A 105,568-nucleotide genomic window follows, 5' to 3' on the forward strand; every position below is an offset into this window, starting at 1 on the left:
TTAAGCCCACTCTTGTGGTAAACTGCAATAGACCACCAAGTGCTAACAGTCAGTATCTGGATAATATGTGTGAAATGCTTGATAATGTGATATCAACCGTATATTTTCTGGGTGATTTAAATATTGACTGGCACTCATCAAGCTGCCCACTCAAGAAAAAACGTAAAACTGTAACCAGTGCCTGCAACCTGGTTCAGGGTCTCAGTCAACCTACCAATGTATTTACAAACAGCACAGGAATTAAATCAACATGTATAGATCACATCTTTACTAATGCTACAGAAGTTTTCTTTAACCTGTTGTGACGAGCCATCCCAGATCCGGGATCGTGAATACAGCCTCAAGCTCATTACCATAACGCAATGTTAACTATTCATGAAAATCGCAAATGTAATGAAATCAATATGCTAGCTCTCGAGCTTAGCCTTTTGTTAACAACACTGTCATCTCAGATTTTCAAAATATGCTTCTCAACCATAGCAAAACAAGCATTTGTGTAACAGTATTGATAGCTAGCGTAGCATTTAGCGTAGCATTTAGTGTTAGCATTCAGCAGGCAACATTTTCACAAAAACCAGAAAAGCATTCAAATAAAATCATTTACCTTTGAAGAAGCGTCTGCTAAATGGCATATATTAAGAACTTCGGATGTTTTCAATGAGGAGACTCAGATAGCAAATGTTCAGTTTGTCCAAAACAATTCTTTGTATAGGAGAAATCGCTCCGTTTGGTACATCACTTTTGGCTACCAAAAAAAAACAGAAAATTCAGTCATCAAAACGCCAAACTTTTTTCCAAATTAACTCCATAATATCGACTGAAACATGGCAAACGTTAAGAATCAATCCTCAAGGTATTTTTCACATATCTCTTCGATGATATATCGTTCGTGGAAGTGTGCTTACCTCTCTGAATCCCATGGGAAAATGCCTGCAGCTGAAGATTACGCACCAATTTAGACAAAGGACACCGGGCGGACACCTGGTAAATGTAGTCTCTTATGGCCAATCTTCCAATGATATGCCTACAAACACGTCACAATGCTGCAGACATCTTGGGTAAACGACAGAAAAGGGCAGGCTCATTCCTGGCGCATTCATAGCCATATAAGGAGACAATGGAAAACAGAGCCTCAAATTCATTTCCTGTTTGAAGTTTCATCTTGGTTTTGACTGTATCATCAGTTCTGTGGCACTCACAGATAATATCTTTGCAGTTTTGGAAACGTCAGAGTGTTTTCTTTCCAAAGCTGTCAGTTATATGCATAGTCGAGCATCTTTTTGTGACAAAATATTGCGCTTAAAACGGGCAAGTTTTTTTATTCAATAATGAAATATAGCGCCCTCATAGGTTGAAGAGGTTAAAGTGGTATCCAAATTGATAGGATGTAGTGATTACAATATAGCAGCCATATCTAGGAAAACCAAAGTTCCAAAGGCTGGGCCTAATATACTGTATAAGAGGTCATACAATAAGTTTTGTAGTGATTCAAATGTTGATGATGTAAATAATATTTGCTGGTCTGTGGTGTGTAATGAGGAGCAACCAGACGCTGCACTTGACGCATTTGTAAAATTGCTTATTCCAGTTACTAATAAGCCTGCACCAAATGACTGTAAAAATGATTAAATCCCCTTGGATTGACGAGGAATTTAAAAAAAATGTATGGTTGAGAGGGATGAGGCTCAAGGCATGGCAAATAAGTCTGGCAGCCCAACTGACTGGCAAACATACTGCAAATTAAGAAATCATCTGACTAAACTAAATAAAATGAAAATAAACTATATTATGAAACAAACAAAAATAAATTATATAAAGAATGCTAGTATAAAGCATTGGAGCACCTTAAATTAAATATTGGGAAAAAAAGGCAAACTCAGCTTCATCATTCATTGAATCAGATGGTTCATTCATCACAAAACCCACTGATATTGCCAACTACTGTAATAACTTTTTCATTTGCAAGATAAGCAAACGTACATATGATATGCCAACAACAAACACTGACACTACACAGTCAAGTATATCTGACCAAATTATGAAAGACAAGAATTGTACTTTTGAATTCCGTAAAGTCTTTGTGGAAGAGGATCATTTTATGTTGTCTATCAACAATGGCAAGCCACCGGGTTCTGCTAATCTAGATGGAAAATTACTAAGGATAATATCCGGACGATATTGCCACATCTTCAATTTAAGCCTACTAGAAAGTGTGTGCACTCAGACCTGGAGAGAAGCTAAAGTCATTCCGCTACCCAATAATAATAAATCCCCCTTTACTGGCTCAAATAGCCGACCAATCAGCCTGTTATCAACCCTTAGTAAACTTCTGGAAAAAATTGTTTGACCAGATACAATGCTATTTCACAGTCAACAGATTGACAACAGACTTTCAGCATGCTTACAGGGAAGGGCACTCAACAACACAGCACTACTGATGATTGGCTGAGAGAAATTGATGATACGATGATTGTGGGGGCTGTCTTGTTAGATTTCAGGGCAGCATTTGACATTATCGATCATAGTCTGCTGCTGAAAAAACATATGCGTTATGGCTTTACACACCCTGCTATAATGTGGATAAAGAGTTACTTGTCTAACAGAACACAGAGGGTGTTCTTTAATGGAAGCCTCTCAAACATAATCCAGGAAGAATCAGGAATTCCCCAGGGTAGCTGTTTAGGCCCCTTACTTTTTTCAATCTTTACTAACGTCATGCCACTGGCTTTGAGTAAAGCCAGTGTCTATGTACTGTATGCGGATGACTCCAAACCATACACGTCAGTTAATACAGCAACTGAGATGACTGCAACACTTAACAAAGAGCTGCAGTTAGTTTCCACAATAGATAGCAAGGAATAAGTTAGTCCTAAATAATTACAAAACTAAAAGCATTGTATTTGTGACAAATCACTCACTAAACCCCAACTACTTCTCATAATGAAAAATGTGGAAATTTAGCAAGTTGAGGTTCACAGCCCCAAGTCCAGAACAGACTATAGGAGGCGCACAGTGCCACTTAGAGTCATGACTACATGGAACTCTATTCCACATCAGGTAACTGATGCAAGCAGTAGAATCAGCTAAAAAAAAGGTAAAAAAATACACCTTATGGAACAACGGGGACTGTGAAGAGACACAGAAAGGTAGACACATGCATACGCATACATTGTGATATTGTTGTGTGGTGGTATAGCACATTTTGTTTTGTAGATGTGTAGTGGGGTAATAATGTTATATGATGTTCTGTTTTATGTTTTGTTTTATATGTAATGTAAGTGCTTTAATATGTTTGGATCCCAGGAAGAGAAGCTGTTGCCTTGGCAGAAGCGAATGGGGATCCACAATAAATAGAAATAGGCAAGGGGGCATTAAATGAAGGGGTTACCATTTTGCTGTCACTTCATACATTACACATCATCAGCCAAAGACTTGTTCCAATTCATGTAAGGATATATGATTGGGCAACTGGAGTAACAGGAAATAACAGATTAATAACCGAGAGCTATGCCACAACCTGTCATGTCCATCACATAGTACATTTTTTATCAGTTTGTCTGTTCAATATCTTACCAGTGTTTCACAGAACAGCTTCCTGGCTAAGGCTGTTATGTAACCTATTGGGCCAAAGAGCATGGACGATGTGTTACAGCATCATAAATGGCTAATATAGGACAAATCGGATCATTGATATGAGAACAGACTTTATTCCCAATGTCAAAATAGTTAAAATAATTGACCATATTACACAACAAGGTCCATAACATTGATACATAAATTAATAAACTATTCTGAGTAACACTTTGAAAAATAAAATGTGAAAGATTTCTTAATATTTACACACTGGTTTGTATAGATTGGTAGCTATAGCTACTACGCAACCCCATTCGATTTCTTATCCCCAACTTTTGCTTTAAAGTACACACTTTCATAGACGTCCAAACACTTGCTTTTCCTTATGGTCTCCAAACTTTCCACCTCACGTCCCCATTCCACATTCCCAAGGACCAAGTCTCTGTGGTATACATGTCCAGCTTCAGGATCCCCACTCCACATACAGTATGTGCCATTTGCTGTGTTATTCATCCCTTAGTCTGTGGCCTCAGGCCTCCCCCTCACAGGATTCCTAAGGTGGTACGGTCCTATGGTTGGGAGTGGGGTTCAGGAGGCACTGAGTAAGATTGCATGGTGAAAACAGGTGTGTTGGAAAGCTCAGAGTAGGCTGGAGGAAGCTCTGGGTGGATAAAGTCTGGCTTCATCTCCACCTAGACATAATTAGATCAAAAGTGGATGAATAGAGATTAAAACACTTTTTTTACAATACAGTACAGTGTTTTACCCAAAAAGTGTGAATAAAAATCCATTGTATTGTTGTAAACCCTACTGTGCGGTACAATTTTCACCTCATGTTTAGGGTGGACTTACCTCATTGTAGGCAGGAGGTGGGCTGTAGAACTCTGAGGTGCTGTAGCGATGAGGCCTGTGGATATCTTCGTTGTCATAAGATACTGCGGGGAAGGGAATGACATAGATGGAGGGCCTGTCTCGTCTCTCCTCCCGGTCCAGATGCACCTCGTGGGCCCGGTGTAAGGACTTACAGAAGGCTATGCAGCAGACGATGCTGATGCCAAATGTGATCAACGGGATGAAGATCCTAAGGGAAGAGAAGGTAATTGGTTGGTGAATTTCTCGTGGCTGTAGGAGTTCGTGACAAGTTACAGGCAAAGTCTATTTCAGTGTGTGTTTGTGTGTGTGTGTCCTCGACGGATATGTAGGTGAACAGGAAGGGGTCTCTTACTCTAAAATGAGAAACGTGTCTTGTATCGGCATCTTGTGAAGTTAACACCTGCACCTCAGTAGAAACCTGCAAGGATAAACACAACTACCTCATGAAGCTGGTTGAGAGAATGCCAAGAGTGTGCAAAGCTGTCATCAAGGCCAAAGGGCTGCTACTTTGAAGAATTATAAATATAAATTCATTTTCATTTGTTTAACACTCTTTTGGTTACTACATGATTCCATACGTGTTATTTCATAGTTGTGATGTCTTCACTATTATTCTACAATGTAGAAAATAGTCTGTAATAATTTAAAGTGCAGAAGTATGAAGAATAATATTGTTATAATAGGAATAAAGGAGGATGAAAACAAAAACTCAGTCAACAGAGGAAAAAGTCCAAATGTTCATGAAACGTAATCTCAAGATGACAGGTGGAAACAACTGATTTTCAGAGGGAAGGCCTCGTCCAATCGTAGCAACGCTGACGCACATTACAAAATGAAAATTGCCTTGTTACAACAGGTTAGGGAATTGAAGAACACCCCGTTCTCTATTAATGAACTATTTCCCCATGAAATAGTGAAGTGATGACGTGCCCTGTACCCCATTTCAAAGGGCTCCGAGCAGAGAAGAAGAACGTTCGTCTAGTGGTCGATAAATTATAAGTAAACAACCAAATGTTCAAGGACTCGAAGATTGCAAGGTGGCTGTGAGGGATAGCTACCTCCTGTTGAAGTAATCCCCGATACACATATGCACCTCATTACAAAGTACAATTACAGATTCATTTGCTTTTTACAACACAAAAAATTGACAAAAATTGTTTGTCTTTCTTTATTCATGCTGTATGGAACCGTGGACTAAGTGGACTTAAAGTTAGACTTAAGGCAATGCAGAATGGATATGATGAACTTGAAACTTGAAATGAAATCATGGTGCTTTTTAATGGTAAGTTCACAAACATTGGTTGTGATAAGTATAATTGAAACTTGGGTATCATTATGGTAAGTGGGGAAATAAGTATAGCCAGTTATAATTGTCATGACTTAGCAGATAATAAATCCATAAAAAATATGATTCCTCTTTGCAGGTAAACATGTATCTATTGTTTACAGGAAACTCATTCTACAAATATAGATTAGGTTCAGTAGAAAAAGGACTGGGAGGGAGAAATATATTTTTGTCATGGGCAAAGAAACTCAAAAGGGGTGATTATACTAATTAATACACATTTTGATCCGGATGTGCAAACAGATCGGCAAGGAAGATGGATTCTTTTAAATATGCTATTGGACCAAAAACAGATCTGGCTAATTAATCTATATGGGCCAAATAATGATGAGCCATACTTCTTCGAAAATATATATAATAATCTATTGAGCTCACAAGCAACATATTAATCTATTATTATCTATTATGGTGTGAGAATACGGTTTTAAGTACATCAATGGATCGTAAAGGAAATCACACAATACAAACTATCACTCTTCAAGCACTTAAGGAGGTCCCGAAGATCATGGATACATTATTAGAATATATGGAGGCTGAAAAACCCTGACCTAGTGAGACATACATGGAGGAGGCTTAATCAAGCTAGCCGTCTTGATTACTTCCTAGTCTCATTCTTGATGGCATCAAACGTTCTTTAAAAAAAGTATTAATAGGAGACCGAATGCGATTGGACCACCATCTAATTGGCCTCTAATAACTCTTACAAAATTTCCACGTGGACATTGTAAATGTAATCAAAGCCTATTGAATGTTCTTAACTAAGACTAAATTATTTATAATGTACTTTTTTTGCACAACATAGGTACAGAGGATCCTCTTCTTGTATGGGACAGTTTTAAATGTACTTTTAGAGGCCATTCAATACCATACTCATTGTATTGAATTTCGGCAGGTAGGCTAGTGGTTAGAGCATTGGACTAGTAACCGAAAGTTTGCAAGATCAAATCCCAGAGCTGACAAGGTAAAACATCTGTCGTTCTGCCCCTGAACAAGGCAGTTAACCCACTGTTCCTAGGCCCTCATTGCATTTACATTTACATTTAAGTCATTTAGCAGACGCTCTTATCCAGAGCGACTTACAAATTGGTGCATTCACCTTATGACATCCAGTGGAACAACCACTTTACAATAGTGCATCTAAATATTTTAAGGGGGGTGAGAAGGATTACTTTATCCTATCCTAGGTATTCCTTAAAGAGGTGGGGTTTCAGGTGTCTCCGGAAGGTGGTGATTGACTCCGCTGTCCTGGCGTCGTGAGGGAGTTTGTTCCACCATTGGGGAGCCAGAGCAGCGAACAGTTTTGACTGAGCTGAGCGGGAACTGTACTTCCTCAGTGGTAGGGAGGCGAGCAGGCCAGAGGTGGATGAACGCAGTGCCCTTATTTGGGTGTAGGGCCTGATCAGAGCCTGGAGGTACTGAGGTGCCGTTCCCCTCACAGCTCCGTAGGCAAGCACCATGGTCTTGTAGCGGATGCGAGCTTCAACTGGAAGCCAGTGGAGAGAGCGGAGGAGCGGGGTGACGTGAGAGAACTTGGGAAGGTTATTGTCATTGTAAATCAGAAGTTGTTCTTAACGGACTTGCCTAGTTAAATTAAGGTAAAACATTTTTTAACTTATCATTAAAACAAAAGCAGTTTGGGTCAAATGAGATTAGACTAATAAAGGAAAAAGAAGAAGTAACAGCGCAGGTAGACGGTAATGGAAACTGGACTATAGATAACTGTCACGTGACTAGGGGGGTTTCTAGGTATTAGATTTCTATGTTGGTGTGTGTGTGTGTGAGTATGGTTCCCAATTAAATGCAACTGATTATCATTACCTCTAATTGGGGATCATACTTAGTTTGTCCTTTTTCCCACCTGCTAGGTGGGATATTGTTTTGTGTGAGTGCCTATGTGCGCTACGTATTTCACGATCGTTATATTTTTGTTGTTTTGGAAGTTTTCACTATCATTAAAATGTAGAACTCTACTCTCGCTACGCCTTGATCCAATTATTTATACGACGGCCGTGTGTCACGGTTTTCTTCCTGGGAAGGAGAGGCGGACCAAAACGCAGCGTGGTTATAGTTCATGGTTCTTTAATAAGAGACACTAAACATGAACAACTACAACCCAAGAACCGTGAAAACAGTCACGTGTGGCACAAACTCTGACACAGGAAACAATCACCCACAAAATGCCCAAAGAATATGGCTGCCTAAATATGGCTCCCAATCAAAGACAACGATAAACACCTGTCTCTGATTGAGAACCAATCCAGGCAACCATATACTTACCTAGACACTTAAAAGAACACAACCCCATAAATCTACAAAAACCCTAGACAAGCAAAACATAAATCACCCATGTCACACCCTGGCCAAACCAAAATAATAAAGAAAACAAAGATAACTAAGGCCAGGGCATGACATCGTGACAGAAACAAAATAGATTACAGGAAAAACAAAAATAAATGGAGGTACTTATTCAAGAATGATCAAGTGTAATATATTACAAAAATAAAGCCAAAATAGTGAAAAGTTCACATAGAAATGCTACCAAAAAGAATTTACAGAAACTCGTTACAACTGATGGAGTCATCCATGATTCCCAATGGATATTTTGAAAGAGGAAGCAAAATATTTTACACGTATGTTTTCTTTTCAGTTTCCTTCATTTCCACTGAATGGTATTAATGGAACGATGTATTTCCTAATAATCAAATCAAATTTTATTTGTCACATACACATGGTTAGCAGATGTTAATGCGAGTGTAGCGAAATGCTTGTGCTTCTAGTTCCGACAATGCAGTAATTGTTATGCTGGTGAATGAGGACCCAAAAGCGACTTAACAGAAACAGAGTCTTTATTCCAGTCTTTAACAAAAACGATAATCCTGGATATATCTCAGGTAAAGTCAAAACAGGAAAACTGAAATCCTCTAGTCAGTAGAGGGGAACTACTGGAGATGCGACCACAGACTGCAGGTCGCTTCGGGAAGGCCCAGGCCGTAGCTGATCTAGATACCTGCTCACACGCAGCATCTGAAGAAGGCAAAAACACGACAGGGCGGAACAAGGACACAGAACAGCAAACATCAAACAAGGATCCGACAAGGACAGAAGCGGAAACAGAGGGAGAAATAGGGACTCTAATCAGAGGGCAAAATAGGGGACAGGTGTGAAAGAGTAAATGAGGTAGTTAGGAGAATGAGGAACAGCTGGGAGCAGGAACGGAACGATAGAGAGAGAGAGAGCGAGAGAGGGAGAGAGGGAGGGGGAGAGAGAGAGGGATAGAAAGAGGGAAAGAACCTAATAAGACCAGCAGGGGGGAAACGAATAGAAGGAGAAGCACAGGGACAAGACATGACAATCAATGACAAAACATAACAGTACCCCCCCACTCACCGAGCGCCTCCTGGCGCACTCGAGGAGGAAACCTGGCGGCAACGGAGGAAATCATCAATCAACGAACGGTCCAGCACGTCCCGAGATGGAACCCAACTCCTCTCCTCAGGACCGTAACCCTCCCAATCCACTAATTACTGGTGACCACGTCCCCGAGAACGCATGTCCATGATCTTCCGTACCTTGTAAATAGGTGCGCCCTCGACAAGGACGGGGGGGGGAGACGAACGGGGGGCGCGAATAAAAGGCTTGACACAGGAGACATGGAAGACAGGGTGGACGCGACGAAGATGTCGCGGAAGAAGCAGTCGCACAGCGACAGGATTGACGACCTGAGAGACACGGAACGGACCAATGAACCGCGGAGTCAACTTGCGAGAAGCTGTCGTAAGGGGAAGGTTACGAGTGGAAAGCCACACTCTCTGACCGCGACAATACCTAGGACTCTTAATCCTACGTTTATTGGCGGCTCTCACAGTCTGCGCCCTGTAACGGCAAAGTGCAGACCTGACCCTCCTCCAGGTGCGCTCACAACGTTGGACAAAAGCCTGAGCGGAGGGAACGCTGGACTCGGCGAGCTGGGACGAGAACAGAGGAGGCTGGTACCCAAGACTACTCTGAAACGGAGATAGCCCGGTAGCAGACGAAGGAAGCGAGTTGTGAGCGTATTCTGCCCAGGGGAGCTGTTCTGCCCAAGACGCAGGGTTTCGAAAAGAAAGGCTGCGTAATATGCGACCAATCGTCTGATTGGCCCTTTCTGCTTGACCGTTAGACTGGGGATGAAAACCGGAAGAGAGACTGACGGAAGCACCAATCAAACGACAGAACTCCCTCCAAAACTGTGACGTGAATTGCGGACCTCTGTCTGAAACGGCATCTAACGGGAGGCCATGAATTCTGAACACATTCTCAATGATGATTTGTGCCGTCTCCTTAGCGGAAGGAAGCTTAGCGAGGGGAATGAAATGTGCCGCCTGTGACGACCCTCCCACTCTGTCTGCCGTATTCTGTCTTTGTTCTTGTTTCCTTATTAGGATGCCGGTGGGCGGAGTTGAGAGGGTCGTCAGCTATATGGGAAACACCTGGGCCAGGTGTCTCCCAGGATAAATAGACCTCTTCCACATTCATGGAGGAGACTCTCTCCATGCAGACACCTGTTGTAGATTCTGTTGTGGTTCTTGGTGGCCTTTTGTTTGTTTGCTTTGGCACCTTTCATCACCCTGCATTATCACATTCATGCATGCAAAACACTCACTTACACTACTGATTACTGATTACACACACCATTGTATATTATACTTAGTTACTTATTTAATAAATATAGATTTTGCTACTCCTTATCTCCACGTTGTCTCCCTTTGTTACGGGCTTTGAGCCGGTTCGTGACAAGTGGGGGCTCATCCGGGATCTTTGAACTATTGGTTTGGGAGACCGTGGAGGTACGTGTTTGGTTTGAATATGGTGTTTGAGTGTGATCGGCCCAGTATTGGTTGCCTTTGTTGTTTGGTTTGTGTGCTATGTTGGAGAGAGTATAATGGTTAGTTTCCAGGCCCTGCCTAGCCTGAACTCTTGTTCTACTTTCTGTTGGGACGTCAGTCTGAAGTGAGTAATCTGCTGTGTACCTCGGTGGGAGATTTGGGTAGGGTAGTGGAACTTGCTACCCGGAGCTATAGCCTTTTTCCCTGATAGGTTTAGCGACGTGTTTCATTTTTTGGAATATGTTGGGCATGGTTAATGTTTGTTATTTTTGTGTGGTGTCTGTGGACTGAGCAGTTGTCTCGGGGCACATCCGTGGCTTGGTGGAATTTGCCAGCATGCTGGGGAGTTCTATTTCCTTGCCAGCGGGCTACAGTGCGTAAATTCCCACCGCAAATCTGCACGAAGACTAGGGTTGAGTTATTGTAGGTTTTGGGGAAGCTCCATATCTCATCTCTCTTCTGTGGTGCTCAGGGTGATTGTCAATTCTCGGGTTGTGTTCTGGTGTGCTCAGCAGAAGGGAAAAGCGATAAAAAATTTTTGTGTGATTATGGCGTCTTATGTAGATAAGTTCATTCGCTCTCCATCAGAGGAATTGTTAGATTTAGGTACTAAAGAACAGCTGTTGAAGGTCGCGGAACACTACAAGGTTGAGATTAGTGCTAAACGTCTAAAGAATTCTATTAGGTTGATATTGAAAGCCAATCTGATGGAGAGTGGTATTCTTGAAGTTACCACCGGGCCAGCCTCTGCTGAGGATTTGTTGTCTCCCCATAACGTTACAATGGCCATTCCATCGGTTAGTCCTAGTAGCCTTCTTTTTGAACAGCAGAAAGAACTGCTTTTGTTACAGCTAGAGCATGATCGTGAGAAGCTAGAGCATGATCGTGAGAAGCTAGAGCATGATCGTGTGAAATATGAAAAGGAATTGGCATTTAAACAAGATATGGAGCGTGCTAAAATCAAGTTGCAACAAGAACGTATAGAGTTGGTTAGGGAAGGAAAGATCTCAGGGGAGAGTTGTTTTGGGAAGGTGACCCAGATTTACCTAGGGGTAGTTCCGCTTTTGGTCATGCCCCAGAGACATTTGATATTGTTGGGAACTTGCGGTTATTGCCTCGGTTTAATGAAAGGGACCCCGAGACATTCTTTTCGTTGTTTGAGCGGGTTGCTGACGCTAGGAGTTGGCCTGATTCTGACCGCACTTTAATGTTGCAGTGTGTGCTGACTGGTAAAGCGCAGGAAGCATATTCAGCTCTTAGTGTACACGACAGTGCCAGTTATGATAAAGTTAAAACAGCTGTGTTACAGATTTATGAATTGGTCCCTGAGGCTTACCGTCAACGATTTAGAACTTTAAAAAGGGACGATAACCAGACTCATGTTGAGTTTGCGCGACAGTTATCTTTACAGTTTAATCGCTGGTGTTCCGCCTCTGCAGTTGTGACTTTCCAAGGGCTGTGTGATCTGATTATGTTAGAGCAATTTAAGGACACAATTCCTGATCGTATTGCCACTTATATTAATGAACAGAAAGTAAAGAATGTTGCTGAAGCTGCGGTTTTGGCGGACGAGTATGTGTTGACTCACAAAAGTGTCTTTGCAAAACCCCGTATTCGGAAAGAGTGGGGGCATTCGGATAGATTTGGGCTTCGCTCACCGAGATACTTTGGTTCTCGGGCAGAGTTCTATTCAACTAGGGTTGAACCTGACTCCCATGGTAAGGCTGACTTTGGGCAGGAGTGTCACTACTGTCAAGGTTCAGGTCATTGGAAAAACGAATGTCCACTTCTCAGGTCAAAGGGTGCTTACGCTAAATCTAAGCCTGCTGCGTTAGCTGCACCTGTTCCACATCAGTTCATTCTTGACTCATTTCCTCAGGCCCAGGAGAATGTGAAAGTCCATATTGATCCAGACTATTTACCTTTCATTACAGAAGGTTTTGTGTCTATGTTAGGAAGTAAAGACCTAGTGCCAGTGAAGATCCTGAGAGACACAGGTGCCTCTGAATCATTTGTGTTGGAGTCTGTGTTACCCTTTTCTGCTGAGACTGATTCGGGGAATAGTGTTCTAATTAGGGGAATAGGTTTGAACACTCTGTCAGTTCCATTGCATAAACTGATGTTGGATTGTGGGCTGGTGAAGGGTGAAGTGCGTCCTGTTCGGGCTAAAGTGGTGGCTATTGATGCTTTTCCACCACCAACTACTAAAAAGGAACTGATGCGTTTCTTGGGCATGATTGGTTATTACCGTAGTTTTTGTAATAACTTCTCTACTGTGGTCGCTCCCTTGACAGATATGCTGAAAGCTAAGGCTGTTTACGTTTGGTCTACTCGTTGTCAACACGCTTTTGAAGATTCAAAGAGGTTGCTTACCTCAACTCCAGTGCTGGCTGCTCCTCGCATGGATTTGTCATTTACCTTGCAGGTGGATGCTAGTCATGTGGGGGCAGGTGCAGTTTTGCTGCAAGCAGATGTGTCTGGGATTGAGAGGCCTGTTAGTTTCTTTTCTAAAAAGTTTAACGATTATCAGTTGAACTATTCGGTTATTGAAAAGGAAGCGCTAGCACTCATTTGGGCGCTACAACACTTCGAAGTGTATGTCGGGTCGGGGTAGTACCTATTGTGGTCTACACCGACCATAACCCCTCACTTTTTTGAGGTCCATGATGTGTCCAAACCAGAGGATAATGCGATGGTGTTTATTTTTACAATCATTCCATCTCGATGTGAGGCACATCCGGGGGACTGAAAACGTGATTGCTGATGCGCTCTCTCGTGCGCCCTGTTCCTAATGTTTACGTGACTGACCATTGTTTCGTATTGTCATGTTCTCTCTGTCCTGTCTGCTCCCTCCTGGTCTTGTTTTCTTTCCTCTTAAATGTTGCTTCCTGTGCGAAGGTTGCTGAGGTCTGGGGAGGAGGTTGGCTGGGGCAAATTGTAAGTGTGAACACGTAAACCCTCATCAATTTGGGACGCGGAGGCCTGTGTCAATTTGGGACGCGGAGGCCTGTGTCAATTTGGGACGCGGAGGCCTGTGTCAATTTGGGACGCGGAGGCCTGTGTCAATTTGGGACGCGGAGGCCTGTGTCAATTTGGGACGCGGAGGCCTGTGTCAATTTGGGACGCGGAGGCCTGTGTCAATTTGGGACGCGGAGGCCTGTGTCAATTTGAGGACGCGGAGGCCTGTGTCAATTTGGGACGCGGAGGCCTGTGTCAATTTGGGACGCGGAGGCCTGTGTCAATTTGGGACGCGGGAGGCTGGTATGTTGTTCCGGGGTCCTTGTTGGTCCCCGGTTTTATGGGGGGGAATGTGACGACCCTCCCACTCTGTCTGCCGTATTCTGTCTTTGTTCTTGTTTCCTTATTAGGATGCCGGTGGGCGGAGTTGAGAGGGTCGTCAGCTATATGGGAAACACCTGGGCCAGGTGTCTCCCAGGATAAATAGACCTCTTCCACATTCATGGAGGAGACTCTCTCCATGCAGACACCTGTTGTAGATTCTGTTGTGGTTCTTGGTGGCCTTTTGTTTGTTTGCTTTGGCACCTTTCATCACCCTGCATTATCACATTCATGCATGCAAAACACTCACTTACACTACTGATTACTGATTACACACACCATTGTATATTATACTTAGTTACTTATTTAATAAATATAGATTTTGCTACTCCTTATCTCCACGTTGTCTCCCTTTGTTACGGGCTTTGAGCCGGTTCGTGACACGCCTTAGAGAACCTATCGACAACCGTAAGAATCACAGTCTTCCCCGCAGACGAAGGCAGACCGGTAATAAAGTCTAAGGCGATGTGAGACCATGGTCGAGAAGGAATGGGAAGCGGTCTGAGATGACCGGCAGGAGGAGAGTTACCTGACTTAGTCTGCGCGCAGTCCGAACAAGCAGCCACGAAACGGCGCGTGTCACGCTCCTGAGTAGACCACCAAAACCGCTGGCGAATAGAAGCAAGCATACCCCGAACCCCGGGGTGGCCAGCTAACTTGGCAGAGTGAGCCCAATGAAGAACAGCCAGACGAGTAGAGACAGGAACGAAAAGAAGGTTACTAGGACAAGCGCGCGGCGACGCAGTGTGAGTGAGTGCTTGCCTTACCCGTCTCTCAATTCCCCAGACAGTCAACCCGACAACACGCCCTTCAGGGAGAATCCCCTCGGGGTCGGTAGAAGCTACAGAAGAACTAAAGAGACGGGATAAGGCATCAGGCTTGGTGTTCTTATTTCCCGGGCGATAAGAAATAACGAACTCGAAACGAGCGAAAAACAATGCCCAACGAGCTTGACGTGCATTGAGTCGTTTGGCAGAACGGATGTACTCAAGGTTCTTATGGTCAGTCCAAACGACAAAAGGGACGGTCGCCCCCTCCAACCACTGTCGCCATACGCCTAGGGCTAAGCGGATGGCGAGCAGTTCGCGGTTACCCACATCATAGTTGCGTTCCGATGGCGACAGGCGATGAGAAAAATACGCGCAAGGATGGACCTTATCGTCAGAATGGAAGCGCTGGGACAGAATGGCTCCCACGCCCACCTCTGAAGCGTCAACCTCGACAATGAATTGTTTAGTGACGTCAGGAGTAACAAGGATAGGAGCGGATGTAAAACACTTCTTGAGGAGATCAAAAGCTCCCTGGGCGGAACCGGACCACTTAAAGCACGTCTTGACAGAAGTAAGAGCTGTGAGAGGGGCAGCCACTTGATCGAAATTACGAATGAAACGCCGATAGAAATCTGCGAAACCGAGAAAGCGCTGCAACTCGACACGTGACTTAGGAACGGGCCAATCGCTGACAGCCTGGACCTTAGCGGGATCCATCTGAATGCCTTCAGCGGAAATAACAGAACCTAGAAATGTGACAGAGGAGACATGAAAGGCGCACTTCTCAGCCTTCACATAGAGACAATTCTCTAAAAGGCGCTGGAGTACACGTCGAACGTGCTGAACATGAATCTCGAGTGACGGTGAAAAAATCAGGATATCGTCAAGGTAAACGAAAACAAAGATGTTCAGCATGTCTCTCAGTACATCATTAACTAATGCCTGAAAGACAGCTGGAGCATTAGCGAGACCGAACGGCAGAACCCGGTATTCAAAATGCCCTAACGGAGTGTTAAACGCCGTTTTCCACTCGTCCCCCTCTCTGATGCGCACGAGATGGTAAGCGTTACGAAGGTCCAACTTAGTAAAGAACCTGGCTCCCTGCAGAATCTCGAAGGCTGACGACATAAGAGGAAGCGGATAACGATTCTTAACCGTTATGTCATTCAGCCCTCGATAATCCACGCAGGGGCGCAGGGTACCGTCCTTCTTCTTAACAAAAAAAACCCCGCTCCGGCGGGAGAGGAAGAAGGCACCACGGTACCGGCGTCGAGAGAAACAGACAGATAATCCTCGAGAGCCTTACGTTCGGGAGCTGACAGAGAGTATAGTCTACCCCGAGGGGAGTGGTCCCCGGAAGGAGATCAATACAACAATCATACGACCGGTGAGGAGGAAGGGAGTTGGCTCTGGACCGACTGAAGACCGTGCGCAGATCATGATATTCCTCCGGCACTCCTGTCAAATCACCAGGTTCCTCCTGAGAAGAGGGGACAGAAGAAACAGGAGGGATAGCAGACATTAAACACTTCACATGACAAGAAACGTTCCAGGATAGGATAGAATTACTAGACCAATTAATAGAAGGATTATGACATACTAGCCAGGGATGACCCAAAACAACAGGTGTAAAAGGTGAACGAAAAATCAAAAAGGAAATGGTCTCACTGTGGTTACCAGATACTGTGAGGGTTAAAGGTAGTGTCTCACATCTGATACTGGGGAGAAGACTACCATCTAAGGCGAACATGGGCGTGGGCTCCCCTAACTGTCTGAGAGGACTGTCATGTTTCCGAGCCCATGCTTCGTCCATAAAACAACCCTCAGCCCCAGAGTCTATCAAGGCACTGCAGGAAGCTGCCGAACCGGTCCAGCGTAGATGGACCGACAAGGTAGTACAGGATCTTGATGGAGAGACCTGAGTTGTAGCGCTCACCAGTAGCCCTCCGCTTACTGATGAGCTCTGGCTTTTACTGGACATGAAATGACAAAATGTCCAGCAGAACCGCAATAGAGGCAGAGGCGGTTGGTGATTCTCCGTTCCCTCTCCTTATTCGAGATGCGAATACCTCCCAGCTGCATGGGCTCAGTCTCTGAGCCGGTGGGAGGAGATGGTTGAGATGCGGAGAGGGGGAACACCGTTAACGTGAGCTCTCTTCCACGAGCTCGGTGACGAAGATCTACCCGTCGTTCTATGCGGATGGCGAGTGCAATCAAAGAATCCACGCTGGAAGGAACCTCCTGGGAGAGAATCTCATCTTTAACCTCAGCGTGGAGTCCCTCCAGAAAACGAGCGAGCAACGCCGGCTCGTTCCAGTCACTGGAGGTAGCAAGAGTGCGAAACTCTATAGAGTAATCCGTTATGGATCGATCACCTTGACATAGGGAAGCCAGGGCCCTGGAAGCCTCCTTCCCAAAAACTGAACGATCAAAAACCCGTATCATCTCCTCTTTAAAGTTCTGAAACTCGTTAGTACACTCAGCCCTTGCCTCCCAGATAGCTGTGCCCCACTCCCGAGCCCGACCAGTAAGGAGTGATATGACGTAGGCGATCCGAGCTCTCTCTCTTGAGTATGTGTTGGGCTGGAGAGAGAACACAATATCACACTGGGTGAGAAAGGAGCGGCACTCAGTGGGCTGCCCAGAGTAACATGGTGGGTTATTAACCCTAGGTTCCGGAGACTCGGAAGACCAGGAAGCAGCCGGTGGCACGAGACGAAGACTCCGAAACTGTCCTGAGAGGTCGGCGACCTGAGCGGCCAGGGTCTCAACGGCATGACGAGCAGCAGACAATTCCTGCTCGTGTCTGCCGAGCATCGCTCCCTGGATCTCGACGGCTGAGTTGCGAGAATCCGTAGTCGCTGGGTCCATTCTGGGTCGGATCCTTCTGTTATGCTGGTGAATGAGGACCCAAAAGCGACTTAACAGAAACAGAGTCTTTATTCCAGTCTTTAACAAAAACGATAATCCTGGATATATCTCAGGTAAAGTCAAAACAGGAAAACTGAAATCATCTAGTCAGTAGAGGGGAACTACTGGAGATGCGACCACAGACTGCAGGTCGCTTTTCGGGAAGGCCCAGGCCGTAGCTGATCTAGATACCTGCTCACACGCAGCATCTGAAGAAGGCAAAAACACGACAGGGCGGAACAAGGACACAGAACAGCAAACATCAAACAAGGATCCGACAAGGACAGAAGCGGAAACAGAGGGAGAAATAGGGACTCTAATCAGAGGGCAAAATAGGGGACAGGTGTGAAAGAGTAAATGAGGTAGTTAGGAGAATGAGGAACAGCTGGAGCAGGAACGGAACGATAGAGAGAGAGAGCGAGAGAGCGAGAGAGGGAGAGGGAGGGGGAGAGAGAGGGATAGAAAGAGGGAAAGAACCTAATAAGACCAGCAGGGGGAAACGAATAGAAGGAGAAGCACAGGGACAAGACATGACAATCAATGACAAAACATGACAGTAATAACCAACAAGTAATCTAACTAACAATTCCTAAACTACTGTCTTATACACAGTGTAAGGGGATAAATAATATGTACATAAGGATATATGAATGAGTGATGGTACAGAGCAGCATAGGCAAGATACAGTAGATGGTATTGAGTACAGTATATACATATAAGATGAGTATGTAAACAAAGTGGCATAGTTAAAGTGGTTAGTGATACATGTATTACATAAGGATGCAGTCGATGATATAGAGTACAGTATATACGTATGCATATGAGATGAATAATGTAGGGTAAGTAACATTATATAAGGTAGCATTGTTTAAAGTGGCTAGTGATATATTTACATCATTCCCATCAATTCCCATTATTAAAGTGGCTGGTGTTGAGTCAGTGTCAGTGTGTTGGCAGCGGCCACTCAATGTTAGTGGTGGCTGTTTAACAGTCTGATGGCCTTGAGATAGAAGCTGTTTATCAGTCTCTCTGTCCCAGCTTTGAATCACCTGTACTAACCTCGCCTTCTGGATGATAGCGGGGTGAACAGGCAGTAGCTCGGGTGGTTGATGTCCTTGATGATCTTTATGGCCTTCCTGTAACATCGGGTGGTGTAGGTGTCCTGGAGGGCAGGTAGTTTGCCCCCGGTGATGCGTTGTGCAGACCTCACTACCCTCTGGACAGCCTTACGGTTGAGGGCGGAGCAGTTGCCGTACCAGGCGGTGATACAGCCCGCCAGGATGCTCTCGATTGTGCGTCTGTAGAAGTTTGTGAGTGCTTTTGGTGACAAGCCGAATTTCTTCAGCCTCCTGAGGTTGAAGAGGCGCTGCTGCGCCTTCTTCACGATGCTGTCTGTGTGAGTGGACCAATTCAGTTTGTCTGTGATGTGTATGCCGAGGAACTTAAAACTTGCTACCCTCTCCACTACTGTTCCATCGATGTGGATAGGAGGGTGTGCCCTCTGCTGTTTCCTGAAGTCCACAATCATCTCCTTAGTTTTGTTGACGTTGAGTGTGAGGTTATTTTCCTGACACCACACTCCGAGGGCCCTCACCTCCTCCCTGTAGGCCGTCTCGTCGTTGTTGGTAATCAAGCCTACCACTGTTGTGTCGTCCGCAAACTTGATGATTGAGTTGGAGGCGTGCGTGGCCACGCGGTGGGTGAACAGGGAGTACAGGAGAGGGCTCAGAACGCACCCTTGTGGGGCCCCAGTGTTGAGGATCAGAGGGGAGGAGATGTTGTTACCTACCCTCACCACCTGGGGGCGGCCCGTCTGGAAGTCCAGTACCCAGTTGCACAGGGCGGGGTCGAGACCCAGGGTCTCGAGCTTGATGACGAGCTTGGAGGGTACTATGGTGTTGAATGCCGAGCTGTAGTCGATGAACACCATTCTCACATAGGTATTCCTCTTGTCCAGATGGGTTAGGGCAGTGTGCAGTGTGGTTGAGATTGCATCGTCTGTGGACCTATTTGGGTGGTAAGCAAATTGGAGTGGGTCTAGGGTGTCAGGTAGGGTGGAGGTGATATGGTCCTTGACTAGTCTCTCAAAGCACTTCATGATGACGGAAGTGAGTGCTACGGGGCGGTAGTTGTTTAGCTCAGTTACCTTAGCTTTCTTGGGAACAGGAACAATGGTGGCCCTCTTGAAGCATGTGGGAACAGCAGACTGGTATAGGGATTGATTGAATATGTCCGTAAACACACCGGCCAGCTGGTCTGCGCATGCTCTGAGGGCGCGGCTGGGGATGCCGTCTGGGCCTGCAGCCTTGCGAGGGTTAACACGTTTAAATGTCTTACTCACCTCGGCTGTAGTGAAGGAGAGACCGCATGTTTTCGTTGCAGGCCGTGTCAGTGGCACTGTATTGTCCTCAAAGCGGGCAAAAAAGTTATTTAGTCTGCCTGGGAGCAAGACATCCTGGTCCGTGACTGGGCTGGATTTCTTCCTGTAGTCCGTGATTGACTGTAGACCCTGCCACATGCCTCTTGTGTCTGAGCCATTGAATTGAGATTCTACTTTGTCTCTGTACTGACGCTTAGCTTGTTTGATAGCCTTGCGGAGGGAATAGCTGCACTGTTTGTATTTGGTCATGTTACCAGACACCTTGCCCTGATTAAAAGCAGTGGTTCGCGCTTTCAGTTTCACGCGAATGCTGCCATCAATCCACGGTTTCTGGTTAGGGAATGTTTTAATCGTTGCTATGGGAACGACATCTTCAACGCACGTTCTAACGAACTCGCACACCGAATCAGCGTATTCGTCAATATTGTTATCTGACGCAATACGAAACATATCCCAGTCCACGTGATGGAAGCAGTCTTGGAGTGTGGAGTCAGCTTGGTCGGACCAGCGTTGGACAGACCGCAGCGTGGGAGCCTCTAGTTTTAGTTTCTGTCTGTAGGCAGGGATCAGCAAAATGGAGTCGTGGTCAGCTTTTCCGAAAGGGGGGGCGGGGCAGGGCTTATATGCGTCGCGGAAGTTAGAGTAACAATGATCCAAGGTTTTTCCACCCCTGGTTGCGCAATCGATATGCTGATAAAATTTAGGGAGTCTTGTTTTCAGATTAGCCTTGTTAAAATCCCCAGCTACAATGAATGCAGCCTCCGGATAAATTGTTTCCAGTTTGCAAAGAGTTAAATAAAGTTCGTTCAGAGCCATCGATGTGTCTGCTTGGGGGGGGGGGGGGGGATATATACGGCTGTGATTATAATCGAAGAGAATTCTCTTGGTAGATAATGCGGTCTACATTTGATTGTGAGGAATTCTAAATCAGGTGAACAGAAGGATTTGAGTTCCTGTATGTTTCTTTCATCACACCATGTCTCGTTAGCCATAAGGCATACGCCCCCGCCCCTCTTCTTACCAGAAAGGTGTTTGTTTCTGTCGGCGCGATGCGTGGAGAAACCTGTTGGCTGCACCGCTTCGGATAGCGTCTCTCCAGTGAGCCATGTTTCCGTGAAGCACAGAACGTTACAGTCTCTGATGTCCCTCTGGAATGCTACCCTTGCTCAGATTTCATCAACCTTGTTGTCTAGAGACTGGACATTGGCAAGAAGAATGCTAGGGAGTGGTGCACGGTGTGCCTGTCTCCGGAGTCTAACCAGAAGACCGCCTCGTTTCCCTCATTTTCAGAGTCGTTTTTTTGGGTCGCTGCATGCGATCTATTCCGTTGTCCTGATTGTAAGGCAGAACACAGGATCCGCGTCGCGAAAAACATATTCTTGGTCGTACTGATGGTGAGTTATCGCTGATCTTATATTCAGTAGTTCTTCTCGACTGTATGTAATGAAACCTAAGATGACCTGGGGTACTAATGTAAGAAATAACACGGGAAAAAAAACTGCATAGTTACCTAGGAACGTGAAGCGAGGCAGTCATCTCTGTCGGCGCCGGAAGTACAAATATAAGTACAAATATAATAATAATGTTAACATTATGTACTGCAACCCCAGATGTAAAATAGAAAACAATTGTTACTTCTCAGAAAGTATTGAGCTTTTAAGAGGAGTAAAACAAGGCTGTCCATTGTCTCCATACATATTTACTATGGCCAATGAAATGCTAGCTATTAAAATGAGATCCAATAAGAATATCAAGGGGTTAGAAATCTCAAAAAATATCAATTGAACTTGCTAGAATTCATTTCAATAGAAAGTTAGCAAAAATAGATACGATTCTGCAACCATGGAGAGGTAAATGCATGTCTATCTATTGGAAAAATCACATTGATTAACTCTTTGGTCCTATCACAGTTTACTTACTTACTAATGGCCCTGCTTACTCCAGATGACTCGATCATATGAGCAAAATATATTTAATTGTATTTGGAATGATAAGCCAGACACATTTAAACATGCCCACTTACAGTTGAAGTCGGAAGTTTACATACACCTTAGCCAAATACATTTAAAATCAGGTTTTAGCAATTCCTGACATTTAATCATAGTAAAAATTCCCTGTCTTGTGTCAGTTAGGATCACCACTTTATTTTAAGAATGTGAAATGTCAGAATAATACTAGAAAAAATGATTTATTTCAGCTTTTATTTCTTTCATCACATTCCCAGTAGGACAGACGTTTACATACACTCAATTAGTATTTGGTAGCATTGCCTGCATTGCCTTTAAATTGTTTAACTTAGGTCAAATGTTTTGGGTAGCCTTCCACAAGCTTTCCACAATAAGTTGGGTGAAATTGGTCCATTCCTCCTGACAGAGCTGGTGTAACTGAGTCAGGTTTGTAGGCCTCCTTGCTCGTACACACTTTTTCAGTTCTGCCCACACAATTTCTATAGAATGGAGAGCAGGGCTTTGTGATGGCCACTCCAATACCTTGAATTTGTTGTCCTTAAGCCATTTTGCCACAACTTTGGAAGTGTTCTTGGGGTCATTGACCATTTGGAAAAGCCACTTGCGACCAAGCTTCAACTTCCTGACTGATGTCTTGAGATGCTGCTTCAATATATCTAGATCATTTCCCTGACTCATGGTGCCATCTATTTTGTGAAGTGCACCAGTCCCTCCTGCAGCAAAGCACCCCCACAATATGATGCTGCCACCCCCATGCTTCAAGGTTGGGATGGTGTTCTTCGGCTTGCAAGCCTCCCCCTTTTCCCTCCAAACATAACGATGGTCATTATGGCCAAACAGTTCTAATTTTGTTTCGTCAGACCAGAGAACATTTCTCCAAAAAGTATCATCTTTGTCCCCATGTGCAGTTGCAAACTGTAGTCTGGCTTTTTTTATGGCTGTTTTTGGAGTAGTGGCTTCTTCTTTGCTGAGCGGCTGTTCAGGTTCTGTCAATATAGGACTCATTTTACTGTGGATATAGGTACTTTTGTACCTGTTTATTCCATCATCTTTACAAGGTCCTATGCTGTTGTTCTGGGATCTATTTGCGCTTTTCGCACAAAATTCCCTTAATCTCTAGGAGACAGAATGTGTCTCCTTCCTGAGCGGTATGACGGCTGTGTGGTCCCATGGTGTTTATACTTGTGTACTATTGTTTGTACAGACAAACAAGGTACCTTCAGGTATTTGGAAATTGCTCCCAAGGATGAACCAGGCTTGTGGAGGTTTACAATTTTTTGTCTGTGGTCTTGGCTGATTTCTTTTGATTTTCCCATGACGTCAAGCAAAGAGGCACTGAGCTTGAAATACATTCACAGGTACACCTCCAATTGACTCAAATGATGTCAATTAGCCTATCAAAAGCTTCTAAAGCCATGACATCATTTTCTTGAATTTTCAAGCTGTTTAAAGGCACTGTCAACTTAGTGTATGTAAACTTCTGATCTACTGGAATTGTGATACAGTGAATGATAAGTGAAATAATCTGTTTGGAAACAATTGTTGGAAAGATTACTTGTGTCATGCACACAGCAGATGTCCTAACCGACTTGCCAAAACTATAGTTTGTGAACAAGTAATTTGTGGAGTGGTTGAAAAACTAGTTTTAATGACTCCAACCTAAGTGTATGTAAACTTCTGACTTCAACTGTATATAATGAATATGAATTTGGAGGGCTAAAACTATTCAATATTAAAGCTTTAAACCTCTCACTAAAAGTGTCACTTATACATAAATGATACTTCGTCCCAAAATGGTTCTCCAGTAGATTATTAAGAAAGGCTCATCCTTTGTTCAAAAATGGCCTTTTGGCATTTATACAGATTACAACTTCTCCTTTCCGTCTAATTGAAAATGACATTTTTTATCACGTTTCAGATAAGACCCAAATGCAGACTGTGTCGAAGTAACAATGTTTATTACAGCAACAGGGGCAGGCAAACGACAGGTCAAGGCAGGCAGTGGTCGATAATCCAGAGTAGTGGGGCAAAGGTACAGGATGTCAGGCAGGCTCAGGGTCAGGGTGGGCAGAAAAGGTCAAAACCGAGAAAACAGGAACAATAGGCAAGACAGGAGCAGGGGGGAAAACACTGGTGGGTTTGATGAACAAAACGAACTGGCACAGACAGACTGAAAACACAGGTATAAGTAGCCAGGGGATAAGGGGGAAGATGGGCGACACCTGGAGGTGGGAGGAGACGAGCACAAGGACCGGTGAAACAGATCAGGGCATGATCATTTTATTTCAAGTATTGTCCTTTCTTAAACAAGCCATACAAATGTGGTTACAATTTCAATTTTATCCTCCAGAAAAGATAGAACAAATATTACAACAAATGTTATGGTTAAGCTCAAATATACTGATGAATAAAAAACATTCTTTATGGAAACAATGTTAAAAATGTGTATTATATGTAATGATATTATGAATAGAAACAGAGGAGTTATGTCACATATGTAGCTAACGAAAATATATGGGAATATCTGCTCAATCCAGCAGCATTACCACATAAATGGAGGAGGCAAGTGGAATATGGAGAAGGTAGGGAACTTATTTGCCTGCCATTCAAATTGGATACAAATTGGCTGAAAGGAATTGGCATAAATAGAAAAATATACCAGTTTCATTTGAGGACAAAAATATTGACAACTGTGCCGTAAAATAAATGGGAAGAGATTTTCGATGTATCGATGCCTGTCACGATTTCCGCCGAAATCGTTGTTTTGTCTTATTAGTTGCACCTGTGTCTATTTGTGTGCTTGATGGGCTTCCTTATTTAAAGTATGTTTACCCGCCCTTGTTTTGTGCGGGATTATTCTTGTGTGCGTTATTTAGGCGTGTTCTAGACCTGGTACCCTGTGTTTTGGGTGGTCCATTTATTTCCGCACCCTGTGTTGTGGGTCTTGCTTTTGTGCCATATTAAAGTGCACTTTTCCATGTGGAACTCTGCTCTCTGCGCCTGATTCTTCCTCACACACCTAGTCCCGCGTGACAATTCCATGGCACATGGTTTATGAACTAGTACAAAAAAATAACACTTTATTCAACACCTAAGAGTTTTCCAATTTAAATGATTATATACAATTCTTGCCACCATCAGAATGCTATATATATAAATATATATATATGGGGCATACAACAATCTCAGCTCTGTAGATTTCGCTGTGAAGAGAGAATCAATAGATAATTTATTCTGGTATTACCCCTATTTAGCTTGTTTCTGGTCACAGGTTCAGGAATGGTTAAAAAAATCAGGACATGCACATAAAATTAACCTTACAAATAGCATTGTTGGGCGATTTGGAAAGCCATAGTTAGTCAATAAATAATCTAATAATACTCATACGAAAGATTTTCATCTTTAGCTCACAATCTGTGGATACTATATGATCAGACAGTTACAAAAATTATGTAAAAACATCACAGCACAATTGAAAAATATATGGCACATGGAAACCAAACGAGGGTGGTCTATGGTGATAGGTGGGATGGGCTGAGAGTGATAGGTGGTGATAGGTGGGATGGGCTGAGAGTGATAGGTGGTGATAGGTGGGATGGGCTGAGAGTGGCTAAGGGGTGGGATTAAAGAGTTTATATTTGGTAATGTATTATTGTTATGTGACTGCTTTATATAAAAGTACCAGGTATATCAAATGTGTATGTAAATGTATGTATATGTAGCAGAAAATCTGTTTAAAAAATATATATATAAATAGTTTTTTTGTTATTTACATTTTTTGTTATCAACCCATCCACTACCCCTCCCCATATATACACTGCTCAAACAAATAAAGGGAACACTAAAATAACATCCTAGATCTGAATGAATGAAATATTCTTATTAAATACTTTTTTCTTTACATAGTTGAATGTGCTGACAACAAAATCACACAAAAATTATCAATGGAAATCAAATTTATCAACCCATGGAGGTCTGGATTTGGAGTCGCACTCAAAATTAAAGTGGAAAACCACACTACAGGCTGATCCAACTTTAATGTAATGTCCTTAAAACAAGTCAAAATGAAGCTCAGTAGTGTGTGTGGCCTCCACGTGCCTCTATGACCTCCCTACAACGCCTGGGCATGCTCCTGATGAGGTGGCGGATGGTCTCCTGAGGGATCTCCTCCCAGACCTGGACTAAAGCATCCGCCAACTCCTGGACAGTCTTTGGTGCAACGTGGCGTTGGTGGATGGAGCGAGACATGATGTCCCAGATGTGCTCAATTGGATTCAGGTCTGGGGAACGGGCGGGCCAGTCCATAGCATCAATGCTTTCCTCTTGCAGGAACTGCTGACACACTCCAGCCACATGAGGTCTAGCATTGTCTTGCATTAGGAGGAACCCAACCGCACCAGCATATGGTCTCACAAGGGGTCTGAGGATCTCATCTCGGTACCTAATGGCAACCAGGCTGCCTCTGGCGAGCACATGGAGTGCTGTGCGGCCCCCCAAAGAAATGCCACCCCACACCATGACCGACCCACCGCCAAACCGGTCATGCTGGAGGATGTTGCAGGCAGCAGAACGTTCTCCACGGCATCTCCAGACTCTGTCACGTCTGTCACGTGCTCAGTGTGAACCTGCTTTCATCTGTGAAGAGCACAGGGCGCCAGTGGCGAGTTTGCCAATCTTGGTGTTCTCTGGCAAATGCCAAACGTCCCTCATGGTGTTGGGCTGTAAGCACAACCCCCACCTGTGGACGTCAGGCCCTCATACCACCCTCATGGAGTCTTTCTGACCGTTTGAGCAGACACATGCACATTTGTGGCCTGCTGGAGGTCATTTTGCAGGGCTCTGGCAGTGCTCCTCCTTGCACAAAGGCAAAGGTAGTGGTCCTGCTGCTGGGATGTTGCCCTCCTACGGCCTCCTCCACGTCTCCTGATGTACTGGCCTGTCTCCTGGTAGCGCCTCCATGCTCTGGACACTACGCTGACAGACACAGCAAACCTTCTTGCCACAGCTCGCATTGATGTGCCATCCTGGATGAGCTGCACTACCTGAGCCACTTGTGTGGGTTGTAGACTCTGTCTCATGCTACCACTAGAGTGAAAGCACTGCCAGCATTCAAAAGTGACCAAAACATCAGCCAGGAAGCATAGGAACTGAGAAGTGGTCTGTGGTTACCACCTGCAGAACCACTCCTTTATTGGGGGTGTCTTGCTAATTGCCTATAATTTCCACCTGTTGTCTATTCCATTTGCACAACAGTATGTGACATTTATTGTCAATCAGTGTTGCTTCCTAAGTGGACATTTTGATTTCACAGAAGTGTGATTGACTTGGAGTTACATTGTGTTGTTTAAGTGTTCCCTTTTTTGACCAGTGTATATATATATATATTTGTCATCAGAAGATGGGGAGGGGTAGTGGATGGGTTGATAATAAAACTAATTTAAAAAATAAAAAAAACTATGCAGTTCAAAAAATAGAGATAAGAAAATATTTACTAAATAAACTAAAGTAAAAATAAAATGTAACAATAAAATAACAATAACGAGGCTATATATAGGGGGGTTCTGGTACCGAGTCAATGTGTGAGGGTACAGGTTAGTCGAGATAATTTGTACATGTAGGTAGGGTAAAGTGACTATGCATAGATAATAAACCGTGAGTAGCAGCAGTGTAAAAACAAGGGGGGTGGGGGGGTCAATGTAAATCGTCTGGGTGGCCATTTGATTAATTGTTCAGCCATCTTTTGGCTTGGGGGTAGAAGCTGTTGAGGAGCCTTTTGGACCTGGACTTGGCGCTCTGTAACCGCTTAGGGTGCGGTAGCAGAAAGAACAGTCTATGACTTGGGGTGACTGGAGTCTTTGACAATATTTTGGGCCTTCCTCTGACACCACCTAGTATATTGGTCCTGGATGGCAGGAAGCTTGGCCCCAAGACATACTGGGCCGTACGCACAACCTTCTATATAGTGCCTTATGGTCGGATGCCGAGAGGTTGCTATGATGTAACCGGTCAGGATGCACTCAATAGTGCAGCTGTATAACCTTTTCAGGACCTGGGGGCCCCATGCCTAATATTTTCCTGAGGGGGAAAAGGCGTTGTTGTGCTCTCTTCACGACTCTCTCCGTGTGTTTGGACCATGATAGTTTGTTGGTGATGTGGACACCAAGGAACTTGAAACGCTGGAGACGTGAAACTTCATGTGTGATATCATCACATGAAGTGCTTTCACATATTGAAATCATGTTTTTCCACAACTGTCATAAACATGAAACATGACTCAAACATGAAATAGTACCTTTGCCACACTCGGATAGAAAAGAACCAGAGCTGTGTTTTGTCGCAATGTAATCCCAACACCCAGAACCAAATCTCAGCTACGAGAGACTAGCTACAATATAATTTTTTATTTTACCTTTATTTAACTAGGCAAGTCAGTTAAGAACAAAATCTTATTTTCAATGACGGCCTAGGAACAGTGGGTTAGCTGCCTGTTCATGGGCAGAACGACAGATTTGTACCTTGTCAGCTCGGTGATTTGAACTTGCAACCTTTTCGCTACAAGTCCAACTCTCTAACCACTAGGCTACCCTGCAAGTTCAAAGAGCATTGCAGCGAAAATGGAATATAAACTTCTTTGAATTGGTCAGAATCAAGGTAGAGTTAGTATCGACCTTCTACTATGGCTTGATCGAGAGGCACTCACAGGTGATAATATACCATGTTATTAAGTCCACAGATTGATAAAATCCCAAGTAGATAAAACCATAAGTGGAAGTGGAGTGAAAGAATAAGCTGCCAAAGAATAGCATACCTAACCGCATAGTCAATGTGTACAACACAGAGTCAACACAACACCAAGAATAATCTATTCCATCTGTCAGAGTAGATTGTTTATTTATTTAACTAGGCAAGTCAGTTAAGAACAAATTCTGATTGACAATGACGGCCTACCCCGGCTAAACCCTAACGACGCTGAGCCAATTGTGTGCCGTCCTATGGGACTCCCAATCACGGCCGGTTGTGATACAGCCTGGACTCCAACCAGGGTCTGTAGTGACGCCTCTAGCACTGAGATGCAGTGCCTTGGACCGCTGCGCCACTCGGGAGCCAAATCATACCAACAACATTCTGTTGACCTATAGTCATATTATACTGAATGTTAACGCACAGCAAATATATGAATCCAAATGAACTTCATCTTACCTTAAAGACAGCAGCCACTTCAGTAAACCTGGGACTTCAAACGGAAATCAATAAGGACCTGAACCTTCTTTGTACTGTGTGTGTGTGTGTGTGTGTGTGTGTGTGTGTGTGTGTGTGTGTGTGTGTGTGTGTGTGTGTGTGTGTGTGTGTGTGTGTGTGTGTGTGTGTGTGTGTGTGTGTGTGTGTGTGTGTGTGTGTGTGTGTGTGTGTGTGTGTGTGTGTGTGTGTGTGTGTGTGTGTGTGTGTGTGCGTGTGTGTGCGTGTGTGCGTGTGCGTGTGTGCGCGTGGATGCGCGTGTGTGTGAATATAGAAGACCTGAGTGTATGTGTACTGTGTTAATATGTCTCTTAGGTGTGCTATGGGACTGAGGGTTAAGGTAACAGGTTTATGGCAACCCTTTGCTGTTTAAAGGCACAGCACCTGAGCTGCCATGGCCATGATGAGGCCAAAGACAATGGTAAAGTTACTGTATCATGCTGTCTTAGCATTAGAATAAGACCTATCGGGGCATGTTTTAGACAACAAAATGACATGGACTTAGTTTGTTACTCCTCTTAATGCTCTTCGTAGCACATTCCGTAGTCATCTTTTTTTCTATTGTTGGTTTCTAGATTAGCATGAGAATATTGGAGGAGATTTAACTTTATCTGAAGTGGGTTAAGGTTTTATAATTGTAAAAGGAGTTACAATCGGAAAAGTTCATTTGGAAAAGCATTTATTGAAAGACATGTCAATAAAACATTGTTCAATCTAAAAGGATGTACTAAATATCAAAATGAAACTCGAACTGAAAACATGAACAAGTTGAAAAGCACTTTCAGATTTTTCAATATCATGACATCACTACAGTCAAACATTTTCACCACGTGATAGAATTCAGACAAATGTTGTTGTTTTTTGTATGAATTTTCTCAATAATCCATATATTACTTCATCTTAGTTTGAATATTACAAAATATATTAGTGCAATTCTAATTAAGAGACCAATATCATCCCGCAGAGCCAAAAACTGCAGCAGCAATACAGTGCCTGGTTCCATTGACAAAGAAACAGATGCAACTTTACCACATCATTTTGCAGCGTTCCGGGGTGGTCCTAGTGAGCACAACAGCGAGGCCAATCTAGTTCACATACTGGTACTACAGTACTTGTAAAACAATACTTAACAGGACATAGAGCTATTATATAACTTGCAAAGCATTTTCCCTCTTTACCAAGTATTCACTACCTTCATGGGTAATCAGCAAGCCGACTTTGAATCTTGTATCTAGTCTTGGTTGAAAGATAGCAGATACTAAGTCGTCCTACCTAGTGACCCTCTTGGTAATATATAGCTAGCCCCTCGCGCTATAAAGTGGCTATATTTCAGAATCCTGTTATCGTTCCTTGTATAAATATTGCTTTATATTCCGTTCACATTACTTTGACCTGTAGAGGTCAGTAGAGGTCTTTCTACAAAGCTAATAGTTGACTATGTCCCCATCGAGAAACAACCCAACAAATACTAGCCCTAAACTCTGGTGGTTGACATTCCATCTGGCCTATCAAAGGGACAGGTAAAGCTACAATAGCTATTGATTTTTTTACCAATGATGTGAATAGGTCTGATTATACCTGTCCAATTATTCCTGGTCAACATAAAGTGCCTAGGTAGACTTAGGGTATAGGGTTAGGGGTCGTTTGTGGACAGAGCCTACTTTCCCTTTTCATATTACAGGTAGAATAAGTGAAATGACATTGCCACAGATATTGTGATAAGCGAGATGCACGACTCTGCTCTCACACAGTCACACACAGAATCTGCGCATGTGCAGCACGGGTTCGCTTCACACTTTTACAACACGGTAGCCACAAGACCAAAACAGAGGACAAAGTTGAGCCTCGGGCTTCAACACTCTTAGTTGTAGAGGAAATTGACCCACTATGCTGTTTACATTCTGCGTATACGTCATATCGCTGAGTCTACCTTTAAGTGGTCTAATATCTTAGCTGGAGGAGGAATCTACGTAGTTCCCAGGGAAGAATCCCTCTACTCCGTTGAGCAGTCCCTCACACCAGCCATCTTCATTCCTCTTGATCAGGTAGATGACTTCTCCCTGCAGGAACACCAGGTCTCCAGGCTTCCCTGAGTTGTAGCTGTACAGCGCCACCACTGGGAGGGAAAGTGAATTGCAATGAGACAACCAAGACAAAACACAAATATAGACCAAATATTATGGTATGATTGGGTCAGACATTGAATAAGTACTGTAAAAGTATGCATGCAATTCGGGCCATGACGGCATTTAGTAATTTATCAATTGGTGAATACGCATGGAGCACTATCATACCTTTCTCCAAAAAGTCTGCAGGGCCAGTCATGTCATAATCCGCAGGGGGCGGTAGGGGTGACATGTCGTCATCAAAACCCACCACGCTCTCGGTAAAAGGTGGAGGAGGAGGGGCTGGGATCACCAGATCTATAGGATTGGACAAAAGTCATATACAGTTGAAGTCGGACGTTTACATACACCTTAGCCAAATACATTTAAACTCTGTTTTTTGGCAATTCCTGACATTTAATCCTAGTAAAAATTCCCTGTCTTAGGTCAGTTAGGATCACCACTTCATTTTAAGAATGTGAAATGGCAGAATCATAGTAGAGAGAATGATTTATTTCAGCTTTTATTTCTTTCATCACATTCCCAGTGGGTCAGAAGTTTACATACACACACATACACAATTAGTATTTGGTAGCATTGCCTTTAAATTGTTTAATAACTTGGGTCAAACGTTTCTTGTAGCATTCCACAAGTTTCCACAACAAGTTGGGTGAATTTTGGCCCATTGCTCCTGACAGAGCTGGTGTAACTGAGTCAGGTTTGTAGGCCTCCTTGTTCGCACACACCTTTTCAGGTCTGCCCACAAATTGTCTATGGGATTGAGGTCAGGGCTTTGTGATGGCCACTCCAATACCTTGACTTTGTTGTCGTTAAGCCATTTTGACACAACTTTGGAAGTATGCTTGGGGTCAACGTCCATTTAGAAGACCCATTTGCGACCAAGCTTTAACTTCCTGACTAATGTCTTGAGATGTTGCTTCAATATATCCAGATAATTTTTCTTCCTCATGATGCCATCTATTTTGTGAAATGCACCAGTCCCTCCTGCAGCAAAGCACCCCCACAACATCATGCTGCCACCCCCGTGCTTCATGGTTGGGATGGTGTTCTGCCTCCCCCTTATTCCTCCAAAAATAACAATGGTCATTATGGCCAAACAGTTCTATTTTTATTTCAGACCAGAGGACATTTCTCCAAAAAGTACGATATTTGACCCCATGTGCCGTTGCAAACCGTAGGCTGGCTTTTTTATGGCAGTTTTGGAGCAGTGGCTTCTTCCTTGCTGAGCGGCCTTTCAGGTTATGCCGATACAGGACTCGTTTTACTGTGGATATAGGTACTTTTGTACCTGTTTCCTCCAGCATATTCACAAGGTCTTTTGCTGTTGTTCTGGGATTGATGTACACTTTTCACACCAAAGTATGTTAATCTCTAGGAGACAGAACACGCCTCTTTCCTGAGCGATATGACGGCTGCGTGGCCCCATGGTGTTTATACTTGCATACTATTGTTTGTACAGATGAACATGATACTTTCAGACGTTTGGAAATTGCTACCAAGGATGAACCAGACTTGTGGAGATTTTGAAGGTAGGCCTTGAAATACATCCACAGGTACACCTCCAATTGACTCAAATGCTGTCAATTATCCTATCAAAAGCTTCTAAAGCCATGACATAATTTTATTGAATTTTCCACGCTGTTTAAAGGCACAGTCAACTCAGTGTATGTAAACTTCTGACCCACCGGATTTGTGATACAGTGAATAATAAGTGAAATAATCTGTCTGGAAACAATTGTCGGAAAAATGACTTGTGTCATGCACAAAGTAGATGTCCAAAGTGACTCGCCAAAGAGTGGTTGAAAAACAAGTTTTAATGACTCCAACCTAAGTGTATATTAACTTCCGTCTTCACCTGTAAACCCGAACTGATGATAGGCTGCACCACTTGCCATACACTTTGGAACGTATGCTGAATTACTTGTATCAAAACTATAGCTATACTGCATAACTTGTTGCGAGGACTCTTTAAATCAATTTCCCGTACCTAGCTTATTTGAAACTCTTTTCTACACATAAGGTGTTATCTGTCATACTGAAAAACACAAGACATCATATCTATCGAGGAAAAAACAAAGACGTTACCAACCCAGTGTCTGACGGACGTTTAGAGGACAGAATCTGTCCATGGCTTTTACCTTCCAACACAGTAGACTCAACAGCAATAGCAGCAGAAGCAGAAGCAGCACCAGTGATGCAGTCATTTGGACAGAAGTCACCCTCTCACGCCCCCCTCTCCATGGCCTGGAGGGTGTACTGCGGCCGCACACGGTCCCCACTTACCCAGGTGATCCAGGCGGGCGGGCAGGCTGGACAGGGGGCTCAGCGACACGGGAGGGGTGAGGGGAGGGGGGTATGAAGGGGGAGGCGGGATCGTGACTGACCGGCGAGATCACAGGGGGAGAGGTAGGAATGGGTGACGGAGAAAGAGGACATCGGATCACCCAAAAGGGGGTTTTAGCGGGGACTCCACATGTATTTTAATCAATGTTTTATTGGACCTTTATTTCACTAGGCAAGTCAGTTAAGAACAAATTATTTTTTACAACGATGGTCCAAATGCTAAGGCTAGCACTAATATGAAGCTAACACAATTGCTTAAGCAAGGCTTGAACTTTCATCATGCATCATAAACCTAAACAACGTGTAATATTAAACCAGTTTCGCATTAGCCATGTTCAGCTCCTCATGAACTAATGATTGGTATATTAATACTAAGTCATGAGGCCATATTGGACTACAGCTGGGGGTAGGACCTGGGATGTGGTAGGTTGCCAAAGTAGCCTTACGTGATTGGATGGTTGGCAGGAAGAGCGAGCGAGTGTAGAGCGAGCGAGAGCTAGGGCCTTTGCGGACCCTGAGGGACATGGAACGCGAGCTGGGGGGGTGACGACGTAAACAAGACCGTCTGGGCCCCAGAGCTGAGCCGGAGAGAGACAGGTCACAGGTCAAGATCAAGCAGACAGACACACAGAGAGAGAGAGAGAGCGAGAGGAAGACACGGAAGAGTCTAATAACAGAGATAAGGACAAGAAAACACCACAGATCAGCATCAGCGAGCACGCTCTACATAGAAAGACAGACAGATAGATAAACAAACCTCAGACAGACAGCTAAACTCAACAAATAGATACCAACATTTTAACAAATCAGATCCTTTGCGGCATTAGAAATGGATGTGAGGTCTCATTCTAGAGTCCTTTCAAAACCACGTGTTGAAAGACCATTAAAAGTACAGTGTGACACATTTAGGGCTGGGTGGTCCACCAAACCAACCCGCTCCTTTTACCTTCATCCGCCTCATCACTCGGTGGACGGGGAGGGCCAGGGAGCTCCAGGCACTCACGGGTTGGTGGAGGGAGAGGCTCGTCAGATGGTGGTGGCATAGGAGGCGGGAAGCCGTTCTCTTCAGCCACTAAGAAAAAAGTATATTTATGGAAGAGTATCTGCTTCCTTCATCTGATTTAAGTTGATATTCAGCTTTTCATACCGTGTGAAATCAGTAACACAGTCATGCAACGAGGCCATACAAGTATTTATTTCTTAGTATCACAGTGCAGGCACAAGGTTGTTTGTTCCTGGTTTTCTGCCTCTAGATGTGTCTGCATGTGCATGTCCCTAGGTGTCTCTAGGCACACTGCGTGTTCTCATTTCCTCTGCGCTACACTGTGCTGTGCAGTGTGCGTGAGCTGTCTCACAGTGTGGGCAACACAAAAACAAGCGATATTTCCCACCTAGATGTTTGATATTGAGTGTGATATTCATTTTATGGCATGTTAATGTACTTTAGTTACTCATACAATATGTTTACAGTCAATTACTAATAGTATGTACGCTGGTTACAAAAAGTGTAGTCATGTTTTACGAAATTCATGATAAAGACACTTACCAGTCTCCAGTGGGGTTGGGGCCGGGGGAGGGGGGGTGTAGGCAAGGCTGGTATTGGCAGGTTTAGGGGTGCTGGTTGCGGGGGGCAGTGGAGGGGGAGGAGGGACATCCAGAGAGGAGGCAGGCGGCGCCATGGGAGGAGGAGGAGCGGCGTCACCATCCTCCATCAGAGACAGGGGCGGTGGTGGGGGCGTGGCCTCCTCCAGCAGGGTGGTGATGATGTCAGAGTCAGGTGACGTGGGCCAGCCGGGGACCACGGGGGGGAGGCACGGCCTTGCCGAAGCTGGACCTGTTACAGGAGGTGGAGGGCAAAGTCAAATTAAACTCGGGTATATTTCCATGGTCTGGGAGGAGATATTATACAGGCTACTCTACACACAAAATATACAAATCCAGAAGCACCTCACTTAACTAAGGTGTCTGAGTACTCGTAAGGAATGGACTGTTTAGTAGTAAGGGTCGAAGCTTATGTGTGTACAGTAAAACTGTTTCCAGGAAGTGTTTTTTTACCCAATGGAGCGATCGTGGAGAGAGGTGAGGGACGCCCCTCGAGACAGAGAGGGGGCTACGGGACAGTGGACAGGCTCTGGGGGTGCTCTGGATGTGCTCCTGCTGAAAACACACACACAGCCGTAAGCGTCACATAGCATCATCACAAATACTGGCACTTGAACTCACACAGACCAGCTCTATCAACTCACAAATAGTGAGAAACGTGCAGAAAGCTTCAAATCATGCACATTGATATTACTCAGTGCAAATGATACCCGCATATTTGATTTCTATACTTCCTGGTTTATTTTTGGCATAATCACATTGTGAAATCTCTGTGCTCTTTCTCCTGCCAACAGTAAATCTCCCTCTGGCTGAATGGCATTCAATCCCCTACTGAATGAACACAACAAACATGATTGGACAGGAGGTGTGGTTAGCCATGAATACTGTTTAACCTCCTTCCCCAACCCTACCCACAGCACACTCAAATTATTTTAAGGATTTCTTTTGCTGATGTTTCTGGTCTTGAATAAAAGTTTTAAAAAGTGTTTTTGTGGGCCACTGAGCATAGAGGACGTGCGGAAAGTAGGCTTCCTGTCTGAATGACTATTTACAGGAAGTGAAACAGCTACAGTTAGACTGACAGTGTGAGAGCAGAGCAGTCAAATGGAGCCAGCAGTGTCAGCATCATACCTGATGGTGCCGCCATGTTTGCGTGTTGACCCTGGTTTCCCCAGCAGCTTACCAGAATCCTGCGGGGAAGTGGTGAGAGAAAGGGAGAGAAAGGGAGAGCAGAGTGAAAAAGAAGAGGTAGTTTATGTGTGTGTGTGTGTGTGTGTGTGTGTGTGTGTGTGTGTGTGTGTGTGTGTGTGTGTGTGTGTGTGTGTGTGTGTGTGTGTGTGTGTGTGTGTGTGTGTGTGTGTGTGTGTGTGTGTGTGTGTGTGTGTGTGTGTGTGTGTGTTGTAGATGAGTGAATTGTGTTGGAGCATCAATGAAGCGGCTTAGCCTTGGCAAAACTAATTAGTGCGTCTAGCCATTTTCCCACGGTGCACAGTGGCCTGCTGGCTGCTTAATCTGTGTGTGTGTGTGTGCGTGCGTGAGTGCGTTGCATCCGTGCATGCTTGTGTGTGTGTGTGTGTGTGTGCTAATCGAGGTCGGCACTACGCAACAAGCTGCTCCTCTCTAAGTGGATGTGGTGTAGACTAAAGGCACGGCGGGTAGAGAATAACGGCTGCTGCCTAGCTGCATCAGGAAGGCTCGTCGAGAGGGCTAAGGAAAGCTACGGAGCCTTTGTCTCCCGCCGTGGTATCGTGGTTTTGAAAAGTCGTTGTCGCCAACTTTGTAATACGTAAATACATTTGCACCTCAGTCATTTCCCAACACTACTACTGAACACTGATTGCAACGTACAGTAGTGTACAGTTTTGTAGATGTATAGTAAGACACTTGCAGGGAAAGGTATTTCTTTGAACCGTTGACCTTTTTTTCAATGGCGTGGGAATGTGAGGTAAAACATGTGTTGTGAGTAATTGCACTTGAACTCGAGAACTCACGTCTCACCTTCATGCCATGTCCCTGTGTGTCCAGGTCCGAGTAGGTGATGGGACTACGGGTGTACTTGGGTTTGGGCTCATTGCCTGTTGCCGGGGGGATTATTTTGTGACTGCGGGGAACCCTCTTGGCTGTGGTGAAAGCCCCTATCTCTCTCCGGGCCACCTTCTCTCTGTGCATGTCCACGGTCTACAAGACAGGAGGCAGAGGATGTTGCCATCGGGATATGAACCAATAACACCTAATTATTTTTTTTATTTTTTTAAACTACAGATAAACATGTGCTATTCTTAATTCCTCCCCTCTGGTAAAACTTTTTCCAAAATACAAAATAAACCATACAGGATGGAATAGCATGGTACCCTTTCTCTGACAACATCATTAGCTCAATAAAGCTCATTCATGAACGTGGTAATATTGTCAAACTTTCTTTCCTTCCCCAAATAGAGGAAGTTCGAGTGAGCCCTATCATTTAGTATACAGTTGTTAGGGACCCTTCATGGGTGCCAGCAGACGATGGAGGACATCAATCAGAGGTTAGCAGGAAGGAACATTCCATCCCAGCCCCTATGATGCTCTGCGTTGAAGGTCAAAGTTCACACTGTAGTCCCTTAACCCACTGGCCCCTCCATCCCCAACCCCCTCCTCAGGCGACCTGGTTCCGTATGATGATGCTGGGCACGGAGCATGCAGGTATGCCTGGGGTCTGTGCCAGCTTTGGGGACAGTGGGGCTACAGAGAGGGGGGGGGGGGTGGTGGCAGCAGGGGACAGTTGGGCTGGTGTAAGAGAGGGGAGGTGGGGGGGGGGCCTTTTTAACAAGGTTAACTGTGCATTTCTGCTAACCAGTGGAGGCTCCTCAGAGGAGGAAGGGGAGGACCATCCTCCTCAGTGAATTACTGGAAAATATAAATGGTGAAACACTAAAAAAGTTATCCTTTTTAGATAAAACTATGCTAAATATATTCACGTCACCAAATAATTGATTAAAACACACTGTTTTACAATGAAGGTCTACAGTAGCCTCAACAGCCATCTGTAGAGTAGCACCATGGTGTAGCTAGTAGGACAGCTAGTTTCAGTTCTCCTCTAGGTACATTGACTTCAACACAAAACCTAGGATGCTCGTGGTTCTCACACCTTCCATAGGCTTACACAGCAATTATGACAACTTCTGAAGTACATCCTCCAACCTATCAGAGCTCTTACTTAGATAGCAAATGCAGCTAGTTCGTTTAGCCTACTCAAACACCCGGCTCGAACAAAGAGGGATGCTATGTTAGTTAGCTGGCTATGGCTGTCAAACACTGGAACACTTCCAAAGTCAAGGTAAGCTTTTGGTTTTACTCATTTATTGCCACCGGGGCTTGCCAGTGTAACTGCTAAACTGCTTGCTGATGACTGTACACTGTACTGCATGATTGTCACAGGTTTACTAGCGCGTTAGTTGTAGTAGCTATGTTGAATATGACAATATGGTGACAACGATGTAGGCTGTGTGTGGCGGTTAACGGTTATGATAAGAAGGTTTTGCTTAGAAAGGTTTCCTTGCCTGGTCCCAGACCGCTGATGTGTTAAGCACTGAAGTCCACAAGCTAAGGGAAAAGGTGAGAGGAGCAGAGGGCATAGATGTGAGAAGGACTATACAATGATCAAAGTGATAATGCTGTTTGTATGTGGCTGCTATGAAAGTGAATCGTGTTTGCATGTGACCAGGGGTGTATTATTTCCGCCAAAAACATTTCTTAAAAAAGAGGCAAATGGAACGAAATGGGTATAAACATACCTGAATTTGAAACTCTTGTTTGCAACTGTTGGACTAATGATTACACCCTAGATCAGCTAGATGGAGGCAAGAGTGTACAAGGCGGTATTGAATGTGTTAACGTATGTCACCTTTCGAATTTTTCTCGACCTGTGCACCTACGTTGTAAACTTTCATTCATAGGCTAGGTTGTAGCAACCTCATGATGGGTATAGAGACAATTTGAGTATCCTGTAGTAACCTAAACCTAGCGATGTTACATTGAGCTGGGTAAATGGAATATGAATGACAGTCATCCAATACGCTGTAATAGAAATTAGGCCATGCTCATGAAAAATTAATCGTCCTCCCTCCTCGGCACCAACCACCACTGACATGCACCACCTCAAGCTGAACTTGGCAAGTCTCTTCCTCCCAGGGGAAGGACTGCCCGTTCCATGATCTCGATCACGGTTGACAACTCCATGGCAACCACCACTGCTGCTAATATACACATGCTTGTGTTCTCTTCCTGAAACTGAATCGGGGCCTAACACATAAGTTGAGACATGCTAGACATGCTACCTGTCCGATGAGGTTGACAGAGGACTCCATGTGTCTGAGCTGGGAGTTCTGTGCATCCAGCAGCTTGAGGACGTTGGAGGCGAGGTTGCTGATCTGGTAGGCCACACTGGCCAGAGATTGGGTGGTGAAGTTCTTAGTCTCCTCCAGGGCCTTGGCCGCATCTGCACCTGCCTAACGGGAGGGAGGGAGAGAGAGAGAGAGAAAGGGAGAGAAATACAGAGAGAGAGAGAGAGAGAGACTGACAGTCATGAAAAAAATAAATGCATGCATGATGCTCATGGCACAAATGCCAAACAATAGAGTACGATTATGATTAGCCGATGTGTGTATCATGGTGCCGGAAAAGATGGCTGGCATTTTACGCGCTCCTAACCAAATTTGTTTTTTTGTGAGTTGTTTGTCTTTAACTTATTCTGTACATAATGTTGCTGGTGCCGTCCCTTATGGCCGAAAATAACTTCTGGACATCCGAACAGCTGTTACTCACCACGAACTGGCAGAAGCTTTTTTTTCTTCCTTTAACGAGCCCGGCGAGAACGTTATACTGCTTTGCCGGGAACAGGCCCAAATTCCCCCTCATTTTTTTAAAGAGAAGGCAGAGTAAAAGAGGACAGAGGTCGGGCTTTCTTCTGAGAATTCGTAGGTGATCGAATACACCCCCACCGCCTTCCGTTCTAGTAGCTGACATGTAATCATTGGAAAATAAAATCGACGAGGAAGATTGCTACCAACGAGACCAACCAGACATTAAAAACTGTAATATCTTGTACTTCACGGAGTCGTGGCTGAACGATGACATAATCAATATAAAGCTAGATGGATATATGCTGTATCGGTGGGAAAGAACAGTGGCGTCTGGTAAGACAAGGGGGGTGGACTATGTATATTTGTAAACAACAGCTGGTGCACGATATCTAAGGAAGTCTCACGGTTTTGTTCACCTGAGGTAGAGTATCTCATGATAAGCTGTAGACCACACTATCTACCTAGAGAGTTTTCATCTGTATTTTTCGTAGCTGTCTACAGACCACCACAGACTGATGCTGGCACTAAGACCACACTCAATGAGCTGTATTCTGCCATAAGCAAACAGGAAAATGGTCATCCAGAGGCGACGCTCCTAGTGGCCGGTGACTTTAATGCAGGGAAACTTAAATTAGTTTTACCTCATTTCTATCAGCATGTTAAATATGCAACTAGAGGGAAAACAACTCTAGACCACCTTTACTCCACACAGAGATAAGCATACAAAGCTCTCCCTCGCCCTCCATTTGGTAAATCTGACCATAATTCTATCCTCCTGATTCAAAAGCAGGAAGCACCAGTGACTCAGTCAATAAAAAAGTGGTCAGATGAAGCAGATGCTAAGCTAGAGGACGATTTTGCTAGCACAGACTGGAAAATGTTTTGGGATTCTTCCAATGGCATTGAGGAATACACCACATCAGTCATTGGGTTCATCAATAAGAGCATCGATGACGTCATCCCCACAGTGACCGTACGTCCATAGCCCAATCAGAAGCCATGGATTACAGGCAACATTCGCACTGAGCTAAAGGATAGAGCTGCCACTTTCAAGGAGCGCAACTCTAACCCGGAAGTTTACAAGAAATACCGCTATGCCCTCTGACCAACCATCAAACAGGAAAAGCGTCAAATCGGGACTAAGATCGAATCGTACTACACTGGCTCTGACGCTCATCGGATGTGGCAGGGCTTGCAAACCATTACAGACTACAAAGGGAAGCAGAGCCGATAACTGCCCAGTGACACAAGCCTACCAGATGAGCTAAACTACTTCTATGCTCGCTTCGAGGCAAATAACACTGAAACATGCATAAGAGCACCAGCTGTTCCGTACAACTGTGTGATCATGCTCTCCGCAGCTGATGTGAGTAAGACCTTTAAACAGGTCAACATTCAGAAGGCCACAAGGCCAGATGGATTACCAGGCTGACAACTTGCATGTGTCTTCAGTGACATTTTCAACCTCTCCCTGTCCGAGACCCGTAGCACTCACTTCTGTAGCCATGAAGTGTTTGAAAGGCTGGTCATGGCTCACATCAACACCATTATCCCAGAAACCCTAGACCCACTCCAATTTGCATACCACCCTAACAGATCCACAGATTATGCAATCTCTATTGCACTCCACACTGCCCTTTTCCACCTGGACAAAAGTAACACCTATGTGAGAATGTTATTCATTGACTACAGCTCAGCGTTCAACACCATGGCACCCTCAAAGCTCCTCAATAAGCTAAGGAACCTGGGACTAAACACTTCCCTCTGCAACTGGATCCTGGACTTCCTGACAGGCTGCCCCAGATGGTAAGGGTAGATAACAACATATTCCACACTGATCCTCAACACAGGAACACCTCAGGGGTGCGTGCTCAGCCCCCTCCCTGTTCACTCATGACTGTATGGCCAGGCACGACTCCAACACCATCTTTACATTTGCCGATGACACAACATTGGTAGGCCTGATCACCGACAACAATGAGACAGCCTATAGGGAGGAGGTCAGGGACCTGGCCGTGTGGTGCCAGGACAACAACCTCTCCCTCAATATGATCAAGACAAAGGATATGATTGTGGACTACAGGAAAAGGAGGACCGTGTACGCCCCCATTCTCATCGATGGGGCTGTAGTAGAGCAGATTGAGAGCTTCAAGTTCCTTGGTGTCCACATCACCAACACACCAAGATAGTCATGAAGAGGGCATGACAAAACCTATTCCCCCTTAGGAGACTGAAAATATTTGGCATGGGTCCTCAGATCCTCAAAAAGTTCTACAGCTGCAACATCGAGAGCATCCTGACTGGTTGCATGGTATGGCAACTGCCTGGTATGGCAACTGCTCGGCCTCCGATTGCAAGGCAGACCGTTGTGCCTGGCCGTGGGGTGGCAGGTAGCCTAGTGGTTAGAGCATTGGGCCAGTAACCGAAGGGTTGCTAGATCGAATCCCTGAGCTGACAAGGTAAAAATCTGTCATTCTGCCCCTGAACAATGCAGTTAATCCACTGTTCCTAAGCTGTCATTGTAAATAAGAATTTGTTCAAACTGACTTGCCTAGTTAAATAAAGGTTAAATAAAAAGGCACTACAGAGGATAGTGTGAACGGCCCAGTACATCACTGGGGCCAAGCTTCCTGCCATCCAGGACCTCTATATCAGGCAGTGTCAGAGGAAGGCCCTAAACATTGTCAAAGACTCCAGCCACCTTGGTCATAGACTGTTCTCCCTGCTACCGCACGGCAAGCGGTCTCGAAGCTACAAGTCTAGGTCCAAGAGGCTTCTAAACAGTTTCTACCCCCGAACCATAAGACTCCTGAACATCTAATCAAATGGCTACCCAGACTATTTGAAGTGCCCATCTCACACCACTGCTACCCTCTGTTATCATCTATGCATAGTCACTTTCATAACTCTACCTACATGTAGATATTACCTCAACTAACCGGTTCCCCCGCACATTGACTCTGTACCGGTACCCTCCTGTATATAGTCTTGCTATTGTTAATTACTGCTGCTCTTTAATTACTTGTTCCTTTAATTTATTTTTCTTATTTGTAATTTTTTTAACTGCATTGTTAGTTAGGGGCTTGTAGTAAGTAAGCATGTTGTATTCAGCGCATGTGACTAATACAATTTTATTTTATTTGATCACTTGGGGATCATAACAATCATGATAATAGTAGCATCTCATTTTGAAATTGACAATGTGGGATGACATTTTTCATGAGTTATGAGTCATATGACGCTGTTGAAGTGTCTGAGAAGAGCAGTGAAATCAGACCTCTCACTTCCTCCTCACACAGTGAGAATTCCTTCCTGGTCTAATTCTTCGATAATATCGCAACACACAGCTCAGTGCTAAAACACAATACCCCCTTTTTTAGATGCCCACAGTGAAAGCACCTATTTACTAGCCTGGAAGAAACAGCCTGATCGCTGCCTTCACAATTCTATTTCATTTCATGGTGAACGTACACAGCAATTTCTCCAGTGTTATATCAACTCTGACAGTGTTACATTTAACACTGGGAAAGTGTCGTTACAGGTCCACACATTTGTGCGTTAAATTAACAATGAGCTTAGTGCTGACGCTGTTACACTTTGTCAGTGAAGGGGAATTAACACTTTCAGTGTCGTGCAATAACACCTCAAAAAAGCATTTCTAACACCAGGAAGTGTATATAGTTTACACCAATGGTGTTATGCAATAACACCTCAAAAAGCATTTCTAACACCAGGAAGTGTATATAGTTTACACCAATGGTGTTATGCAATAACACCTCAAAAAGCATTTCTAACACCAGGAAGTGTATATAGTTTACACCAATGGTGTTATGCAATAACACCTCAAAAAGAATTTTTAACCATCACACTAAATGGTCCGTATCTCTTGACAAGGTAATTTCATGTTGGACATTATAACATTATTTACAAGTCTTTAATGCCACCTGCTCTTGTGTAAGGTTTTACAAAGACTTCAGAACTGTCAGCAGACACACTCAGACTTTAATTTAAAATGTTTTTGATTTCACCTTTATTTAACCAGGTAGGCCAGTTGAGAACAAGCTCTCATTTACTGCGACCTGGCCAAGATAAAGCAAAGCAGTGCGACACAAACAACAACACACAGTTACACATGGAATAAACACACGTACAGTCAATAACAAAATATATTTATTATTATTATTTTTTTTTACATAACCATAGACCACTTAATTGATACAACACTTGTACTCACGGGTGGCCAAAACTAAATAATTCAAAACCACGCCGCCCACGACCCCAATATAATTTCAGACTGTGCGTTGCCTTTTTGTGTGAATTATAGAGTTACCACCCATGACTGTACTTGTTAGTGACAGAGACATGATTGTTGAATTTGTTCATTCTCGGTCCTGTAGACTTCACCGAGTTCCAGCTGCTAAACTGTTTATGACAATATGTTACATACAGTATATCATAAGGTCTTACTTTGATGGCCATGTTTTACCCCAACACAGTGGTGTTACAAACCTACTGTTTTACGGGCCACATCAGGCCTGCAAGTCACATTATGCTGCTTGCAAAGTGATATGTAATTCCCATTGGAATCCAGCCAGAGTTAGGGCAGCCAACAGTTGTCATTTTTATTCACCTACAATCTGCATTAAGAATGACTGCCAGGGTTAGGAAAATTGATAAAGGAGCCTACCTAAACCATTTAAACTGGAACAACTATTTCAGTGATTGGATTCGTTTAGAAAAATGTATGCAATTTATCTTTGTGTAGCATAAGATGAATCAATAAATATCTGTTCAAAAACACAGGTATTAAAAACAATCCCAAATAATCGAGCTGCAGTAGAGCATGCTGGGAAATCACATAATGTCGGTTTGGTTTTGATGTGAACGTTTTACTCTACACCAGGAAAATCGGACAGAATCAGACATACACTCAACACTGGTTCTTAACATTAACACTGGGGTTATTTTACACCCCTGAGAGTTAATTTCACTCCTGAAATAAAACCTTGTAATGTTACACTGAAAAATCAACACTTTGGTAACATTGTCCAATTTGCTGTGTTGCAATCAGACATGTTCCAGCAGGCTGCTTCAGTATTTAGAGCATCACCTAACAACTTGGTTGACAATAGGCTGCACAGCATGGGGAAATAGAGCCTGCCCTTATATGTGCACTCCTTCACAGTCACATAGAAATGGGCACATAATGCATGCTCACTTCTAACACGCAGATGCACAGAGACTTCCTGTGTTACTTTCTGTGCTCAGATGAACGCTAATCTCTCTCTCACACTCAAATGCCGATGGAGAGACACGTCACACACAGACACAACCAATTAGGATGCACTCAGTTGTGTTTCTCGTCATCTCGAAATCCTCTCTTTACACTGAAATATTTGAAGGAGTTGGGCGTCACCGGAAATGCACTTCGTCTTGCTCATCTTGACAATGCACAATCTAGCAGCATCACTGTTCCAGTGTTCACACTAGATTAGAATACAAGCACAGAAATGCTCTTTGTCAATTCCGTAAGCTTTCTAAACTAGTGTGAGTACTTCTGACTACGTAAACTCATCTAAACTAGTGCGAGTACTTCTGACTACGTAAACTCATCTAAACTAGTGTGAGTACTTCTGACTACGTAAACTCATCTAAACTAGTGTGAGTACTTCTGACTACGTAAACTCATCTAAACTAGTGTGAGTACTTCTGACTACGTAAACTCATCTAAACTAGTGCGAGTACTTCTGACTACGTAAACTAATCTAAACTAGTGTGAGTACTTCTGACTACGTACACTAATCTGTTCCTCTTTCTTTGACAGGAATGTTTCTTAATCTACACTGAACAAAAATATAAACGCAGCATGCAACAATTTCAACATTTTACTGAGTTACAGTTATTATAAGGAAATCAGTCAATTGAAATAAATTCATTAGGCCCTAATCTATGGATTTCATGACTGGGTATGCATCTGATATGCATCTGATACAGATATGCATCTGTTGGTCACAGATAACTTTTTTTTTTTAATTAGGGGCGCGGATCAGAACACCATTCCATATTTGGTGTGACCACCATTTGCCTCATGCAGCCCGACACATCCTCGCATAGAGTTGATCAGGCTGTTGATTGTGGCCTGTGGAATGTTGTCCACTCTTCAATAGCTGTGCGAAGTTGCTGGATATCGGCGGGAACTGGAACAAGCTGTCATGCATGTCGATCCAGAGCATCCCAGACATGCTCAATGTGTGACATGTCTGGTGAGAATGCAGACCATGGCAGAACTGGAACATTTTCAGCTTCCAGGAATTGTGTACAGATCTTTCCGACATGGTGCATTATCATGCTGAAACATGAGGTGATGGTGGCGGATGAATGGCACGACAATGGGCCACAGGATCTCGTCACGGTATCTCTGTGCATTCAAATTGCCATCGATAAAATGCAATTGTGTTTTTTGTCCGTAGCTTATCCCCGACCATACCATAACCCCACTCCCACCATGGGGCTCTGTCACAAAGTTGACGTCAGCAAAACGCTTACTCACACGACGCCATACACGTGGTCTGTAGTTGTGAGGCCGGTTGGACGTACTACCAAATTCTCTAAAATGATGTTGAAGGCGGCTTATGGTAGAGAAATGAACATTGCATTCTCTGGCAACAGCTCTGGTGAAGATTTCTGTAGTCAGCATGCCAATTGCACGCTCCCTCAAAACTTGAGGCATCTGTAGCATTGTGTTGTGTGACAATACTGCACAGTTTAGAGTGGCATTTTATTGTCCCCAGCACAACGTGCACTTGTGTAATGAGCAAGCTGTTTAATCAGCTTCTTGATATGCCACAGCTGTCCGGTGGATGGATTATCTTGGCAAAGGAGAAATGATAAAGTGCTAAAATGTCCCTCCATCCACCCTCTGTGACTTCTAGGAAGATTTTAACCCGCTAATCCCCAAAAATACTCCCAGGTTTGCACCATGATTGTAAAGCCCTAGTTTTTGTGTTGCTTTGACAAAGTTATTTCTGAAGATTATTATTTATTTCATGTGATTAGTGATTCATTTAAGTCTGTGTTTTCAACCCCGTTAGCCATAACTAGACATGTTTTAACAATTTAAAATTTGTAGTGAATCTTGCATTCAATTGTCCCTCCATGTCGCACACAATAAGCTTCCATTCCCCTTGTCACAAGGGGGTTCATGGCTGATTTAACTAATAATTACCAGTTGGAGTGCTGTTCAAGTGGATTTTTCCCAGATGTGGTAAATTCTCATTTCCCACTTGGTTACGAACGCACCATAACACTGCTAAAACTCCACTGTAGAGCTGTATAGTAGTAAAGTAATAGTATAAACACTCATTGGAAGCACAAGACACAGACCTACACTTTGACATATTGTGGACTGTTGTTCAGTTCTCATTTAAATCGGGCACAGCATTTTTTTCCATTATTTAACTACGCTGAAGAGAGGCACTTACAATAGTAATTGTCTTTATCTATTGTGATTGGAAAACATTTTTCACGAAGTTGAACATGTGCTGTTTATGATAGAATGTTCAAATTAGGTGAAATCAATGTTCTTTTTTTACTCACCATCACAATTTAAATGATTTCACTGCCAAGTTTTGGCTTGGTGGCCCCAAAAATGATCTCCATTGGTCAATACCTAAAGAGTAACTTAAGAAGCTGAATTAGGAACCACTTTGGCCACGTGGTAGACTACACTCTTAGCATTAGTGGTGATTCAAGAAACCCTGAAGATTCTAGTCATGGTTCATATTTGCACATTCGGTTACTTGATGGGTTCTTGAAGGAACCTTGAATGGTTCAGCGTAGCACGGCATTTATGGAGGAACCCTTGAGTGGAGATATATATTTTGGGGGCCACCCGTTACATGCTGACCACACCAGCCACATTGCATGCGCATTGCAAAATAAACGTACACATACATGTTATTCAATAACTTCATCCAAACTGCTCGCTCGTGTCAACAAGCGTCTGGTAGACAGAACATGATTTTGTGTGAATCAAAATGGGTCAATTTTTTTTACTAAGATCCAGAAAAAAAAGACCTTGTGCATTTCAAGTAAAATAACAACCCAATGTTTATATTTTCCAGGACAAATTATCTAGCAACAAGCTAGCTAGCTAAATGACCATTACATTTACATTTAAGTCATTTAGCAGACGCTCTTATCCAGAGCGACTTACAAATTGGTGCATTCACCTTATGACATCCAGTGGAACAGTCACTTTACAATAGTGCATCTAAATCTTAAAGGGGGGGGGGGTGAGAGGGATTACTTATCCTATCCTAGGTATGAATGTCTCATGTGTTTCAACCTGTCCCCAAATGAACATAGTTGGTTCAGGGTTCGTTTTGACATTTCAACCTGCGTGTCCTGATCGCGTCTGTTGTCGATGGCGTGTGCCGGGTCTAGTCAGCATGTTAGAGTAAATGTCAGTCCTGTTCATCTGTTCTATTGTATTGTTATCACTTGTTAAGGTTGAACACTGGCAGTTGTATAGCTTCAATGAGGCTAACAGAGGGATGAGCCTATGTAAATCCCAAAGTTGGGGTAGTTACCACTTTATTACTGTATCAACTCAGCAAAGTTAATATATTATATTACAATATTTGTAATATGCATAAATATTCAAGGTACATTTTAATTTGCAGTTTACAAACTTAACATTATGAACAGGAATGACATTTACGCTAACATGTGACCAGAAATAACAATCGGAAAGCCACGACTCCAATCTGATAGGCTGCCACACCTACAATGTATTTCGTTTTAAAAAGGTGGAACGCCTCCTATCACAAAAAGGTCCCGGTTTGAATCTTTACACAGGGGTTCCTCTAAGACCTTTTTCAGAGGGGCTCCTCAAAGAAACTTTTTAAACTGAAAAGGTTCTGCCGGTGTGGCGACCCAAAAGGTTCTTCCAGGCACCTTTACATCTAAGAGCGTACACTCTTCGAAAAAAAGGTTCCATCGCAAACCTAAAATGATTCTTTGACTGTCCCCATAGCAGAACCCTTTGAAGAACCCATCTTGGTTCCAGGTAGAACTCTTTCCACAGAGGGTTCTACCTGGAACAAAAAAAGGGTTCTACCTGGAACCAAAAAGAGCTCTTCAAAGGGACAGTTCGCACTATGCATTGGGGCAGGTAGCGTTCTCCTAGCATCCGCCAAACCCAGAATCATACGTCAGACTGCCAGATGGTGAAGTGTGATTCATCACTCCAGAGAACACGTTTCCACTGCTCCAGAGTCCAATGTAGGGTTAGCTTTACACCATCCAGCTGGCGCTTGGCATTGTGCATGGTTATCTTAGGTTTGTGTGCAGCTGCTTGACCATGGAAACCCATTTCATGAAGCTCTGACGAAAAGTTATTGCGCTGACGTTGATTCCAGAGGCAGTTTGCAACCGAGGACAGATGCGTTCTACCTGCTACGGGCTTCAGCACTCAGCAGCCCCATTCTGTGAACTTGTGTGGCCGAACACTTCACAGCCGTTGTTGCTCTTAGACGTGCCCACTTCACAATAACAGTTCTAGCAGGGCAGGCATTTTACGAATTGACTTGTTCAGTAAGGCCATTCTACTTCCAATGTTTTTCTGCGTGGATGGCATGGCGGTGTGCTCGATTTTATACACCTGTCAGCAACAGGAGTGGCTGAAATAGCCAAATCCACTCCTTTGAAGGGGTGTCCACATACTTTTTACACTGTGTGAAAACAGTTGTGTTGTGAAATGAGCTGAGATAAACCATTCTCTTTCCCTATTTAGCTGGATTGATGCATGATGCAGGACCTTGATTTGAATAGTCTATTCTCGTTTCTGTGAAAGTAACGGTACTGTGGGCTATTTGTTCAACTACACATTAATTGATAGGCTATGCCATGTCTACTAGCTACGGTATAACTTAGGCCGTGTCCTAAATGTGTGTCTGCACTAAACTTCCATCTCACCTGCAGGTAGTTATTCTCGCAGTATTCGGCCACGTTCATCAGGTTGTTGTAGTTGTCCAACAGGGCTTGTCTCGCCGGCGCAGCCTCTTGGAAGATTTGTGTAATTTCATCAGTACAGCTTTGGTCCTTCATGACGACCCTTTTCGCGCAACTCTCTTCCTTGGAACCCCGTGGCGACTTCAACCTCTCCGCGAGACCCTTGTGGGAACTTGTTACCTGAAAAAAAAAATCACTTTATAAGTCCACCACTCAGAGACATCATCACTTTGCATAAGCAGTACCAAAAGTAGGGCTGGAAAATCTCCCGACTTGCGTTACCAAAAAAGAGAAGCTGTTTTACTTACCACTTGGCTGTGTGTGTCGTGTAGCTCACTTGATCTTCCTCTTTCTGCAACGCCTTGACATTTTGCAAGGCGTAGCTGCTGATGGTGTGTGCAACGCAACGTAAAAAGCCTTTGATGTTGTATCTATGTGAACCTGCCGCGGAATATCACTGCGTATAATAAATAGGCCTAATGTATGGAATTGATCCCTAAATTACTTTAAAACCAGTGAGTAATGGCAATCAATCTTTTTTTTAAAGTATGCATGTCAGTTTAGCCTACGGTAAAACATGTCTTAAATGAAAAAGTAATAGGCTACGAGCTGTCTGTCGGCGTCATAGTGTCCGCATTGACATCCAGGCTAATGCATGCAGCACTAGTGCCACCTATTGGCCCATAAGGCAAAAATCTAATAGGGTAGGCAATTACATACGTTTTTTTGACACACATTCCTACATCATGAGCACACTTTATTAACACACTTTATTTCTTTAGCTAAGATTTAGACAAATTGGACGTAAAGACAATCATACATTTCACAAAATGATTTGTTCAAAATAACTAAAAAAGAAATCGCATCAAGTGGCAAGCAAATTTCTAGTATTTGACTACTTTTGGTCTTACTGTGCGCCATGTATACTTCAACAACACTATCAAAACAAATGCCCCAGTCATCCCTCCATAGCAGAGGAGAATAATCCTCAGGGCATAGAGCGACTCAGGGTCAGAGAGCAGACGCTTGCGGCCCAGACGGTAGTAAACCCCCAGCCTGATCTCAGCAGCCCTCTTCCCCTGGATCCAGCAGTAGTAGGACCCTCTGTCGTCCTGTGTTGCTGGGCTGAAGTGCAGGTGGTGGCCTGTGTCTATGAACAGACGGAAGGTCACGTTCAGACCCTCCATGTACTGGGAGCGATACAGAGGCCTAGAGCCTTGGTCCCAGGCTACCGCGTGCTGAGGTTTGGCTCCAGGGCAGGAGAGGATGAGTGGGGTGTCCACTGGGTGGTTGTGGTAGTAGACAGGGAACCCATGAGCTGCTGGCTCGTTGTAGCCCAGGAACTCCAGCAGGGCCTGGTGTTCTGGCTGGGGGATGGACTTGGGGGGGCAGGGGACCTGGCAGCTCCGCACCCCCAGCTCTGCCCCCTGGTGGTTGGTCTGGGTGAGGCCAAACCTTTGGGGTACAGCAGAGGAGCCGCAAGAGGCCACCGTCTGAGATGTCCACCTGTAGCGCACGTGGAGGTAGTCGCTCTTCACGTAGCAGAGTCCTACGCGGGTCTGCTCACCCCGCATGCCACAGCGGTCGCACACGGACCACGGCCAGAAGCTGGTGAACACTTGGTAGAGTGGAAGATCCTGGTTGGATCTCGAAGCTGCCCTCGCCGCCACTGCTGCTGCTCTCCCCCGTCTCTGGGCACGACTCCAGGGAAAGGACACCCTGTGAGCCTCTTGGACATCCACGTCATAACCATAGAAGAAGTCCCCCTTGGTCGTCCCACAGAGGTAGTGGCCCGAGTCTTCCTCCTGGGCCCTAAAGATGAGCAGGCTGAAGAGGCGGATAGAGAACCTACTCCGGAGGTCCCCTCCCCGGCCCACTTTGGATGAGTCCACCACAGAGGTGCCCTGGAAGTCAGTGAGGGCCCTGGTGTCCGGGCTGCCCAGCTTTTTCTGGTAGTACCATACCACAGAGTGGGCCTCCTCAGGCTTACAGTGACAGGGCAGCTCTACGGTCATGTCAACCAAATAGGCAGCATTGTCAAACACAAGGAAGGCAGGACAGGCCCTACTGGCAAAAATGTCCTCCTTGTCTTCAGGGGCCTCATAGGTAGACAGTAGGGAGAAAGAGAGGGTCTGGAGGAGGAGTAGCAACAGGGACATGTGTTTTGAAGGGATCATCATGTCCCTAGCCCCATCATTGTCCTCTTCAAGTTATTCTGAGTCTATCTAGATATGCTATGAAAGGGCCATTACGTATTCTAGAATGTTCAGAGATCCACAAAGAGATTCTCTGGTTACCATGGCAGTTATTGTCATTTCACTTTGACACTGCATTGCAGTGAACATTGTCCTTCATATAACTTATACATATTATACATTTCAGAATAAAGAACAAACAAACGATAAAGAACAAACAAACGTGGTTTTTGCAACCACATAAAGCTCTACAATGTATAGTAACAGTCATTGTTATTTCTGAAAACAATAAGTCCAATATGGGTTTGTGTAATGTTTCTTACTGAGGAGGAGAGACCGTTTGAACCCCATACAACTGCATTATACCATTTAAAGTTTCAGCATCACTGCTTCTTCCGGCAGCCTCGCTGGTCTGTCCTGGAAACAGAGTCTCTGGCTCAGCATCTTGTGCCTCTTTAATCTCTTCCACATTACTTCCACGGACAATGACATCCCCTTTGGATCCTTTGACACTGCTATTCCCTGCTGCTGATGCTTTCCTCAGGTTCTGAAACAGATCTCCACATGCCTCTCTCTCAGCCCGGCTCAGGAGGCACACATTGAGGCCAAACCTGGGGGTTTTGGACAGCCCCTCCAGGATCCCTATCACCACGGCCTCATCCCCAGGCTGGAGACCACTGGAAAGGAACACAAGAAATTCCCCCAGTAGTCCGAACCCCACCTCAGCCCTGAAGATGTTCCGAAGGCCCTCTCCACCTAGGGAGAGCAGGAGGCTGTATTTATCTTCTGGGTTTTCACTGCCGAACCTGCGCCAGTCCCGGCTGAACTCTGATGCTGTCCTGGGCTGGAACTCGGACAACTGAGGCTCAAAATAACATATAGGAGAAATTGTGTGTCAATTACTAATTTAATGAGATTGTTTGTTCATCAGATTGCATTAATATGCTTTACATGCCTGTGTGGTAACATCCCTGCCCTATACTATGAATATATCCGGTCTAATATAAAACTAGGACTCCATATCCAGGGTTATCCCCGGGATTTTTAACAGCAATCTAGAGAAGAAGAAAAACAACCTATTATGGTGTGGTGCTTGGCCTTAAATTACATTTCAAATATAATAAAATGACATAGTGGTGCAGCCAGTCCACAAGGTGGCGCAGCACCACTCACATAATCCTGATATTAGAATGGAGAGATGTTTGTGTTGGTGTGTGGTGGCAGAAGTCTAACCTTTAGGCCTATTTCATCACAGCTAGTCTGGTTCTGCCCTTTGTCAGTGGAGGCGAGAGCATTCCATGGCTGTTTGCGAGGAGCTCCAGCTTTATCCTTCCTGTCCAGTGGTTTCAGGTGGGATGCCAGGACTATGTCCCTGAGAGGATTGATGGTCAAAACAAACCATAAAACTGTCTGCTGTCTGGACTTCATTGTTTCAAGTCAACATTTCAATTCTAATGGGACGTCATTTGTGATGAAAAAACATAGTACATATGTTGTCTATTCATTTGTGAAACAACCGTGTGTAGGATGTTACATTGAAAAGAGAATCAACCTAGCCATCTCACCTAAACTCCTCATACGTTCCGACCTTCTGGTGTAGAGCACGGAACTTTGCATCATTTTCTCTTTGATATTTCTTGTCTGCTTCTACAGCAGACTGCAACTCCCGCTCCAGCGCTGAGAAGTTTAAAACCTCAGGAGAGTCATCCATCCTGTGAGACAAGACATGACCAGTGAACCAATGGAATCTCTTTTTAGTTCTGTGACACAGACAATGTGCTCAGAATTGCCTGACAATCAGACTGTGATACTGTACCTCTGGGTCAGTCTGAAATTAATGTCATATCTTTGTTTGAAAAATGTCCTATCACAGGCTCTACAAGCCAGAATGTTGAATACAATTATATTTGAACTTACTTTACTGGTTGTCCGTGCGGTCTTCTTGCAGGTAGGAATGTGAGACAATATCCACAAGAAAGAATGATTGAATCAACTTGTCAATGCAGTAGTGACTTCAGATGTCTATCCCCGGAAGCATGAATAGGACCTTGCACCCACTGGGCACAGTGGTTGAATGTCATTTTATTTAAATGGAGTGGAAACAATGGTTGAATCAACCAGTGATTGCTTAGTGGTTAAACACATGCACGAGCTTGGCAAGTATGAATGCATGTATTGTCCTATTGTGCACATGCTTCAGGTGATAGAAACTTGAATGCACTAATTTTCCAAGGCTTTGAACAGTTATTACACATTCCTGTGAATGTCTTACATCCCTACCTTCAAAAGGACCAAGCACACAGTTAAATACCATTTTATTTAACATTCTGGCGTGAAGAGGTCTTGAGAGGAAATGTTTCTGATCCAAACACGTTTATGCCCGACGTAGAATTCTATCCAATTCCACGTCGTGTCTTCAGGCTGGCTATACGTCTCAGAACTGCTTGGAGAATCTACTCCAACTATGTTGCCAGATAGAAACCTTTATAGACTACATTTTCTTTCATTGATAGCGCGGTGGTGGACTTACCTGAGCTTTAGGTTAGCTAGCTAGCTAGCTATTTTGATGAACAATCTTAATATCTGTTGTTGGTATGTTGTTTGTGCTGTAGCCTGATGCTCTTGCTGCAAGTCCGTGTCCCCGTCCTCAAACACACGCCGTCACCATGACAACTTGGGTAAGGAAGGTACTATTTAGGCTGGTTGGGACGTCCCAACACCATTGAATTTGAAAATGAGGTAAGGATTTGGGTTTAAGGTTAGGGTTTTAGCAAAGATAGCAAATATGTTTGTTATATCTGTGTTTTAAGTTAGGGACCTTCCAAGGATACTGGATTGCACGAGCCGTGTTTAAAAGCCCATGTGTAACACAACTTCAAAATAAAAGTTCCCCACGATATGTCTCATTTACTGAGACCCAGCAACTAATTTTTGTCCACACCAATGAACATTATTTATTGGTCCGTATCATTGACGTCATACTTTAAAAAAATTAAAAAACCTTGTTCAGTCCTGTTGCCCATTTGAGAGTTTCAGGGCTTTTCAATGATATCACGTGTTTCGGCGTGTGAATTTGCTAACTTTCTCTTACTGGTTCTTCAAATTGGCTGCCAATCACAATTACCACATTTTATGGTAAAACGAAGTTGTGTGTGTGTAATTACAATTTTTGTGAGTTTGAAATTAAAATAGTTTTTACTAAGGAAGTATCTCAGGAATAGCTTGGGGTGTTTTCAAAAAGTTGTATAATTTCTTCACATTAAATAAGAGCTTGTTTATAAATGTCTAATGTAGAGGACATCAGGGTGTGCCGACCTATTTTCTGTACACATTTACTGTAATGCTACATTTGTATATTTACTAACCAAGTCCTAATGTCCACATACCACAAACACACAATATATATATATATATATATATATATATATATGGCCTCCCGAGTTGCGCCGTAGTCTAAGGCACTGCATTGCCGTGCAAGAGGCGTCACTACAGACCCGGGTTTGATCCCAGGCTGTATCACAACCCGGCCGTGATCGGATTAGGGGAGGGTTTGGCCGGGGTTAGGGGGTTTTACTAAGCTCATTCGTTGTGGCAGGCCTGGTGCCTGCAGGCTGACCCGGTAGTCAGTTGAACAGTGTTTCCTCCGATACATTGGTGTGGCTGGCGGGTGGGTGTTAAGAAGTGCGGTCTGGCGGGTCATGTTTCGGGAAGACGCAATAATCAATTAACCTTTTAAAATGATAAACTTGGATTACCTAAAACAACATGCCATTGGAACACAGGACTGATGGTTGCTGATAATGGGCCTGTACGCCTATGTAGATATTCTATTTAAAAAATCAACAATAAAAATTGTCATTTATAACATAAACAATGTCTACACTGCATTTCTGATCAATTTGATGTTATTTTAATGGGGCTTTTCTTTCAAAAACAAGGACATTTCTAAATGACCCCAAACTTTTGAATGGTAGTGTACACCGGTATATAAAAAAATATAAATAAGCATTTTATATTTAAGACTCGGCAAAGTCATGACAACTACTGTTTTGGTTCAGTGATAGTATAGGCCTGTAGATCTACAACTGGGTTGGAAGAACAGCTTTTTAAAGTCTGATGGTCCATCAACATGGAATCAATTTCCAAAACATATTAAATTGCAGAAACGTCTTGCATTGAATGAACGTAAAAACCAAAAGGCAAGAATGCAATACTGAAATAGCCACTGGTTCTAGTGTTGTAGAGGCCACAATGCATTGAAATAGCCACTGGTTTTGTTCAAGGCGGAGTTGACCAAGAGCTGGTAGGCAGATGGGGGGTGTTTGAGGGCAGAGCGCTAGTGCACTGAAGGTCACAGATGGTGAGCAGGTGGATGATGGGCACATGGGGCCACTGATGTTGACTTGCTTTTTTTGTGTAGTACTCCCTATGTCCATGTGTTATTCCACACACAGACATTCAATGGGGTGGCTTCCTCTTCCAGCAGCATGTGCCATGTCCACACTCTCCTATGGAGCTCTTTGCAGGGCGTGCGTGTCCCTGGTGAAACTTTGCTGTTGGTCCAGGGTTGGTTTTGCCAAAGTTTGATAGAGCGGCTATGAGTTCACTGTCTGTTTTCATCTTCCTGAAGCTGGAAACAAAAGATGCTACTTTAGGCCTGAAACTCACAAGATCCTCCCTCATCTTCTTTTTGAGGTCTTCAAAGATCTCCATCCAGTCTTCATCTAGCGTCACTCCCTCAGCTGGTTTTCCAGATGTACCTTGGAGAGCATTACAACCATAGTATCAGAATTACAACCATCCTTCAGATTACCAAATGAGTTATAGGTATACATTCTTCAATTGAAGCCCTTCACTTAATATCAGATATATTGTGGTGATATTGTAGATATACCTGAGCCGTTTACATCAGAAACGGGAGCACACTCGATTACAACAGTGTCCTCAGACACGTTGCCACAGTCTATTGTTTGAGAGAATTACAACCATCAGACAACCAGATTATTAGTATTCTATATTGCCTGTCAGGGATAATGTTGCGTAATTGTGGATTTATTCAGTTATTGAGGAACATACCGAAAACATAACATTCTGGTGAACATTCTTCTTCATTGCAGTTATCCAGATTCTCGTGAAAATCATCAATCTTGTTCTCTACATACGATGCAACCCATGCTTCTTTGAAAAGTTTGTGGTATAATCTGTAATGGGTGGGTTGGTATCATTTGTGGAACGTTCCAAGAATCTGTTCCAAAAACTTCGTAAATAACAAGGTCGTCAACAAACACCGCATACAGAGTTGTATAGCGGCGAAATAAGACACCGGGTAGGGAGAGGGCTATATCATTCAATCTTTCACTCACCACGTTTATTCCGAAAATGTCTGTCCTCACTCTGCTAGCCCATAGACAAACATTGAGAATAAGCTACGTGGTGAGTTGATCGTGCTACTTTGTATGCGTTGTTTGTTGGCAACCTTGTACTTTACTTTTTTTAGAACAGATTTCCTGTTGGAACGTTCCAAATTATACCCACCCTAACAGAGTTATGACGTTACCTAGGCTGTATCACATCCGGCCGTGATTGGGTGTCCCATGGGCCGGGCACAATTGGCCCAGCGTCGTCCGTGTTTGGCCGGGGTAGGCCGTCATTGTACATACACATTTATTCTTAACTGACTTGCCTAGTTAAATAAAGGTTAAACAAAATACAAATAAAACGAGCTGCCGTTAGCTAACTCCGGCTGGCTACAAGTTGTTAGCTAACTTGATCCTGCCTCCAAAGTGTGTGTGGTCATCTCTGCGCGGTCACTTTCCACACAGCACAGATGACACCAAAACGATGTCAGTTTTCTTTTCATTCATAAACTCTCAGATAATTTTACGACAGCTCGCTTGTTTACATTGAGAGGTAATTTAACCTCTGACTGGGGAATCATTTCCGGTGAAATGTATGTATATTGAGCCTTCAAAATAAAGGTCCCCGGTACATCAATTTTGTGTACAGGGGACCTGTAGTGTTGTAAATGATAGTGTAGAAAGAACATACAGCATGTAAAAATACTTTAATATAAATGAGGTACAGAAATAGACACCAGAAAAAAACAATAATGAATAGAACCATCACGGTTGAGTATACACATAGAAAAAAGCATCAGAGACGCTATACAAATAACTACAAACAGAGACAACAGAACAGCATTAAACTGCACTCAGGCAATTGGCCCCCAATTCCCACACCACGTACCAGCTGTTAATAGCTGTCCTTTAAGGAGCTTTGTATGCTCACACTTCACTTTTTTTTAAGCAACCCACATTAAAAAACATCACAATTTACTATAAATTACGACAGTACATACTTACTAAATAATACTACAGTACTTGCACTATAATTATAGCAAACTGTAGTATACTATACTACACACGGTAGTATCCCTTGATCATGTGTATAACTTACTACATAATGTTGTAGTATACTGTAAAATACTACAGTAATGTATGCAAAAACACTACAATTTTTGAATTACAGTAAATGCAACAGTATTTAATTTGCAAATATCTATTCCCTTCCTCCATATCGCAATTTGTGCCACTGAAAAAATGAGAAACCTAAATGCCAAATATAGACCATATATTTTGCCCCTACAGGTTACTATCCATTCAGATACCAATAGGTTATGGAAAATGTAATAGTGCTCCAGGAGGTTTCCTGAAGGAGAAAGCCTCTGCTTCTTTGTTAAAGAGAATAAAACAAAAACACTATAGCAAATACTACAGTTATGCCTGCAAAACACTACAGTAAATACTATATACTACAATATTTATATGATAGTTAACTGTAAATACTACAGTAAACACTACAGTGAATACTACAGTAAAGTCCTCAAACACTTGAGTGAATACCGTAGTATTTATAACATAGTACATATGCTATAGTATTTTTTTCATGTGGGAATACCTACTTTCACTATGTCACATACTAACAAAGACATGTATACAGTTAACAGCTAAGCACAGTGCTCCCAGTCCCAAATTAATATGGTGTATGCCTTTGATAGTTAGAGTAAAACTATAATTTCAGAACTCTCTCCTATTCTCTAGACTGATCATATTATTTTACAGAATACACACAAACAAAGCAATCAGACAACGACCAAACCATTAGACCTGTACTTCACAATACACGTACATTGAACATTTTGAAATGACCCCGACCTCACAATTCTCTGTGATTGAAACTTCTCCATGTTCCTTTCTTCTTGGTTCAGGAGTGGCAGTAAGTGCCTTGGAACACTACTGTGTGAACCACTTCATCAGTCGATCTCTGATCCATTCCTCAGAATTAGGCCACTGGGATCAAACATACTGTACTTTCTATTGGCACATTTACATCCATCACTCAACTTGGGCTCATACAGTGTAATACATCAGACAATTCATGTAAACAAATCACATACTAGTTTAAAAGCATAGTTTTAAAATAGTTTTGAAAGCATTTCTATTCAAACCACAGTACAAAAGGACAGGACGTGCAAATATCAGTCTGTTCCATTTGGAAAGATCAAATCATAAGATAAAAAATAATGAGCTTTTAGCAAATCTAAAACTGTTTCAAATTAGTCTTTTACAATCAACATACAAAAAAAGCACATTTGAGTATACAAAACATTAAGAATACCTGCTCTTTCCATGACATAGACTGACCAGGTGAATACAATTTTAAGCTATGATCCCTTATTGATGTCACTTGTTAAATCCACTTCAATGAGTGTAGATGAAGGGGAGGAGATAGGTTAAAGAAGGATTTTTAAGCCTTGAGACAATTGAGACATGGATTGTGTATGTGTGCCATTCAGAGTGTGAATGGGCAAAACATAATATTTCAGTGCCTTTGAACAGGGTATGGTAGTAGGTGCCAGGCGCACCGGTTTGTGTCAAGAACTGCGACGCTGCTGGGTTTTTCACGCTCAACAGTTTCCCGTGTGTACCAAGAATGGCCCACCACCCGAAGGACATCCAGCTAACTTCACACAACTGTGGGAAGCATTGGAGTCAACATGGGCCAGCATCCATGTGGAACACCACTTTCGACACGTTGTAGAGTCCATACCCCAGCAAATTGAGGCTGTTCTGAGGGCAGAAGGGGGGGGTGCAACTTAATATTAGGAAGGTGTTCTTAATGTTTGGTACCCTCAGTGTATAAACTTGTTGACATCAAAACAACTAACATTAACAGTACAATTCTTGAAATTAACATTTCGTGCCAGAGCATTCAATCTTGTACACTATAAGGAATGTGGCAGTCATAACACCATCAGTCCTGTTCCCAATAATGTCCACAAATCCAGACATAGCGCCCAGCCAATGCATATTGAGATGGAGCTTCTCAATAAGAGTAGTGGTAGTGTTGAAGGTATCAGTCAGTAGTAATGCTGCATTTCAGTCCAGTTTGTGATCCAGTGCTTCTTTCTTTTATTGGGATCTGGCTCCTCGATGAGGAATCCCTCATTTACCTGGTAGCGCTCCTCTTTGCCAATCTTCACTCCCCGGTGTATCGGCATCGTTTTGAAGTGGTTGGGCCGCTTGAAAAAGCCACACTGTGGGACAATGGTAGACGACACAAAGTGAACATTTGAAAAGCGTAGACGTTTGGGTATTATCAGGTTATTTTGAAAAGTATTTCTACTATTGGTGCCACCGGTATACATTTTGTGACGCAATCTCAGTCCCGCCGTTGTTTAGATACTTGACCGCGTTCTAATGTCAACACGGGTATCGTGAGATATGTGAAATATATGATCAAATCACCACACAACCAATAGACTCACGCTCGGCAAAGCTGGTTAGGTAGAAGAGACTAAACAGTTAGCAATGGAGAAAGGGTTAGAAAAGGAGTTAAATAAACATATACAAGTCAATCAGACAAGTCACAGCCACTGAAATGCTGTTTGCCCTGTGGATAGAACCTCTCGATTAAGAGAAACCATTAAATCATTTATAATTTGACAGCAAGAGAGGAGGACTGAAGTTAAGGAAAGCCGCTGCAAAAAGCCGTTGGAAGCTGAAAGGAGTGACAGACGGAAGGACTATTATTTTACCGAGGAAACCCAGTGCATTGTTCCAGAGGCCCACAGGGGGGCCTCACTACTCCTCAGTCAGCCTCTCCACCTCCGACGGCTGGGTCTTCATCTCAGCTTTCTGGGCCTTGGCCTCGTACATCTCCCTGGTGCTGGCCCTCCTGAAGAAGCCACACTGAGGAGGGGAAGGCGGTCAGAATAACAAGTCAAACAGGATCCATTGTGGATCCAAAAAGGTGGACCTTTTGAACCAGTGGACAGTAGAAGCCTCGCTGTACGCGTACCATCTAACAGTTTGTTTGGATTTGTTGTTGGAGGTCGAAATTGAATCTCCATTCTCCTCTTGCTGCTAATGTCAGTGCAGGATATTTGTTCAATTGGACCTAACTGGCAGACCATTGTAATAACTAATATACTGGATCGTTACCTTCCACATAAGGAGGATGATGAAGGCCAGAAGGAGGATGCCAGCGACAGCAGACACGATGATGATCCACAGGGGGACCTGGTACATAGCCTCCTCCCCCAGCTCTGGGTCTATATTCAGGGTGAACTACACAGGGGGATATCAAACAGAGGACATTAACTATGTCTGCATTTAGGCTATATGTAAAATTGTATCCTCAATTATTATTCTGTATATTCCTCCTCTATCATGTATCAACGTCATCATCATCATCATCATACAGTAATCATCGTGGCCTTTAAATTAGTATGGATGTCGCCTAGCTTTTGTTACAGTATGACTGGTATGGCGTCATTACCTTTGTGCTCTCAGTGTTCATCCTGATGGTGGGTTTGTCTGTGACCAGTTTCAGTGTGGCCTTGCCATTCACGGTCACCCGCCCCGCTTCCCTGTAGTCCTATGGAAACACAACACATTTTCAGGACTTTATTGTTACACCCATTCCAGCCACTCTAATGAAGCTGAGGAGAAAGTTCACATTAAGACTAGACCACTGTGCTTTGGTGACTTTACCTCCATCATGGTGCTGTTCCACACTCTGGCCCTGACAATGATTGTCGCAGTGTTGTTCATGTTGCGGAGAGGGCAGATGAATTTCACACAGTGAGCAGTGCCCTTGACACAGTCCTACAGACAACAGCAGTTGAAAGGGAGTTAGCACCAGTACACTATTTGGGCATACACATTTCAGTTGAGTGCATAATGTGACCGGCGGGGTTCAAACCCAGGTCTCCTGCTCACCAGGGGAGAGCATTAGCCCACTAAGCCAAACGCCTAGGTATTGGCTCAGGGAGACAATTCAATGCTTCAGGTCATAGGCTTATGTATAAGATGGTGGGGACGGGCCTCACCAGTGAAAAGGACTTTTTGCGAGTTGCCTTCAGATTGAGGGAGGACTGGAGTTCTCTGGGGTGCACCTCCTCTGTGGAGCCCTCGTCTCGCTTCCTTCTCCTCCTGGCTTTGCTCTCTGGTAACTATGAGGAAAAGGAAAACAGACAAAAAGGCACAGACCTCATAACTCAGTGTTATAATTTTGGAACTTAAAAGTAGCTGTTTTTTAGGTGTCATATTGACAACAACATGATCAACTGTGCACCTGAAGTTGAGATTTCCATCCGAAACCATAAAATTGGGACACATTAACGTTAATATACCAGCTACTGGGATTCTGAATAAACAAAACACCACTGAAATAGCCCTGGTAATACTCCCAACAGGTTTACCATGAGTTTGAGTGGGTTGACGATGGCTCCAGGAGGCACACAGTGAGAGTCTGACGTCCCTTTGGTCTGGATCTCCGTCAGGTACAGCAGCCACTTGCCATTGGCTACCTCCCAGGGCCAATCAAACTCCACCTCCAGGTTTCCAAGGTTAACCAGTGGCTTCCCAAAAACATTCACCTATGAGGAGAGGCATCATAGGTGAAATTAGGATCTTCAGAGATGCTAGCAAGGATTGTTTTCTAGGTAAAAAAACAACAACCTTAAATGTGAACTCCACAGGACTTCCGACGTCGCTGGCAGTCTTCATGCCCGATTCTCCCATGATCTCCCCACTGAAGTGAGTGTGACCTGTGTACTGGGCACTAGAATAGAGGCAGTAACACTGAATCAGATCCCTGTGATATACAGTATGGGGCTACCTAATACCTATAATCAAAACATGCCCTTAAAATGACTCAAAACCAATAACTTACAGTGCAAAAGATGCATCCAGTGTATACTCCACCGCCATGACAAGAGGCAGCGGTTGTAGATTGCTCTGTTTACTCAATCTGAGAGAGGACAAAGGTTGAGAAGCAATTCAATGTTACAGACGATTGTAGCTGGGTCAGTCCAGAAGCAATGCTGTGATGAGGGATGATGTACGTAGGTAATGGCAGTAGGAAGTGTACATAGAAGAGAGGGACATTTACGTAGAAAGCTGCAACGTAGAGCGAATCTCTCTGGTGTCCAGGCTGATCTCAGACGTCTGAAAGATGATCTGGATCTGATCCTGGAAAACAGAACGTGGTAGAAATCCACATTTAAAACCCTATATATGGTACCATGTTCCTATCTCACTTGTGGCCCAGACGAAGTAGTGGAGAGTACTAGTTTAAACTAGAACCTACCACCTGGTTGCTGGTGAATGGGTTCCCCAGCTCACACAGTACAACCATATCCTCTGCCGAACACTTGATGGCTGGGCTGTTGCTCTGTGGAACATAGGCAACCATTTCATGAGGAGAGAGGGACTAGACATTTTTGGGACAACTTGGCAAGTAATCGTATCTATAAATCACCAATCAGAGAAGCAAAAAGATGTGGTTGTTTACTTACCCGTAGCTTAGCATTAGCATCGTTGCGTGCAAAACAATGGGAGTGATACAACTGTTAGCCTTCTAGCTAATTAACTCTGTTACGCACCATAATAGAGGCTCCTAGGTGAAGTTTCCCCTCAATCCTAACGTTAACCAATAGAAGAGAATATGCTAAAATGACTCAAGATCAGCACCTAGGGGCAATTTCACCCTATCACACCATAGAGAGACACCAGTGTAGCACAGCATAGCAGGCTTACCTTTGAGCGAAAGGCTGAGTAGATCAGCGACGGGGGAATGGTGACGTTGAGCATGGCATTGTGAGCGTCCTCCGCCGGTTTCCCTGGCGACTGGAAGTTGTTCACGTCCACGACCAACATGACCTTCTTGACACTGGCGCTGTACTGGAGGATCTGGTGACCATCATGGCTGTACAGGGACATTCACAACAAACAGAGTTAACAGAGATGACATTTTCTCTTTGATTTGATATCTTGGTCACTCTAAAAATGACTTACATTATTCAAAGTCAACCTCTATGGTTTACGTTCCTCTCAAGCCACCAATCATATAGCTAATGACACTTTGAACTATCCCTCCTATAACTCTAGTCATGACCTTTGATCCCTGACCTCTGATGACTGTACCTGGGAAAAGGTGTCTGCTCTTCATTGGCAAACTCTGCCTTCATCTGCAGGTTACTCTGGCACGTATTGTCCGGGCCACAGGCTTTCTGGAAGTGAATCTGTGGGAGTGAGGGAGGGAGTGGGATAGAGAAAGAGGGGAGGGAGAGAGAGAAGTCGAAAGGAATTATACTTATTCTCTATGGAACTAATATTATTTTCATCAACACACTATCAACAAACCCCAGTGTACAAAGCGTGGGCAGTAACTGTAGAGGCACACACACAAATAGTATAGTGGAGATTCTGTGTAAAGGGGAACATTCAAAACAGTATCACGAGTAGTCGCACCTTGGTATCAAACATTAACTGAGTAAACATTAGGTCTAACCTCCTTTTTGACACGGCTGGCCTTTCCCTCACTGAGCACAGGGAAGGCATCCAGGTTCTGCAGGGACTGCCGGGCTTTGGGACGCCCCTCGTGGAGGGATACGTTCAGGGAGAAGACTACGGGCTCCACCTTGTCTCGGATGGGACTCTACAGGACAGACAGCGAGACATGGTTAGGGGGACTCCCTTTGTTATTTTCAAGCATTTATCCAACAAATCTCAACAAGCAGATCATCAGTAATGATGCAGGGCTTTGACCCTGGAGGAGGAGATGAATTCAAAACCAAAAGCCAGTCCATGGTCACAATAGGTTATGTCGGTGACAGTTCCTTACCACTAGTCCGAGCCTCAGCGTTTTGCATTTGGCAGATGGCATTGACAAGAAACCAGTGTAGCTGTCCAGGCCATTGTCTTGGAAACGGACCCGGTGGTTGTGCCTTGTTAGGTCGGCTTCCACAGTGTACTTCACAGCTGAGAGGACACGGGACAAAATGCTAGAATACATACTACAGGGAATTTCATAACAATTATTTATTCATTCATTTAGCAGCTTTTATCCCCATTGTTTGAATAAAAAAAGTAGCTTCAATGAATAAAAACAATAAGAGCAAGTAGGCTTTGTGTACATTTGAAATCGCATGAAACCAACAGTTGTGTTTGCGTACATACTGTACGCCAGACAAGATTTATTTAGATAATTATATTAGGTATCTGTCATTCGATTTAGGATTTTGGTTACAAAGGAAAGGGGACAAAGCCAGTGATGTCATAAAAAAACATATTTTTAGAGATGTTATGTGTGTGTTTCTTGACAAGCTCATAGGTTCAAGGGCAACAAGGGCAACAGAGTTTGTTTTGCATGGCCCGGTGTCCCGGGTGGGTGGAGAATGGTCTAAAATGAGCCAACTCCGTCCACATGGGGTATGGGAAAATGCCAGGCGAACTCCAACAATGTCTTGCTAATTTACACCCTCCCCCTTTTGATGAACAACCTGCGCTAATTGGCTGGACTGTCTTGCCAATCAATCACTTTCACCAATTAGTTAATAGCTAGGCACAAATGAAACCAACAGTCACAATGGCCCTTTAGGGCTCATGTTAACGCGATGCATCTTCGGCTTGCAATTGTACCTTGGGGATAAATAAACTGTATTGAATTGAAATCAATTGAACCAAATGTAATTAAATGGGCTAAATTGAATTCCATTAGCTCCGGAAATGACATTCCTACATGTTGGCAATCTTGTCCTGAGGTCACTTGAATGACTGATCAACACTAAAATAGCAGTGTTAGTGTTAGAGCAGTGGTCATCTAATAACAATGTTGTAACAGAACCACACTCACTGACATTCTTCCTGAAGTCCTTGTCCCCAGTGCTCAGTGTGTAGTTGAAACAGACCTCCACCTCCACACTGCAAACACAGAAAAACACACTCAAATGGTCAGGGATTCCCTATTCAGTGTCATAACATGGGTTTAATCACTATTGCTGAAACATTGAGTATCCTCAAGCATTGAAAAGAGATCATTATGTCCAAATACAATTATACCAAACAAAAATCTTACCAGTTGTCACAGTCTTTAGGGTCCACAATCCCTGGCGTCACTTCAAGAGTTTTAATGAGGTGAATGACTGGGCGGGCCCTGATCAAATAGATAACAACATGAACATATACCATACATTAGGGATTTATGGTTGATACAATAGATTTGCTGTGCATTAAACAATATGTCTGGTTCGAAAGGATGAGAACTGAGATGGACGAAAACACAATATACGTCTAAATGCATCAACAGATCCTTGTTGTGATTAGCTACCTCAGTAAGGCTACGCGGTCGTCCAGTGAGCCGACCACCATGTCGGGGTAGCGGTTCTCATCCACATCCAGCCCCCCGTTGATGGAGTAGCCAAATGTCTTGAACCCACCTCCAGCTATATCCTCCCCCTCAATCACCTGAGGAGAGGGAGGTCAATACTACAACCAGATTTACATTACATTACATTTAAGTCATTTAGCAGACGCTCTTATCCAGAGCGACTTACAAATTGGTGCATTCACCTTATGACATCCAGTGGGACAGTCCCTTAACAATAGTGCATCTAAAACTTAAGGGGGGTGAGAGGGATTACTTATCCTATCCTAGGTATTCCTTAAAGAGGTGGGGTTTCAGGTGTCTCCGGAAGGTGGTGATTGACTCCGCTGTCCTGGCGTCGTGAGGGAGTTTGTTCCACCATTGGGGGCCAGGGCAGCGAACAGTTTTGACTGGGCTGAGCGGGAGCTGTACTTCCTCAGTGGTAGGGAGGCGAGCAGGCCAGAGGTGGATGAACGCAGTGCCCTTGTTTGGGTGTAGGGCCTGATCAGAGCCTGGAGGTACTGAGGTGCCGTTCCCCTCACAGCTCCGTAGGCAAGCACCATGGTCTTGTAGCGGATGCGAGCTTCAACTGGAAGCCAGTGGAGAGAACGGAGGAGCGGGGTGACGTGAGAGAACTTGGGAAGGTTGAACACCAGACGGGCTGCGGCGTTCTGGATGAGTTGAAGGGGTTTAATGGCACAGGCAGGGAGCCCAGCCAACAGCGAGTTGCAGTAATCCAGACGGGAGATGACAAGTGCCTGGATTAGGACCTGCGCCGCTTCCTGTGTGAGGCAGGGTCGTACTCTGCGGATGTTGTAGAGCATGAACCTACAGGAACGGGCCACCGCCTTGATGTTGGTTGAGAACGACAGGGTGTTGTCCAGGATCACGCCAAGGTTCTTGGAGCTCTGGGAGGAGGACACAATGGAGTTGTCAACCGTGATGGCGTGATCATGGAACGGGCAGTCCTTCCCCGGGAGGAAGAGCAGCTCCGTCTTGCTGAGGTTCAGCTTGAGGTGGTGATCCGTCATCCACACTGATATGTCTGCCAGACATGCAGAGATGCGATTCGCCACCTGGTCATCAGAAGGGGGAAAGGAGAAGATTAATTGTGTGTCGTCTGCATAGCAATGATAAGAGAGACCATGTGAGGTTATGACAGAGCCAAGTGACTTGGTGTATAGCGAGAATAGGAGAGGGCCAAGAACAGAGCCCTGGGGACACCAGTGGTGAGAGCGCGTTGTGAGGAGACAGATTCTCGCCACGCCACCTGGTAGGAGCGACCTGTCAGGTAGGACGCAATCCAAGCGTGGGCCGCGCCGGAGATGCCCAACTCGGAGAGGGTGGAGAGGAGGATCTGATGGTTCACAGTATCGAAGGCAGCCGATAGATCTAGAAGGATGAGAGCAGAGGAGAGAGAGTTAGCTTTAGCAGTGCGGAGCGCCTCCGTGATACAGAGGAGAGCAGTCTCAGTTGAATGACTAGTCTTGAAACCTGACTGATTTGGATCAAGAAGGTCATTCAGAGAGAGATAGCTGGAGAGCTGGCCAAGGACGGCACGTTCAAGAGTTTTGGAGAGAAAAGAAAGAAGGGATACTGGTCTGTAATTGTTGACATCGGAGGGATCGAGTGTAGGTTTTTTCAGAAGGGGTGCAACTCTCGCTCTCTTGAAGACGGAAGGGACGTAGCCAGCGGTCAGGGATGAGTTGATGAGCGAGGTGAGGTAAGGGAGAAGGTCTCCGGAAATGGTCTGGAGAAGAGAGGAGGGATAGGGTCAAGCGGGCAGGTTGTTGGGCGGCCGGCCGTCACAAGACGCGAGATTTCATCTGGAGAGAGAGGGGAGAAAGAGGTCAGAGCACAGGGTAGGGCAGTGTGAGCAGAACCAGCGGTGTCGTTTGACTTAGCAAACGAGGATCGGATGTCGTCGACCTTCTTTTCAAAATGGTTGACGAAGTCATCTGCAGAGAGGGAGGAGGGGGGGGGGAGGAGGATTCAGGGGGAGGAGAAGGTGGCAAAGAGCTTCCTAGGGTTAGAGGCAGATGCTTGGAATTTAGCGTGGTAGAAAGTGGCTTTAGCAGCAGAGACAGAGGAGGAAAATGTAGAGAGGAGGGAGTGAAAGGATGCCAGGTCCGCAGGGAGGCGAGTTTTCCTCCATTTCCGCTCGGCTGCCCGGAGCCCTGTTCTGTGAGCTCGCAATGAGTCATCGAGCCACGGAGCGGGAGGGGAGGACCGAGCCGGCCTGGAGGATAGGGGACATAGAGAGTCAAGGGATGCAGAGAGGGAGGAGAGGAGGGTTGAGGAGGCAGAATCAGGAGATAGGTGGGAGAAGGTTTGAGCGGAGGGAAGAGATGATAGGATGGAAGAGGAGAGAGTAGCGGGGAGAGAGAGCGAAGGTTGGGACGGCGCGATACCATCCGAGTAGGGGCAGTGTGGGAGGTGTTGGATGAGAGCGAGAGGGAAAAGGATACAAGGCAGTGGTCGGAGACTTGGAGGGGAGTTGCAATGAGGTTAGTGGAAGAACAGCATCTAGTAAAGATGAGGTCGAGCGTATTGCCTGCCTTGTGAGTAGGGGGGAAGGTGAGAGGGTGAGGTCAAAAGAGGAGAGGAGTGGAAAGAAGGAGGCAGAGAGGAAAGAGTCAAAGGTAGACGTGGGGAGGTTAAAGTCGCCCAGAACTGTGAGAGGTGAGCCGTCCTCAGGAAAGGAGCTTATCAAGGCATCAAGCTCATTGATGAACTCTCCGAGGGAACCTGGAGGGCGATAAATGATAAGGATGTTAAGCTTGAAAGGGCTAGTAACTGTGACAGCATGGAATTCAAAGGAGGCGATAGACAGATGGGTAAGGGGAGAAAGAGAGAATGACCACTTGGGAGAGATGAGGATCCCGGTGCCACCACCCCGCTGACCAGACGCTCTCGGGGTGTGCGAGAACACGTGGGCGGACGAAGAGAGAGCAGTAGGAGTAGCAGTGTTGTCTGTGGTGATCCATGTTTCCGTCAGTGCCAAGAAGTCGAGGGACTGAAGGGAGGCATAGGCTGAGATGAACTCTGCCTTGTTGACCGCAGATTGGCAGTTCCAGAGGCTACCGGAGACCTGGAACTCCACGTGGGTCGTGCGCGCTGGGACCACCAGAGTAGGGTGGCCGCGGCCACGCGGTGAGGAGCGTTTGTATGGTCTGCGAATTCCTGACAATCCAAACGTAGTTTGACATGTACAGCCACTTGCTTGTGTTTCTGTAGGCATTATTGTGGGTTGATGTGAGCTCAGTGATAGCCTCGTCCTTCTCTTTGAAAAGGATTCATCTGATGTTGCAACAGAAATCGCTCCCCATCTGTTCAGCTCTGCAGCTCTCCTCACCACGAGCCCCATAGGATGAATTTACCCGTAGATGCTGATCTGAGGTTAGTTTTACATGTATTACCCTTACGGCTAAGGTTAGGAGTCAGGGAGGATCCTAGATCCTGTTTCTAAGGGTGTGTTTCCATACCTGACTGGGCTCCTGAGAGATGCCCTCAGCGCTGCCTGTCCAGATGAACACCCTGCCTGTTCCATGGAACGGAGCGCCCACCGCAAAATCTGTGAAGAGAGGGAGGGGGGAGAGACTGAGAAAGAGATAGAAATTATAGGCTCTTGTGTCTCCAACAAAGGTCTTCAAAAGCCTTGTTCCATCACTGAGGGTCAGGAATGTTCTATCCATTTAAGTTAATGTCAGCACTCAGCACTGAGCCAATACTTGGTGAGAGTGAAATGTTGTCAAAATCCCATTCAAACTGCTTTGATTCATGTCAGAAAGGCACATGATAGATTTATAATACCAGTGTCATAGACATTATGGTGATCTACTGTATAGTGTTCAGGACAGCAATGCTGTAAAATGATACATGTAGCTTATTCTTAAATACTGTACTCTATTTTCTGAGAGATTAAAGGTCCAATGCAGCCGTTTTTATCTCAATATCAAATTATTTTCTGGTTAACAGTTAAGTACCTTACTGTGATTGTTTTTCATTTTGCTAGGGACTGTCTAGGTGTGGCCTGAGTGGGGAGGGGGAAACTGAAAACTAGCTGTTATTGGCAGTGAGGTTTGGAACTCTCTTTCTTATGTAAGGGGATTAACGCAGGAGTTCTGTGCTTTACCTTGGAAATGTGGATGACGCAGCGAGGTTCATTTTTCCAAGTTAATGTACAGAACGGAGGTGTTTATCCTGCTTACACCACGGCTGCCAAAGAAAACAATACTAAAGCACACATTTACCGGTAGAAATAAACAATTTCCCGTTGATATTTCCATTTTTATAAGAGGATTCATCATTTCGCATATTTTGGTTGTAGCCATGCTCGCTGGCAACGTCATTGTACCTTGCTTGCTAGTTATAATAGCCAACTAGCGATGGCTAACACAGTCACATCCTCCGTAGCCAGAATAACAGCTACATTTGCTTTTGTTCAAGCTGTTTTTCTATTGACATTCATTTGGATACATCCATAACGTTGAGCTGATGATGCCCGATTTTGCCAGGTCATTACGAGGAGATCGCATTGCTTATCAAACACTAGGCTAGAAGCTAGCTAAATAGTTAGTTGCTAGCAAATCTGCCAATATGACAACTCAATTGAAAAATACCATTGCTGAAAACAGTTTGTCAAACTAGAAACGTGGAAGGATTTGACAGCATAGCGCCACTTGCTTTGTGACTGGAGCATAGGGACTGGAGAAATTCATGTTCATCAATATGCCTCTGAAAAATCACTATTTTATTCCAACCTCAGAGTGGAAGTATATATAAATCTCATTTTTGACTGTACTGGGCCTTTAATGACTTTCTATCCTAGGTTCTTTATAAGTGTGAGAAAATGTTGGTTTATTCAAATGTTTTACCTTGAAAGCCATCTTGGTTGACATCTCCAATGGCAGCCACAGCCATTCCGAACGCAGAGTCTCTAGGGCCTCGGAGTATGATGCTGGAGTTCTGCCGGAAGGAGCCGTTCTCGTTCATATAGACGTACACCGCTCCACCAAGCTCCTTCTTCCGATCAAAATAGAACGGGGCTCCGACGATCAGATCCATCCAACTACGAAAATGTGCCAACAAAGAGTGTTGTTTCATTGACAGGGTTCAACCAATAGTATTTCAATTCAATCAATTCAGGAAAAATTGATATTGCAGTTAAATTAATTCCAAAATAAGCTAGATCAATGGTTTAAAACAAGTTACTTATGTCCCATGGGGATTAAGAGGAGTAAGTAAGACAAAGTTATAATCCATACTCTACCCATCATTGTTGAGGTCTGCCACGGCTAGGGAGTTCCCAAAGTATGAGCCCATCTGCTCGCCTCTCAGGGTGAGGTAGGGTTTCAGCTGGTCCCCGTCCCCTGACTTCGACGACTTCTTCACAGTCAGAATGACCGAGCCTTTGGCGTCATCCTTGTTATCCTTAGGAGCCCCTGTCACCACTGTGTCCTGGCTCTGGCTGAGGAGGCCTCGGCCCTCTGCCACCGAGTAGCCTGGAAAAGAACAACAACAAACAACATACTATTACTAACTTTAAAAAAAAAATACTATGTCTAACTTACGTGATCTGATCTTAATCTTAAGAAATTGTTCGTAAAGTAGAGAATCTTGCACATGCGCAGAAGGTACGGCTGTTTAGCTATCGGGAAGAGGCATCTAGAAAATCTGGCCATGCAGCCACTCTGTTCTAACTGCTACATACTGACGTACTAACGACAAAAGTTAACTGACAACAGAAAACGCACACACCATGTTCACTGTTAACTTTAAAAACCCGTTCAATTCAAATCTGTATATAGACGTTTCCTGGGTAAAGCGAGATTAAATAAAAAAGTACCTATGTAAATGTGCCGTCGATTACCAAAGTTGGGGAAGCTGCTTCTCTTGGTGTCATAGATGACATTTGGATTCATCCAGGAGACATGAACATTGCCTGAAATAGAAGCAGAACAACACACTGGACATTTTAGAACATAATATGAAACAACCACAAAAACTGACCCGATTAGCATGACAATGACCATATGTGTTGACATGCCGCACACACAGACCAGGCTAACATACAGTCATGACCATAATTATTGGCACCCTTGATAAAGTATTTTTAGACAGTTTTCTTTTTGCTCGTCCTTTATCAAGGCTGACAATCATTTTGGTCATGACTGTACTTAACCTTACTGACCATATTGTCCCTGTGGGATGTATTTTTTTGCGGTCTCAAACAAATCTATGCCTACCTTGCCACTCAAAGCTGCCAGGGGCGCCCACGATGACCTCTGTGTCAGTGATGGCAGCAGAGATGCCCATGTTGCACATGACTTCCCCTGTGATGTCTTTAGTGTGGCTGCACACCTGATCAGGGTTCTGCCAGTGCATGTCTGTTTCGTTATAGTTCAGGTCGTTACCACGGATATAACACTTCCCAATCATCTGACGCAGCTTCAATACGCCATGTAACTTCACAAAGCGATGGCCACAGGTCTGAGAGCGAGAGAAGGAGAGAGAGAATCAGATGTGATCCTCTTTGTCTTGGTCATTCAATACTTGGCCATGTATTCAAGTAGTATGATACAGTAAGTTGCCAGAGATAATCATTCATATAAATAACTCAGAAAGGAGAGTTGCTGGTCTGGAGGGTCACCAGAGGATTGACCGATGGCCTCTTGAACCAATGAAGCTTTAATAAGCAGACGAGAAGTTACTCACCAGAATTCGCCCCCCTGGCTGTCTTTGGCTGGCCACGGTTACCCCCAGCCACATATCCTCCACCCTGTCCTCACCCTCAATGAGGTCAGGGTCTGAAAGGTCACAGTATATCACACCACTCACCATCACTGTGCTTTGGGTTTCATAACAGTACAACAATAAGGCATTTGTTTTCGGAATCAGAACAAATGACTTCCTTGTGTTCCTCTTCAAATCCCTTTTTTCAGTTGATTTTATATTAACATTTCCTCTGTGCCGTTCTAAATGGATAGTACCTTTGTGGAACAATCAGTATCTATTCTTAGTCCAGATGTACTATAATATTTCCTTACATTTTTTTTAAAGCAGAATTAGCAACTCTGAGCAACAACAGCAAAAACACAATGTCTACCTGAGCCAATCAGGTTCATCCTGGTGCAATCGGATTGGGCAACGTTTACAGGGCAGGTATACACATCTCCTGTTTCATTGGCCTTCACGCCAGACTCTGCCTTCTCCTTGGGTGCTCCAACAAGGAGTCTGTGGATCCGAACAAGACAAAACAAATCTGCGTTTACATTTCAACCCCAAGATTAGCCATCTATAGTACAGTATGTTAAGCTCACTGACAACAGGGCACCACATGCATGTCTGCAGGAGATCAGATGATACCCAGTGGTGTAGTGGCAGGTATACGCAAGCATCCACCGTATACACCGTTCGTTTTTTCAGTGGGCATTGTGTAACCTGCCTTCTTAATCCCCACAAGTAGTTTACTCGAGGTATCAATGAATGAGGCTGATTTAACAGATCAGAATATTTTGGTTAAAATGTTGATGAACTATTATTTCTACAAATTTTAAGCAAAGCAATGTGCACACCATTAGAGATCTAAAGATACAACAACTGTTATGGGTTGCTACTATGACTAGGATAATGCCTTTGGCTGCTAAACACACGAAGGAAAGTTGATTTGAAAAAATAGGCCTATAAGACAGGAGAGCGCATACAAGGTTTCTAAAATGTTCCCCTCGACATTTCTGTGGTCATATTTTGGCTTGGCTACTTTGAAGCACGGTAAGACACGCCTCATAATATGAAGTATAACATCCAGGTTTCAAACGAAGAAGGAACAGGAAACATATTGAGATGCTAATGATAGGCCTAACTGTCTGCTGGTAGATGGAAAGGCTTTCCCAAAAAAACCTGGCAGAATGATATCATGATCATTTGCATCAATCCCGTGGCCATTTGTTTAGCAAACTCCACCTCGTGTCCGCTACAGAAACACTGCTAACCAAATAACAGTGCTAAGTGCCTGCACACTTGAATGAAAGGGAAACTACAACTCAAAAGTGATCTCCTGATGTGGTTTAAGCCTTGTTGTTGACTTACAACTTCCAATTATTATTATGTTTTCTTTTATTACTTTCAGAGCTAAAAACCTGAAAGAAATCGGGAATAATCCGAAACCTGTGAATTTCTGACTCAGTTGACATCCTCGTATATCTATTTCAATAGTAGGCCTACTATTAGACTACTTGCACAGTACATCTTGGCTTGTCCTGACTGTGAAAGACCAATATGGGATTCATCATTTTAGGTCATTCGGAGTATATGTCACTGTTTCTCAGAGGGTGACTTCACTTCGCCGGGCGGGTCGTTCGGGAAAATGTTAGCAAAATTAGAGTATATCCACTACACCATTGATGATACCATGTTAACAATGCGTATCCACTGATCCATTGATAACCGCCACCTAATTGGCAATCTGATCAGGGTTATTCCACCATACAGAGAGTAGTAATTCAACATGTCTTGTTTCCTTTAGACAGAGAGTCAAATGTATGTATTTGGATCAAAAGGTGTAATAACCAAAGAATTTGAGCTGTCCTCCCTTGCTTCAATAAAAGATAGATGTAACACAGATGACTGCCCCAGTGAAATAGAGAGGCAGGCAGCCAAGCCAGGATGTGTATATTTTCCCCTCTCTCGCTCTCTTCATCGTTGATATGCTGTACACACTGCAATGAGGTGAGTACTGATGAGGAGGAGTCGGGGAGAGGTCAGACACAGAGAAGTCAGACTGGGGAGAGGTAGAACGAGTAAACAGAGGAGAGACTGGCGAGGAGGGGCGAGGAGGGAGAGAGCAATGAGAGGCGACAGCCAGACAATGACAGACGGAAGACAGGGAGGACCAGTGAGGAGTTCTGAACTGAAGGGCACCTTTCTCCTCCCATCCGTCCCTCCGAGCGGTCTCATCCAGTTTGGGGGGGGGGTCTAATTTAATTTTATCGCCCCCCCCCCTCACCCAGGACGCGGGTTGGGTTGTGTCATGTGACTAAATCAGGTTTGCCCGACCAGGAACGAGGAAATGAGCTTGTCACGTAAAGGGTGAGTGAGCAGTGGCATACAAGGACAAGACAGCATCCAAACGACCCAAGTCAATCAGTCTCTTCTCCTTTAATTCATCATTCCTTTCTCTCTCCCTCTCTTTCTCTCCAACACGTCCAACACGTTGCTTGGGATGTGGATGGGACATTGGAGAAAGAAACAGCAAGCAATTCCACGCAATATTCATTCATAACAAGAATGCATTATAGTAAAGACACGACTGTGGCGGGCAATGATTCTATAAGGCATCCAGAAAAAGGGAAAAGTGTCAAATGAGAGCTCCTCTGGGTTAAGAAGATCGGTGCATTTGTAGCTACAGAGACAGATATTTCAGCTTTGACTGCAGTATCTAGACCCTGGCAGACATAAATGTTCAGAGCTCATCAGTCAAGTGGAATAAATGCCAGTCATCACCAAGGCGATGACAGATAATAGGGAGGACATTTACTGACTTCCACCAATCAGACTGTCTAGTTACACCGATAATGTTATCACAAATGCCACTGGCCCACTGGAGAGAAGGAGCAGATATACACATACCAGAGAGTAGAGGAGGATCACTACTGATCAGTGTGTGTGTGTGTTTGCGTGTGTTTTGTGTGCGTATGTGTGCGCTTACGTGCCTACTTGTGTAACAAACACAAGGTAATTGTTCCACTCATCTGACATCTGGCCTGGGAGTGCTCTCCCGCTCCTTTAGCAAATGGAGCTCCAGTACTGGCAGCTGGCGTATGTCATACAGGTAGCAGGGGTTACTAGGAAGGAATGCAACAGTACCAGCACACAGGCTAATGGTGCCCATGCCGGCGTGCTCTGCATTCTCACTGTACTGTAAGACATAACAGAAGAAAGTGTCCTTCAAATACTTTGAGCGTTTGCTTGAGCCTGCATTGAGTGCCTGATGGGTTGGGTTTGTGTTTTTTATTTTTTATAATCTATTGGTTTATTGAGCCAGGCAAGCACAATCGAGCACAGATAAAGTATTTGAAAGGATTTAAAATATTATTTGAACCCAGGCCTGAAAAGAGCACATGATGTTAGAGCTAATCAAGCCCTGATGTGTCTTCTCTATGGAGAGGGAAAAAATGAATTTCTCATGTCATCTTATGTGAAGTTAATGTGATCACGTGGCAACATGTTAAAGCAACATGTGAAAACATTTGAGCAACATGTGAAAACATGATCTCATTTGAGACAAATGTGACAACACAGGGATGCAACATTTCAACATGTGATACCATGAAACGGACAACATTTGAACATTTTTCACATCAAAATGCAATTCCACATGTGAGAGTTAGATTTTCTCGTGAAAATATTTTTACGAAATGAAAGTGCAAGTTTGATTTTCACCTGTGAAAGTTTTTTTGTGTGTGAATGCTAATTCCACAAGTGAATCTACAATTCACATGTACGGTGAAAACCTGTTATTCTCCTCACAGATGAAAAGGTGGTGTCAACATTCAACATGTGATCTCTACACTGAGTGCATTAAACATTAGGAACAGCAGGTGAATCCAGCTGAAAGCAATGATCCCTTATTGATGGCACTTGTTAAATCCACGTGTATCAGTGTAGATGAAGGGGAGGAGACAGGTTAAAGAAGGATTTTGAAGCCAAGGGGACAGTTGAGACATGGATTGTGTATGTGTGTTCTTCAGAGGGTGAATTGGCAAGACAAAAGATTTAAAGTGCCTTTGAACAGGGTATGGTAGTAGGTGCCAGGATTGTGTCAAGAATGGCAACACTGCTGGGTTTTTCACGCTCAACAGTTTCCCATGTGTATCAAGAATGGTCCACCACCCAAAGGACATCCAGTCAACTTGACACAACTGTAGGAAGCATTGGAGTCAACTTGGGCCAGCACCCCTGTGGAACGCTTTCGACACCTTGTAGAGTCCATGCCCCAACAAATTGAGGCTGTTCTAAGGGCAAAAGGAGGTGAAACTCAATATTAGGAATGTGTTTTTCTCCATGTATATTGAATACATGTGAACATATAGTTTCACATCCGAACAGCTGAACTCACGTGTCTCTTGTTGAACATTTCAGCTCAATATGTGAAAACAGTTATTTCGCATGTGAAATGTCCCTTTTTTTGAGTAAGGGAAGTTATGAGATGGTATCGGTGTTTTAAGGTAGGTGATACGCTGTTCAGTTAAATGTGTTAGAAAAACAGATGTACAAATCTTTAATCAGTGACAATATGATTGCATTTTACATGATCACTTAGTACTGACCTTTCAATATGACCTCATGTGGGATTTGAACTCACAACCTCTAGATTACAGTGATCTTTCTGCTGCTAGTACACATTCATTACTTATAACATATCTTTGCACTTGGAGAAAGAGTGTCATCTGCACTGCTATTTTAGTTATCAGTTAATCTTACTATTCTCTCATCATTGATTTCATTCACTTATCTTCGCTTTTTCAAGGGTTTTCTGTATAGTTGTCTAGGGGCGTATTACTCCTGAATCACGATGATAAATGTAATAGCTACAAAGTCCAAGTGTATGAATACAGGAGCCAATCAGTCACTGACACAGACATAGTGGCATAGCAGGAAGATCAGAATGATGTGAAGCAAGAAGTTGAGAGTTCAAATCCCAGGTGTTGAGTAATAATTACCATATAAATAAACATACATAATGTAGCCATATGTAAGTGGAAAACACTGTGGCTACTTCGGGACATTCCTGTGACATCCCAGCACCTTCTTGTTTGCAGGGTATCCGTTTAAATCCACGTGTGAACGGTTATGTGACATATCATCGCATGTGAAGTGTTCCAAAACCAAATGGTTTCACATGTGAAATCATGTGTTTCTTCCCGTAAGGGTTATGCCCAATTGCCCACCGAACATACCTTGTACGCAATTACATAGGCAGGCAGCCTGTCTTCTTCCCTGCTATATGATATTGCACACTTGGACAGGCTGCTCTGCTTGCTTGGATTGTTAGGATATCATCCGTGTTTGGGATGATTGTCTTCACTTCACTTCCAAGTATTTGTTTTATGTGTTTCACCTTTGCTCTTAGCAAACGCCCTGTGATGCACATCTGAATTCTCTGGTTCAATTCTGATAGTTTAATTTACAATTGTTTAAGTAGAACTCTTGTCAACATTCTACTATTTGAGTACACCGGATTTAAACCTACTCAAGTCAGTGGCTTTTCTCATGGGAATGATTGAGCCTTTGTGGGTTGGGTAAAAACAACAACATGAGGCTGAGTCTTGTTTGAAAAGACTGAAAGCCAAAGGTGCTCAATTCCTGTCATTCGCACACGGCCTAACCGTTTTAACGATGCCATTGTCGTGAGCAGTTAACAAAAGACACATTTACCAAACCCCTTAAGCAAACACACTCATTCGTGCAATAGAAACAGCGATTCACTTGTGCTGCCGCAGGCAACGCTGTGGGCGACTGAAACGAGAGAGGCATAAAGGTCTCCGAATGGAGTTGCATCGGCTGCATGGGAACTCGTGCTAAGACACGTCACAATCACTTATTCACTTTATCTCTGAATCTCAAGCCAAATCCTTCAGCGATGAGGTGGGACGTCAGGGATAAAGGGGAAGATATGGCACAGTTCATAGTCAGGCTATGTGTAAACACACGTACTGTAGACCCACTGTGCACACAAACACACACACACCTCCTAGTCCTAACCATCCCATACTGTACAAAGGTCACCAATGACAATGCTCAGTGGGGAAGAGTTGGCAAAGTAGAGTAACTAAATGACTTAAGATATCTACATGAACACGAGATATCGTGAAAAGGCATGCCCGGTAATAAGAAGTTAGCTTTTTATAGGGGTGGTGTTTCTTAAGGCATAAGTCTCTGCTGGGTCTGAATGCACTTCACTTTGTAGCGCACGACTCACTTCAATGAACTCTCAATGTCGTGTGACTGGAAGCAAAGTCGACCTGTAAAGGTCAGAGGGTGATGAAGAACGTCTGCCATCTTCCCAATAGGTGATTTTACACTGGAATCTCAATTTTGAATAATCCTCTCACAAAACCACTAAATCCAAAGGACTGAGACAGGGGTTAGACCTCTTAGTGGCTGGGCAGGCCATCTTGGTGAGTAAGTCCACTGAAAATTCCACCACACCTTTCCAAAGCTGCTCCTAAAATTGAGCAACCCACTTCTTGGAAATCAAGAGAACTAGTGGTTTAATAAGTAATAGAGAGAACAGAGGAAGCATTGCAAAAAGGAATAATGTAGCTAGCTGGTAGAGTGAGTCATTTCCTCTCCCATACTGGCCCAGTGCCCTGGCACACACAGTACAACAGACCACGACACCTGAGACAGGATGTGTCCGATGACCTCCTAGGACATACTGGAACTTGTTTTACTTTATTCTGTGGTGAATACCAGGACTATAGCCAGGTGGATGAAGTATTTAGATTGGACTTGACGATTTAACGCTTTGTCAGTTTGCTGTGAAATAGTGAATGTCCAAGATTGATGGATGGTAATGTACTGTATCATCAACATGGCTGTTGTGTCACCTCCCTCACAGAGTAGTCCGATAACTAAGTTGTCAACAAAATGTTAGCACTAGCATTCGCTAACTTATGTGACCTGGTCTTTTCAAACAGGGCTTTTGGGGAAAAAGGCATGGGTTATATATATTTCCTGTGAGGGAGAAAACTGAGGCCTGGCTTTGAAAGTGTAGCTAAACAACTGGCAACATGAGGGTGGCCTGAATACACAATGCAATATAAGATCACCATGGCGATAAGCTCCGGGAACCTGCTGCACGGTCGTCGGGCGACAGCTAGGCCTGACAGAGAGAAGGAAGTGAAACTGCCCGTAGAGAGAGACAACACGGACGCTGATCACCATATTGTCCCCTGGCACGAAATGCATCCACATGAGACTAAACATAGCACCTTTCTGTCAACGTGTAGGGCCACATCTAAAGACATTCAGCACAATCAACAGGATTGGCTTCTTTAGGCATTCCAGTGTATTCAGTGTTTCCTGCACAGAGCAACACGGTTGAAGACACGAGATCAAGATCAATCTGTTTCACAGAAGGAGAAAAAAACATCTAAAAACAGCAACTGGTTTACATGGCTTCCCACATGAATAAAGAATTATATCTTGACCCTCACAGAGATTCTTAAAGAATGTAAATGTACGTATTAGAAAGTAATCAAAAATGCACATGGAATTTTTATTAAGGAACACAGAGTGCTGCAGTCGCAAATGTTGAAGTAAAAACACGATGACATGTCATGTCCAGTTTGGTCTCCGCAAACGGAACAGAGATACCAATAATAATAATAATAATATAATATACCACACACCCATCACATCACGGGAGGGGAATGGAAAGTTAAGTGGCAGTGAAAATGACATCAGTCCGAACTTCAGAGAGATGCTGCTGTAAGCTTTCGCAGACCCTCACGTACACAGGAAGCACACAGCGGTGTTTCCAGCAACACAGTGTGTCGCACAGCCTTCAAGGACAAGACGAGGTCTTCTGCCCGTTTTGCCATCAAGCTGAATCAAGCCTCATCCAAATGATGTTGGAAGAAACAGGGTATGCTTTGAAGACGGACGTGTTGATATTTTGAGGCAATACAGAGAGAGAATCCGTGCCCCCCCAAAAAATGGAAAACGTACTTGATTCATATAAAAACAGTACAAAAACAGTACATTTTTTCACACGCACAAAAAATAAAATAAGAAAGAAGTATACTTTCCAAGTGTACGTTTATTAAAACATTTAAAACAGTAATCATTCACATTTCATGCAATCCTCCTTTTGTCTGTTTATTCAGCGACTTTGCATGCACGGGTACAAAAACATAAAATGGAGGAAAAAGAGACAAGACGCGTGATTAGGTTACAGTATCGAGCAGCCACGGTAAGCAGAGGCCTAAACCAGCCGAGGCGTCTTCAGAACCCGTGTGTTAACTAATAGACAGACTAAATCAAGTCGGACAGCAGACGCGGCTGGAGTCCAGAGTGAAACACAAGCCAGACGTGTATATCTCATTCATTATGTGGAATTACCTGGTGTCGGAATCGACTCTCTTGAAAACAAATACTACTCCCGGTCAGAACCATTAACCTGACTATATGCCTCTGTCTGTCTGTCATGATGCACACACTCACACACAAAGAGAAATCCCTAGAAATGTAGATGCCAAGGATGTTTTAGCCCTAAGGTCATTTTAAATACTATCTAACAATAAAGACCATTAATGACCTGACCCCTTACCTTGTTGTTTTAAGCGACTTTTTAAATAAGCATGTTTAGTCTGTCAGATCTATAGGTGGTGTCTGATGAACCTGTAAACATGATGAATCACTAGTTGGCTGTTTTACTTCAAGGCATGGAAGGAGACAGAATTGGGGGGGGGGGGACTAAATAATAGTACATACTTGTGTTATCATTGTATTATCCTGTAATTCATAGTATTAAAACAATTATGAAATCAGTCTCTCCTCAGATGACGGTAAATCAAAATGTCATAGCTAGGTATCTTGAGTGCACAAAATCAACAAGCCACATGGTGACTAAATCGCGTGGTGTGAAGTAGCTCAGGTCTCTCACAGAGCTGTCAAAATCAACAGCAGGTACAGCAGTGTTCATGGAAGTAACTCCACTAACTCTGCCCCTTGTGTTGACCGTCTGGAATTTATCACATCAAAGTGTCAGCTAACCCGACCCTGGACTTGGCTATTGTCCAGAGAAACAGAGAAACACTGGAGTGGACTGTCAAGACTAGACTTCACGCAAAGACAGGACACGATGAATTGTCCGATGCTCAGAAATAAATCATGATTTAAATCTTAGCAGGCTGTAGGCTACGTTTGAACGGATGAATCAATGAAACGATCATCACACCATACGCGAATACAATGAATAGGCCTAATAATGAGTAGACAATAACAGCGAGCACAGAAGTACAGACCAGGTGTGATATAGGAGCACAAAGAGACCACTAAAAAAACACATACCGGTATCTGATTAGCAGTCCACCAAAGTAACATGAGCTAAAAATAAATAAAAAAACGTTTTATTTCTTTCAACCACCATATGGGGAAGTCATCGTCATGGTGCTGTGGGACAGGACAGGATACCCTATTACAGTCCAGAACTGGGTTCAAATACTATTTGAAATCTATTGATTACTTGAGAGTGCTTTTACGTAAGTCTTCCTGGAGAGCCATATGGAAGGGATTTGCAATTTAGGGACTTTTCTATTGTTTCCATGGCAAAGGGGCAAGCTCAATCAAGTACAGCTAAAGTATTTGAAACGATTTCAAATAGTACCCAGGTCTGTTACAGACTACAGCCAAGACCGGAAAGAATGGGTTACTTACTATGAAGGAAATGGGTGATTTGTCTGCAGGACAAGAGGGCTGAGAGTGTGGGTATAAAGCTTTCCTTGACTTAAAAAGTTTCCGGGGGTCACATTACTCCTCCACCGGAACCTTTTTATGTCCGCGACACCGACAGTGGAAGGGAGTGTGTAAAAGTTTTGACTGCTGTGGAAGTCTGGAATAAAACATGGCATGCCAAATACAACCTTTGAACTCCCCACCTGGGTTTCGTAATAAGGGGCGGTGTGTCTCTCACGTTCAGTTATGTCATGTTGGAAAGAAAGCTCGGGAGGACTCGCCAGATCCAATTTCCCCTTAAATTTAGGAACCGACAAACTGGAGGACTCGGGAGCCTCTCTGTAAAGGGAGAATGTCAAGAATCTTTTTTATTGAACCATTATTTTTAATAGACCCCTGAGGTTAGAAATCCCTTTTTGTAAAGGCAACCTGGAATATTTCCCCCTGACAGTAAACATATTGCCTACTAGTCAAGCAACATCAGCCAACTGTATGACTTACTATCTCCCGTTCTCTCTGTTGCGGTTGATACAGTGAACGCGACCACCGAGGCCATGAAAAAGGAGCCTTTGAAACAGGGAGAACGTGAAGAATCTTTACTCCCACAGCAGACAGTCAAACAAGGTCAGACATTTCAATGAGTTATGTCCCTTTCTGTCTGTTCTGGTTGATACAGCAAAACCGACCACGAAATGTCTGCTTCCTATAACACTCAGAGCCGGAGCCCTGTCCATCCTCTTGAGTTACTATAATAAGTCCCAAATGGCACCCTATTCCCTATATATAGCGCACTACTTTTGACCAGGGTGCAGTTTGGGCCGGAAGCCTAACTTGACAGGTGCTTCCTGGAGTGATGTTTCGAATCTGTCCAGTTCCCCCACAGAGCATTAAACGGGCACTTTTTATCCCCATATTGGAAGGTAGACACTGGTATGGTGCTGGAAATAATACATGTGAATTTAAAAACAGGTGAACTGTCCCTTTAACATGCATCAGCCTCTCATTAGCAACTGACACAGCGATGTTACAAACAGCCCACCTCAACCCGACCAAAGCAGGTTCAAGTGTAGTACCACACCACTTGGGAACATTAGCCCGTTAATTGATGTCAACACTGTCAGCCGTTTTAAATGTTCGTTGCTGTAATTACTATGTTATACTTTAGAGAAATGATCTGGTACCTTAAAACACAAGACAAATATGGGTTGAATTCAACACCATGCAAGTATGGATTTGGTTTTGTCTCAAATGTATAGATAAGCATGAGCAAAAGAGTTGTCAAATCGCTCCACATTGAGACCAACCAATTAAGTGAAACAGAGAATAGGACTGCTGACGCTAGCATTAGTAATATCACCCATTGAAAAGGAAGTCGTTGAAGGACAAGTATTTCAATCACCCAATCGTAATCAGGCTACAGGGAACCCTTTCATTCTGTGAGTAAATCACTTCCATTCACATCCCCTGGGGTCAAGGACCCAAGGGATTTCCTCCTCTGCACTTCCTGACATGACAGCACTGGTAACATGTAAGCATAATGGTATGTCCCTGACTTAAACCACCACAACTTTAACATGGACATCATTTTAGATGGCAAAAGTTGTTTTTTTTTAAAATGGTATTGGTCTATGCGTTCATTTTTGTATGTCTTTGAATCTAGTGATGATAATTCTTATAATCCTATATGTATAAAACATGTCCTTAAAGAGATATTAGAGATTTGTGGGTTACACTGACTTGAGAAATCTGTCATTTGAGTCCAACTGGTCCTAACACAAATGTATACAGGCAAGAATATTTTACATGGAGTGGTCCATTGGTGATAGACTTGTGGGAGAGCAGTGACATTGTTAAACCAAAAACACAGCAGTCTACCAGCCTACACACGGGATGTATAAGCTACTTCCCAGTCCTGAATTAAAACAGACCGTATTCCATCAGCCAAATTCACTCTGCCAATTTTACAGCAGATTATTAGAGGGATGGACCACAACACATGTACTTTTCATCTGGGTCAGACGGTGCAGTTAATTGATATGGCGTGGGGGTTTACGTATGGATTTCCATTAAAAGCTCATTCAATTAGGTGGAATAAAGGCGAGGAGAGAGAGAGAGAGGCTCAGCTCCCATAATGTGTTTAAGGTTCTCAAAGACCCTCCATTGACCTGCATGTCAACTCTTGTCCAGTTCAGACGAGGGTCTCAATGGTCACTGAATTAGAAAGCTTTATCACGACTGAAGTACCGATGAAGCAGGCTTAAGTACTGTTCAGTATCAGTACAAGGGAGTTGAACTTCAAGACACAAAGCGCTAAGACAAATGGTGCACTTACGGTATATGCTATGTTATACAACGGGTAGGTGTAATCCTGAATGCTGATTGGTTAAAACCGCATTCCAGCCGGTGTCTATTCCTCAAGTTACCACCGGCTAAATCTATGATATTAAAATGTCTATTTACTCTGTTCCACCTGACTGCGCAATCCACTGTCTCATCAGCCCAGCCAAGCAATTTATAAACTCGATCTCCACTACGAAAAGCATCTAGACATGATTTCCCATTTCTTTTAGACTTTGTCTGTCTCTCCAACATTTGCAACATCGTTTCAATATTCAAATTCTTTCTCCAGCTGTCCCATAGTAATGAACATGTCATGAGTCGGGACGAGAGACAGCGGCAGGCAGTGTTTCTCAGCCAGTAGAATCAGCTGGCATAATTTTTATGGATATATACAAAGAAATGTAAATTGAAAAAAGGTCAAATGAACCGAAGTGCAGCTATTTGCAGTCTTTCCAGCTTCAGTTTGAAGTGATTGTGTTAGCTGTGTTGTTGGCTATCTCCTCTGAACAACAGTGTCCTGACGAGGGAGCACATTTTCTATGCCAGGCGAAAACGTGCTTCATTAGCTCATTGTTATGGATGTATCGAAATAAATGTCAACAGACAACACTTAAATGCAAATGCTGCTACTTTGTTGTTAGTCTGGCAGCTTTTTGACGTGACTGTAAGTTAGCCGTAGTTGGCTAGCTAGCAAGCAACGGATACGAACGTTGCCAGCCAGTATGGCAATGGAACATTTAGAATGAAAGACTGGGTCGCGTCCATAGATACAGAACAAAACGACTGAACAACTGGGTTGCGTCTCTAGCAACCGAACCGATATAAAGAATGACCAGCCGGCTTGGATAGCAACCCTAGATTTGTGTCGGCACTATATCTTGTGGAAGGATTAAATAGTATGAATAAATTAATCAAAATAAAGTTAATGAAAATATGTCAATCATTATTTGAATATGTTGGTAACCTGTTCTAGGTGAGAAAAAAAAGTGATAATGTCCTCGAAGCCGGTGTTTAGGGGATATATTAGCACGGTTTTCGAGCCCTTGACTTCATCTCGGGCCTATGAACACCCGTGCCAGTATATCCTTCAAACACCGACCTTGAGTGCATTATAACTTAAATATCAAACTACAATAGACACAAAATTCATTCCACAGCTATAACAGCTGTTTATCATTTTAATTAATTAAGTGTATTAATAAAAAAATATTGTTTTAAATAAAAACAGGTAGAAATTGATTAATAAATAATATATATACATATAAAAAAACAGGTTAACACCATGTGCTAATGAATACAACACATATTTCGCAACCATTCCTTATCTTTCATTAAAACAGGTGGTAAACCCCTGTAGCAAATGGAGGGTTTTAGGAAACAAAAACAATGTTGCCTTACTGTCGTTAGTACTGTACCTCTTTCAACCAAATGTTTTGCCGGGATACAAAAGCTGACACAATAGCTGCTGTAGCCTCTTTCTATTGAATGGCTTGAACCAGTTAAGTTCTCATCATCTCTTTACAGGGATAGAGATGTTGAAGCAGCTGGATCTGAGCCAAGCACAGTATTACCCTTTGCCCTGATGGTTCCCTGTTGCATCATGAGGTATTCTAAACGCATTATTAATGCCTCGACACATTCATCTGAGGGTTGATTTGACTGCTCGAATTCCTACAGTACTTCAGGTCAGCTTAACCCGCCATAAAAAGGGGCCAGACACCAGCAGCTTTCCTTGAAGGGAAGAACCAGCTCTAGGGTGTCTTACTTCTCTCTTAGCTAGTCTTTAAAGCTGCAATATGTCACTTTTTGGGCAAACCGACCAAATTCATATAGAAATGTGTGCTATAGGTCTGTCATTCTCATTAAAAGAAAGAACAGCTCTACCGCTTCTTAGACTAGGTGCGCTATTTCTATGCTTCCCGTTCTTAAGTTTATTTTTGCATATTTTACTTTCGGTTTTGTACACCAGCTTCAAACAGCTGAAAATACAGTATTTTGGGTTATGGAAAATATATTTCACAGCGGTTTATTTTTTATTCTCTACACTATACTTGCTTGTTCTGTCAAATAAACTGAAAATAGGCTAACTATTCTCATTTTAGCAACCGGGAAATGGTGGAGCAATTTCTAGCAAATCTCTCTGATTTTTGTTGGATATCCAATTGAATCACTATGATATTGGAAGAAAGAGGGAAGGGGACATACCAGTATCCTGGCGTAAGAGAGTAAGTCCATCACCTGGTGACTGAGTAAATAATATTGGAGAAACCGCTAACACTGTATAACCCTCTTGTAAGACAAGAGTTGCTGTGTGTCACTTGACTTGAATCCAACACAGATCTGAGACCGGCGTGTAAGTCGTCAGAACTGATCTTATCTAATTAGAGCTGCATTCCAGTCGGAGCCTGTGTGGGGACGACACTATCGATCAGCTTATTGATTCAGAGAACCAACTAGCTCCTGGAGCTGTCTGATAGATCGCCTAATGAGGAAATCTCGCTGAGTACTCCCAGCCATTCCACTTATTTGATGAAAGCCATTACTAGCACACCTGATCTAATCCACAACTAATCACCAAGCCTTTCATCAGTTGAATCAGGTGTGCTAGGTGGTCTGGAATACATAAAATACATGGAGTGGCTGAGGGTACTCAAAGAGAGATTTGGGAAATAGTTTGTGCATGAAGTATAACACTTCTTCAGTCCCTTGGGCCTACAGATCATATGACAATTAATAACACGGACAGGACACACACACACACACACACACACACACACACACACACACACACACACACACACACACACACACACACACACACACACACACACACACACACACACACACACACACACACACACACACACACACACACACACACACACACACACACACACATTTGAACACAAATATATACAAACGATGAAGTGTAGGGGTATAACTGTAATTTCCCTGTACAGTAAGTGACCTTTGTAAGAGAAATAATTGGGTTACCAATGTATTGCCTCAGTTCTCTCTATTAAGAACTACTTGGCAGACCCCGGCTTTGCTAGACCGGTCAAATTGAATGCAAGCCTTACTTCTCAGTGCACTCACGATTTCATTCCCATCTACTGCAGTAAGATCCAGATTTCTGTGCTTTATACAAGCTTCTCCAGGCTGTGTTGTGCCTCGTCTCCGAGGACATACCCTGCACATCCCCAACAAAACCCTCTGAACCCCACCCAACCTCCCCAAATCAACCACACCAAACCCATAGGGCTATGCAACAGCAGCTCTATGAAGAAATAACCCGCAAGTGCTGCCTCAGAACCATTGGGTTGCCAAAAGTCGAACTCAGATCTGTGTTTTGGCCGGGGTTACACAAAGCAACCAGACCAGGAAACCGACCAGGAAACTGGACAGTAGTTTCTCTCGGTGAGGTCATATGGTCAGGAAAAACCTCCTGGCCCAAACAATAATAGCCCCCAGGCCATGTGTTCTCATGTCTTCTCTGCAGACACTGAACAGCCTTTTCCTAGGGGACCATACAACAGGAACCCAGTCAAGACTCTTCCTCCTTCCTGGACCAGCAACCAGGAAGCCTTCAGACAGACCCATCTATCCAGGCCACATAATACCATCATAACCTCCAGCCACAGTCACACAATACAGGGAGGACACCATTAAGGCTAGGGTCATTTTCCTGACAACATGACCTGACCAGGACAGACTCCTGCCCTTAGATGGCCTATCACATGAAGAGCTGCACATTTTCCGTTCCCCATATCTCGTCTGAATATTATAAGACACTTCTCTTTAAAGGGCTACTCGACTACGGTCATTATGTTACGTCGTGTCTGAAACCACCTTCCGGTGTGTTCCACAGATGGCATGGGCAACTACACAAGAATGTGTGGAGGGGACAAGACCTAAACGACAACAACAGCTCATCACATCTGGTTAACAATAAGCATGTTGCTGCTATGAACTCGTGAAAGACTCTGAGAGTCAGAGGTAAATAACTAAAATGACAGGATGAGAGCAATAAAATAAATCACTGACAAGTTCAACCTAAGATGAATATCGACATAAATGCAACATTTTGAGGGGGGTGCGTGTTTGGGACATGAGCTAACATCATATTCTACGAAATCGGAATGAATTGCATACGGCCCGGCCCGTGCATTGTGTTTACTGGTTCAGCCCGACACCATAATGAAATGTTAATATGACTGAGATGTTTTTCCAAATGACTTAACTTGGCACAGTCTGATCACCCACTGAGGCTTTGCTGAAGACACCCCACAACTGAGGAAACACAACAAACAAATAGTTTCTGACTTACTTCACACTTTTTCAACTTCATATTTATAATCTCCAGCTTCAACATGTGTGAAAATGGCTGGTTCCTATGTTTGTGGGGGGGGGGGGAATAAGTGTTTCCAATGACATCCTTCTGTGTGCATCGTGATTTTAACTAATTGATTTTAACTAATTGTCTACTAACTGGTTGATGAAGTCATTGGAAACACAAATCGTCCTCTCTTTTTTTTTTTACTACAAAACAAAGAAACGTGGCATTTCCACATATGTTGATGTTGGGGTGGTGCTGGAGATGATGAATATGAAGTTGAAACATTTTGAAAATGTCCCTTTAACAAACCTCCTACTTTGACTGAAATCTATCCACAGCCCTCCTTTTATGAGTAATTTTGAGGAAGATACGTGCGTGCGGCCTATAATTAAATAGTTTGCCCACATTTTGGGACATGCTTTGTGTCTGTGTCAACTGGGAGATCCTAAGTCAAATGGTCAGGATTGTGTGGGTAGTGTTCACATACACAGGCCTACAGTATACTATACAGAGTGGTTACGTAGTTGTGCCCTGCTTTACAGTTTAGTTAAGGCCTCGTAACAAGACATTACGCACATAAAACACACATACAGATAGACACAATAAAAGATACAGAGTCCTACATGTGATTCTACCTCGATTCAAGCGCACAACAAAATCCTGCGGATGATGTTAGGTAAAACTACCTGCCCTTTCCCATTATGTTTGACCTCATATTGGACGTACTACACAGAGCTCGAGATGTTCAATCTTGGGACTCACCACATTTTCCCTACAGCGCTGATGTCGGGCCTTTCAATCAAAACAGGATTGTGTTATGCCCAGCATCAGATCCCATTGTAATAAAAAGAAAACAGCCTGTATGTAAGACCTGCAGGCCTGTTGCATGACATGCCCCTATTGTGTAATCCGTGGCATGCCATCCACCCCGAGGGAGTGAAGGGCTGGCATTTTGAGCCAACCACCAGGCCTGTTGGGGCTACAGCAGAACAGCCTTAGCTAAGCATCTCCTCCTGCCACTATTACTGCAACCAGCCAGAGGACAAAGTGGAGGATTGCTAAAGCCGAGAGCAGGCATCTTCCCAGGGGAATTATACAAGAGGCAATTGTCTGAGTGCTGGGAGCAATTTGGATATGCATTTGAACAGTAACAGTGTCTGCATTTTAAGTAAATGTGCTTATTTGTGTGACTCAGTAGGCTCATGTTGTGGGCAAGGCTGTGTAGGGTTTTCTAAATGTGTGAAATAAAGTAAGCATGCAAGTGAGTAAAAGAGAGAGAGAGTGAGTGAGATAGTGTGTGTGCGTGTGTGTGTGTGTGTGTGTGTGTGTGTGTGTGTGTGTGTGTGTGTGTGTGTGTGTGTGTGTGTGTGTGTGTGTGTGTGTGTGTGTGTGTGTGTGTGTGTGTGTGTGTGTGTGTGTGTGTGTGTGTGTGTGTGTGTGTGTGTGTGTGTGTGTGTGTGTGTGTGTGTGTGCGCGTGTGTGTGTGTGTCTGCGTGCACAGGTGTGGCACTCTCACTTCAACTCTCTCCTTGACCACACTCTGGCCACTCAAACAATGGTCAAATAAATGAAGGAACGTTTAACATGTATTGATGTCACTACAAGGGCATCCGGTTTGTACCAGCCCATTGATTCCACAGAAACAGCAAAGAAATTGACATAAAAAAATACATGACACATTGTCTTGTCCACTCTCAGGTCTCAGCGGAACTTTGTGGGCCATTAAAGGTGATTGGTGGCTTGTGGAGGACGGGGGACAATCTCCCAGGAAGCCTATAATTACTCATCCTTAACTAGGTTGAAGATGACAAGGTTAAGACAATGTAATAATTCCATGTGGCAGCCTTAGAAAACAAACAAATGCATTTTCGCAAACAGTTATGGGATATTACAATTCTGTTTTCTTAACCTTTGTCATCTTCCACCTAGGTCCTTAAGAGAGCTGCAATCCAGCTCGGGAGGGACTCTCCAATTAAATGCCCAGCTAAATCAGAGCTGGAAGGACTGGGAGAGCTGGTTAATGGGTCGGAGGGAAGAAAAACAATTCTATACTGGACTATTGGATGATGAGGTGACACACTTGGGGAGTAGCTGCCCATGACCAGGATAGGGCATAACCCACTATGTGTGTAACGGAGATGGTCCGGTGGAATAAGATCACGTGATTTGTGACCTTGCCTGTGGCTGAGGCCTGAAGACGTCCAGGCTTTAGCTCAGCAGGCTAACAGAGTCTTGTGGTGCCACTCTTTTATATTTGGCTGAAAGCCTCTTTGATAAGATGGCACCGAAGCGGATGTCTGACGTTTTACATGCTCCTAACCAATTGTGCTATTTTGTTATTTTTTTTGTTTGTAATTTTTCTTTTTTAAACAAATTTTGTACATAATGTTGCTGCTACCGTCTCTTATGACTGAAAATAACTTCTGGACATCAGAACAGCGATTACTCACCACAAACTGGAAGAAGCTTTCTCCTTTAACGTGTCCGACGAGAAGGATATACTGCTTTCTTGGGAACAAGCCCAAATCCCCATAATTTGGGTGAAGAAAAGATGGAGGATTAGAGGGCGCAGATCGGGCTGCCTTCTGAGAATCCGGAGGCAAGTGAGTAAACTCCCACTGTCATCCGTTCTACTTGCAATCATTGGAAAATAAAATTGATGACCTACGATTACGATTATCCTACCAACGGGGCAATAAAATCTGTAATTTCTTGTGTTTTACTGAGTCGTGGCTGAAGGACAACACAAATCATATTGAGCTGGCGGGATTTTCCATGCATCGGCAGAACAGAGAAAAATCTGGTAAGGTTGGTAAGATGAGGGGTGGGTGTGTGTCTTTTTGTCAATAACGGCTGGTGTCGCAATACCTAATATTAATGAAGTCTCAAGGTATTTCTCGCCTGAGGTAGAGTACCTTATCTGTAGCTGTAGACCACACTATCTACCAAGAGAGTTCTCATCTAAATTATTTGTAGCTGTCTATTTACCACCACCGATGCTGGCACTAAGACCACACTCAAGTAACTCTATAAGGCCATAAGTAAACAAGAAAATGCTCATCCAGAAGCGGCGCTCCTAGTGGCCGGGGACTTTAATGCAGGCCAACTTAAATCAGTTTTACCAAATGTTTTACCAGCATGTCACATGTGCAACCAGAGGAAAACAACTCTAGATCACCTTTACTCCACACACAGACATGCATACAAAGCTGTCCCCCACCCTCCATTTGGCAAATCTGACCATAATTCTATCCTCCTGATTCCAAGCAAAAACTAAAGCAGGAAGTACCAGTGACTCGCTCAATACAGAAGTGGTCAGATGACACGGATGCTAAGCTACAGGACTGTTTTGATAGCACAGACTGGAATATGTTCCGGGATTCATCCAATGGCATTGAAGAGCATACCACCTCAGTCATTGGCTTCATCAATAAGTGCATTGACAACGTTGTCCCCACAGTGACCGTACGTACATATCCCAACCAGAAGTCATAGATTACTGGCAACATCCTCATCGAGCTAAAAGCTAGAGCTGCCGCTTCAAGGAGCAGGACACTAATCTGGACTCTTATAAGAAATCCTGTTATGCCAACCATCAAACAAGCAAAGCGTCAATACAGGATTAAGATTGAATCCTACTTACCGGCTCTGACGCTTGTTGGATGGGGCATGGCTTGAAAACTATTACAGACTGCAAAGGGAAACCCAGACGCGAGGTGCCCAGACCACCATAGTCCCCAAGGAAGCGAAGGTAACCTGCCTAAATGATTACCGCCCTGTAGCACTCACGTTGGAAGCCATGCTGTGCTTTGAAAGGCTGGTAATGGCTCACATCCACAGCATCCTCCCGGATACCTTAGACCCACAGATGACACAATCTCAATCACACTCCACACTGCCCTTTCCCACGTGGACAAAAGGAACACCTATGTGAGAATGCTGTTCATTGACTACAGCTCAGCATTCAACATCATATGGCCCACGAAGCTCATCACTAAGCTAAGGACCCTGGGACTAAACACCTCCCTCTGCAACTGGATCCTGGATTTCCTGACGGGCCGCCCCCAGGTGGTAAGGGTAGGCATCAACACGTCTGTCACGCTGATCCTCAACATGAGGGCCAGTCAGGGGTATGTACTTTGTCTCCTACTGTACACCCTGTTCACCCATGACTGTGTGGCCAAACACGACTCCAACACCATCATTGAGTTGGCTAACGTTGGCCTGATCACCGACAACGATGAGACGGCCTATAGGGAGGAGGTTAAAAAAAACTGGCAGCGTGGTGCCAGGACAACAACCTGTCCCTCAATGTGAGCAAGACAAAGGAGCTGATCGTGGACTACAGGAAAAGGCGGGCCGAACAGGCCCCCATTAACATCGACAGGGCTGTAGTGGAGTGGGTCGAGAGTTTCAAGTTCCTTGATGTCCATATCACTAATGAATTATCATGGTCCAAACACACCAAGAAGAGGGCACACACAAAACCTTTCCCCCCTCAGGAGACTGAAAAGATGTGGCATGGGTCCCCAGATTTCCTCTAAAAGTTCTACAGCTGCACCATCGAGAGTATCCTGACCAGTTGCTTCACCGCCTGGTATGGAAACTGCTCGGCATCTGGCCATAAGGGTCTACAGAGGGTAGGGTGTGCGGCCCAGTACATCACTGGGGCCTAGCTTCCTGCCATCCAGGACCTATATAATAGGCAGTGTCAGAGGAAAGCCCATAAAAGTGTCAGAGACTCCAATCACACAAGTCATAGACTGTTTTCTCTGCTACCGCACGGCAAGCGGTACCGGACCAAAAGGCTCCTTAACAGCTTCTACCCCCAAGCCAAACAATACATCAAATAGCCACCGGACTATTTACACCCCCTCCATTTGTTTTCTACACTGCTGCTACTCACTGTCAATTATTTATACATAGTCACTTTACCCCTACCTACATGTACAAATTACCTCAACTAACCTGTATCCCCACACACTGACTCGGTACCGGTACCCCCTGTATGTAGCCTTGTTATTGTTATGTTATTGTGTTACTTTTTATTCTTTTACATTTTTTTTACTTTAGTTTATTTGGTAAATATTTTCTTAACTCTTCTTGAACTGCACTGTTGGTTAAGGGCTTGTAAGTAAGCATTTCACGGTAAGGTCTACACTTGTTGTATTCGGCGCATGTGAACAAATCATGTTCGATTTGATTTGATGTTCTTCTAGGTCAGAGAACGCATTCCGATGTTCAGCTTTTGCCCACCAAAGAAAAGTCTGTGTTTTTATTGGGAAGCTCTAATCATTTCCCTCCGGGGAGATAAAGACACAAAAGGTTTAATGAAAAGTTTTGTGGTTCCATTGGGGCATTTAAGACAGGTGGCACCCAAAGGAGATGTATATCAAATACCCGCAATAAAACATTTAAAAAAATATCTTAGTTACAAATGTTTGTTCTCTGTGTACTTCTATCAGTTTGCATGGCCCCCAGCTACACTATCACCAAGCCTGACCAATACTGGCAAACATTTGTTGTTCCTTGCTCAAGACAAGTACCATCATGAATGGTCACCCACCTCCATGAGCTGGTTGAGCCTAGCCTACTCTGCCAGACTGTGAGTCATGATTATTGTGTAGTTGAGACATGGAGATTAATCATTTACTGAACAGAATGAACCTTATCCACACCTTGCATGGGGATAAACTATATCCCCAGCACCATGTCTTTGTGGTTCTTGTTGCATGTGCATGCTTAGGCCTTTGTGTGCAAATGTGTTTATGATGGTACCCTTGTTTATGTTGTAAATTGCATGAATGTACAAACCTCAAAATGTTTGTAGCCTGGTAAAACTCCAGTAGACATTTGCGATCCTAATGTGACATTTGGCCTGCATATAAGAGTTTTCCAGAGCTAAACAGATTGAAGTGTTTGTTGCTGAACTTAAAATCACAGAGAAGCGACAGCCAGGAATTTGACAATAACTTACAGGTAGCTCAGTGGAAAGTACATTTCTGTTTCATTTTACAGTACACCTACTGGTATATAAATATAGTATCAAATAAAGTACTGTGTAACAACACAGTACAATGGCATAAAATTGACTGTATTATACTGTAAAAAATGTAAATTCTACCGTAATCACAGTATTTTATTGTAATCACAAGGACTATGTGCAAGCAGGGTGGCTGCTAGGTGCTAAGTGTTTACACAGCATAATGTATGGTACTGTTTTCTGTGGGCTGGAATTACAGCACCATTCAAAATAAAGCAATTATTTTCCCACAATCCACCATAATTTACAGTGTGCTGCTTTTACTGTTGATAATACCCAAAATCATCTATAATTTACAGTTTTCCGTTACAGTACTGAAAGGTAGTTTGACATCCACAGATGCAATGCCATATTATTTCCCTTTATCTTGCCTGTGCACATTCTAGAATAGCAAGATTGATCAAATCTAACATTTGACAACACTTACAGGTATCTTTTCTCTCCCACCATCTGTTTGTGAAGCGCCACCGAGAACCCAAAGAGACTTCCCGGGGTCTTTCCTTCCTTGACAACAGGGAACCGCACATCCAGGTTGAACCCCTGAAGAACATGTACTGTACACAACAGGACAAGCAACAGGAGATAGTAGGTATTCGTAGAAAACCGGAGTAGTTGAAAGATTGCCATGTGGAATTCCTTATTATATTTTCTTCTCTAACATCCGTTGTTCAAATGCAGACTTTGTTGTATTATTTTTTTTAAAAATGACTTTCGAATCTTTCTCTCAAGTCAAATAACCGTGCGCACTGAGCAGCCCTCAACGAACTCTACCCTACCTCCCTCTCTCTCTCTCTCTCTCTCTCTCCGCTCCGTTCTCTCTCCCTTCTGTCGTCAAATACATACAACCACATACGGCCGATTGAACCTCAAACGTGCTCACTGTACAGTGCACTCATTAGTCATTCTTCCGGGGTGTAGTGCGGTCATCATAAATGAAATCATTGGGAGGTTGTACCGAGATTAAATTGAGCGCGCGCAGGCACCTTGTCTGCACGACAGCTCAGCCTGGTCTCTTACACTAGACATTACAAAGTACATTTAAAATCCGGACACTCAAATCATTATAATATGTTACGTTTGGTATAGTTACATAACCCATAACACATAATTCACAACACATCATACATTTAGCAAATTCGTAACATATTGTACGAATTGCAACATCGTAACACATCATACATAATGGATGATGGACATCCATCCACAAATGAATACACACTCTACGAAACGTAATGTATCATATTAATTGGAGTGTCTCAGGTTTACATTTACTGTGTTACGGTACAGGTTGGACAGCTCCAGACTACCAATAGAGCAATTGCAATTATGCATTGTGAGAATCCTTGCCAGACAGCATAGAGTGGCCTATTCTCTAGTCTAGACAGTGTATCTCCAAGTCGTGTGGGAGTTTAGAATGTGATATGTAAGTGTGTCTATAGTGCCCCAAGGAGAAAGTGGTGATTGGAATAATCATGGATGGTAGACAAATTGCTAAATAAAAAAGTAAACATGACCTTTAACCTTTAACATTTAACCTTTAACCTTCTGCAATACAGTTCATTTGCAGTTGGATACACGGAGTGTATGATAACTTTTGAATAATGCTGAACAACTGTTATAACAACACACACTGTTCTCACTGTCTATAGTAGTTGAAAAGTGTATGAGCAGAGTTCTGTGATGTCATTAAGGAATACTCCCATATGACTTAATTATGTTGATCTTTCTCAGAAGAATGCCATGTAATTTCACATAGTAATGCTTGTAGTAGACAGTGTATGCCCCCAAGGCACATCTCTCTCTCTGTGAGGTTTCCCGTAGGAATGCTTTTGATGATGATGTCTGACTGAGTTACGGGTTCAAGAATTCGTTTCAGAATCACAAAGCCAGGTTATCGTTTATCCTTCCTCTTGTTTTTTTCCTTCAATAATTCACATGATCCCTCACTTCTTCTCCTCTCTATCCCTTCTATCTCTCAACCATTGTAGAAGTTTCCCACAGCCTTGTTCTGAGCAAGCCTTGTTCTGAGCAGGCACACCAGGCAGCAGCTGCTGTGACAGTTATTGCTGGCTGGGGGGAAAAAAACGTTGATTTGACTTGAACGCGCCTCTTACTTCAGAGTAGCATTTGTGAAATGGTTATGAGGGAGTAACAACCTAAGAAAAATCAGGATGAATGAATCATCTTTCTGCCCGGTATTGAATGTCACCTTTTCACCAAACTGATTCTGGGCTCTATGTTTGGCAGGTGTTAAACCAGTGCAATTGTCAAATGTTTCCCACATAAAAAGTGAAAGTCACCCAGCAAAATACTACTTGAGTAAAATTCTAAAAGTATTTGGTTTAAAATGTACTTACCGTAAGTACAGTGGTGTAAAAAAATACTCACTTGAGTAAAATTAAAAAGTAAATGCTATACATCAAATTCCTTATATTAAGCAAACCAGACACCACAAATGTCTTGTTTGTTTTTTACACACCGATATGTACCCTTTAGCCTACTGGAGATGATTCTGGAAGGAGAGGATAAAGGGGTGGTAAGACTGCTGACAGCAGGGCATGTAAGGTCACAATACCAGGTCGCAAACACACATTTACCCAGACGGCTCCAAGGACCCGGTGACGAGACACATCTCAGAAACTCTATCCCAGATATACAGTTCACCCAGAAAAAAAATGACTTACAGGATTCTACACCAAGCAATGACAGTCAACTTTCCTTGGGTCCCAGCTCACGTGGGGGGGTGCCTGGGAACGAAATGGCAGATGAAGGAGCCCTACATGACGACACCAACATCATAGTTCCAAAGTTAAAATCAGGAAATGAAGTCACTCATCAGAATCCAAATAACAGACAAATGGCGAAAGGAATGGACAGAAGGGGGAACAGGAAGGAATATAAATACAACATCCACTGACTGGTTTCAATCAGCAATAACCACAAAGGGCTCTCAAGACGATCGGAAACCATAATCACCCATCTACAAATAGGACACAATGGCCTCAATCACTCTCTCAAAAGTCCTGCAGCAGAAACTACAGATCAAATCCTCCTTCACTGTCAAACCTATGAACATCAAAGGCAAATGCTTAGAAGAACGATCACATCCCTGGGGAATAAGCTTCACCCTCTCCAACTTACTCAAAAGCTGTCCAGAAAAAACTGTAATTCATTTAGCAATATATTCCTTCTTCCATTCATGTAGACTTGAGTGCAGAGTCTAGAACACCTCCATAGTATCATCACACCCCAGCCCAGTAGGTGGCGGTAGTGTACGAAATACTGGTATGCACACGGTTTTAAAACCCCAATGAAGAAGAAGAAGTAAGCGCTAATCAAGATTAAACTTCCAAACAATATTTATCCCTGTGATCATAAAACAAACTATTTCTTACTCTCTGAGTAACTCTACAAACTCACTTCCCTTCTACGTAACATATCAGTGGCACCAGACTCAAACAAAATCGTGATTTGAGGGAGGAGTTTCTTAAAATAAAATCCCAACCAAACCCTTCTTATGCAAGTACTGTAGTAGGCCTATGTAATGAAACTCGCTCCTCTGTCCTGTACTGCAGTGATTGTTCCGATTACATCCGGGCACTCTTATCAGTTCCTCCCACACTCTCCATCCCACCCAGGGGCCCTAATAGGGGACGGACAGGAAACAGGAAGTGTAGACATTGCCACATTGCGCATTGGGTTATGTCCCAAATGGCACCCTATTCCATACATAATGCAGAAAAGTAGTGCATAGCAAATAGGATGCTGTTTGGGACAGAGCCAGGGTGTCACGATGATAATCAATGGGGAATTTTCCCAAAAGGGCAACAAAGATCTTATTCCGTACATTATACAGTACCAGCATTTGCAACTTGGCAGTTGTAAGCTCTTAGTCTTTCACTACTGCAGACTGAGGGAAGGGTTGTGGTTGCTGGAGAATTCCCCATACATCAGTCCTGAGTCAGTGACAATTCTTCTTTGGAACTTGAAATGGTTTGAACTTTAAAGTACATAATGAAAAGGGTGAGGATCACTGCTCTTTGGTGTCAGTTCAATTCAAATTCTGTAATTGATTGATCCAATTACAAATAGGTATTCCAATGATGCAACATCATCAGGTTATAACCATTATGACTGTCTCTCAGTAGAGGACAATGTCTCGACCTAATGTCCACAAAAATGCAGTATACAAACTGTGGCCTCGTGTTATTTTCATGTTTCAACGCTTACAACAGGCAATCACATGTACCTCACAACCAAATCATTGCTTCTTATGTTCCAACAATGTTTGCTTACTTACACGCCTTGTCTTTTCGACGATGCACTTGTACGATTTCTTAAGGAAGGACTGCCTGCGTGATCAAAGCAACATCTTGTTTGGACAGGTGGAGATATCACACTTACTCTGTCAGACTTCATACAGTCAGGATAACACATGGACGACTTGCGCTGAATACACTCCAAACACAAACCTGGCAGGGCATCCTAGATGGTCAGATCTTGTCACGTTGAATTTGAATAGACGGAACTCGACACTGTCATAGAGCAGGTGAATTTATGTGAAACCCCCTGAGATCCGTAGATATGTTAAAGCAATAAGCCTCGAGAGGGTGTGGTATATAGCCAATATACTATGGCTAAGGGCTTTTCTTAGCACGACGCAACGCAGAGTGCCTGGATACAGCCCTTAGCTGTGGTGGTATATTGCCCATATATGATAAACCCTGACGTGCCTTATTGCTATTATAAACACTAGCAAGCAAGGGATAAGAACGTTGCCCGCCAGTATGGCAATGGAACATATAGAACGAACGACAGGGTCGTGTCCATAGATACAGAACAAAAAGACTGAACAACTTGTGTCTAGCAACCGAACCGATAGAACAAATGACCAGTCGGCTTGGGTAGCAACCCTAGATTTGTGTGGGAACTATATCTTCTGGAAGGATGAAATAGTATGAATAAATTCAGCAAAATAACGTTTTTAATGAAAATATGTAAATTACAATTTGAATATCTTGGTAATACCCTTGAAGCTGGTGTTTGGAGGATATATTGGCACCTCATGCATCTTAGTTTACAGTATAGAACACATTCCAGTCATACTCATTCCTAATTCTATGGTTGGAATATACTGTATTCAAACCCAGGCCTTCCTAAGATTTGGATGCAGAATTTGGTAATATGGTACTGAATTCCTCTTGACAGGCATTGGTGTCAAGTCATTTTTGTCAAGTCATTGGTATTATATTGACACGATCATGGGATGAATGTCAGGAGATGTGTTGATGATGGTAGGAAGTATATGTGGTTCATAGTAAGTGTATCCCATGATAAGACCTCTTAATATTGAATCACACTTAGTAGTAACAAGCTAAAACTGTGTGTATGCACTGTAGGTTTTGAGAAAGCACAAAGTTGCACTTTCCGCTCAATAAATGCCACACGGTTTCTCCCACAGTAGAGGTTTCACACCATAGCTGTCACATAGAAGAACCAACAGATCTATCTTTCCACCATAGACTGTCTGTTTCCCACGGTCACAGCCCGGCAGAGGAGAGATGGACAGAGTCTGAGCGCTCACAGACAGACAACCACTCCATACTGTACACAGAGAAGAACTAGGCTACATCCCCAAAAAATGACACCATATTCCCTATATAGTGCAATACTTTTGACTAAAACCCTATGGGGACTATATAGGGAATAGGGAGGCATTTGGGTCACCGACATAGTCAACTACAGAAGAGCCAAAGCTTTGATTAACATTCGAAGGAATCAGGATTCTTCCTCGTTGATAATGTAATGAGGACATCGTTGAAAAGACAGGCCGCTTCTCTCTGTTCCCCTCTTTCTCCCACCCAGTGATACACTATCTAGAGGAATTCAGATATGAAGTACATACAGTACACTACACATCCCCCCCCCCCCACACACACACACAATGCTTACTGTTAACACACAAATCAGTATGAAATATGATACATACTAAACAACATTGCACATTTCATGTCTGGACACACGGTCGGCAAGGAAATCACTTATTTCAAGGGGAAGCTTTGTGGTTGTTTTTTTCAACACAGCTTGTGTATACTGTGTGTATACTGTGTGTATACTGTGTGTATCCTGTAGACATTGCCAACAACAAAGTTAGAAACACACCATCAAAGAATTGGTCTTTGCGATTAGATATATTTCACACAAGTTGTCATCAGAAGCATTTCCTGCACTGATTAGACACGACAGGAAGTTTTTGGCAGTGACAGGGGATGGGTCACACAGGAAGGTCCTAATTAGCTGTGTTTGTGTGCGCGCGCGTGCGTGTGTGGAGCCATGAAGAAACAGGAACAGCTGTAGCTCTAGTAGTTTATCTGCAGGCCATTCTAACAAGGAGAGCCTAAACCATTACACCCCCTTTCCTCCTCTCTCCCAATCCTCAGATAAATGGCTTCCCGGTCGGACGCAGGTCAGCATACAGATACAATACATCCCCTTGCCTGGCAAACAGATCTGGGTTCAAACACTATTTCAAATCATTGCAAATACTTTATCTGAGCTTGTCTGGCTTAATTGAGCAGTAGAATAGCCCATATAATCCCACCTGGCACTCCAGGCAGACTAGAGCAAAACATGTCAAATACTATTTGAAACCAGGTCTGCTGACAAGCAGCAGAAAATGTGCAAGTCTCTCCTAATCAGACTGTCACAACAAGTCTCTTTCCTTAGTGTACAGAATATTGGATAATGGCTTGTGGAGTTGAAATATCATCAGTTACTATTAAGGTGGTGAGGTAAAATATCATATCCACACTATTTTAGAATTGGGCTAACTGTATATTAAACATTCAAACGCATCAGGGGCATTGATAACAGTTTGACTTTAAGCCAAATGGATTAGTGTGGAGGTTGTTCAAGACTATCAGACTGAGTAAGAATTCATTGAATAGCTCTGAAACTCTGTGACATATCTATATCCCCTGTCAGTCTTACTGCTCCCACGTCCTGTCTGACCAAGGATATCTCTGAAACTCTGTGACATATCTATATCCCCTGTCAGTCTTACTGCTCCCACGTCCTGTCTGACCAAGGATATCTCTGAAACTCCGTGACATATGTATATCCCCTCTGAAAGGATATCTCTGAAACTCCGTGACATATGTATATCCCCTGTCAGTCTTACTGCTCCCACGTCCTGTCTGACCAAGGATATCTCTGAAACTCTGTGACATATGTACTGCTCCCACGTATATCCCTGAAACTCAGTCTTACTGCTCCCACGTCCTGTCTGACCAAGGATATCTCTGAAACTCTGTGACATATGTATATCCCCTGTCAGTCTTACTGCTCCCACGTCCTGTCTGACCAAGGATATCTCTGAAACTCTGTGACATATGTATATCCCCTGTCAGTCTTACTGCTCCCACGTCCTGTCTGACCAAGGATATCTCTGAAACTACGTGACATATGTATATCCCCTGTCAGTCTTACTGCTCCCACGTCCTGTCTGACCAAGGATATCTCTGAAACTCTGTGACATATCTATATCCCCTGTCAGTCTTTCTGCTCCCACGTCCTGTCTGACCAAGGATATCTCTGAAACTCCGTGACCTATGTATATCCCCTGTCAGTCTTACTGCTCCCACGTCCTGTCTGACCAAGGATATCTCTGAAACTCCGTGACATATGTATATCCCCTGTCAGTCTTACTGCTCCCACGTCCTGTCTGACCAAGGATATCTCTGAAACTACCTGACATATGTATATCCCCTGTCAGTCTTACTGCTCCCACGTCCTGTCTGACCAAGGATATCTCTGAAAATGCCTCTGCCTACCGATTCCCTTCTGGTTAGCAGTGTTTCAGAGGTATCAAGTCAGAATGTTTATTTTAACATTGGATTCAGGGGTCAAGTATGTAATCTATTTCACCTTTATTTAACTAGGCGAGTCAGTTAAGAACAAATTCTTATTTTCATCGACAGATTTGGGTTAACTGCCTTGTTCGGGGGCAGAACGACAGACCTTGTCAGCTCAGGGATTCGAACTTGCAACCTTTCAGTCACTAGCCCAACACTGTAACCACTAGGCTACCCTGCCACCCCCAATGTATCAAGTATCGAGTCTGCCCAGAGCTACAAAGATGATGCATCTCCACAGTGTGCTCCTCTAACCATGCCATTAGTATGATGAATTAGCTTATACTTATCTAATCTGTGCCCCTGACAAGGGAGCTGCTGCCTGAGAGCTTTGTTCAAATCTGCACACAGAATGCAATGGAAGATGTGTAATAATATCGATGTGTAGTGGTTCAATATTTATACATATTAGGTTCTTATTTATTGCACGGTTTATTCAGTTTGTCAGTCCCCTCAGGCTTCAGGTCATCTGTAAACATTGCGATACACAAAATGATACTTTCCTGTAAGTCACAGATCATTTCCCCAGAATGCTAACATGGATCAATACAGTGTTGGTCTCTCTTATCTCTCTCAGATGCAGCAGGAACAGTATGGATGCTGCCCATCAGTTCTGCCTTAGCCATGCTAAAATGTATTTAATAGCAGATGTCTAGCAGATGACTGTGAAATGTGCGTGTTTTACCTACCTTAGTTGAATGCACTGATGGTAAGCTACTCTGGATAAGAGCATTGGTTAAATTATTCAACTGTTATAATGTATGTCCCTTCATTTTACAATAGCCCTTGGTTAATCATAGGTCTGTGTTACAGACAGGTCTATATTAACACATTACATTGTAAAAGATCCATTGCCATCACAGCACAATGTACAGGTGCAGTCTCCACACAATGTCAGGCCCAGAATACAGTTGATTTCCATGCCAGAGATATACAGTACTTGGCCCAAAGACAGGCCCATCCATTCATGTCCGTCCATTAAGCTGTCTCAGTAAGGCTCAATGGGTGATTTACCGCCACTAAGATAGAGCAGACACAATCTCACCAGACTTCACCATTCTGTGATCAGGCCATTAAAGCAGGGATGGCTTTTTATGAATCTGTGTGCCATCGTTAACAGACAGAGATAGATATATGGGAGGGTAAAGCCAAAGCCTCTGTTAGAGGGCAGCAGGTAGCCTAGTGGTTCAGACGGTTGGGCCAGTAACTGAAAGGTTGCTGGTTTGAATCCCAGAGCCGAATAGGTGAACAATCTGTTGCTGTGCCCTTGAGCAAGGTACTTAACACTAAGGCTCCTGCAAGTCACTCTGGTTGAGAATGTCTGCTGAATCACTGAAACCAATGGAGTGGCATCCTCTGTGCCAGGGTAGTGGTAGATGAC

At 43.7% G+C, this 105,568-nt stretch overlaps 3 protein-coding genes and 1 pseudogene across 7 annotated transcripts; all 4 read right to left on the bottom strand.

The window, feature by feature from the left end:
• Positions 1-29,920: 29,920 nt before the first annotated feature.
• On the bottom strand, positions 29,921-50,805 carry LOC124000456 (annotated as a pseudogene).
• A 130-nt stretch (positions 50,806-50,935) lies between these two features.
• LOC124000700 (Ig-like V-type domain-containing protein FAM187A) lies at positions 50,936-52,485 on the bottom strand. The gene has a single exon (XM_046307267.1). The coding sequence runs from the start codon at positions 52,362-52,364 to the stop codon at positions 51,069-51,071; it is 1,296 nt and encodes a 431-aa protein (XP_046163223.1). The 5' UTR covers positions 52,365-52,485; the 3' UTR covers positions 50,936-51,068.
• A 150-nt stretch (positions 52,486-52,635) lies between these two features.
• ccdc103 (coiled-coil domain containing 103) lies at positions 52,636-58,305 on the bottom strand. Of its 5 annotated transcripts, none has more exons than XM_046307269.1 (6): positions 57,937-58,305; positions 57,274-57,342; positions 57,048-57,139; positions 53,945-54,091; positions 53,613-53,751; positions 52,636-53,244 (listed from the first exon to the last, which is right to left on the bottom strand). In XM_046307269.1, exons 4-6 carry the CDS (start codon positions 54,088-54,090, stop codon positions 52,699-52,701), a joined length of 831 nt encoding a protein of 276 aa, XP_046163225.1. In that variant the 5' UTR covers position 54,091; positions 57,048-57,139; positions 57,274-57,342; positions 57,937-58,305; the 3' UTR covers positions 52,636-52,698. The 5 variants fall into 5 exon arrangements, with proteins under 5 accessions (XP_046163225.1, XP_046163229.1, XP_046163224.1 ...); XM_046307273.1 differs by having other exon boundaries at positions 52,636-53,238; positions 57,456-58,305; XM_046307268.1 differs by having other exon boundaries at positions 57,456-58,305.
• A 2,136-nt stretch (positions 58,306-60,441) lies between these two features.
• LOC123999614 (integrin alpha-3-like) lies at positions 60,442-97,140 on the bottom strand. Its single transcript, XM_046305545.1, has 26 exons — positions 96,702-97,140; positions 74,200-74,327; positions 73,809-73,900; positions 73,340-73,583; positions 72,940-73,035; positions 72,364-72,595; positions 71,969-72,162; positions 70,577-70,665; positions 67,056-67,192; positions 66,804-66,881; positions 66,582-66,649; positions 65,571-65,707; positions 65,238-65,384; positions 64,871-64,968; positions 64,484-64,652; positions 64,035-64,118; positions 63,837-63,916; positions 63,618-63,695; positions 63,404-63,506; positions 63,145-63,321; positions 62,773-62,895; positions 62,435-62,548; positions 62,220-62,318; positions 61,883-62,008; positions 61,477-61,630; positions 60,442-60,975 (listed from the first exon to the last, which is right to left on the bottom strand). Exons 1-25 carry the CDS (start codon positions 96,899-96,901, stop codon positions 61,523-61,525), a joined length of 3,201 nt encoding a protein of 1,066 aa, XP_046161501.1. The 5' UTR covers positions 96,902-97,140; the 3' UTR covers positions 60,442-60,975; positions 61,477-61,522.
• Between the last annotated feature and the right edge of the window lie 8,428 nt (positions 97,141-105,568).

The sequence above is a fragment of the Oncorhynchus gorbuscha genome, linkage group LG16 (assembly GCF_021184085.1).
Source record: "Oncorhynchus gorbuscha isolate QuinsamMale2020 ecotype Even-year linkage group LG16, OgorEven_v1.0, whole genome shotgun sequence".
Classification (NCBI taxonomy): domain Eukaryota; kingdom Metazoa; phylum Chordata; class Actinopteri; order Salmoniformes; family Salmonidae; genus Oncorhynchus; species Oncorhynchus gorbuscha.

What these genes read in the sequence shown, in the direction of transcription:
- LOC124000700 (XM_046307267.1), bottom strand. Translation starts at nt 52,364, where the DNA reads ATGATGATCCCTTCAAAACACATGTCCCTGTTGCTACTCCTCCTCCAG.
- ccdc103 (XM_046307269.1), bottom strand. Translation starts at nt 54,090, where the DNA reads ATGGATGACTCTCCTGAGGTTTTAAACTTCTCAGCGCTGGAGCGGGAG. An exon ending in GGAACGTATGAGGAGTTTAG is followed by an intron (nt 53,752 to 53,944) that starts GTGAGATGGCTA and finishes CAATCCTCTCAG; the next exon opens with GGACATAGTCCTGGCATCCC. An exon ending in GTGATGAAATAGGCCTAAAG is followed by an intron (nt 53,245 to 53,612) that starts GTTAGACTTCTG and finishes TGTTATTTTGAG; the next exon opens with CCTCAGTTGTCCGAGTTCCA.
- LOC123999614 (XM_046305545.1), bottom strand. Translation starts at nt 96,901, where the DNA reads ATGGCAATCTTTCAACTACTCCGGTTTTCTACGAATACCTACTATCTC. An exon ending in CCAGCCGTGTCAAAAAGGAG is followed by an intron (nt 64,969 to 65,237) that starts GTTAGACCTAAT and finishes TCACTCCCACAG; the next exon opens with ATTCACTTCCAGAAAGCCTG. An exon ending in GCAAAAAGTCCTTTTCACTG is followed by an intron (nt 62,549 to 62,772) that starts GTGAGGCCCGTC and finishes TGTTGTCTGTAG; the next exon opens with GACTGTGTCAAGGGCACTGC.